The sequence below is a fragment of the Vidua chalybeata genome, chromosome 1 (genome assembly GCF_026979565.1).
Source record: "Vidua chalybeata isolate OUT-0048 chromosome 1, bVidCha1 merged haplotype, whole genome shotgun sequence".
Lineage (NCBI taxonomy): Eukaryota > Metazoa > Chordata > Aves > Passeriformes > Viduidae > Vidua > Vidua chalybeata.
The window spans coordinates 141,001,155-141,126,935 of NC_071530.1; the positions used below are offsets into that span (position 1 = coordinate 141,001,155).

At 44.0% G+C, this 125,781-nt stretch overlaps 1 protein-coding gene and 1 long non-coding RNA gene across 3 annotated transcripts; both read left to right on the forward strand.

The window, feature by feature from the left end:
- Positions 1-41,907: 41,907 nt before the first annotated feature.
- LOC128791139 (uncharacterized) lies at positions 41,908-42,667 on the forward strand. The gene is made up of 2 exons (XR_008431991.1): positions 41,908-42,257; positions 42,348-42,667. It is a non-coding gene; the product is annotated as an uncharacterized LOC128791139 (long non-coding RNA).
- Positions 42,668-47,384: 4,717 nt separating this feature from the next.
- Positions 47,385-121,524, forward strand: ZHX2 (zinc fingers and homeoboxes 2). 2 transcript variants are annotated; one of them, XM_053947071.1, is made up of 4 exons: positions 47,385-47,470; positions 79,001-79,058; positions 112,567-115,257; positions 120,255-121,524. In XM_053947071.1, the coding sequence occupies exon 3, from the start codon at positions 112,752-112,754 to the stop codon at positions 115,251-115,253; it is 2,502 nt and encodes an 833-aa protein (XP_053803046.1). In that variant the 5' UTR covers positions 47,385-47,470; positions 79,001-79,058; positions 112,567-112,751; the 3' UTR covers positions 115,254-115,257; positions 120,255-121,524. The 2 variants fall into 2 exon arrangements, with proteins under 2 accessions (XP_053803046.1, XP_053803036.1); XM_053947061.1 differs by lacking the exon at positions 47,385-47,470 and adding an exon at positions 78,511-78,559 and having other exon boundaries at positions 79,001-79,062.
- Positions 121,525-125,781: the final 4,257 nt, after the last annotated feature.

Below are 125,781 nucleotides of genomic sequence, written 5' to 3' on the forward strand. Positions count from 1 at the left end.
TTTTACCAGTGGCAGCCAAAAAACTCCTGGAGCTGATATAAAGGCATAAAAGCTCTGGCAGCAGAAGTTTAAGTTGTTCTTTCCTTTTCCCTTTCTCCAAAACTCCCATGGATTTTCCTCAGTAAATCAGAGTGAGGGTTTGCTGACTGCTCAGTACACATCCACAGTCATTCATGGTGTCTTGGTGTCTTTCATTAACTCTTTTGAGACAGAAATGCTCTCCAAATGTAGTATCCAACCACTGACTGGTTGATGATCCCTACTAGAAGTTCTTTTTTTTTTCCCCTTCTGGTTTGCATTTATTTAGCCTAATTAATATTCAGTCTGAGGAGTTCACTTTCCACTTACTCAGAAAAAAATGAAGCAGAAATCAGAGAAAAGAGGGCTTTTGTTACATACTCAATGATGGATCTTCCAATGTGCAAGTCCTGCTACCTCAGGTGAGAGATGGCTCATCTATCAGTAGTTAATAGAGGGGATAAAGTACCACCACTTCTGGGTCCATTGCAAGATGCTGCATGGATACAGACCACAAAACTTTTTTTTTTTTTTTTTTTTTTTAATATATAAGGATTCGCTGTCCAAGCATAGGCCTAGGAGAATCTGGCAATCTGACTTCTATTCCCAGCTCTGATGCACCATGGTGAGACTGAGCTGCTGTTCCTAAATTTTCCAGCAAATCAACTCACCTCATATTCACCTGCACATTTCATAAGCTAAAGTGCCTAGAAAAATTTGGCTAAATTTGGGCATCAGGTAACAATAGCCCTATCTAAACACTGCTCCGGATGTTTTAGCCCTTGCCTGATGCAGGGCCAGCACCACGGATGCTCTCTGGATCCATGGCACTGACCCAAACAGGCTTGCTGCCCTGACACTTTGGATAACACCAGAAAGTGGCCCCAGCACTCCCTTCTTCCCTCCTGCATCCCAATCCTGGATCAGGGAAGCAGAGTTTTCAGTTTTCTCAAGGAGCAGGAAGACCTGATCCCCAGGATCCCAGCCTCTGGCAAACAATCAGCCATTTCTGGCACCAGCAGCAGGGCCACATCCCTCCACTGCAGGAAGCTCAGCTTGGTGCTGCATAGGCCTGGATGCTGGGCAAGGGTCCAAATTTTCAGGGTGATATTTGAGTGCATTGAACACTTTCTGCCTCTGAAATCCCTTTATTTTCTCCCTCCACACTGTCCAAACTTTGCAGCTAATGAGGGGGGGACTCTACACATAATAGTCTTAGTCCCACACTATCTCAATTAATATTTTTCAACCTACACACTGCATAGACCAAGGACTCTGTGAAAGAAATAATATACAACAGGTTATCATATTTTTCTGCTAACTATCCCTATCCCAAGATGAATTAGTTCTCCTTTATTATTGGTCCTTTGTAAGCCAGCCCAGCGAACAATAGCTGTATTACTGTGAGTTTAAATAATTATGTATGTCTATCCTAATAAGAGAAAATATGATTTATATTTTGTAACAGATGATCTTGTGGACTTCAGGCCTGCCATGTCGCTGCAGTTGGCCATAATTCTCAAACTGACTAGTTTTATTATAAATCTAAATTACTAAAATCTCATTAAGTTCTGAGCTTTCTCTGTGCCACATGCATTTTACAGATCTTTTTTACTTGTTAGTCACTTTTCTATGGGCTAATCATAGAAAAGTGATCAAAGTACATGCTGTTATTCCAGGTAACAAAGCATTGCAATGCCAAACAAAACTCTATCAGTCCAAACATACTTCCTAGAAGAATGCCTCCTGCATCATCCAAAGGCTGGCAATATTAGCACTGACCTGGTACTGCCTACACATTTAAGAGGCTGGCTCTCTCAAAGAGGAGATTAGACTGTTCTTACTCTACTAAAATATGGGAAATGCCTCTGGCAATGTCTGAGTTGGAAGATTAGTACTTTTAAAATTATTTAATGACTATGGTTTAATCTGTGGAAATTTCTGGACAAATAGGCAGTGCATGAATAATGCTTAATTGATCTAAACACACAGACTTAAAACATTTGGGTTGAGCCAATTGCTTTTAGCTTCACCATTTCAGGGGAAAAGTAATAGATGTGTGGATATGAAAACTGGGATACTTTCAGAACTTTGGAGGTACTTATGAGCTGAGTAAAGTCCTGAACTATTGTTGTTGAATCTCATTTCTCTTTGGTACCTTGTAATTGAGTGATTGCAAAGGTTCACAGTAACCAACATATTCTAGCACAATACAAGACTATAAAACTGCTTTATTTTCCTGCCAATTATGTGGTGAGAAATATATGGCTGACATGTCTTGCCACATAGGGGGAAAAAATCATTTCCCAATTATCTTTGTATATTTTTGGCTAAGAAGTTTTCTCATGAGTCACAAATCATTTTCTCATGGCACCAGTAGCCTTATTACATATGCAACTAATTTCATTCTGTAATCTAAAGCAGCAACAAAATGAAAATATTTTATATCTCTCCTGGCATTCAGTTATGAGAAGCTGCAATGATTTTTCTTTGTCTATGAATAGCAGTAGGTAAAAGGGATCACAAATCCAGGAATACCACTGTGCTTTCAGTTGACAATAAGGAATATAATGGACAGCATATACAATGGGTCTGACCTCAGCACATCAGTCACCATTGACTATTTTCTGTCAGAGCTTCAAAACAATGCCAGCTCCAGTTCATTTTCAAAGAACTCTTCTTTTACTTATTTATCACATGGAATTAATATTGGCCTCACCCTATTCTCAGTAAGATCAAGAGAAAGTTCTAAATTGATTACAGCAAAGGAGAAATTAAAGATTCCTTTTTCATTTGCTGACCCTTGAAAAAGAGAAAATCCTAGCAACCACATTAAATGAAAGCCAACATAACTACTTGGCAATCAACAACATGATAAATATATTTCATTTTGATGAACATTAGAAAATCTAAATGGAATGATTCTTGCTTGCTTGCTTCCTTTGAGTTTGTCTATCTCCTCCAAGAAGTGATCTGGCTGTTCTCTGTGAGATATCATCCATTGTGAAAAGAATGAAGTTTATCATTGGATATACAGTTTTAGAAATAAAAAACTTGACAATGGAGCTTGTGTCACTAACTGGCTATTTTAATGTTGAAGTCTTTGTCATGAGAGTGCCTTGAGTTGCTGCTCTTTCCATGCTCTGATTGTTTTGAATCTTTCCTGCCATAAGGAGATGTCTGATGCAGGCTAATTTTTTCAAAAAGGACCAGCCAAACCCCTGGCCATGACAAAAGTACTTCATAGTGATAAACCAGTCACAGGTATGTTAAAGTTACTGTACTAAATCTTCAAAGATCTAGAGTTTTGATACAAAGGCAAACTACCCTAAAATCTTGGAAAACCTCTCGCTACAGCTTGCAAATGAAAAAGCAGCATGACTATTTCACCATGCAAATTGCTCCAAAGATTTAACTCATGACATGACCCTAAGTAGGAATAACTCTTCTCAAGCCTTCCAAGTCTTTAAACATCTCAATACACTCTTCTTTCAGCAGAAACCTTTGAATGGATCAGTGATAAATATTTTCAGCTCCACTTCTTAGATGCTACAGAAGACTAGAAATGTAGTGCCTCAGATATTATGTCCAGGATGGAAGATAGGCCCTAGGGAAGTGAGAGAGAGCCCTGCCTTGTCAAAATACACTACATTGCACAGAAGGCCACAACCTCAGCTTTTGCTCCTACACCCAGCGCCTCCATCAGCCTCCAACTACACTTCCATGTGTAAGAACTGACCCACAGGACACACCAAGCGAGTTCTTCATACTGTCTTTCTTGCATGTCTGTCAGCTGTTTTAGCAAGGATCTCTGACTGCTGATCAATTAATTAGGTGCAGACTCTTTCCACACTCCCCCTTGAGTTTCTGCTGACCCAGCAAGAGCAGAGATGCACATAGATGTACATGAACACATGTTCATCTATCTGACACCAAGGCTTCAGCATGGCCATGGCTCTTGAAAAGACCCTGATTGTAGCAATTTTTCTTCTTTTAAAATGGATATTTTTTAACCTTTCCATTTTGGAGACTGCAGGTCACAGCATCTAAAAAGACTCTGCAGACAGAGACAGTCACCAGCACCATCAATTCTTTCACTCTCTCCTGCCCAGGTCATCAAAGCCAGCAGCAGGGACCAGTGGGGACAGAAATGAGACAGTCCCACTGCAAGGGAAGTGTTTGGCTGTAAAATCAAGCAAGACCAGTCCTAGCACTCTAGCCAGAACTTTGTCAGTACCAACCTGTACCAATGCCAAGAGGCTCTGCAGATCTGGGGGGTTGTTAGGATTACGAGTCTCATCCCAAAACCACTAATGATTTGCTTGTTTTTGCTGGTGAAGAATCAGATTGTCTGTACATCTGTGACTGCTAAGTCCAAATTCTTCTGCAAATCAGCATACTTCCAGAAACAAAAAAAAAAGAAAAAAGAAAAAAGAAAAAAGAAAAAAGAAAAAAAGAAAAAAGAAAAAAAAAAAAAAAAAAAAAAAAAAAAAACTGAACAGAGACAGGAACCCTCCAAAGGAGAGTTCACTCTTGTTGCTTGAAAGTATTTTAGCTCTGCCAATTTTTTGCAGTCCTGGCTGCTAAAGATTCTCCAAACTTACCTGGCTTCCAGACACTGGTGAATTTCAAGCAAGAATATGCTGCAAATCAGGGGGTTTTCTTATCGAGCATCCACCCAAATCCACATCATAGCACTCACAGTCACTAATGGCTCTGTCCCAAGCAGTGACAGAGCTGAGGGCCTGTTTCATCTTAACCAACTCACACTGACTAGCTTTAACTACCTCTTATGGATTGACCTCACAGCTCTCCAAATGCACTTCTTCTGCCAAGTTTGTTCATTTCAATGTTTTTCTTTCAAGTGTCTCAAGAGCACAGTTCATACAACTCCATATAAATCTCAGAATTTACAGCATGTCTAAGTTATACACAAGATGGTCAGGAAATTATGTCTAATAGAAAACTGTCAGCAGCAGATTATGAGAGAAGTGTGTGGGACAGGTAATGATAAGGCAGAAGAGAAATACAAAGACCTGCAGGAAAACAAAAGAAGAAGCAGTCTGGGTACTGAGGCCTGGCATTTTTGCCAGCTTAATCACATAACTGGATATCACACTTTTACAGCACTTTTCTTTTGGCAAAAGCAATCTTACTGGCATCAAAATATATCTTTATTTGCTCCAGAAACTTTGAAAAACTGCACAAACCCTAAATCCCTGTTTTGTTGATTGAATCTGCCTGTAAATGCAGAGTGTACTAAATCAGCCACCCCAGCAGTCCTTCCCTGAGGCAGTGATGGGGTCTGAATGTCAGCAGGGAGAAGAGCAGGACCTGTGTGAAGGCACTGCCCAACGTCCTCCCCTCAGGATGCTCCAGCATTTTCAGTCTGGGTTTGTCTGAGGCTGAGGACATGGCAGCTGAGAAGGGGGGTGGTGGATCTGTGCCTGACCACAGGGTAGATGTGCCTGAGCCTCCCTCCCTCTCTCCCTTCACAGCCTCTGTGCCACTGCCCGGAGCACCCTCCTCTTCTTCAGCTGTAGTTCCCAGCTGAGATCATTTCTCTGACTCGCCAAGAAAGGAGGTTTGATTTCAATAACATGGCAGAGAGGAAGGACATTGCCCAGAGGATGTATTTCTAGCAATCTTTGACACCTTCCCCTTTTAACCTGGGTAAGACCGAGAACAAGAGTAAGTGGCTGTGCAGAGAAGCCTTTGCTGGAGGAGTGCAGGAGGAAACTTGCCAGTGACAGAAGAGTGAGAAAGGGACAGATCTGAGCCTGGCAATTCAGAAAAGCACGTCAAGAGGGACACAGCAAAACACCAGCACAAACAGCTGCTGCTTTAAAGTCCAGCTGCCTGCTCCCCTCCCATCCTGCTTACTCAGGTGGCCAGTCATTAAGCCTGCAGTGTTTTGTTCCTAGCCTCCTTCAGTGAAACTGTTTCCAAACATGATCATGTGCTAAGGGAAAACCCTGGGCAGTCCTGCAGGACCAGGACAAACGGTCACAGCTTTCTGCAGCCAAACTGGTTGTGCAGCCCAGGCAGTGATAAAACTTTGTTCCTCCGCTAAATACATGTGTCGTTAGAAGATGTTCAAGGCTGGGTTTTAGTAGAGCCAGTGGGTGCATAAAGTTAAACCACACTCATGTGCTTAGTTTTTTTTTTTTTTTTTTCCCCAAGTTAGGAAAAAAAGAAAAAAAAAAAAAAAAAGAGAGAAACTCAGCTTTTTAACATAGGTTTTGTCTTGTCCTTCCTTAGTATGTCGCTCTCCAGGAAGAAAATTTATTCAGTTGACTTGAACCTAATCAGCAGTGTTTTGAACTTAAAGCAGCTTTTGCTATTCAATCTCATTTGGGGGGAGGAAGAGTTAATCCTATGCTTTTTCCACTATGACACCAAAAACCATCAGATACTGTGTTTTTCCCTTCAGCTTTTTTTCCCCTTTTCCTTTTTTTCTAAAGGTCTGGGATAGAATATTCATATCCCCATCCTGTTTTTCTAATAGGTTGCAAACACTCAGTGAAGAGCAGTGATTTTTTTATTCCCATCCCCTCAGTCAGCTGAATCAGAAACTATGTTCTGCTGTCATCTGGCAGAAAGGAGCAGTGTCAGGGAGCCACAGCAGAGAAGTCATTGAGACCTGGAAAATGAAATACGCACTGCCCAGAAAAGGACACACTCTGAGTAATGGCCAAGGTTTTTCTTTGGCTTGCAGCTACTTTAGCTATTATTTTTGAGATATTCAAGCCTAAAAAAACAGTTCTGGAATGGGATCCCAGGTGTTAGATGGAATTCTCTGGGCATTTCCAGCTCGGACACAATGAATGGTTACTCAAGTCCTTAATAAAAATACTAGCAAGGAGAAAATACTGCTTTTCATTCAATGCTGGTATACTTTACCCCGAACACTTTTCTCTAGCTGATAAATTAGAGCTTTTATTTGCATTTGGGTCCCTCTAGTGGAAAAAGGAAGAAGCCCGAAGACGGCTGCAAAACCTGGACGGGACCTGCTGCGTTACAGAGCATCACGATCTGCACCAGCAGCGTTTCTGCACCTTTGCTTCACCATTTAACACAAGGTCACACCGAGGCTTCGTGCAGATTAAGCTGTTGTGGTGAGAGAAGCCAAATATCAGCCCTTCATGCTCTGGGGGGGGTGGGCATTTCTCCTGCCAGCCTCCAGGATATACCAGGATTTTTGTTCCACTTCTCCTGTAGCGTTCAGGTGTGCTGGGTTGGAGCAGCCCCGCACAGCTGTGCAGGCTGGGGGACAGCTGGCTTGGGAGCAGCTCTGCAGAAAAGGACACAGGAGCCTGGTGAACACCAAGTGAGTCAGCAGTGCACCCTTCCCAACTTCATTCAGAGCTGCTGCTGCTGAAGCCTGCAGGTTAAGGGAGACATCCTTCCCCTCTCTTCAGCACTGCTGTAGCCACAGCTAGAAAACAGGGGCCAGCTTTGGGCTTCCAAACACAATGCAGCCGTTGACAGACCAGATGAAATCCCACAGTGGGTCACCAAGATGGCTGGGGACTATGGCACACTGACCCTCCTCACAGGAGGAGAAACTGAGTGAGACAGACTTGTTCAGCCAGAAGCAGCAGCTCAGGGAAGATGTTACTGCTGTCCACAACTATCTAATGAACAGAAGGTGAAGTCCATCTCTCCACAGAGATGGACAGTGAAGAGACACAAAGCAACAAGAGACACAAGACTTGAGCCAGAACAAGGGAAATTCTAAAGAGACACAAGGGAAAAGTATTTCACTGTGAGCACAGTTCAGCAGTGGTGAAAGTATCCAGAGAGGGTAGGGAATCTCCAGCACTGGGGATATTCAAGACTTGGTTGGACAAGGCCCTGAGCAACATGCTCTGATTTCAAATTCAACTCTGCTTGGAAGAAGAGATTGGGCCAGGTGAAGTCTAGAGGTTTCTCCCAGTCCAAATTATTCTGGTTTGTATTTCTCACCCACTGAATAACTCATCGGAACCCTGGCTTTGGTGAAGGTGATTTTGAAAAGGAGAGGTGACTATAGGAGAAAATACCCAACACATGCGACTGTGGAACAGAAAGGGTATCTGAAAGACAAGTGTCAGTCTGCATTTGTCCTTCCTAGGTTCAGATACCTGCATTAGGAGTATGGTCATCCAGTCTCAACCCATTCTGATTCAACCTTCTATCTCTCCATCACTAAAGAAAGACGCTGAAGCACAGAAGAATTCAGTGACACATTTTCATCAGGAATTCAGCAGCTCTGGAGAACAATTCTTATGTGCTTCAAATCATAGCACACCACTCTTCAGATACATAGAATGGTCTGGGTAGGAAGAAACCTTAAAGATCATCTAATTTGTATTTTAAGCCAATTCTGCACACTGAAAACTTGTCATGTGGCTCTGATTCCTTCAGCTTCATGGTAAAGGTTGGAAGGCAGCATATGGACCTTACTGGTACCCACACGTTATTGGCTTCAAACATTGTTGTGAGCCTCAGTTAAAGAGAGAAGCACAATTACATGATGTCCATCCCTGATTTCCCAGCAGCTGTTTGCCCTTGTGGTAGTTCCCCACAGCTGGGTCCCAGCACACCTATTCCACAGTGGCTGTTTTCTTGCCTACCTCCTGCCCACAACCAACATACATCAGGTTCACAGTGGTCAGGACAACTTTGAATTCTCATCTGGGTATCTTCCTTGCCAGGACTTCCCCAGCCCAAGGTTTTGCTGTCTGGCAGAAACCAGTCCATCCCTCAACCTCTGCCACTGCCCATCTCTGTGGGATCTCCATGGTGGCACTGCTTTTTCCTGAGGTGGTGGGTAATCCAGAAAAGTTCAGCAGCCTCTGCTCCTTCAAGGGAATTACTTACCCATTCTTCTCTGTGTACAAGAGTCTGGCTAGGAGTGTCCCTGGCAGAAAACTCCTGGGCAAAGGAGACAACTGGCATGCTGGAGCTGTGCAATGAGTCCTTACGGCCCAGGGATGGTATCTGATATGACAAAGTATAAAGGATATTCACGTTTAACAGTGCCAAATTCTGCTAAAGGAACTCTCAGGGCAGGGTGCTGATGCTGTGCTAAGCACCTTGAACTGCTCTCATCTACCCCTTCATGACCAAAACACCACCTCCCAGCCAGCAAAAACCAAAATGCCACGCTGGGGAGCTGTAGAAATGCCTTTGTTTGGCTGGGACTTCAACCACATTAGCAGGAAACTCTTCCATGCAGAGCTATCTACTACAGTGATTTTTGGAAATAATTACCAACAATAAGGGTTTCAGGACTATCTTACACGAGGTTCTACAAGGGATGTCCACAAGGTTATAAACTATATATCCCTCATTACTCCAGGTCTGCTGTTAGTAAAAGCTGAAAGGCTGGGCTACATAACAATCTCAGAGGCTGGTAAAGCAGCAAATAATTAAATTAAGGAAAAAATTACCATTTCACCAATTTGGCTATAATTTCTGAGAACAAATTAGGCAAATCATGACCCTAAAATGACTTTACTGTGCTTTTGGGTGCCTGTTCCCAATGTTAGAAGTAGCCAAGTTTCAGGAAAACAATTTCATAAAAACTTTGACATGAATAAAGCAATATTTAACCCCCAAATTTAGACTGCAGTTGAATGAAATTTCCTTCCAAAAATCACAGTCCACAGAAACAGGAGAACTGATGAATTTCAGCCAAGGAGTTTTAAGTTTCAAGGAGTTTCAAGTAAGAAAAGCAGGCCCTAGGGTGGAAAACTGTTTGGCAATACAAGCATACAACTGCTACCAGCTCCACCTATAACATGTTCAAATTCGTGTGTACTGCAGAGTCCCTAGTAAAAAGTAGATTAGTTAGCCCAAGAGTTTCCACTATTATTTGCATTGATACTTACCATGAGAATGTTTCATCTGTGAATAAAAACATCAAGCCTAAGCCTTTCTGGCACTACATGTAACACTTGCATTTTCTCCCACATGTTAACATGGAGATCCACAGGCAATGTGCCAAGAAGACCGAAGAAGCTAAATTCACTGTACAAATAATTCAGGATCAAAACCACTGGTGGTAAATCTGGAAAGTCACCATCTGACCGACCATATGTGGTTACTATGGAAATCACTTTCTCCTTAACTTAATATACTCAGTAGTGGGAACCATTTCCTCACGATTCACACAAATCTCATGCATGTGCTCCACTGCTAAGCGCCAGTGAGAAGCTGTTTGTTGCAGTGATGTTATAATACCTTGACAGGACTACAGGACTGGAAACTGCCACAAACTGGGCCTGAGCTAATCAGAGTGAAGCTGAATATGTGCTGCAAAAGCAAATCAGAAACGGGACTGGCACCCAGTATTGCTATGTGGTCATGTCAAATGCCAGGAATATCGGTCCCAAGTCAATAATAAAACTGTAGCTCACAATGAATAGGCACAGTGAATAGGCACAGCTTGTTTCCAACACAGAGATGAGGTTCATGGCCACCTGTTCATAAAATTTGTTCTTGTTTGGATTAAAAAGGATGGGTTTGTCATATGAAGGATTAAGCACAGTGTAAAAATTCAAGAGCTCAGGACTTCTTACTTGCCCCTATTAGTTCTACATTGTCTGCAGAAGTAATTTCACTTGTCTATGCCTGAAAATTTGAAATACTTAATTTAGTCCCCTTGCATCCACCAAGGAGTTTTAACAGATGGGATATCCTGGTCATTACAGCATCAGTCAGGAAGAAAAGCAGTTCCCAGGCTCCAAAAGAGAGGCCTTACCAAGCCCAGATGTGGGGTGCACATTTCTAGTCCTTCCAGCAGCTGGCTGTAGAAATCTGCATTTTGCACATTGCAAAGGGCTAAGAGGATTCACCCTGATAGGAGCTGTGAATCTCCAGATGAGGTGGTGTTGAGGGGCTGTAACTTTCAAGAGCCACACAGCTCTTGAATGACAGCAGCTGTGATTCTTGTTATATTTTAATATAGTTTAATCATTATTATCTTTTAATAACTGCTGTTCATTATTATTTTATTTATTCAGATAGCTCAATTATAGCCAACATGGGGAGCAGTAGTGCCTTTTGCAGTTACTGGGAGGTTTCAGCACTTTTCAAGATCCTTCACGTCTAGATATTATGAAGTGTAACACACTTTTTCTATGATTCAAAATCTTTTCCTCCCAACAGCCAGCCAGTTGTGTGTTGATAGAGATTAAAAAGCTATAAAATGGGTCACTAGTTCTTTCCAGAGCCTGACCCAGCTCTGCAATACAGAGACCATCACCATCTAAGATTTACACCCCACTACCTGCAGTGCCAATGTGCACTTTTCAAATCCAGCCAAATGGAGGTGGATCACACCTGTTAAAACATTGTCAGCAACATGCATCAAGAAGTAACAAAAACCTCTTCACTGTGGATAACAGTGACAAAAAAGGGTTCTGATTTGGTTTCATCTTAGCATTTCCCTTTCCCAAAGTGCAACACTCAGCACACTGTAATTTGGACTCAGTGTGCAGGTTCCCTGCACCTATCCTCAAAACATTTGTTAAGTGATAGAAAGGACACTGATTGCCACCAAAATTTAATGGGTACGAGCCTGATTGTAAGAGGCAATGCAGAGCTCACACTGTCAAGCAGGAGAGCTGAAAACAGAGGACCCTGGAAAGGCACTTTGACCACAACCTCCACTCCTGGAGTAGGCTGGCTGCTCTGCATGCCCAGAACACACAGAAATCTGGCCCCAAAATGCTGGAAGTCTCCTAAGAGAAAATGTGGCCCTTGCACCTTCAAACATGGGACAGCTGTACTTGGGACGCTGCACCTCAGCAACTGTCTCAGTCTGGCCAGGTGTGTTAAATGGTTATTTTGCTTAATCAGTCATTACAAGGCTGTATAATTAATCAAGAGAAGAACAAACATCTGAAACAGAAGCTTCAACCTTTCAGCTGTATATGTGTGTTGAGGTATAATAGTCATAGAAGTAGAATTTTTATTCTTCCAGGGCAGCTAAGTCACAGGCACTGCCCCAAGGGTGTGGGGTGATCTCAACCTTGGACCTACCCCTCAGCTTGAGCAGAGATTTATCTTGCACTTGATAAGTGAGGTGCACCTCTCCAAGCTGAGACAGCCCTGCAAGCTGCTGAGACAGCCTCAGCCCCACAAGCTCTGCCTTCCTACTTCATATGGTGCTGGTGAGCCTGCATCTGGTCCTGCCTCACCCTCTGGATGCACTGGAATGCACGCAGGGAGAGCTACAGCCACGCTTCCAGGGCTCACAAGCTCCATCTCTTCCAGGGGCATGCACAGCTAAACTGCCCCCCAGACTGGTTCAAACCTGCAAACCCCATCCCCAGGCACACACAGCCCTGCTCTTTGCCTTAGTAAGATCCATCAGTCCACCATTCCCATGGGAATGGCACTGCACTCCCAGCAGACTGCTGGGCCATCTGTCTCAGCACTTTGGATGGCAGACATCTCCTTACCAGGCAGGCAGATAAACCTCTGGTAATTAAGGAAGCCCCAGCACCTTTCATTATCTTGCAATCACATACTATTAAGCTGAGTCTCCTTCCCTTGCTTAACTTTCATGTGAGAACTGCTTGGATGCTTAATTCTGAAAATGATGAATGATCTCTAAATGGGCAAAGAATGTCAATTTCCTCCCATACAATTAATATTGCCTGGCTTATAGGCAGACCAGACATACCCAAGAGCTCTGCACATAAAGGTCTCCTTTACTTCAGCCCACTGAAATTCAAAGCCATCTCAACAAGTCCAGAATGAAAAAGAAACAGCTGAGAGGTTTTGCACCACATTTTATGGTCTTTACAAAATCCAAGTCACATTTTGCAGTAAAGTAAAGGAATTTGTCTGATTAGAAATTAATTATGTTAGGCAAACTCTGAACTCACAGTTGCTCCTAGGTTGCCTGCATAACTATGTCCACCCACTTCTGTAGAGAATGCATAGGAATTTGCATTATTAGGAAATCCAAATATTTATACTGTCAAAAATAGTCCAGAGAAAGATTTTTTTGTTTGATTGTTTTACACAATAAGATCCAAGTTTCATTGACTGAAGCAAGAGAAATCTTTGGCTCTCAACCCAATTCACAGACAAAAGCATTCAGACCTACAGTTATCATAAGCCAAAGAGAAATAATTATTTGGCCTTTACGTGGTTTTGTTTGTTTGTTTGTTTGACTAAAACCAGGAATTTTTCTCCTCAGTTTTTATTTTGAAGATGAAGTGATTTCTTTTCAAGCAGTATTTCCAGAGGAATATTCCAACTGGCTTCAGCAACTCACATATTTGTCCAATAAAGAAAAGGAGAAATGCCACTGCAAGACACAAAAGCTCCAGAGTCAGACAATGATGACTGATCATGAGGAGTGCATTTTGCTTCACTTTTTCCAAAAATCTTTTCCTCAGTAAATAATTCTGAGTTGTTGTTCATCTACAGATCTCAAATACCATTTCTGAGAGAAGCTTTTACACTTAAAATAAAAATTCAGTCTTTTCACATGCTTTTCAGAAAAGGGTTGTACATACACTTCACATGCAAAATTATTTCTAGCCACCCACACTAGCTTCAGTAACCACATATTCCAATTTCCATAACCCATTTTCTTCCCCTCTCTTCTTGCTGAACTGTCAAATCATTCATTGCACTGTAATCTCATTTTCCATACAATTTCTTTTCAATAACCTAATTTATTTTCAGGTGCTACAAAATAAATAATCATTTTCAAAATTGATTACCAAAGCTAAAATCTGGGCTTGCTGCTGCTGACATTCTACTTGTAGTTCACATACACACACATGCACAAACATTAAGAAAATTAGGAGAAGTTTGACACTAAAATACAAAACCCATGGGATTTCAGAATTAAATACTGTTGAATTTTCATACTCCTAAGGTTATGCTCATATTTGCAGTAGAGATCCACTCTGTTTACAAAAAGAAGCAGTCAAGTTGCAGCTTCCATCCCACAATTTCAACCTACCCAAAGCACCAGATATGACAGAGTTCTGACCATGTTTATCCAGCTGACTTAAACCCCATTTTCCTGTCTCTCAGACTCATACTGGCTTCTGACAGGCAGTCTGAGGTACCTCTGCTTAAATCCCTGTAAGAAGTTATACAGAGAGAACATCATGTATCATATGCAACACCACAATAACAGACACAGCATACTCCACTAGAAATGGAATTATTCATTCTCTTACTTAAATTTTCCATCTCTGTTCTTCAATAAAAATTAAATTGCTATAGAATCTCTACTCTACTGCAGCCATGTAAGTTGGTTTAGGAAGTTACAAGATGGAACTGGAGAATAACAGTCCCAAAAAAATTTTGAAAAGGAGGATCCAGCCTTCATAGCAGCTGAAAACAGCTTTAAAGCCTCCTTTAAAACAGTGAACAGGTTTTTTTACAAAGTATCCCAGTCTGATATAACTCTGCTACTGTTTTCTTGCTTTGAATTCAGGATTAGGCTCTACAGGTGTATTTGGCAAGCACATTCCAGAAGGTCTGCCAGGATATTCAGCCCAAGTGTACACTTACAGTACTAGCTGGTTAATAAGATCTCATTAAAGAATTTTGGGGGCCAAAAAAAAATCAGGGTTTGTCATCATTTATGCATTTTCAAAAATCTGTTTATTCTGATAGCATTTGCCCTAGAAAGAAATTGAACACATTGTGAAGTTCATGTATTCTATTTAGTCCTTTTGGAATGGCAGTTTTTATTTTCTTTCTCCTGAAATGGACTTTTCAACAAAGTCCATTTACAAAAAAGTCAGTTACAAAAGTAACAAATACTTAAGTTCAGACCAAACACTTTTTCTCATTTATCTGCTTTCCTGGAATTTCACTTGGAAAGGGTAGTTTTTCCTTTCCAGTTCAGAAAGGAAAATCAGAGTTTCCTTGCAACAGAAGACCTAATCTCCACCCATACTACTTGCCATCAAATGTGCTTATAAATGCTGAGAAGGGATTTTCAAATTATAAAAACAAACTTTAAAAGCTCAGAAGTTCACTTGTGTTACGCAGAGGAAACAGAGTTGTGGTCACTGTGATGGGGCAGAGTCCTACAGAGGAGCACATGGATCCCAATGCCAGGTCTCTCCTGGTGCCTTGTCCCATTAGAAGACTCCAAGATTAACCAACATGTCAGAAAGTAACACCCAGCTTTCACAGAGTTAGGCACTAAAAGATTGATCACACCCAACACTGGTAGAAGAGGGTAGCAGCATTTGCAAATAGTGAGCTTTTATGTGATGAAACTTCAACCTGTCTCAGAAGGACACACTTCTGAAAGTCACTTTTACCATAATCCTGAAAGTATATTTACTAGTGATATCACTTCTAAAACTAAATAGGATAAAAGGTTGAATTTGTTGCACAAATAAGCCAACGAACTCACTGACACTGACGGCCTTTGGCTCACACAGTGCTAAAACCCTGCAGTCTCTATTCCCTAATAGTTGTCCTACTAAATGGCATAACTGGAATTTTTTTTCCATCCCCAAATAATTACAAAGAAGACGGAAATTCTCCACTGGGAGAAAATTAATGAGTGTGTAGTACACTGAGAGGGGTGTTACCACATCCAAAACAAATGAATCACGGAACAACACTTTGAAGAATGTCACATTTTATTACATGAGATTCCACATCATTCTGGAGGTTTTTTAGGACAACAAAAAGGTACCTGTGATGTCAGCAAACTTGTTGGGTATTTCCAATCTGGGCTTGGGCTGCCAAGTATTCCTGGAGTGGTGATTTAATTTTGGCTGTGTCACTACTTCTATGTCAGCTGTACTGCTGCGAATGCAGCTCTCATGTGTTCCCAGCTGGGCTGTTGCTGTCCTTCAAAATCATGTGGCATGTGTGACACTACAAATGGATAAGTCAGCAAGGTAACAGTTGCAATAATAAATTCTAACTGCATGTATGGGGAAGATCAATAATGCATTACTGCAGACAGCCAAGTCTGGGACTAACAAAACTGAACAGGAGCCTGAATAAAAGGAGCTTTTTGCAGACTTATGCTAACCAGGTGTGTAAATGTTTGCCTGCTCCTGACCCTGGAAGAGTGGCTCAGTGAAGAAAGGCCATTGGTGGGTTCTTTGCCTGGGAGAGTGGGGCTTCTATCCAGCTGGGGATCCTCCTAAATCAGAGGGAAGCTTATATCTACTCCAGCAATTAAAAATACAGACCAAAGAGAACCACTTGTGACTTGATGTGCATAGAAATACTGAAGTGTGCCAGCTTTTCACAGAAGCAGGGGCACAGTAATTCTCCCTTGGTAGTTCCAGGGAGATGAAGCAGTTTCTATTCCCATAAGGACTTGAGGGGTCTCTTCGGCAACCATTTCCTTGGCTTGGGACTGTTTCTCCTCCAGAGCTTTACAAGCACACTGTGACTGTCCCTTAGGCCTCCAACTGCCTTTTGAAAGAAAAATAAGGAACAAAAAGATAGTGTTCATTCTGAAAGAACAATATATATTGAGTCAAGCATAAAATTATAAATGGAGAAGTAGAACTAGCGCTGGAGAGAAAGCAGTTTGCCAACAAAAAAGCAATGTAGATGGATACACAGAAATCCCATGAAGGAGTCCCCTTTCATCTACTTAATAGCTCTTTCTCTGCAGGCACATGTGAAAACTTAACCACTGACCATGCAGTAAGCTGACACTCGTTTTTTAGCTCACACAAATCATCTGACATCCTTCAGCTCCCTTGGTGGGTGAAATGGAGCTGGGTTGTGAATCCCTCAGAGACAAGACCTCAAGACCCCGTCCCAGCAGCTCACATTGCAGCCTGTCATTGATAGAGGGATCTGGGCCAGCCTGTGCCATCCAGACTAGCACTAAGCCAGGACATGCTGTCCCATTGCCATGCCATGGTGCAGACACAACCTCCTGAGGTCCCCTGGGGACAGATCTTCACCTTCCCGAGATGTCAGAATCTGTCCCATCTGATGGCAGATTGCATGCTGCCATGCCCAGCTGAGCTGCTCTGCTTCCACATGCACAGCCCACAGGTAGTGCTGCACACAATTAAAATCTGCTTTACCTTCATTAATCTTTTCCAGCAGCAAACAAACTACCAAGCAGCAGAAAACTGCCATATCAAAGGTCTCTTCCAGTTTCTCTGGACACCACCACTCAAAAGGGTGTCCAGAAAGAAGAAACCAGAGGCAGCAGCCTCCAGCTCTCTCCTTTTCTGCAGTTCATGGGAACAGGAGGCAACACAAGACAGAAACCACCACATAATAAGTCAAGAGCAAGAAAATCAGTGATGCTATCCTGATGAGGAACAGGTGGAAGATCTCTCTAGGAACAAAAGCTTATTGCTATCACTGACTGCTGGATCCTCCCTCTGCAGTTGGTGATTTCTCTTATTAGACTGGGGGGACAGTGACTTTTTCTCTGGATAATTTCCCTATCCCATCATTTAAATAGATAAAATTAATGTACCTGGGGAGACCTCCAAAAGGTCTCTGGAACTACATGATGACAAATCCCCTTACTACTGCAGTCTGCTTTTGAACAAATCCTGGATGGTGGAACTTTCCTCTTGCTCATTGCAAGGGCTCATTGAAGCTCTTTCACAAGCATAAATCAGGACAACTCACTGATTTCAGTTCCTGAGGAGAATTGCCTAGATCACCATTTTTAATCTGTCTAAGATTTCAGGGCAAGAAAATTGTTTCAAATGAGTCAGAGCAAAATCCATCATCCCTTCAGCACTGTAAATATTTCTCTCTACTCTGTAATTAGGACTTTGGAAATTCAGCAATATCAATCAGAGTAAACTGAGTCCCAAGCAATAATGAAATAAAACAAAATATTCAGTTTTACATCCAGCACAAATTAGGAATTATGTCCAAAAAAATGAAGCAGAACCTCTAAAAAACCCTGAGAAACTTTTGCATTTTGTAGCATCAGCAAAGCAGAAATAACCATCTTTCCCACCACAGAAATTCACAAAGAGCTATAAACACCTACAATAAATCTAAGAATTGTGAACACTTCTTAAACTGAATGTGTTGAAGGGGTTTTGTTGCAAATTCCAAGATATTACCAGTATTATTATATTTTATTATACTACTTAAATAAGTTTTAGAATTTCTACACTGTTATAGGTCTATTAGGTATATTAACTTCCATAAGAGCTGTAATGCAGTAAAGAATTTACAAAAGGAAAAACTTAATAATTTTTTATATTGTTCCATATTTCAATAAAACAGCCAATATTGTTTATTTTAACCTTGGTATTATGTGTTAGATGAAAAGTCTGTGGAAAAAATTTCATTATTTTCTAGGAGTTGTAAGAAAAAAAGCTAAACTCTTCTATATGACAGGATAACTGAAATAATAGCCACTGCCAGCCCAATAATAGCACATGTCATCACCCAAAAGAGAAGCACATACAAAAGGCAAAAGAGTTTTACTCACTATTCTTCTGTAAACATGCATGTTTAAGCAACAAAAAGAGAGATCAAAGGAACCAGAAATGCAATGGATGCAACTTTAAAAAACATTACCAGCATGACAAGGTAAAAGAGAAAGCAGAAGTGCCAGGGAAAGGGTACACAGCTTGCAGAAAAAGTCAGTCTCTTGTCATCAAGACACAGAATCATAAAATGAATCAGAACAAATCATGGAATGGCTTGGAAGGGACCTTAAAGATCATCTAGTTGCAACCCCCGTGCCAGAAGCACACCAAGCTCAGACAGAATGGATTTTGCATATTACTTAGAAGTAGCTCTTTCTGAGAAGAGGATTACACTCCTTCCTCAGTTTCCCCTCTTCACAAGAGCCCATTGCCACTGCCCAGTACTTGTCTGGAGATCCCCATGTCCAGGAAGGTCCCCTGAATCCAGTGTGACCCCTGAGGCTGTAGAATCCTTAGGAAAAGCTCAGACCATGGGGTCAAAGTGTTTTCAGGCTCAGCATTAGATTCCTGACAGCTTCCAGGGTACTTAATATGAGAGAGCCCTGCTGAATTCAATTGTAGTGCTCACATTTGTACTCTTGCTTACAGCTCCTCTGGATGTTGCATGCTCATATCCTAATTTGACTAATCAAAACCAATATAATCAGTGTGGTATTATGATTACAGAAGTATAACATGGAGAAAGTGGTGTAAGAAAGGAGAACTGGAAAAGTATACTGAAGTATACAAACAACTACTGGAAAAAATGATGAAAATTGCATGTTACTGTAAATCTTCAGGTCTAATGGCAGTAAAATAAAAGAAAAATTAATGTTTAACTCAATTTTTATTCATTAAATAGCAAGACTGTGACAGGACTTAGAAACCAACTGTGTTGGCCTTCACTGGGTTATCGGTCTGGGGGCTCCAGCACCACCAAATACCTCAATTCAAAGAAATACCACAGCTCAAAAACTCTTGCAGACTGCAGAGAGTGACTTTCCCAGAGAGGCTTCACAAACCCAGGAGACTCAACACTGAAGTAGAAGCAATCCTGCATAAGAAGCCTCCCAGCTCTTTTTTCTCTGACCTATTTGTGAAATTCCCCAATGAAGGAAGCTCCCCAGGCAGACAGTTTCACTGTTCATACAGGGGTGTTTCATCCAAACCAACCGATGTTACTAGTGTCATAAAAGTTAACACGAAAAACTCATCAGGTGAAACTGTGTCAATATTCCAATTGCATTAGTTTTGTTTTCCACACCCTTTTATTTAAGAAGTCGTTGTTTATGACTTCTTACTACAATTGGTGTATTAATGCTGGTACCTGTTAATTTCGAGGGTTTGTCTGGAGAGAATGAATTTATCAATTTATCAGAATTAATTTATTAACTTTTTTTGTTACTTCTATGTCTGCAGTGTCTGTTTCATTGGAGTCTCTCCACTAAACCACACCTTACTTCCAGGGTTCCAGACCAGTGTTAGACCCCATGCAATCTGCTGTGGATCAAATGCAGATGATACTGGTCTTTTCTATCTGCTGTGTGCAATCCAAAGTGACAAACAGACTACAGGGCCACACACAAATCACATTTTTATATTAAGCTATATTGTGATATACGAAGGATCTCAGTGGGCTGGTCAAAAATTGTCTTGGGGCTGTTATCCTGGTCCAGAGCAGTGGTCCATTAGCTCACTGTGACATCCCACTTTTAAGGGGAGGGGAGCATGCAAGATTCATAGATGCTCGTGGTCAAAAGGAGCAACAAAACTCAGGATCCACATAAGCTTACAAAGTTCCATTAGTACATTACACACTTGGCATGGATATGTTAGTCTGTGATCTATCTAAGCACACAGCAGTAGGTTTTGGAAAACAGGGTAAGGTGAAAGGGAAGAGAGAGAGAGAGAAAGAAAGAAAGGGGGATTAAAAAGGGGAAGTGACAAAGAAAAGAAAGAGGGAAAAAAAGATCACCAATTGTGGCTCCAGCTCGATCCAGCTGGGGTGTCCAGGGTCCTGGGGCACACACATGGAGCAAGTGCTCTGGGCTTTCTGGGAGTACCCTTGTAGACACAGGTTTTCCCCACCCTGGAAATAAGTTTTTCACTTTCTATGCAAAATAGTTGTTTTTCCAGACCTTTCTAGAAATGGGTTGGCAGGCTTTGGGTGGTCTCAATCCCCCCTACAGTCCATGCCCTCTTCTCAGCCTCATTCCTGCACTTGTGCTGTACTGCCTTGTGCTTATCTCCAGGAGACAGACAAGGACTTTTGTCCCAGAAAAGTGCTGCCCTATCTCCAGCCACATCCTGTTCTTTCTCACAGTGTGGTATTACCTACATCCCCTGTTAGATAATACCAACAACCCTTGGTTGGGCCCAGAGCCATTCAGCTATCAGTGTTTGAGACATACACATTAGCTCCCTTATCTTCTAGGCTTCTACACTCACTGTCCTGGCGTTTTTAGCAGAGCAAGTCCCATGCACTTCAGAAGAAACCTTTTTTAAATATCACACAATAGTCAGACATGGATTGCATTAAGCTCTGTGCTAAATCTCAGTTTTAAACCTCATTTTAATGACTAGATTATCCCAAAAGAGTAAGATTTAGAAATAAACTGCTAAAATCTGAGAGAGAAAAAAATGTAAAAACAGCTTTAATGTAGAAACTAATTTAGTAGTGATGGATAAAAACAGTATTAGCAAGAGATAGGTAGGCTCCAGCTGTCATCTTTTCTGATCTCAGATCCAGATCCAAAAAAGCATTTGCATTACTAACTGCTCTGTGGATATGGAAGTGTCAGTGAAATCAGCAGGTTCTCAGTACCCAAGTGGAAGCCAGTTACCCCTTCTATAGCAGTTCATGGAAGCCTTATGTTCCACTTGGGCTTTTATGAATCCTGATTCAGAAGTTATTCATGTGGGTACCCAATTTTAAACTTCAGCTGTACTGACCCCACTGCAAGCTGGCAAAGTCCAGTTCTGTGTAAGAACTGGATCCCAGAATCAGAGGACAGCTGAGGTTGGAAGGGACCTCTGAGGATCATCTGTCCAACACTCCTGCTCAACCAAGGCTACAAATAGTCCCTCTGTATTCACTGAGAGCCCTTCCCTTAGTCATACATACCTTTCCATGCAAGAGCCTCCAGCAGATCCTAAGGGAGGATTTCTGTTCTTACTGTAAGATGTTTAATTTAGAACGGACAAATAGTCTCGACTGTAGGAGTTTTTCAGTGAGTCACCACCCAAGAATGACTGCAGGCATCTCTCCAGTGGAATGGATATGTCAGCACTGCTACATTGCACTGAGCTCTACTAGCAAACAGACACGTTCCGAAGCAAGACCAGTGTGAGGATGTCAATCATACCTGACCCTAAACAATAACCACTGGTGACAAAGATTGGAAATGAGAGGTACCTAACTTTTGGAGTGGAATTCACCTCCAGATTCATTGGCAGAAGTTAAGCTGTCCACATGTGCACTAGTACTGCACTCACCTAGCAGTCTGCTCCAGGACTTGATTTTGTTGAACAAATGTAACCGTGCCATGTTTGATGTGCTCCAGGGCACCCAGGAGATCTACACAGGGCTGGATGACATGACACTGCACCCATGAGATGTCCAGTTCCTCCAGGAGCAGTGTCAGAGGTCAAGCGTGATCTCCAAAGCTGATATCCCAGAGCACAGTGATGCAGGGCATGCTGATCCAGTCCCCTAACACAGGCACCTGGTGCCACCTGAGGTGCCCATCTCCAGCTGCAGTTCCAAAAGGCTGCAGGTTTCCTTTTGGTCCTACACCGTATCTGCCAGCCCCCTGCAGGTGTTGCCAAATGCAGCGCAGCATCTCAAATGGCACTTGGTGCACGTATGTGGACAAATGATATCCCTTTATGTCACTGCAGAGAAGATAACAGCTCACACTGGCTACTCTAGAACTACAGGTTCTTTGTGATGACAAGAACTGCATCGCAGACATGTCTGTTGCTATTTGTTGGGTAAAAGAAGGTCTGATGAGCTCAGATAGAGATATTACTGCAATGCACATCTTCACCTGATCAGATGAGAAACACTTCAAGGAGCACAGCTCCTCATATTGCAGGGGTTTCCTGGGAGATTTTGTTCTTACTCTATAAAACAAAAAATGGCTATTTTTGCATGGCTGGTTTAAACTTTAATATTCTTAATCATTAAAAAGTTGTGAATACCTTTCAATCTGCAGAATGTTTTCTTATCAGTAAAAATAGAGCAGCTCATTTCAGGAGTGAAAGTCTTCATTTTTTTTTACAAAATACAGCATAAGAATTTACTAAATTAAGCTAAAATCATGGGTGAAAGAGAACTGAAATTATTAGATCCCTTAAATGGCAGAAATAAATTAAGGGATGAACATAAATAGAATTATGGGCCTCCTCTTAGCATCTACCAATGAACATTCTATCCAATCAAAGTGAATAGAAGCTTGATAGGATCAAGCAAAAATGTTATGAGTGGGGGGGCTAATTATTGAATGGAAGGTTAGTGGTGGATCAGCTAATGACATCTCATTGCTAAGTCATTAAATGGGCATCTCAATGTTGAACTGAAATCTGTAAAGAAAAAATTTAAGACACTTCCTCAAATTCTATATTCCAGGAAGTGAATTCAACAAAAATACCTAATACCTATTGCAAAACCCACTTTTAATGTTTTTGCAAGTGGGAGGTGTTTTAAGAGGAAAAGTCTTTTGGTCATTAAGGGTATCACGAAAGCAATTCATACTATGCTTCTCTTACTTGCCTATGTAAATTTGGCAAGGGCCTTTATATACTGCAAATGTGTATTTTTATGTACTACTTACTACTAGGGGTCATGACATAATTACCAAAATTACCAACAAGAATGACAAGTTAACCATTGTTTAAATTTAATTAATAACATTAACATTAATGAGCAGAATAGCAACAAAATTAGAGAGAAGGATTCTTTTTAAACTTCTAAACCAGAAAGATTAAGACTTAGCATGGTAAAGAAAATTCTAGAAGGAGATGAGCTTGTTCACTTTGATCAAAAGGAGTCTAAGGGATGATCTAACAGAGGTCAGCAGCTACCTGACTGGGTAGTTCCAAGGGGGACAGGTATGGGAGGCTCAGGCTGGACTGTGTGGGCAGAGTGGAGAATATTGCCCAGAAAGTTTTTGCACTTGGATGTTTTCAATACTCACACAGGCAAAATCACAGCAGACCTGGACTAAAGTTGTCCTGCTTTGAGCAGGAGCTTGGGCTTTAGACTTCCAGAACTTCATGCCATCAAATTTGCTGGGATCCCCTGCTTCAGTGGCTGCACAGCCAGACCATTCTTCCATTCTGATCCTCTGTCCAGCTCTCAGGCTGACTGGGGCCCACGGGGATGGGAGCAGGGCTTGTAGGGTATCTGAAAGAAAAACCTCCATGGATAGATCCAGGTTTCCCTCATTACTGGAAAAGATGGTAGCAACTTTTTGCATCAACAGCCTCCCTAAACTAGCATACATAGAGGTAAAATTAATACCACTCCTCTTAAGGCATTTGTCTGAACAGTTGCAAGTAATATGAGCTTGTAATATTTGTGTTTGTGTTTCTCTGGAAGAAAAGGCAGGAGAATGACTGGAATTCAGAGGAAGAACTGCTCTGGCATTGGTGGGAATGCACCACATAGCTTCAGTCTTTTCACCAAATTGGCCTTTCTAGGAAAGAGTACCTAGTGGCAGCTTGAAATTATGTCTTTGAAAAGGAAAAGTAATTGCAAGTATGTGGCATGAGAACAATTAAACACTGTTCTTGCCCCATTCACACCTGCAAAGTGCTCAGTGAAATACACTTCACTCTTTCTCCTTCCTCACCTGAAATGTCTCCAGATGCACATTAAAGCACAACATTCTCATGTGCCTGCTGCAAGATGTGGAGCAGAGAGCAAAGACAGTTTCCAGGATTTAGAAAATCTTACATTTTGGTATTTGGCCCTTTTGAGTCAGTGCTCCCTTCATTGATGCTCACAAGTCATTAGGTAGGGAGACACACTGTATATGCAGAGTACCATTCAAAACTGTTCACAGTCTGCCCTGGTTATTTTGCAGATGCACAGATTTTAGCCTTCAGATGATGATAAAAATCATCTGATCTGACTTGCAGCATTGCAAAAAACCAGGAATCTCCTTGCCATTCTTGTAGCCTACTGGCTAATTCACAGTGGAGCTCTGAGGTAGTCCCTGCTTCTTTTGTAGTGTAGAAAGGGAGGGCATCAGCCATGCACAACTGCTGGAGAGTCGTAAGTGCTCTATTCTTAATCTCCCCCACATGTATGAGAAAGTAAATGAAAGCCAAGTAAAGAAAATGGGACACAGAGGACCATATTTTCATAGTGCAGCTCTTAAGCTGTCACCCATTACAAGCCCCGTGCTCGTTAGACCCATTTATGTCACATTTGCACTTGCAGATTGAAAGCCTCTGGTGCAATAACCATTCATTTTATACCAGCAGAGCCTTGACACCTGAGGCCAACATAGTCCTGCAAGGAGCAGAGACAGCTCTGTGAAAGCCGGGCTCGCTCTCACAAGAATTAAACCAGAGCCCTCCGTTTATCAGACAGGAACCCTTTGTTGTATATGAGATGTTTGTCCACTCATCAGGAAAATGATTCCTGAAGTTCTGGTGGGTCAGGGCTCTCTGTGCCAGTCAGCTTTTTCCCTCCTGCAGCTCTGGCACGTGCAGGCAGCTGCACTGGGGAGGTGGGGAAGAAGCAGGACCACCTCTCCTGCTGGCAAACCACAGCCCAAACATCAAACTCCAGCAGCTGCTTCACAAGCTGTTGAGCATGAATTACCATCGTTTGCAACACAGGGTACTGGAGTAAAATGGCTTCAGTTTCAGGAATCTTTAGTATATCTGGCTATAATTCATGGCAGTTCAGCTGCTGCTGCATGGATGGCTGAACCGTCTCTGCAAAAAGTGTTGGGAGTCTTTCCAACTGTTTGAAAATAAGCTGGACATCAGAAGAGTCAATATTGCCCTACTCCAAAAAGCCAAGATGGTACATCTCCCTGCACAAATTCAAATTTCAGACACAGAAGGTGACTGGGGGAAAAAAAAAATCAGATATTTATATTGGGGAAAAAAGGAAAATATGCAACAACCATGATCAGTTACCAGGTCTGTACATGTTCCAGATGGCAGAAGCCAAAGACTTATCTGCGTTAAAGGAAAATGCGCTTGGATTACAGATATTTTTAGTTGAAAACTTAGACTATGGAAAGAATAATCTTGGCCATATTTTGCCCATTAAGCTCAGTGAAGTGCTCTGGGATAAGGAAATGAGTGAGAGAATCCCTGGCCAGATTCTACCATGGCTCCTATTTACTGCAACCAACTTTGCAGCTAATTCTTGTGCACCTCTTGCTCCATCAGAGCATTTACTAAATAACTTTAAGTACATCCCACTCCCATTTAGGCATTAAATAAACACTCAGGTTATGCTGGCCCAGAGCCCATAGAGAGTAAGAATACTCATGGATGTAGCAGTAGTCGAAAGAACAACACCTAATTCTTTGCAGCAGGGCCTCTATCACAAAGGGCTCTTCTTCAGAGTGAGATGAGGTGCAGAGTTTGCTCAGATCTCACCATGCTCTCAGGCACAATGGTGGGATTCAGTTCACCCTATAGGAGATAGTTCCAACATAAGTGTTGACATCACCTCATCACCTCCAATTCCTTTTATAGGAAGTGGAGAGAAATAATGTGTTCTTGTTCTTCATCTGATCACTGTAGGATTTCTCCAGGGGATTCATCATGTACCTGTTGAGTAGCATTTATAAAAGGGCCCGCTCCACACAGATAAGTTATCTTTAGAGAATGAGTCCTTCCACCTATCTGCAAAAAGGCATGCACTGTCCATCCCCCCAGGTCCTTCAGAGGAGCTGAAACCCAGCCCAGTTGTGAGGGTCAAAGAGGAAACCTGGCCTGGCCCAGTAAAACTGGAGCTGCCACACCACTTTCTGGGGAGCAACCTAACTGAAAATCTCTGTCTCTCAAAAAAAAAGCCACTCTGAAACTCAAAAGAAGCCAGTGAATTCTGTTCCAAACAGGAGCTAATCCTGACCCTGAATGAGTGAAGCAACTGCTCCACAAGAGGGCCCCAGGCACTAGCAGAGCCTGGGAGACACCTCTGCCCCTGTACTGCCCACCCAATGCAAGCTGGGCAACTCCCTCCTGTTTCCTTTCCCCCGCCCCGGGCCCCGTGGCAGTCCCAGAAACTGTCTCCACTAGTCCCATCTGACAGAGCCTTATTAAATGATGTCACCATGTGGCACAGAGCTGCACTTTGAGGTCCACATCCTGAGGAAGTGCTCGGCTGGCTTTGAGTAACCAACTTCACTTTCAGGAGACAGAGAATGGACATCACAAGAGCACTGAGCACAGTTTTAATGATTAAATTAGTGAGTTACTCCCAAGGACTCCCACACCTAAAATCAACCCCTGAGAGAGGTCAGTGAACGCCCTACCAGCCCCATCCATTAGTGGAATGCAGTGCTGAATGCAAAGACAATGCTCTGAGAGAGGATGCAAAAAAACAGCCAGGAAATGAAGACTTTAACCATGGTCTTTCTACATCACAAGGATTGCTTCTGTGATTGCCAGGGCTCCAGGCTGGAGACAAGTGAGCCAGATGTGCATCTTCACAGCTTGGGTGGCAGTTTGACCAATGGAGACGCCCCAACAGGAATTGTTTGACAGCCCTAAACAGACATATCTTTAATGCTGGCAATGCCGTGGGTTTAGTCCATCCAACCTCTTGCTGAGTTCCTGCTTTCAGGTGAATTTATTCTATTTTAACTCTTGTGTTTTACCGTTCTGTATTGAAATTGTTTTTTTCTAAGATGATTTAACTTGCTTGCAGCTTCTGTTCCTGGAGTAAGTCTTGAATCTCCTCAGGTACAGTAACATGCCCATTACAAAAGTCAAAGTGCAAACAGCTAAGGCAGAGGGCACTATTCCTCTCTCCTCTTACAGCCAGAGACCCAAGGTCCAAAGAGACCAGTTAGCCAGTGTCACATGTGAAGTCTTTAACAGCAGGCATAACATATTCCCCCTGACCCGTATCCTCTAGTATCCTAACCAGAGCAAGTAGTGCCACCCACTTGGTTTCTGCTTGGCTTGCAAGGTTTTGTGCTTCCTGGGGGAAAGAATGGAATCTCCTGGTTGGAGCTGTGTTGCCTGCTTGGACTACATTGGAGACATTATGGTGTTTTAACCAGATGTGCCTATGCAGTGCCCACTAGAACCTGGTTTCTAGAGGGTTCGTACCTGGTTATAAGGTCCTTCATCAAGTCATGCACCCTCAGTGCAGATTACTTAACAGCTGCTGGGGTTAGATGTAATCTAGCTCAGAGGCTATGAAGATGTGAGAGAAGTTCATGAAGCTTGTGAAGGGAAACAGATACTGTGTTTTATTCAGGTCAGCACAGAATTCACTCCTCATCCAAAGCAGCTGCAAACAGAATTGGTGAAAGGCTTCTGGAGAACAAGTGCTCCAGTGACAACTTCCAGATATGTCCCCAGTGAGCAGGGAGGCCCATATCAAGCATCAGTGGCACATGCGAATAGCTGTAATGGGAGGAAAATGCTCAAGTTATGACATTTGGTTTCAATTCCTTCCTCAAACGCAGCTCCATATGTTGTTACATTTTTCCAGCCTCTGCAAAGTGATTTGTGTGGCACGTTGCCTAACACTGCACTGTGTGCCCGTACGAGGTCTCACAAGTGCACAGGGAGAGCTCTGCACTAAGGCAGGTCCCCCCTTACCAAGGGCCAGACCCACACCACTGCCTGTAGTGCTCCTGCCCTTCTTCAGCTAAACACTGGATATGAGTTCCTGCATCTCCCAGCCCGCAGTGCCTCAGGGAAAACTGTGTTTGAAGTTCCTGCTCTCCCATGGCTACAGTCCTGCTGTTGCATCCAGTTGAGAGAAGATGATGTAACTGGCAGCAAACTGTCCTCTTGGCCACAGGAGTCCTGCAAATAACCCTCTGGTGTTTCTGACACAGCACCATGCCTGATGCTCCCACATAGATCTCTCTGTCCAATATTTACACAGCAACATGTAAACAGCATCTTCTCTCTGCAAACGTAATTGGAAACCCTCAATTGATTTTGTGCCAAAAAGATATACCATAAAACTCAAAAGGGCTATTAATGAGAAGGATATTAGCAATAAAAACTCATATAAGTCTGCACATAAACATGAGTGAGCATTATGAGAGCAAGGAGACTGACATGTAAACCCTGCATGCTGCTTTCCTGAGGTGATTTTGCTAACATTTGGAGCTCTGGTGTAATAACCTTTCACATAAATATTGCAAGACTCCACTACGTAATTATTCCATCTTGAATGTCATCATCTGTATTTCTCCCAGAATACAAGTGGTTTGGATAATTGTAGGGAATGTTTCGGAGTCAGTTGCTCAGTACCAGGTCCAATTACTTTAACAGCAGCATGAGATGTTGGAGGGATGTCAGCTCCAGGGGAGGCAAGGAGATGGAACCACATCCTGGAAGGTGGAGAGAGTGTGGTACAAAGCTGACTGAATTCAGGCATAAGCCAAACAAAGTTAGTATAGATCTGCTTTCTGTGATGAGGTAACCAAGAGTTTGGAGAAGGAGAAGGAGAGGGCAGTGTTGTTGAACCCCTGAACTTCTGACACAGTCTCCCATTGTGTCTTCATCATCAGAGTGGTGGAATGTGGGTTGGATAAGAGAACAATAGGGTGGGTGGAAAATGGGCTGTGCCATCAGGCTGAGAGAGGTGTAAGCAGCACTGCAATGTCCAGCTGTCAGCCAGGAACTGGACACATCCCTCAGACCAGTGTTGGGATCAGTATTGCTTCTTGTCTCCCCATCAGGGTTGTCTGATGGGACTGAGGGCATTCTCTGCAAGGATGCAGTCACCAAACCAGCATAGCAATACACTGGAGGGCAGGCTGCTGTTCAGAAGGACATGGAGAGGCTGGAAATTGGGCTGAAATTTGGGATTTACAGGTTAGAGGCCTTTCCCCAATTTGCAAGTTTGCATGTGATCCCAAAGATCCTGCCCAAGTGTTTAAACACCTCCCATCCAAGGTTTTAACTGGTTTGTGTGCCAAAGCCCTTCCCTTCTAAGCACCGATAGGAAGGTGTCACTGATAGGAAGCCAGCCTTCATCTTGGGCACTGGGAATCCAAACAACCCTGAGGGTCTCAAGCTGAGATGTTTGGCCTGAGGCCCTTTGGTTTTAACTGAACCACAGGAGGCATGAGTGTTAAACCTGGGATAGCCCTCTCTGGGGAAGCTGAAAGGCTTTGGCCCTGATTGAATAGTGACAGAAAGAAAGGAGAGGGGAAAAAACACTGTGAAGAAGGAAATCAAGAGGCTGTTCTGCACCTACAAGAAACCAAGCCTGACTGGTTTTTTCTTCACCTTGGAAAGTCATTTTAGATACAGATTTGCAGGAAATGAGAGCTTCTAACCTACTTTTTCTAACAGCAGTATCTAACATCCAGGTATTCCTGACACTCGTATTTTGCCTCAACTGTAACACTCAGCCCTTTAATAATCACAAAATGGGGGTGTAGCTCCATAGGGGACTTTCAGACCAGAAGTTGTCCATACTTTTTGTATTTTCAAGGTGTGTTTCAGTAAGAGACAAAACACCATGTGCAAGCAGATGGAGGGCTTGGAGACATCCAGCTTCAGCAGGGAAGCCAAGGCTGCCCTGAAGACCCACGGATCGGTGCCTGCCTTGGAGATGTGCTTGGGCAGGCAAGAATAAACAGGGACCAGAGACTTCGTGCCTTCAAAGAGCACCTTATGCATGTCAGAAGAAAGAGCTGAGCCTTTCCCTACTCACAGCTAGGAACTACTAGAAGGAAAAGGCTTCACACAAGAACATGACTTGACACCTGAGCATTTCCTTCTGCCTGGGCAGATGTCTGCAAATCCCAGCTTTAGGCTCCCATTCCCACTGTGAATTCACGAGTGGGAGGTCTGAGTTCACAGGTCACCTAAACACAAGGCTCACAGGTATACAGTGATGCAGCATTTGAGTCATGGCATTGAAGCTTAAGATTTCTGTCTTGATGCATCCATCTGCAAAGCAAGGCTAAAGTATTCACACCCCACCATAAAGCTCCTGAGAGAACATGGGGCTTGAGTCCAGGGAAAGCTGCACACATCATCCCCACATTTGAGGCAGCAGGTCCTGCTAGGGGGAGTTTTAGGTGCTGAATCAAGATTAGGAGGAAGAAAAGCACAGTCTTCCCCTTTGTCCTCTCCATATCACACCATTCAGGTTTTTTTTTCAGTGATGAATTCTCAAAGAAACTACTTGTTTAAAGCAAGAAGCCGAGGAATTTAATTACAGTGATGCCATTCATAACATGACAGTTAAGCATCTGTTGAATTTGTTATAGTATAATCTTTATTCCAGACCAAAAAAAAAAAAAAAAAAGAAAAACACCTCTCTGGACTAATCTGGATGAAGAGCCCTGGCCTCAAGCCCCAGGAACAGCTAATTCCTTTCTCCAGTAACTCAGATTTGTCCTCTCTGCAACACACAGTTTGTATGACCATCCACAGCTTTGAAATTCTGTGGGGTAAGTCAAACACTGAGGAAGCACTCATTACATATCACTTGGTTTTCCTCACATCCGGTGATCTAGGCCATATCCTTGTGATGGCCTAATCCAAAGTTTCTCAAACTTTCTGTACTACTGGACATCCAAGTGGGCTTCACTCAACCACACCCACTGCTTGCACCACCATGGGCTTTCTCATCTCAGCTTTTCTCAGCCTTTCAAGGAGAAATGGCTAAAAGTGATGCAATCCTGCAGCTTAGCTGGATCCCTTACAGTGGTCAAACAGGGATCCAGGCACAGTTTAGGAACATTAAATGGGTGCCAAGACCAAATCCTACAGACAATCACAGCTCTCAAATGTCACTGCTTTTCCACCATGCTCTTCTGCCCTTGTTGAATACTTTCAGAAAGAAGTTCTGAGAGAATAATCATTGCAAGAGTCATCCAACATATTGCACTGTGACACTGCACTGTTAATGTTTTAATGAAGCATCAAAACCTGCTGAAATCAGCTGCTTCACTGTGCAGGTAAGATAAGTTGCAAAACAAGAGAGTTAGCAGAGACCTTGCCAGATACACAACATAGCCCTGCCCACCAGATAAGGAGCTCAGCCTTAGAAACTGCCTGACAGATGTTCAACCTCTCCCTCCTGACAGGTAGCACCCAGGGCAGGGTGGCACAGCAGTTCCAGAAGCAGCAGTGGCAGTCAGGATGGCACAGACTTCTCACACACCTGTCTGCAGTCCTCACTTCATAGACAAGGTTTTCATGTAGCAAGAGGTTATGAGTGACTTACCAAAACCAGTATGGGGTAGGGTTATTATTTCCAGAGTCCAGTTCTCTGAGATCCTGTCCCAACACTTTATCTTAAGTGTTAGACTGCAAATTAAGCAAAAAAGCCACTAACCTTCACCACATCCATCCCTACCCCCACCACTGTGATATACCTGTAAAAAGAGTATTGTCCTTTAATAAGCAGTTTTTCCTTGACCAACTAAAAATATCTATTTGTAAAATGCATCTTCATTTATTTGAAATATTTTTACATTCTTTTTTGAAGGGATGTGCTCAAGCTATAGTGTGATCTGGAAGTTTATAGAGATGCAAACAAAAAAAAAATCTGCTCCTCAAAATCTAGCAGCAAAAGACAGCTTGGGTTGGCCACTGTTTCCTGGGACTGTGCAAGGCTCACAGAGGCCAGATTTTCACTCTCAGCAGCAGAACAGCTTAGTGAACACAAACGCTGGGAAACATGGACTGAAAAGTCCAAGTCAAAGTTCAGTTATTTTGGAAATGTTAATGTGAAAAATAATACTTTATTATAGGAAAAATCCTCAGAGACCTCCTCACACACATTCATCACTCGGAGCAGCTACAAGGAGGTTATTCAAACTTTCCATCCTCACATTAATCGCAGCAGCACCTTGCAGTGAGTTCCTGCAAGAAGGAAAGCCAGACTGCAGTGGGCACTTTGCATGTATACAATAAAGGAGACAGTTTGTTCTCGTGGACTTTACAATAAAGTAGATAACAGAAATAAATAGATGAGCATTGAACGAGCAAGCAGCAGAAAGCATTGGGTGAAATTGTAACACTTTGAGTAAGCAGTGAATACATGGAAATTGCTTTCTAATTGACATTTTTATGAAACCAGCTATACTGCTTGCCTTCAAGTGGACAGAGCAATGTTGCAAAAATCTTCAGTACATTCAGCTCAAGCTTGACAGCTACCAATTAATCCATCCATTTACTGAACAGCTGAGGAAATAATAAATGGGCCAGAGCATCATGATCTTCAGTGTTATTGTGCTGATTAAAATGTCAGCAAATTACAGCTATGTCACCTGTAACAATCTTCTTGCCTACTATTTGAAGTTTTTTTGCTGTTTTTAGGTTCTAAGAGAATAATCTTCTAATGATATTAGAGTTCTAAGGAAAAGAATCTTCCTTCTTCCATAGGCACAAGAGGCTTTTCAGCTCACACATTAACAGCAAAACAAAGCCACTTTTTGGGGAACAGATACCTGCTTTTATGTAATTTTCTTTACTGTGACGAAGCTGAAGTTTGCACTTGACATCTGAGGCCAGTGAGAGTCCTCTAGTGGGTCTCACTGTACACAGCTTTATAAAGCAATGGTGTCTTCAGTCTTAGTCTTGAAAAATCAGTGTGTGCTGAGTCCTGGATTCACTTGGACACACTGATTTCTAGATCCACGTGCACTGGATCCATGCAAAGCCTTGCATGCAAGATCTCCAGCTCATGAAGAGCTTGTCCTTTTGGTGGGAGAACATATCATAAGAAAGAAGGTAGAAAAGATGAAGGAGAAATTTACATTCCTCTATTTTATTCTGTAGAACAACTGAAAACAAAGGAAGAGAAGATACTTGAAAGGACAAGGATCAGTTTCAGAAGGAAAGGCTATTTCTCAGAGAAAGAGTAGAAGTACTCAGAATGGCAGAAGGGAGTGGGAAGCAAACATGCAGCACAGAGGACCAGAGTACATCTCCTTGGCGAAATAACCATTTCACAGTAGGTCGGCAAGGTGGCCCAAAATGCACTGTAGATCATGTCCTGGGTGCTTCCCATGGGAACTGACAGCTCTAAGGGCTTTCCAAAAAACATAGTATAGGATTTGAATTTGCTTTTCCTGACTCAGAGCATGTGAGAATCTCTCATCATTTCATGCATGGGAAAGAGAGTGCAACTTTTTCAATGTTTTGGCAGAAAAACAGAAAACTAGGTTAAAATATATGAATTAAGATTTTATTAGAAAGCCTTCAGTACAAAAATTCCCAGAATTGTATCATTTTAGAGACGTTGGTCACAAAGAAAGGACATAGTTTTCTTTCTTTTTTTAAGCACATTAAAAATGAATAAAAATAAGCACACAGCCCTCTACCAGCTCCCAGCCTGCCCACCCTCTGGGGTTCAGCTGGAAAACTGTGCTTGGAAAACATCTACAAAAATGTTGGCAAATGTATATCAGCTTTTCCCCAAAAGACCTAACAGGCTTTCATTATCCAAACATATCAGATGGCTTGGAAAATACACATCTGTACTGAGCTGCCGAATGGGAAATGAGATCGAAATGTGAAACTAAGAATTTCCCATATTTTCTTCATAAATGACATTAAAACCAGAGGAGCAGGAGGTTTAGCTTCTCCATTCCTCCTCATTCCATCATCTCCTGAAGCCCCAGCAGAAGGAGGCTGTCAGTGAGAAGCTCCCTGTGTGCCCAAGGAGCACCTTTCCAGCTAAATACAGAGGAGAGAAATGAAGAGCTGCTATTTCAAGGGGCCTGCCCTGGTGATGGTCTCAGTACCAGCATTTTACTTGAACACATAAATCAATCCTTGCAACCCAGAGAAAAAAGAAAAATATGAACAAAGAATTTTCTGCTGGTGTTTCTTAAACCAGAGAAAATAGTTTCAATGTAATTTTAATATTTTTAATATAAGGCCTGTTTTCATCAATTAAGATTAATTTTTTAAATACAACATCAGTGCTTACTAGAAGGAATGTAAAGATTAAGCTCAGCACACAAGTTTGTGCTCATAGTTTTTCCCTATCTGGATGTTACAAAAAAAAGCTGCACACTTCCCTTTTTGCCCTGGCAGTGATTGCTGTAGTGATTATTTTCCTCCCTCTCTGTTGCTGATGCCAATTGAGCATGGAAAGACACACAAATGGAGAAAAGTCACAGGAGAAAACTGACAGGAGAAAAGGCTTTTGGACTGGAAGTTGCCTTACATCATTTAAAGTTGCTAGGATTAGCTCATTTGAACTCCTATGGAGTTAGGAGATGTGGTGTTTGGAGATAAATCCAGCTTTTCTTCAGTGATATAGTTCATCCACTATAATAAAGTTTCCACCAGGATGAATTTGAGTTTAGCTTTAGGCTTCCTAGTTCCTGTTGTTGTATGCCAGCAGAGTGCTGCTCTGTGCAAGCCTCTGTGTTTCCTGAGCACTCGAGAGGGCAGGTCAGCACTCCAGCTGAATCCTCCCAAAATGCTGGAAAGAGCATTTCTGGGATACAGAAAAAATTAGACACATTTTATTGCCTAGGGCAATAAAAAATAATATGAAGTGGGAGTTTTTCTGTGCAAACAACTGACTATTGAGATGGAAAAGCCTCAGTAAAGAAATATAAAACTTAAAACCAATTGGATCAATATAATTATTCAAATCTGAAAAAGTCAAGATAGTCCTGAGATAACTTTTCTGTATAGTTCCCTTCTGATGTGGAGCTGTGACAAAGCACTTGGAGTGAATCATCACCTTATTCCCAGAGCCAGATAACAGGACATACACAAGTATCTCTCTTCACCCAGCTATCAGCTGCCAAGCCAATAAATGCTTGATGCATACCTCATCCCTTCTCCTGGAATCTGGATCTTTCAGGGATTGGGCAGGCTTGCAGGCTATAGAAACAGCACAAATGTCCCACTTGTACCTCACCCCAGTGCTGGCAGGTGAGGGGGTGGCAAAGAGGAAACATCTTGTAGGTGTAAAACTTGTCTAATAAAACCCATGCAGACACATCTGATCTGTGTTGTAGAGACAGAGGACAGCATTTAATCAGGCTGGACTTGAACTTGTATCTGGGCTGAGCTACATAAGGCTCCCAAGCCTTACTCTTCCTGTCAGTGATCTAAAGATTAGCTGTGTCAGCCTATAGGCTGTTCTTTATATCAGAAATGAGGATTTCCTGTGACCTCTGTGTTGTCTTTATGTGACTTCTGAATGTGTATGTTCAGAGTTTAGCCAGTGAAGAGGGCTAATGTGTCATTGTAGCTGAGAAATAGCACCTGTCCCACTGGAGCCAATGAGATATTTGCCATTTTGCCTCACTGGGACCAGCATTTTTAGGCAAAGTGCTTAAGAAAGCAGGCAGTAAGTTGGAAGAGAAGGAAAAGTGTGGTCTGGACAGCCCAGGCTTTACCTGTCTACTGTGTTACAACAGTAGCTAAAACTGTTAAGCTCTTTGGGCTGGGCTGTCCTTTATCTTGTGAAACCCCAAGGTCTTCCCCTTTCTCCCAACACCTATGCAGATCCTTCAGTTTTCATATGGTGAAAGAAGTCCATGTTACACTTTGATGCTATGGTCACCAGATGTACCACATTTGCAGTGGTCCTCAGATGAAAATATCACTACAGATTCTGATAAGACTCAGGTTAGCTGTCACTGAAGTGGTGACACTCCACACCCATCCATCCCACTCCACACTCCACCCATGTGGGTTTCCAGCACCCAGCACACTCAGATCCACTTCCCCCAAATCCCCAGGGTGAAAACCTATTAGCAGTAAGCAAGTCAGAACCAGGCAGGAGTACTGCCCGGGGCCTTCTCAAACATCTCACACACATCCACATCCAGAAAACATTTCTTCTAACCATGGCACACAGCACTAGCTAAGCCAACAGGGAATTCCCTCCTGACCATCCTGTTTTCTTTCTTTCAGCATCTACTCTATCATCTTCTCCCATTAAGTTCTTTCCAGCAATTCAGAAAAAATACATTTTGGCACCAGCTTTGATGTTTTAATCATCCAAAGTTCAGATGAAATTCAGGAGCAGCTTCTCAGCCTCCAAGTTCCACTGCAGTGCTCCTGGGATTTTCCCTGTCCATATTGTGTCAGATGAAAGAAACCAAGAGTCACCAATGCCTGCATTTCTTATCAGTTGGTTCAGTTGTTTTTCCTGTAGGCTGAGCTTTTTGTCATGATTTGCCACCTCAAGGGCAGTCTTACACTCACATGGTCACACAGTTTTCCAGTGATGGTGAACCCACGCGTGGCCAGCTTGGTGCCCAGGCAGTGAAATCCTGTATCCATCCACACCCTGCTGAGCCAGCATTGCTGCATCCCAAAAAAGCCCCTCACCAAACTCAACTCTGATGTCAACTGAGGCCTGTGGGCCTTCTCATAAGACAAATATTTTCCCATGTAAGATCTGCTAGGACCACAGATGAAGGTGGACTGCATTAGGCATCTGTTTTCCATTGCAACCAAGCTGTTTTGAAATCACATTTTTGCAGAAACATTAGCATGTTACCATCAGTTTCAATGGGAATTTCTATGCCAGAGTAGCAGATGAGGCAGTCCACCACTCTGCCCCTCCCTTTTTTTTTTTTTTTAATTTTACAGTACACACAAATATTAACATATCATCCTGATAAAGCTTTGTTTACTGGCATGGTGCCAGCCCCTCTGCAGTGCCTCCTGCTTGGCAGCCTAATCTCCTGAAGTTTGAGGGATGCAGTCCAAATCTCTTAGCAACACTAAATCTCATTCAATTAACTTTGTTGGGGGACAAAATCATTTTGTTACCGCTGCTTGCCAGTCTGCCATATACAATGTGCCATCCAGCACTTAGGCCATGCAGCCTTTAGACACAGCAAGGAGGCACAGCACACTCCAGCACAGCAGCTCTGGCTACACTGGCCATCCTGAGCTGCAAAGCAACCCATTAGCCAAAAACTCAGAAAGGTCCACAGTGGCAACAGATCCAAGCCACAGCTTGGGTTTTAATGGCTTCTATTGATGCCACTTGTGGTCTGCTTCCAGCAGAGACTCCTACCCCAAGCATCCCTGCTCCCTCTTGGGAGTCACATGCCATCCCTGGCTTGAGAGATGCTGGGGAAGCAGCCACCAAAGAGATGTCCCAACCCAGCGTGGCCCTGCACTGGTGCCAGCAAGTGCCACACTCTAAGTGTGCGAATATACATCTCCTTCTGGCACTGCTCTGTGAATAACAGCCCAAGACATGGCCTCCAAGGGATGTTCTTTTATACCTGTAAAAAAGCAGGGAAATGTATGGGGATGTCTTGCAAGTTCGCAGAGAAGAAGAAAATGAAACTACTACTAATCCCAGCTAGAAGATGCTGGGTGCTGTATCCTCTGGGAGAATGGTGGGTTAACATCACAGGACTCTCCTGTGTGAATTTACATAGTATTTATGTTTAACTGCAACATGTGAATCTTTAATTACAAATCTAAGACATTAAAGGGAAATTAGCTTAGTTCAAATTCATTTTCTTTCCAGAATTAGTCAAAAACAACCAAAAAATAGTAATTTGATTCCACCACATAGCAGGTGGCATTATATCCTTCATTAAATCATACAGATATGACTAATATTAATCTTCATTTGTGCCACTATGTATCAAATTTGGTATCCATCACACCATCCTTAGCATACTAATTATTTTTAAATGTATTTCATTAATGTGTTAAGACATAAGTAAAAGCAGTGAATAGGACCTGGACAGGAATTAATCCCTCTCCCACCTCACCTCCAGACAATTAATCCCAGCATTTCTCTGAAGGGTCTGTACCAATATTAGAGCATTAAGGAAAACATATAGAAAATCCACATTTATTTTTCCTTCTATTACTGAATTCCAAAAACTCTTGCAAATAAATTCACTGTATTGGGACAAAGGGTTCCTTCATCTCTTTTAATATTGGAAAGTATCTTTCTGAAACCAGATGCTAATTTACAGTTCATAGGCAGCAAAATGAATATCCATGCCTTTATAAAGGTGTACACCTTTATCTCTTATTCTGTTAGTATGCCCCCCCTCCACCTTTTTCAAGCTTCCCCATAAAATGCCACCCATTTATTGAAAAGCTAAATTCTATCCTGTCTGCTCAGTCCTGGATAAAACACAGTTGTTGGCAGCATCGTGTTAAATTTAATTTGTGTCTTGTAATGTAAATGCACTCAGACTGAAGCAATAGGCACACTGTTTTTATAAATCAGGTTTTACATACAGTATCTTTTTTTTCCTTCAGACACTCTCAAAGTGCAGGAAAATCAGTATTTTACAGGGAGCACATGAGTTAACCATCTCTGTTGAAAAATGTCACCATAAATTTGTCACTGGTCCAGGGTGACATTTAGGGTGGCTACTGTGACAAAATATTGTTCACTGAGAAAGCTGCCTTTTTGGGATTTTCAAGATCAGAAAAAAAAACATTTCCCTTTAGTTGCAGTAAATACACATAGCCTAACCTGTAATTTACCATGTTATCCAGGAGCTAGCTTTGCAAAACCAGCTTTCCAAAACTTTGAGAAGCTTTTACTAGCATGGCTTTGCAGCAAAACAAAATCCTGGAGCTGACCCAGCATGCAGGGAAAATCTGTGCACTGAGGACTTAAGGGCAGGTGTCTTACTAAGAAAATGATACAAACTCTTGGCTGAGCTCCAGTAGGATAAAGACTCCAAATTGTTTCTGTAGCACAGTGATACTGCTTTTATATTTCTGAGAGTGGTATAGATGCACTTTTCTGTGAAAGCAAGAAAATTCCTACTGCCACTGTTGAGATCCAGGTCAATCTCATAAATATTTACCTCAACCTGCAGCAAGCCCAGCTAAGCCCTCCTCCTGGTGTCAGCAATGGGGTAAACAATGTGCAGCACAGCCAAGCCAGTGGGTTTAGACTCCAGGGATCTGGCTGTGCCATGAGTCCCTTGCATGGGGTTGCCAAAAGTCCCAGGAGCCCCAGTGTTGGCACTAATTTTTATGAATGCTTGGCCATAGCCAAAGCCGCTGGAGACCTTGTCTCCAGTTTTCTCAAGCTCTGGTTTCCCACCAATAAATTGGGAAAACCATAGGGGCTGATACTATCAGTGTGCTGGAAAGCTTACGAAATTAATATTATAAGAACCTTATGACTCTGGTATACACAGAGTTACAGAAGGATTGTTATTTTTGAGCCTGCACAGCCAAAGACCAGTAAACTGATAACATTCACCTTCAGAAAATAGATTTTTATCTTCTCACATTAAACCTGACTAGGGTAAAACTTGCTTCTGTCCTCCTGCTGTTGAAATATGTTGCCATAAGTGTTTAGTGTAACATCTGACCTGTTTCTCTTGAATCTTCCCAGATTACGGTCAAGTCATTTGCACTTCAATAGTTCAAGGGCTGTACCACAATTTCTGGGGCTGGAAAGTAGCTCAGCTGTAAAAACTTGCTGGAGGCTGTAAAATGGCATAAAGAGGCTAAACCAGGGAGTATTTTTAAAGACAGTTTTGGAGGGAGACAATTATTACACTTGAGTCCTTCCCCCTCTGTTCCCCTTTTGGTTGTGAGCCTAAAAATTATGGAGATCTTTGAGGCTGTCTTTCCAAAACGGCTTAAAGACAAAACTACAGCAACCATTTGCCAGCTCTCTGACTCAACAGGTAAAGCAGAGGCATCAGTGCAAAGTTAAATGGCCTGATCAATAATGCACTGGGGCTATATTGACTGCATATGTTCAGAAAGGGACAGGGGAGGAATAGATGTGTGAGGACTGTAAGCCTTATGTACCAGTTCTGCTATAAGGGACAGGGGAACTATAGCAACCAAGGGCTGTGTGCTCTTCCATCACCACACAGACCTTGGCACCACAGACCCACTGTGGTCCCCTGGCTAATACCATCATATAAATTGCCCACAAAGTCTTAACACTTGAAAGTCTAATACTGTGAAATACTTCTCTGCAGAGTGTGCCACTTGGAACTACTCCCTCCCCCCCTTCCCAAAACACCTCTCAGCTAATACATGTAATTTAGTAGCCATGTATTGTTTAAATCCTCATAAACAGCATGAAATAAAATAGAGAAACTAGGCTGCCTGTGAAGCATCCAGGTCTCCAGAGAGGTGGCAAATTGTATCACCAGTCCCTTTAGAATTTCCAAAGAACCCCATCAATTCTGTTTGCACCATCAGTCTAAAGATGCTGTATTCTGTATAATGGATGGATAAAGACAGATTCTGAAACACATTCTACAGTAGAGATAAATATACAAGCTGTCTCGGTGAATTAGTTACATGTGTAAATAGCTTCCTGAAGAGCAGGCTCAGTTTGACTCAAGCTCAGTTAAAATCTGATCCAAAATCAGCAGGAGTCACACAAGAAAAAAAAAAATTAAAATAATCCCCTACTTTGAACCAGGGGCTCTGAACCAGGTCTTTGGTTAATTGGAAATGGATAACATTGGATATGACACCTGCTGGGCAGTCTTTGGTCACTAATCCACTCCAGTTGTCCACAAAGCCTTGCAGCCTTGTCACCCTTCACGCCAGGCTCAGCAGGGAGGTGAGAGATGAATGCCTCAGAAAGTCAAACTACTCACTCCAGCCCTGTTATCTTCTGGATGGGGTCAGGGCAAAGCCACGGGTAGCACAGCTGAAGTACGCATTGCCACTGGCCACGCAGCACCTGCCTCCAAACAGGAAAAAGAGCTTGGTCTTCAGCACTATGGATAAACAGGGAGGGAAAAAATACAAAAAAGCCTTAAAAATTCAAAGAATTTCTACTGAAATAGTGCCATAAACTGTGGGAAAGACTTCTCAAAGAAAGTAACTTTCTCTATGGAAACAAATAGATGATTTCTCAAGTGGATGCCCCTGCCAAGCCCTAGCACTGAAGTCCTGTAAAAAGCTCCAGAAAGGGATTTAAGCTGGCTTTTAGGCCAGGACAAATCCCACCGGCTTGTAGCTGAGATACCACTTTTGTTAATACAGAAGTTGGTTTTTATTCCTTCTGCCAAAGCAACCTGGCCTGCCTGGTCCCGCAGTGAGGTCATAACTCAGGGCTGATCACATCACAGCACGTTGCCATGGCAATGCTTGAAGTGTCACAAAGGATGTGCGCTGTGATTTCACAGCAGATGGGCTGTGAGGGAGGAAGCCCTCATTTAAATTTTAAAAATTGCTTTAGTAATTAGCAAGAGCAATAGAAAAAAAATTAAAAAACATTGAAAAGAGAAGAAAAATCCCCAAACTGTCACTCTCAGCAAAGGTTATAGCATTCACGTGAGACCTACAGGTCATCCACAAGAAAGGCCAAGCTGCTGCTCCAAGTTCACTGAGCTTGTCAGGTCACTGGTAAGTCCAAAAAGTCTGGAGCCTGCTTGGCTACAGGAGGCCCAGGGCACCCAGGTGGGTGAGCAAAGCCCCCTGGTGCATCAGTGCATTTCAAAGCCAGCTGCCCTTCACAGGGACCTGATAGGAATGGCAGAGGGCAGGCAGAGGCTGCCAAAGGCTTTATCAGAACACCCAACACAAGTCAGTACAGTGGCCTGGCTTCAGAAGTTTTTAGCAAGGAGCTGGCTCAGTTATTTCTACAGTCCTTCTTAATGAAGCACAAATAGCACACAGATGTGCTTGCATCCTTTCAGGGACAAGGTGGAGTTTTACTCCTCAAAGGTAAGAGTGAAACACCTTGGCTCCCTAAGTTTCACAGCCCAGCAGCACTGACCCACAGCAGCCTACGCCGGCCTTGTCCTGCATCCTCAGCAACCGGCACAGAACGATAACCCATTCCCACCTCTTGCCCTGGCACCTGGGAACTGAGATCAACAGTGAACACTGGAGGCACAGCAGATGGTGTCAAGCTTTCCAGATAGCCATGGTGCAGCCCTGCTCTCTCCTCGGGTTTCTTCATCCCTGGCAGAGGTGACCTTGAGGAAGCAAAGCCTCGGGTCCCCATCCCCATGGCCACCACAGCTCACGGCAGAGACGCCGACGTCCCCCGGCTCGCCACAGAAGCTCTCTTCCACATGACAGCAGCTCAGCAACCTCAAGGCAAAATTAAATCTCTCTCCCTTCTGCCTGCAGCAGGCAAAGCACGTGGTGTTTCAGAGACCTTGGGCTGAGTCCTCATATTTAATGGGGAGAGCAGACTTCAATGCAGCTTGTTCCTTGTTCATTCAGTGACTAACTGTTGATCTCTCTAAGAATAAGCCAGATGGTTCCCGTGATAAGTGATCAGCTCTCCTGGAGTTTTTGAAACAGAAAAAGACAGATGCCTGTGTGCCTCTTGCCAGGACCCATCTTAAGCTCAGGCGATGAGTGCAAATGCTTAGGGAGGTTGTGTTCAGGGGATTCTCTCCATCCAGGCTTAGCAACTAATCTTCCCCATCAGCCCTTCTTCCAGGAGGGGAGGTATCTTGCCTTCCGACAGCTTTCCCCAGCTTAAGGGCACTACAAATCATAAGATCAGCCCTTATAATTGGATCAGACTTTGATATTGTTTTCCTTTTCTGTGCATTCATATTAACATCTCATTTTGCAGACAGCACATCTGATCGATGCTTACTACTTCAGCTTGTATTTGCACACGCCCCGGTGATTGAGATCACTGATAGGAGCGACAAAGCATTTTAGCAAAGAAGAAAGCTTGCTTTGGGAAGGTGTTTTGCTGAGGTGGAGAAAAAAAACCCACCAGGCTAAAGAGCTTTGTGTCTCAGCCATTGATGTGCACACCACCAGTCAAGCACCGCTTCCTGCCATCAATGCAGAGATCAAGGTCTCCACAAGAGAGGGAAAAAAGGTAGCAGTGTTTGTCTGCTGACTTCTTTTTCATTTGTTTTTACCTTAATTTCTCCTTCTGATTGTATAAGAAGCCTGATTCCACTACTGAGCTGGCATTAAAAACAGGGAGCCAGCAAATCGATATGCCCATGCAGGGTTAGAAGAATGGGGTGGAAGAGGAGATGGGAGTAAGGTGCAAAGTTAGCAACAGAAACTGAGTTTTGTTCTTCCCAAAACCAGCTCCAAGGCAGTAGCTTGGCCCACCAGCCAAGAGCTGGTTCACCTGCCCTGGGAGAACATTCCAAAGCTCACAACCTACCCGTTTGCTGCTAGATCTTCTAGGCAAAACTCCACTTGATCTCACAGAGTTAGGCCAGCATAAAAATGAGAAACATGTAGCCATGCACTCAACAGAAAACACTTCTTTTATTTGCATGCCTCTGTTGTGGCTCTTAGATGATGTACATTCCCCTTTAGGATATTTATGCAGTATCTTCAAAAGTTAGAGCTGCACCTCCAAGACAGGGAATTAGATCTGTAATGCTGACTCAGCCTGCAATTTCACAGGATTAAACAGTCAGAAAGAAACCATTAGACTGAAAAGGACTGAAATGTATGCGACACTACGTATGTCAGGCACTCATACCCACACTGTTAAGAAAACTACGTATCAGTACACAGTTCATTATGTCTGACCAAGGCATTATTTCACAGACAAGACTGCAACTACATCTGAGGGCTTTATGGAGCAGATGTCACTTTAAACCCAGAGACCATGCACAGAAGGAACAGAGAGGGCACTAGATTTGAAGCAAGCAAGTACTCTACCCTCACTTTCCTGGGAAATTGTGCATGCATGTTCACTGTGCTTTGTAATCAGTGTGGCTTTCATTGTGCTATTAATTAAAAAGAGAGGCCTTATGCAAAAGAAATTTTAAATTGCAAATTTCCTTTTGCATGTTCTGCAAAAGCAATTTCCATTTTGCTATGTTACCCCACGTCATGTTAATGTTAGGTTTTTATAAATGAATATTGAGACTTTGTAAGAGTATTCAAATTGCATTCATCACTGATACTTTTTTAATTGCATGACTTCCCAAGGAATCAAGGCTTTTGTAATTATAAACTCTAATCTTAAACACCGTTCTCCCATCCCTCAGTAAACCTTTGATCGTTTCACTTAACTTCAATTAAATTTGACAGAATCAGAGCTAACCGACCAACTACAAGTTTCGTAAAAGACAGCATCCAGACAGAGATGCCACACAGCCTGTTTGTCCCACTGCTCAAGATTCAGAGGAGGAATTTGATGACCAAGTCAAAAACGGTTCATAAAACCAATCTCTGTGCACTATATTTTGTGCCTCTGTGTAGGAAAATGACAAGTCAGACACAAGCAGGTATTCTTAGAGTTAGATGACACAGTGTGAGCAGCTTCTCTAGCAGGAAGATTGAACACACACGTGCTCAAATAGTTGTCCTTAGTTTATTCATATAGGATAGTAATAACAATTGCTCCAATTTCAAACCCACATCCTCTTCATCTTAAATACAGTGAATTGTGCCTCATTTTTAATGACCTTCCAGTACCTAATTTGTGTGGCACCATCCACGATTTTGGGGAAGGTGGCTAAGCCTCACTGCGGGCCTTACTTGGTGCAGGGATCTCTCTGGCCACAGGTTAGAACTGCCTTTGTTATAACCCGGGCTTAAGGTCTGAAATCCCACACCTGGCTCCCACTGACAGCCCTTTTTTGCACTTGAAAGGCAGCATTAGCTGCCAGATCACCTAATCAGTCAAAGAGCCTTCTGCATTTGGAAATGCAAAAAGAAAGCTAAACGGGCCTTAAAGTACGTGTCAATTAGGACAACAGCAAGAAGATGATTTTTTCACCTGTTTTTCCATTAATCTACCCTTTCAAGAACATTTTATACTCAAAAGTATAGTAGTCTTACTAAAACACTTCGGCTTATCTCTTTTTCTAGATCATAGAAAAGGAATTAAAGACAGTAAAAAAATGTGTATCCTGGAGGAAAATCTTTGCACCCTAAAATAACTTTTTTTTTTGCACCCAAGTATTAAAAAATCAGAAACTTTTCAGGGCTGGACAGCTACTGAAGAGTTAAACGCAATATATTCAGTAATATTTAAAAGAGAAAGAAAATTCCATTAAAAATATCAAAACCACCAACAGCTTTCAGAATGAACACCAGAGTTTGATGAGCATCGGCAAGCTTTAAGGGGCATCTTCCGTGTCCCTAACAAGTGCAGAGAGTATGCTCAAGTTTGTCCCTGCCTAACAGCCTCCATCTGGAAAGTGAAGTTAGCAGGAATCTCGGGGCTGGTGGCAGCAAGGAAAGAATCCATCCTCTTATCAAATACTTACAGAGAGAGACTATACTCAATCAGGCAGTCAAAAACACGCCTACTCAGATAAGGGTATCCCTGCAAAGAAATCTCTTGACACTGCTTTGACATATTTACGTTCTGCGATTATTCAGTTGCAGTAACTTAGAGCTCCTCGTCTGACACTCAAACACGAGCCATCCCCAGTCCCCAGCCCTACACGGGGAAGGGAAACAAAACGATGCCCAGCGAAGTTACTCAGCTGGGTTAAGGGCTGCAGCCTGGCCAACCTGCTGGTGACATGGGGCAGGGTGACAGCCGAAGCAAGCCGAGATTTAAAGCCTGTAGCATATAATTAAAAGATTAATCTAATGGAATCTAATCAAAGATACGACGTCTAGATAGCACATCCCTGAAGTTACAGTGAGATTATGCTACTCTTAAGTGTTATTAGCCAGGACTTGTTGGAAGATCTGCAATCTAGCAGCAAGATACAACCGGTAAATTATTTCTTTTAATGAATTAATTGAAGTAAACAGAAAATAGCCTGGGTCCTATCTGTCTACATCTCTTTGGAAGAAAGGCAAAGAGTTCAACGGCAGTTTTAAATTGGGGAAAAGATTCCTGCGTTGCAGCAGAGAAGCAGAGATTGCGGTAGCATCCCTTGGAAATACACACCACCTTCTTCAAAGCAACAAAAAAAAAAAAAAACCCACCGCCTGAAACCCACCCAAAAGACTGTGGCTTGGAAAACCTGTATCACAAGCCGAAGACGAAGTGCCTCCCACCTCCCCAGGTAATCTGCCCCGCTTCCGAGGGGCAGTCCACGGCAACGGCACAGCCACATCCAGACCCTCAGGATCCAGTCGCCGTGACCACAGCGGGGGTCAGCCCCCGCCGACTCTACAGCAGGGATGCGATGCAGAGATGCTGGTCCCGTCCCCACGTCCTAGAACGAGGGTCCAGCGGCTGCCATCCCCACACGGGGAGGTCCAGCCCACGGGATACTGGTCCGAGGGTCCTCACTCCCAGCCCCTCTACCAAGGGTCCATATCGCCCTCGGCGTCGCCACCGCTCGCACCGCCCGGGGCTGCGGCGGGGCGGGGGGTGCCCCGCTGCGACCCCCGGCTCCACCTGGACGATCGGGAGGCTCCGCGTGGTTCCGTCCGTGGAGCGGGAAGGGGAGCGCGGCGGGGACCAGCGATGCCACCGGCCGGGCCGGGCACGGGCCGGCGGTGTCACCACAGGGGCAGCGGAGCGCCCGGCGGAGCCCACGCTCGGGGCAGGGGGTGCGTGGAGGATTGGTGGTGCTGAGGCGCGGGAGGCGCGGCCGGGCCGGGCGGGCGGTGGGGGGGGCGCGGCCCCGTGCGCAACTTTCCGCCGCGCCGAGGGACCCCGGCGGCCGCGCCGGCGGTGGTATCGTATGCAAATACGCAGGCTGACGTCAGAGATCATGTGGGGTTTGGCGTAGATCCCCGCCGATCGAGGGCTCTTTTTTTTTTTTCTCCTTTTTTTTTCCTTTTTTTTTTTTCTCCCCCCCCTTTTTTTTTTTTTTTTTTTTTTTTTTTTTTTTTCCGCGGCGGGGCAGGGCCGGTGCGTGCGCGCGTGGCGGGGCGCGCGTGTTCCCCGCGGGCCGGCGCGGCGGGGGCGGGGGGCGCGGGGTCCCGCGGCCGCGGGCGGCGCACGGAGCGGAGCGGCGCGGAGCGGAGCCCCGGTGCCGCTCCGCCCGGGACAGTCGGTGCCGCCGCCCTGGGCGCAGGTAGGAAACTTCCCAGGCGGGGCCCCCTTCCCCGGTGCGAGGCGCTCCCCAGCCGCCCCCTCCCTGCGCACGGACGCTCGCCGGCGCTCCCGCCCCGACCGCTCGCACCCAACTTTTCCTCCTGCCAGAAACTGTCCGGTTCCCTGGACTTCGGCGGGGGCCGGGAGGTGGGGGGGAGGGCGGGGGAGACTGCCGGGGGTGGGAGCCGGGAGGATTGTTCGGGGTGGGCTCTTAATTATTTTAGCTACATTTTCATTTTTGGCCATGCAGCCTCTCTCCCCTCGCCCTTTTCCCGCTCCCCGCCGCCTCCCGATCGCAAGTTTGGGTGAAGGGGGAAAAGCAGGAGGGGGGGTGAAACATGTCTACGTTTGTCTATGTCGACATCAGCAACACAAAATATGGCGTCCGCTTTCGACAGGGCGTTACGTAGAGGCGAGCAGGGGATTTTGTCAGCGCGGTCCCTGACGAGGAGCCGCGGTCTCCCGGGCCGGGGGGGCAGAGCCGCCCCGGGGCGCGGGAGGGGCCCGGCGCCGCCGCCGCGCGTGGCTCCGCGCCCGCGGCCGCACTTGGCAGTGGTTTCTTCTGGTTTAATTTTTGATGTTTTTTCCTTCCTCCTGCCCTCCCTCCCCTCTTTGGCAGCCCCCCTCCCACTCGTGACGCCGTGGTCGTGGCGCGGGTCTCGCTGCCGGTAACTGCGGGGAGCGGCGAGGCGTAGCGGCGGCACTGAGCCGGGACCACGGCGGGGCAGAGCCGGGCGCCCCGCTCCATCCCTCCTCCACCCTCGGCGAAAGGCTTTGCCTTCCCGTGGCATTTTATTTTGTCCAAAATCAGGAGATGTGGGGAAATTCGGGCTTTGTCGCGTTGCATCCACTTTTTTTTTTTCCTTAAATGAAGGGTGACTTTCCCGTTTGTTTTAGCCTATTTCCAAAGACATCACAGAACCGTCTTCTTTTTTTTCCCCCCCTTCTCTCTCTCCCTCTGGGATGAAGGCGACAGGGAGGGATACTGATTCTTCCCCCCCCCCCCCCCGCCCCTTTGTTAGGAATATAACTTGGAAATTATACAGGGAAGTACCTGTGTCTGACTTTGGGGTATCCGTATACCCAGCTCTTTCCTGAGCACTTCAGTTAGTTCAGAGCCTGAGAATCCCTCCGGAGGGAGACGGCCGGGGAGGCGGAGCATGGCTCTGATTTCCTCCCCCTTGGCTGCCCAAGCACCTCTCCGATGGCGGCTCCCCATCCTTTCTTGGGGCAGGTGCTCCTTGGAAACCCTGTGAACTTGCGAGGGTCCTGCCGTGCAGGGGAACTCAGCAAAAGTTTTGGATTGGAAGGTAGAGAGCAAAAGGGGAGAAAACATCCCAAGAAGTAGGAATGGGAAGGAAGAGCAGGACTCCTGGCTGGGTGGGAAGAGGACCTGGTGATCAGGATTGCTGGGCATCAGCAGCTCCTGCCTGCCGGGTCCCGCAGCAGCAGCGCGGGGAGCAGCGGGCGAGAGTGGCAGAGTGTACATTGCCGTGAGAAGCTGCACGGCTGACAGCGCAGGGTCACAGCACAAGGCTGTCAATGAGGTGCCTTTTATTTTTAAACTACAGATCAAACTTTGTGCGCGGTTTTTCCCTCCTGGCCGGGGCTGGGTCGTGAAGGCACAGATGTAACTAGAGGACGTCTGATGTCTCTAGCAGAGACCTCATTCATGCAGCCTTACTGGGAAATGGCATGTGTATTAGGAGTGGTGTGTGCTGACGTGGTTTTATTAGACCAGTAGATGAGCAATAGTATTGTTTAAGAGGTATCTGTGACCAGAGTGCTTTGCCAGGATAATATATTTCTGTAGCGGTGAAGCCTTTCTAATGTAGATGTGGCTTCAGGATGTTGTATGAACTCAGCAGTTCTTTGAAACAGAAGTGCAGATTGATTTCTGGATTAGGGAGAACTAGGTACTGGCCAGCAGTTGGGAAGAATGTAAATGCTAAGAATTGGCTGGTCCTTATTTTACTTTGGCCCCATAAGCATGTTTATCCCCTCAAGCTTCTACAGAAAGCAGTGGCCGAGAGAGTTCTCCCATGTTTGTCCTCTCTTCTTGTATCTGTGATAAACTAAGTGCCAAAAAGCCTGGATAGGTGTTTATAGCTCAGTCATTAGCCCAAAGACCTTGTGATTACTCGCCTTTGTAAAATGACATTTTTCCTGTCTGTCCACCCCAGGAGTTCAGCTGTCAGAGTTTTGTCACACAGGACTCTTCCTGCAGTCAGTGTTTGAAAGTAGCACGCTCCTTCCAATCTCTTTCTCTCAAAATTCCACTTTTTTCCTTTTTTACTCTAGTTAAAATCAGCAATTTCTAGTCAATATCTGTAGAATGAATAGTCCGTTATATGAAACAGCCCAAGTTTGTAGTGTTTTTTCATGTGGGGAGGGGGAAGTTTTATTGTGTTTTTTATTAAAAGTCAAAAAAAGCCAACATTAAATACAGTAAAGTTACTGGCTTCTTTTTGCATTTTCAAACCAGTTTCAAACTGCTCCAGGCTGGAATGAGAGCACAGCAGGTTTTGCTGATCCTCGTAAAAGACAAAGATTTTAATGCCAGACGTGACATCACTGTATTTGCATGCGTGACATCTTCAGGTTTTATTTCTTTTTGTTTTGCCCTAACTTGGATGATCCTCAGAAATGCTATTTGGAGTGTCTTCTGGTTAGGATGTTTGGATCCATGTCTAAATTATTTTTTTTTGTGTCCACTTAAGGAGTCCACTGAAAATAACTAGAGTATTTTAATTAGAATTTGTTCAGAGACATGCAGTGTCACAGCTGAATTCCCTGAGATTTCAGCATGGCTGTCAGGTAAAGCTGCATTTACATTTCACATGAAGTGTAATTGTAGTTTGACTTTGTTTCAGTTGTAAGGGTAATTCAGCAAGTGTGTTCTTTCCCTAAAGGTTACTGCACATCTACATGATGCTATTTGTTCATACTAAGAGTAAGTACTAAACAAAAGTTGGCACTAAAATAATCTATAAAGGCTTTAACTTAAAGCCATTATGATTATTGCTGGTCTTCTGTCAGGGTGTGTTTACATGTGTCACATCAGCTAGAACTAATATTTGTGGTTAGTTTATTTTATCAATCCTGCAAAAATAGATCTGAAGTTTACAGGATGTAATGATACAGTTCAGTCCCAGGGTAACAATAAGTTGGGATTTTTTTCTGAAAAGCTGAAAGAGCTGCTGATTTCCAGAATGATTTAAATGCTTTTCACATGGCGTAATATTTGAGAGTTTGGTTTGTGAAGGTGCAGCAAAATGGAAATAAAATAAGTTGGGTGCTTGGAAGATGAAGGGAACAGTGTTCAATTCCAGCCTTGCTTTCCAGAGACAGTTCAGAAATCACCAAGCCAGCCCTCTCCCCAGAACCACCATGCCTTTGCAAGGCAGAGGGTTTTTTTGGTTGGTTCTTTTGGTTTTAAAAATTAGCACTTGGGGTTGTTGTAAAAATGTTGGGAGTTTGAAAATAAGACTGCATTTGGCAAGCTTTTTTCGGAACTGTGGGACCCCAAACCAGTTCCTACAGTGAAAATTGAATTTTCCATAAGCTGAGTTTATGTAGAATGACCAGTATTGTGAGTCTGCTGGTGAAACTGAGGGAGAGGTGTGAAATGATTTTGTGTATTTAGCACTGCAGAAGGCTCAGATGGCTTGGTTTTGTTAGTGAGCAGAGAGACAACGACACAGGCAAGGAGAGAAGGTTTAGGTGTTGGCAGCTAGGAGGGGACTTCAAAAAAGTCATCCAGGGAGATTCTGATAGCTGAAGTGGTGGATTATGGTGCAATATCTCCTTGAATTTTTGGATGAGGCTGCATGTGGCCTGCAGTGGGCAGTGCTCTGCGTGGGGCTGGTGGTGGGAAGTCTCATGAGTGTTTGGCAGAGGGAAGCATTTGCCCTCTGGAGGGGAGACAGGGGAGGAAGGGTTGGGAAGCAAATGGGGAAGAATGTGATCTGGAACACCTGCATGGTTAGAAATCTCACATCAGGAGTGCAGGGGGTGAGCTTGCAGTGAGTTTTGACCTTTTGTGAATTGGCTGGGGGCAAAGGCACATGCTGGGTGCTGAAAGCAGGGCAGGGGCAGGGGATTCAGCTTTGCTCTGAGAATAAGCCTTTCCAGCACCCTGTGCAGTTTGTATTTTCTCCACGCTGTTGTCCAGCAGGGACCTGATCTAGCAAACTGGAGCCTGCTCACCACTTGCTTGCCTCTCAAACTATTATAGGCTTATTGGGAGGAATTTGCAGATCTCCACAACTCCCACCCACACAGACTACAGGGTAAACGGTCCAGGCTCAGCCTTGGATGCAGTTTCTGTCTGCATGGTTCAAAAACTCTGAAGTCCTGTAGGCCTCTGCCTCGTGCTGCCTTTGTCTGGAATTGCCCAGCCTGAGGGTTGAAAGGGATCTTTAAATTGTTTCCTGATGTCCAATCTAAACCTACACTCTTTCAGTTTAAAACCATCGCTCCTTGGCCCATCGCTACAGGCTTTGGTAACAAGTGAGACTGTGTATGTTTAATATCTCATTAGGCAGGGTACCGCGTGCTTTGGTCTGGTCAGCATCCCACAAGCACATCAAGAACTTTCTCCTTGGGTGAATGTGCTGATGGTGGGTTTATCGTCCCAGCCCTGTCTCAGTATGTGACACTGGCAGTAATGTCCCTTTGCTGGTGTAACAGCCCGTTCACGCACGGCAAGCTTTGGTGGTACAGACCTGATGTGAGATGTGCCCATGCAGACATGCCTGCTGTCATGTGCTTGTTCAGCTCTGGGTGTGTGCTCTGGGAAACCCTTGTTACTGCTGGAGTGCAGCCCCTCCTGCAGGTGCAGGCAGTGGAGGCTCTGGATCGCAGGAATGGGCACATCCTGGCAAATGCAAATAGCTCTGTGCAAGTCACAGAGTTTCCTCAATGGTGGCTTTCAGTTCACTTGGTAAACTTCCACAGCCTGAAATTCGTCTTCTTTCCTGGAAAAATGTTGCAAGACGAAAAGCAAAGCTACTTGCCTTGTGTTACTCCACTTAGCAAACCCTTAGCTTTGGCTTTGCAGAGAAACAGCCCTCTACTTCTCTCCCTGTTTTATTAAGTGACATGTAGAGATATAAATCTTTAGTGTCAGCTTTTAATATGTAGCATTTTGATACTGTGATTTGCAGTGTGGTCCCAGTTGGCACTGGTGGAGGGGACGATTAATTTCATGTGAGCAGTGGTTTGGGTGGGATGGGAACATCTTGCACTGCTTTTCATTTATTTATTGAGCCTATTAGAGGCCTGAAATCTTGGATTTTCCTTCTCTTTTTTCCTCCCCATTCTTCCTGTCCTGACCTTATTTCCCCTCTTAAATACTAAATATTTTTTTAAACTTGCAACCTCAAATTACCTGTTTGTTTTGGCTTCTCTTTTGTAGTTGATTGTATGTTGTTCCCATAATTTTTAATAAGTGCTAAAACTGCATATTTCATTCACTGGAGCTTAAAATAAACAAAACCCCCTTCACCCGCAGACAAATGGAGAGAGATTTTCTTGCTTCTTTTGAGTCAGTGACCATAACTAAGGAAGCCTCAGATTCAGTATTACTTAGCCTCTTGTCCAGTTTGATGGAGGAAGTAGAGTGGAGGAAGAACTCCTGTGAGCAAAACTGTATAGTGAAGAATGTGGCTCCTTTCTTTTCAAGTAGAATCTTGTTATTTGTGGTTTGGTTGGTTGGTTTTTGTTTTTTTGGGTTTTTTTTTTTTTTTGAATACCACCCAAAAAAGCAGGTTCTGGGCTGCTGCTGAAGGCATTCTTAGAGGAATTTAATAAAATACCAGTATGTCTCAAGATCTCCGTGCCCCTTCTGTTGCCTTTCTTGTATGTGTTCCCTTTTCTCACTCTAAGTTTTGGACATATATTTTTTAAGTTTCTCAACCTAATTTCATGTTTATTAGCTTCAGTTACTTTATGTTGCACTTCACGTAGATAGCAGAAGTGGGAAAATACTTGTTCTTTCTCTTAAATCCTACTAGCAAGACAAAAGTCCAAGAGGATACCAGTTGGAAGCAGTTAAGTTTTGTAGAATTTCAGTGTGCCAGGATGGTGGCCTGGGAAGTGGTGCAGGGAGCTTTTTGCCTCCCCTCATGCCAGTGAAAGCCAGTACGAAGCAGACAGCGGCAGCATCTCCACACTTTGCTGCCGGGCTGGCAGAGCACTGCTGATTCACTTTCACACAAAATGAAGGAAAGTCTTGATGGTTCTGGCCTCAAGTGTTTCTGGGGATATTCCTTCCCCTCCCCTCTTCCTACCACCTACCTCAAAAGCAAATATGTCTTGTTGTGGGGTATTTTTTTTCAGCATCCTCTTGAGCACAAACCGTCAGGCACCACAGGGAATTTTTCCTTGTCTTTTGTCTCTCCAGAAACTGATTTATTTAAATGATATGCTGGGAGCACACTGCTGTTAAAGGCTTTGGTAGTTGTCTTCCGGGCTTTGGAAGCTTTCTTGAAAATTGTGGAAGATGGGGTTATCCCAAAGAATCCTCATTTCCCCTGAAGTTGTTTTTTTCTGCATTTTTCCAAAGAGATTCCCTTTCCTCATCTTCTGTGAAGAGTGTTAATTTCCATGTGATTGAAAGGCCAGGAAGTTGTTTGAGTGCTCAGCTCCCTCCCAGGGAAAGCACTTGGCTGCCTGGCTGGAAGTCCACATGACTGTCACTGCTCCCACCCATGGGACCCGTACACCAGTGCCCTCCTTTTGCTCAGCCAAAGGTAGTTACAGAGTCCTTTATCACTCATGTATTTACTGTCTGGCATCCCCATGTCATCTCTTGCAGCCTGTCACCATTATGATGCTGCTTTATTACCATCAAGTAATAAATACAGTACCAGGAGACCAGGAGTCACGACCTTGCAGTTGCAGATTTTTGGGATCTGTTTCTCGTGTCTTAGGGCCTCGCATCCTTTTTTGTTTTGTTTTGTTTTGTTTTGTTTTGTTTTGTTTTGTTTTGTTTTGTTTTGTTCTGTTTTGTTTTGTGAGACAGTAGCCCCTTTACCCAGGCTTTAACCTAAGGCACAGGTCCTCCCAACCTGTGCTCGGGTACAAGTATCTTGCCAGGAAGCTATCAGCTCCACTATGTGACCTTTTTGAGGGCTAGGTTTAGTTCTCTTTGAGAAACCAGCTGAAAAAGCTGGCTGATGATGCTGAAAAAGCTTCACGTGGGGTTTTCAAACCAGGGAAAGTGCCAGGGGTTGCTGCATGGAAGAGTTGGCAAATGCATCGTGCCCATGCCAGGCTGCTGAGGACAGTGGCTGGTGGCCACTGAGGACCTGCAGGATTTTGCCCGACTATGGCAGGTAGGAAGCTTCCAGGTGTAAATTATGATGAATAAATTCAGAGTATAAATGGTGATGAATAAATTCAGAGTAAAGTGCTGCCTAAAGAAGCCTCTACTTCTCTCTGCCTGTCCAGGATTCTTCAGCATAAGAGAGGAGTTGGCTCTACATGTGTTTTAAAACAATTGGAGTGACAAGAAAGAATGATGTGTTTGGAGTGAACTGTTTTCTTTACTACTTTTAAATTGGTGTCTCTTTAGAGCATCCTCACAATTTCACTATTGCTAAAATAGTTTTCACAGGATGCCCCTCCTCTGAGTATCTGTTGGCATCTTGTCTGTTTACCTTGGTGATGTCAGGGGAGTGAGGTGGTTTGAGAAATACTGCTCAAGGCAAACACAAGTTTCAAGAGCTGCACTTAATCAGATAAAGGGAAAAAAAAAATCTTAGCTCTCTGAAGGATTTTGCTTTCAACCCTAAATATACTTGAAGTGCCTTGGATTCTGTTTGTTTGTCCTCTTATCCTGGATCTTAGCCTTATCAACCTTATTTTTATGTGTTTACCCTCTGTGTGATGATCCAGGAGGGCATGCGAGCACTCAGTACATGTCCAAGTCAGGAGAGGAGTGTCACAGTATATTATTTATGCTGAAAAGAGCTTGTACATAGGAATGATCTTAGCTCCAGCCCCATCTCTTCTCCAGCAGCAAATCAGAGCACGGAGTTGGTGGACTTAAAATTAATCTCCTGAAATCTGAACTGCTTTTTCCTTGCTGTTCTTGCCTCTTGGTGAGCAGTGAATGGTCTTGTTCTCACCACAAAGTGCTCAAGGGTGAGTGCTTTCATCCTCAGGGTCTACTGCTCTAGGGTGCAAAGGGTGAGCAGGCACCAAACACCCTTTGCCAGCTGGCTCCAGTTCTGTGCTGAGCCCTCTACAAATCTCCCACAAAAATTCTGAGGGACTTAAATATAAGGTTCTTCTAAATTAAAAAATAATGTACACAAATCCCTGTCTGCACCCTGTGCTCAATTCAGGAGGAAGATCATTGTTGAGCACATGGTTTGCATTTTTAATTTCTTTGTGATACCCTCTTCCTTCACCTCTTCCCTTACCAGTCTTTTCCCACCCTGACATTTTTTGGAGGGCTCCATTCCCATCCCAACAAGGAGCTTGCTGTGGCAGGATACTCACAGGACAAGGAGAGTACCTTTCCATCTGTGGGCAAAGGGCTGTTGTGGTGTTTGATGGAGACAGGGATCTGCTTTGAAATGTGCTATTGAATGGGAAAAATGTGCAAGGCACTTTGCAAGCAGATTCTGGGTATTTAACACAAGCTGCATCCCAGAATTGGTGGTGATGTAAATGGTATGCAGTACTGTGTGGCAAAGGACTTGTGGCTGTTTGCAGGCTGCTTTACTTACAGATGGTAGCAGACAGCAAGAGGGATGGGAATTATCACCTGGGCTCTGCCATGCTTTTAGCTTTGAGATGAGTTGTGTGGAGTGGTGTGAGTTGTAGTTTGATGCATTTTGAATAGTGTATTTGCACAGGAAACCTGAATTCATACCTGAGTTTCCTCTCTGTATTGATTTCTGCAGCCACAGTAGGAATTTGATTGTATTTTTCAGTTATCTGCCTTGAACTCAAGGCATCCTTTCCTATTTGCCTCTCACTGGCACAAGCATAGAACCACTTTCACTGGTTCATGTTTTCATCTAACATGCTTTAGTTATTTTTTTTAATCTGCCTGTATTTTGCTCATCCCTGTGTAAGTAGGGGTTTTATTTGTTCCTTCTCTCTTGTCCTGATCCTTTTACTGAGTCTCAGGGTGGAGGCTGCTACTGTGTGTTGCAAGGTCACTGCTTGGCTTGTGTATCTAGGCCCTGCTGCAGCATCTCCCAGATGAGTTCCACACTGAGCTTCTGGCACAGGTTGGCTGAGACACCCTTCTCCTGCTCAAATTTGTGATTGCTGGTCTGCACAGCAGTGGAAGAGGCCTGTGATTTGCAACCCTTTAGTATTGGTCTTTGCAGCTGACATATACTCAATTTGGAATATTCTTCAGCTTCTGCTGTGGCCACTTTGCTTGTTTGGGGTTGCAGCTTGACAAATTTTTGGCTAGTGCATGAATGGCCCATGTCCCTTTGCTGTCTTGTAAAATCAGTAAAAAATAACTTCTCAAAGGACTGGAAACAGAAAATGTAACACATAGTTAGCATTAAGTTTTGCTGGAGGAGAAGGTAAAATGTCAACTTTTTTTTTTCCTTCTTTTTTAAATGAAACAGGCAGCTAATAGGAAGTTGATTAAGAAACATTTGAGGTTGGGTAGGTTTTTCTGGTCATTAAAGTTTTTTTTTTTTACTTGTCTGCTATTTTAAAATACTTGTTCTTAAATTATGCAAAATAGATGGTGTGAGTGAGGAACAGCCCAACACACATCTGAATTCGGTAGGGTTCTTCCTATGTGACGTGTCATCCTTAATATGATTTAAATTAGTTCAAGGTATTAAAGTCTTTAAATCAGTGTTTATGATCACTTTAAGACACTCCCCACTCAAAGCATGAGGGAGCATTACATGCTATAGATTTTAAAAAAATGCAGTATACATTCATTGCTAATTATGTACTTTATTATTAAGTCTGAGTAGTAATTATTTTCCAGAGAATGTTTGGCAAATGATAGTTTTTAGTAAAATTACAGAATAACGTCATTACTTGAAATTTAACTTAATAAATTTATTTTATGTCTTAGCACAGTAAGGATCTACTAAGGTCGCCTTTGATCTGCATTGAGAGCAGCAGGCAGTCATGTTTGAAGGTGAGAAAAGTCAAGGACCAGTTTTGTTAAAAAGTAGAGGATTATCCCAGGAGGTGCTGTAGGAAGCTCATTGCTTAGGTGAGAGTGGGGTGTTGATGGGGATATTTTTTGTCTCTTCAGTGAGAACCTGAAGGATAGATTAGGCAAATTGTAGTAAATTATTTAACAAAGGGTCCCGTGCTGCAGTTGCCTTTGACTCCTGCACTACTAAAACATCTCTGGTTTGGAGGGTGGAATTAAGACTGTAACTTTGAGATTAAGCTTTTCTTTTCCTTTTTCTCTTCCATTTGAATGCAAAGCTCTTGACTGCCAGTCCTGAACGGCTGGAACAGATGAACTTCTGCACTTCTGCACTCTGTGCTAAGGACACTTACATAAAAGGGAGATACTCAGATTGCATGGCAACCCAGCTCAGTTTGCTGTTGAAGAAGGTGGGTCTGGCTGTCCCTATCCATCTGGGGGTCTTCAGGGAGCCTCTCCGCTATCAATACTCGCTTTTTGTGCAGACCCCATTAGAAAACCACAGAAAAGGCTTAATCTGTGACAAGCCAGATGTGATGTGAGCTGAAATCCAGGAGACTGATTATTCCTGGGGCCAGCAGGACTGACACAAACCGCTTTTAGTGTGTTTGATTCGTGGTGTTGAATTCCTGCGTGCACTGGGTCACACTGGCCACTCTCCAGAGCACAAACGATGGAGGGTCTCTCCACAACTTCCCTGTTTTCATTAGACCACTAGGAAGTTACTGTGCGGGGATTGATAGACCCACATACACATGAATGTGGAGGAAGATGGAAACAAACCTCAGTAATCCTTTAAAAATCAGTGATACTGGCAGGGATAAAATGAAGGAAATTAGAGTTTGGCAGCGTCCAAACTTTTACCCAATTCTTCTTGCCATGCCCTTTTATTTTGAGAGGCAAAACAAAAGGGCTGCAGGACTGCAGTTGCACTCAGCAACCTGGCCAGTGGTGCCCTTCCTTGGTAAAGCTCCTGGCAAGCAGATTTACCAAAAAGTGACTTCTTGTCTGCAAGGTGCTTTCCTGTCTACAAAGATACAGCCAAGGTATGTCAGTTCAGGTACACAAAAGAGTAAGTACAGCAAAAATACCTTTTCACCAAAGTTCTTGCTGCATCTGAGGCTGAAATCAGAAGTTGTTCTTTAAAGATGGCTGCTGAGTTGTATTGGGAATTTGGCCTTCAAAGTGCAGCTTTGAACAAACAGTTGAGATTTTTAAAAGGCCTCAAACGCCTCTCTTTCTATTGGCATTTTTACATATGTGTGGCTATGGAGTGCCCGCACACACCTGCACATAGGCATTACTTGGTCCTACCTGATTGTTTAGAAATTAGTCTTGTATTTAAGACACATCACTGAAACCTTTGCAGTCCCTCAGATGTGCACAGAGCATCAGGACAGTTGGTTCAGACCACTTCCAGCAGCCTCCATCCCTGCTGGATGACAGCAGTGGGGCAGGGGGTTGTGTGTGGTTCTGCTGGAAGTCCTGTGATCAGCTGCTGGGTCTTGCTGTGATGGGAAGAATTTGATAGAAGGATCAAGCCATTCCTTCATGTTATCACATTGTAGTGAATGGGCAAATGCTACTGTTCTCCTCTTGCCTTTACCTCTGAGATCACCAGCAGCTGCTTCATTAAGTATTAATGGCCTGCTCATTAATGCTGTAAAAGGCTAGGACCAGTCTTGCAAATTTTCTGGACTCTTCCCCTGAAATATTTATGACTTTCCCGCTGTGCAAAAGGGCAAGTGCAACAGCAGAGAACATGACTCCAAATTTTGTTGAGCTTTATTAAAAAGCTTATGAATATGAAGAACCTGGCAGCTTCTTCCTGATTTTTGGCTTTCTGAGCTAGTGTTGCGCATCTGGCTCTAGGGGTCAAGTGGGCTGGTGGTTTGCTGAAGCATTGGTGGCAGTGTTGGGTACTTTATTGATGATCTCTGGTTCTTGTAGTGCTTTCCTTTGCAACCTCTTATACAACTACCAATTGATACCTCCAGCAGAGGTTTTATTACTCCTGTTTAAGTATTGGGGAAACTGAGGCACAAAAGTTGAACATTTTGCCTGGAGCCAAGCAATAGAAAGCCAGCAGAGGATGGAAACATTTTGCCCAAAACTGTAGTGATCCTTTTAATTGAAGTGTGATTAGTGTGAAAGAGGGGGACAGTCACTAAGCCTCATCTGAAGCCTTTGCTACAAGTCATTCCTGTCCCTTCCAAACAGCTCCTGCATGATGGCAGAGATGAGCAGTAAGTAGTGAATTCCCTGGGAAGGATCCAGTTGTTTTAGTTCTCTCTGGTACCAAGAAACAGCAGGGAAGCTATTTTACCCCTCTGTCCAGATTTTGGAGATAAAACTGTGTTCATCTCATAGTTTTAAGTCCACCAGCAATAAAGAGTCTGTCCACTGAATCCCAACTGCAGCTGAGCTGGTGGTGCACCAGACAGATTAAAATCTCTATTTCTTTCCCACAGACATCTGCAGAGCCAACACTGGTATAAATACATGTGGGAGGCATTTTTTGGTAAAGTAGGGAGATATGCTTTAAAGAGAACAGGTATGTCTCCAGGAATGAGGACCAGTTTGTACAATGTTTAACATCTTTCCCTTATGCAGCTGGCCTTCAGAGTAAAAAAGGTCCTCTGTGTCTGGAAGATACAGGGTGTGTCAGGAATGACCAGCCTTTAATACTCTTTGAGCTTCTAGGGTTGCAGGTGGTGCTAAAGTGGAGCCAAGCAGCAAAATAAATCCATATCAGAAGCATTCTCTGGTACAACTTTCCTGTTATTTCTTACAGAGTGTGAATATTTCATCCCACATTATATCAAATTGCTTGGTTTCTCTCCTGGAGACATTCCTTTCAATTTCTGGAGCAAAGTTAGGGCAGACCCAGGCTAGAAATTCAAAGCCCTTCAACTGAAACAACGTTTAAGTTAGTGTTTTTCACACTGCTCTAGCAAGGTGAACGTGGTGGACACAACTCAGTGGTCATGCTGTGCCCTGTATGATTTCGTTAGGCGCTGGTGGGACTCCCTTGTCACACTGATCTCCAGGAATATTCCAGCAGTGTACTGAATGCCATCTGCTTTTGCCCTCAAAAGTAACACAAGTGTCTTTGGGGAAGACTTCTGGGATTCTACTGCTACAAGAATAACATCCAGATCTAAAGCTTCTTTTGTGACTCTTTATTGAGGCAATTCCTCCAAAAGCTGGAAAATGGGTAGATGCAAGAATTGAGTCTCTGACTGTTGGCTGGTGCAGCTCTTCTGGAGACAGCTGCAGTGAAGGCTGCAGAGCAGATCATTGTTGGTTTTTAGTTACCAGTGGGTGTCATTACCTCTCCTTTTGTAGAGCTGCTCCCTTCCTCAACAAAGGTATGCCTCTCAGCATGGGTACAAAGCTCCACCTAAGTGTTGGGAGCCTTTTCCTCACATTTTCCTTGGTAGTTAGGAGGAGTCTGCCATCCAAAACAGACACGATTCCTCCAGCTCTGAGTTTGAGGCTGAATCACAGGTAAGAGATGTAAAATCTCTTTTCCTGAGGGGAGGGAGGATCAGTGTAATTGAAAATATTGGGGGCCATGTCTTACCAGTGCCAAAGACATCGATTATCAAGTATCAATTATGTGGGAAAACATAGTGATAATTAACACTTCAATTAACGTAGAAACTCACTGTATCCTTTGAAATAACTGGAAGAAAGAGGGGTTCTCAGTAGAAACAACTTTCAGTTCTTGGTATCATAACATGAACTAAAACAGTGGCTGGCAGCAGAGAAATTCCAGATGTATCTCCTGCCTGCTCCTCAGCTGTGAGCTATGTTTCCAAGAAGAAAGCATGTATTTGCAGTCTTGGGCAAATTCCTGATTTCAGCACTTTCGGACTGAGAACTGGACTGTGCTTTAGAAGATGCTACAAATCATAATTCTTTTTCTGGCAATGTAGTCATGTCAAGATAAAAAATGATTGTTCAGGCTTATGGTTTCTAAAGTCTAGCCTTTGAAGTGATATCTTGGCATCTAAGTGATTCATGGGGTAGTGGGAATTCATTGGGACTTGCTGGTCTCTAGCATTTTTAGCAGAAACCAGTTGTTGATTAGCTATATCTGTGTTTGCCTGTGTCCTCAGGGGTGATACACAGGGTTGGAAGTGTTACTTTTTAAGTTTTCATGTGTATTTAGATTGGGTACTCCAGCCAGTAGCCGCTTTGGGTTATAGTAAATTCTGACACAGGAAAATGTTATCCAGGCCTAAAATTAAGAGATGAAAGGGCAAAACCAGTTCATGGGCAGAAAGAGGGGAACAGGTCAGCCAGCCACGTAAAAGGGCTACTGGTTGAGTCTGTGATAAGGCTGTCCTGGGACAACTGCTAAACCCGGCCTTTTCAGAAGAGTTTAATCTCCTTTTAAATGTGTTAGTTCCACATTTTATCCAGTGATGCTGTTTATGCATTGTGCTTGCCTGGGCTTAAGGACTGCAAATTGGCCTTTTGGCTGCCCTGCTTGTATAGGTGGGTTCTTCTGCACTGACCTGATGTCATGGGGCCCAAAACAGCACTCATCTAGAGTTTGTGTATCAATGAAAACTGTCCTGTTGGGACGTTTATAAAACCATTTATTTCATGGCATCAGCATCTTACTTGAGAGCATCTGATGGTCCCCACCTCCAGTGCACTGAGCAGCTCTGTGTGGCAAGGCACAAAGGCTGAATTTTGCATTATGACACAGGCTGTACTGTATACTGGGAAGTTAGCTTGCATCCTGCCTTCTGCTGAAAATAGCTCGGGGTTAAGCTGTGCCTACACTACAGACTCCTGCCAGGAGCTGACTCCTGGCCAGGGCTGTCCTGGCTGAGCGCGGGGAGAAGCGCGATTCCTGAGTGAGGCGCGGCGTGCCTGTGCTGGGGCGGCCGCCCTTTCTGCAGCCCCTGCTGGGCTCCTGCGCAGCCGGGCTCTGCTGCGTCAGCCCTGCCCATTGTGCAGCCTTGGAGGTCACACAGGTGCTTCTCTGCTGCTGGAGTGCTTCTGGAAATCAGCTCCTATAAGTCTTAAAGGTGTGTTTTCAAATCCTCCTAAGTAAAACAGAAGTGAGAGATGCAATTTAATGTTCCATGTTCTCTCTTACTCTCCTTCTTTGCAGGGTGGTTCCAGTGTTCCTGCTGCGCTCCGGAGCAGGGCACGGTGGCTGTTATTATAGCTATGTGCCATCTAGTGCTGGATAATGTTGCGAGATCCAAAAATAAAAGGTGGAAAAACATGCAGACAGAGGAAACAGGGCACAGCTTTACCCCTTGGGCAGAGCAACTCCCTTCCCGCTTCCTAGCACCCTCTTTCAAGATCCCCTGAGTTTTGAAAGATGGATACTGTTGTATTTTTACTACCTACTGTGCCTTTGCACACCAACTTTTAATCCTTGGCTCCCTTCAAGATATTATGTTGTTAGATTGCTAGTACGGGTCCTTTGATGAAATACTGCTCTTCTCTTCCTCCCCAGCATTTTAGAGTTACACATTTCTTTGCTCAAGAAGAACAGGGTTGTTCAGGCCTTCAGGGTTATTCCAAGCCTCACTGGAGAAGCAGAAATGAGAATGGTTTATTGGTGCTTATTTGATCTCATATTTTTAAAATACAAGCGCCTTGTATCCTCTTGGGTATTTACCATACCAGTATGTGTGATACAGAAAATGTTTTGTTGCAAGAATTAAGTAAAGAAGTTCTGGAGAGTAAAATGGTTTACACACACTCAGGCAGGGAATTAAAATCTCTCCCACAGCCTGGCTGGGACCATACCCTCCTGCCCTCTCCTTTTCCTCTGGTGCACCCATGTCCCTGAGTTGCTGCCTGAGTGGCTCAGCTTCTCAGTACAGTATAGGACCACTGATTTCCAAATAAATCCCTAAGGATTTGCCAGCTGAGGTCACATCAGACCTGCAAGTCTCTTATTTATCTGTTTGCTTGTATGTTGCAAGTCACTTACTGCTTTTGGCAAAACTAGTGCAATCATTCAATCTGTTGAAATTGCCTGATTAAGTCATCAGATAAGAAAAAAGTCAACTGAGATGTGATTATCAACAAGAAATTGTCAAGATGGCAAACTTGGCCTCTTTTAGGAATTTGGACTCTGACTTGGAACCAATACATGGTAAAGCTGTGGTTTTGGCTTGGTTTTCTCCCAAAGTAAGTATGGGAGGTGTCTCATCCTTTGTAACAGTCTTGACCCCTCTCCCCTTCAGTGAAACTTGCCACTTTTTCTTCTGGAAAAGGGGACCCAGAAAATTATTTTGCTGGAGTAGGTACTCCTTTAAAGATGCAGATGTGCTATGGAGAAGCAGAGCTTGAAATGTTAGCTGCTCTCTAGGAAGTTTCACACACACACACACACGCACACACACACAAACACACACACACACACACATATATATATGCACCAGTTCTCTTAATAGCCATAGAAAGCAGGGATGTCCAATTACCAGGAGCATAAAGCTTTTAGTCTGTTCCAACAGATAACAGGAGGTGCAGCCTCAGTATCATTTCCTTAATTACATCAGCATTTCTTGTTCCCCACACACTCCCTGCAGCCACAAAATCACAGTTACTGTAGGAATTCACACTGGTGTCCCAATGTTCAAAACCAACACTTGCTATTTCTATATGTTTCTTGGAGTTTTTTTGGGTTTTTTGGAAGCAAGATGCTGAAGACAAATAAACATGTCTATAAGCAAAGCATTTGAATCCCTGTGCAGTCATTGTAACTGATATCAGGGCAAAGGAATGCAAACTGGCCAGTCTGTGGCTTCATGCCTTTAGCTCCTGTCCCTCTGTTTTGTTTTTCATTTTGAGCACAGGAAGGGGCCAGTATATGACCATATGCTTACAAAATGCTGGTTACACGTCTTCCAAACGCTGTTGTCATAGTAATGATATGACATATATATGTCACATTTTGTCACGCTCTGAATGTACCTGTGTAACTCCAAACTTTACTGTGTTTCCTTCTCCTTCATCACCAGTAATAACAATTGTTTCCAAGGAACTAACGTAATACATCTGTTCCAAATAAATTGGAAATGTGATTTCACTTCTGTCAGTGCCAGTGGGAATTTCATACCCTGGGAAATGTGCGAGGGTATTGTGGGCAAAATGTTAAGCATGTACTTAAACATAATTGATGTTGATCAAGTTAAGTCTGCTTTAAAACCTTAGGAGCTATCCTCTTTCTAAGCATTGTCTTACTGGGTGGTTCTGAATGAAGGAGAATTGCTCTTCCCTTGAAAGGCCCTAAAGATGGAATTGAACCTGGAGGGAAGAAATAGCATAAGTTGCTGCTGATACTGCTGTGAAGATTACCTTGGTCATACCTTTTCATTTTCTAAAGATAAGATTCTTTCAGTATGATCTAAAGATTCCTTCAATTTTCAAATGTTGGGAGTGGGTGTTTTTCTCTTGTGATTTGTTTTCCTTTATTTTTCTTGTCTTGTAATTGTCTTTGCAAGTTAAACAAGGTTTTGAAGTTAACACTACTTTGAGGCAGTGATATCTAGGCCAAAGAGGTTCACACCTCTTTGGTGTGAGTGATTCTTGTGATTTTTGTGGAGGGGAGGTCTTGTGATGAGAACGTGGAGGAGCACAGCCAAGGTCCAGATTTGATCTCTGTGGCTTTTCCCCTGCAAGCTTTTGGCAAATGAGAGATGAATGCAGGCTCCATATAACCATCTTTAAAATAGATATCCCTTGGGGAGAGTATGGATTAATTAACATTTCAGAGATGCTTTGAGTTTCTTTGGTAGGTGTTGCAGAAATGCAAAAAGGATTTTTTTTCTTGCTAGACACAGGCTGTCTAAAGGACAAATTATAAGGATGTTGGTTTACCTCCTCAGTGCTCTTTTTTCAAACTGAAGACTATTTAACTTCTTTCGTATGCATCAGTATGGTATTTTACTGCCAATTTAAGCCAAATAAAATATACATTGTCTGGACCAAGATTGGATTTCATACCTTCACATCATGAGAGCTCATGCTGATAATTTGCCAATAGCCTCAGGTCTTTGATAGTAATTTGTCAGATGCTATACTGAACCTGATTTGCATCTGTATTTACATAAATGCTTTAATTAAAATTATATGCATCAACATGAGATAGATGAAGAGCACTGCCTGTTACTTATTTACATTCCCTGACAATGAAACCCTGTCCTGGCTGCTTCTTGCTGATTATATGACTTGACAAGGCTCTTTGAGATGCGGACTAGAAACTTGACAGGTCTCTAGTTAAACTCTGCTGCAAACTGAGGAGCAACAGGAAGCTTTCAGGACAAAATCCTGCCTTTATTTTAGCAGCAGAGAAGATCTGAGCAATATGATTCAAAGGGCCAAATTCAGTCCATATCCAGTCCTGAAGTTCTAGCTTTAGGGTAGTTTTGTGCAGTCACAATTTTTATTTCCTTGCACACAATGTCTGTTTTGTCACACATCCAAAATGTGAAACTCCAACGAGGACAGTAGAAAATCTTTTTAAATACAGCCCCTATGAAGAATAAAATTTCTGAGCACTATTCATTGTCCAACAGAGCACTGCAGAGCTTCCTGAAGGGCAGAGTGCTCTTAGGGATTGTGGGGCACAGGTGGGGCCCTGGTTGTTTCAGTGGGACATCTGAGAACACATGGCTGAGTTTAGATGAAGGCAGTGAAGACTCTGGATGTGTTTTTTGCTTAGACCACACATTTCATCTGGAAAACACAGCCATATAAATAGAAATTAAATCCAAACTGTGCAGTTTGCCTTTGGACAGTGGAGAATGTTCCAGTTGAGGAAGCTGTGCTGCTTTACAGTTATTCAGAAGTTGTCATAATGTTGCAAAGGACAAATGGGAAAGTTATGACTGATTCCACAGACTGCTGTGAAGATCCATGAAGTACAGGCTAAAAAGAACTGTAACTACCCTGCCTGGATTTGGAGGGTTGCTGAGCTTTGTTTAAAGGTGTTTACTTAGTTTGCTTTATAGGATATCCTTTAGAGCCAATGTTTCCTTCACTGAGAGGTTGTGTATATGCAGAGGATTGGACTAAAATCCATTTTAATTGTAATTAATACATAATTAAAGGTCCTTTTCAACCCAAACTATTCTATGATTCTGTATAACTTTGAGCATTACTAGTCAGTTTCTCTGGTGACCTCTGACTATTTCTGAATCTCATTTGAGAGAGTCCATTTAGGTTCAGCATATTTGTACATTAACATTCATCCATTAGCCTGTTTGCCTGGTAGCTCTGTTCAAGGTGCTAAAGTGTCCCCTGTGGGACAGGTGGCCAAAAGCTGTTTATTGAAGTCCACGTGAAAGAGCAAAGGAACAAAAGCATCTGCATTTGTGGCAAAGTGTCCTAAATATTTAAATTAAGGGGTGTTAGTAAGCTGGCTGGATTGCACGCTGGAGGTTGTGAGGTGTCAGTGCAGGGTGATGGTGTCGAGGGAAGCTGGAGCCCACCCCCCTCACACAGGCACTACAGTGCCACAGCCCTGAGCCTGGCACAGAAATGGCAGCCAGCAGCGATGGCCAGGGTGACACCCTGCCAGGGTTCCATCCAGGGGGATACCTGCCAGGGCAGCATCTGCCACAGCTGGGGTCTGCACTTTGCACTGCTGGGATGTGGTGGGCTCAGTCGAGTAACGGGCGCGACAAAGCCAGATTTGCAACCTTGCCTTAATTTAAACTGACATAAGTCAGTCCAAACTATTAGTCTTGCTTTGCTTCATCCTTAATAGCAGGATGAAAACACCATATTAAATTCATTTTGTCATGAGGGTGCTCTGATGCTTGAGAGGCAGGTGGGGAAGGCAGTGGAAGGGAAGCAGCCCTCGTTCCCCTGTTGTTACAGAGGAGGGGAAGGTATTCGCTGGTTGCTCGGTCTGGCTTTTATCGGTCACCGAGTGGAGCGCAGGGCCCAGCAGCACTTGGCTCCTCTCTGCTAGTGAACCTTTTTCAGTGTGAGGCAAGCACATTAATGAGAGGGCCTGGGATGTGGCACACAGGGGAAAACCTTTCCCCCAGGGAAAGTGGCCTGTTGGGAAGGGATATTTGTTTTAAAGTCTGCTCTGCAGCTGTCTCCTCTGACATTTTGGAGATCCATTGGCCAGCCGTCCCAGCTCAGCCCCCCACTTTCCCCTCTGACATCTGTGCTGCATCTCCCAGCAAGGGATGAAGCAGGATGGTGGCTGGCTGTCAGGAGCCCCAGAAAAGTGTGGATTACGACCTCACTTTAACACTGAAGCAGCTGCTGGTTTGAATTTGGACTGACATCTAAGGTGTGGGTACCTCTGCTCATACCCACTTTGGTACCTCAGGCTTTCCCAAGGGGAGCTTTAGGTGTGTTGTGAGGTGGGAGAGCAAGGAAGAGGGTCCAGCAAGCAGTCCTGCATTTGGAGAAGGTTTCTTTCATAAATCCTGTCTGTTTGATTTTAAAAGTCTGCACTAATGCTGCAAGTCTGGTGAGTGCTGCAAGCCAGCCTTTAATCAGCCTGTGCGTATTTTAAGAATTGTGCCGACTGTTGCTGCCTCAGAGGTACCTGGAGATTTGGTCGAGAGAAGCCTGTCCTAGTTTCTCAGGGTAGCCAGCAAGGCGTGCTCATTTCCCAATTTAACGTGAGCCTCCTCAGTCTTATTTTTCAAAGCATTTTCTTTGAAGGATTGCAAAGCTCCAAGCAACCAGTTAATGCATGGGGGAAGAGAGAAGGCATAGTGTAACAGAGCAATAATTCCTGCAATTAGAAGTATATTAATAACTGCACTGGGCCATGGATGGAGTACAGCAGGGTGGGTTCTGGAAGCAGGGCCATCCTTGGGCAAAGGGACCTCCAGCCCTGCTGCAGAGAGGGCAGCTCACTTGTCTGCAGCTCTTTGGTTATAGATGTGCAATGCTGGAGGCAGCATCCAGCAGCCTCGTGCAGGACTGGCAAGGTTCCTAATGAGGGCAAGGCTTAATGGGGTAAAATCATGGCAAGAAAGTGTTGGGGTTTAATCATTTGTGTATCAGAAATCAGTTAGGCTGGGGGTTTTGTATGGGTCACACAGTGGGTGTGATGGAAATGATTACACATCTTTCCATCCGAGCTCTCCAGACTGGGAAAAGTGAGTATAAAAAAGTTGATGGATCTGTGCAGACAATCCTCTGGATCTTGAGCATGCCAGACAAGTGTCCCAGAGCCGGGGAGTAAATGCTTATCTTAGTCAGACCCCTCTTGAGTTCTGACTTGGAAGTTCCCATGTGCCCAGATCCCTGTGAAACAAGGTTTTGTCAAAGCAGACACCCAGCTTCCAGAAGAAGCACATTTGATAATCAGGCTCTTGGACAATGTGGTGGAGTTTCCAGCATCACACCAGCATGAAAATATGCAAATAGTATCTCAGAAGTAAAAGCATTCCATTCTGGAAAAGCACTTGAGAGACAGTTCATTAGCTCTTTATTTTCACCAACCTAATTGAAATTCCTCACTACTTTATTTATTATATTCTGCTGTCATCTGAAGTTGTAAGCAAATTTTCTGAGTTTTCCATACTAACTGTCACCTGTTGGTAGGAGTCCTCCGAGAAGGGTCCTTCCTCCATCTACCATATGTGTACAGATGAAGTTGATACAGATCTTCAGGATGTCTGCAATAAGTCATCTCCTCCTAATACAGGATGTCACCCGAGGCCAGTTCTTACTTATTATTTCTATTTCAGAGCACCTCAAGACACACATCGGTTGATGAAACAACATAAAGCAAAGCTGGAGGCCAAATAGTTCATAACCATGGAGGAAAACCTGGCAGAGGAGCAGAGAAAGGAAGGGAGGAATTAATGCTAAAACATGTGTCTGAGCGGTTTTGATGTGTTTGTTTCATGTTAGCTTTCTTAGATGTTGTCAGCTGTTGCTAAGTTTTGTACACCTAACAGCAAAGATGGTATTAATGGTGTTAATGAGAATAGACGCAGTATGGGAAGAGGGCATTTACTGAATTTAGAAGTTGATCCAGATGCCCTTTCACTGTTAGATGGATTTTATTATGAAAAAATCTACCTTTTTGATTTGGAGTCACCCAACAAAACCAGTCCTTGGCTGAGATGGATGTTTGACTTAAGTTGTGATGTTCTCTTTTTCTTCTTTTTAAACTAAAAAAACCCTTAACTTTAAAAAATTATACAGTATTTGCAGAATCAATAGAAAAGCTGACCCAGATAAAAGGGCGCAAAAATTGGTTTCATGCCCTAGAACTTTTCCTGCATGCTTTTTGATGCAATGTATCTGATCCTTCAAAAAGGAGGTAACATACCGTGATCTCAGTAGCTTTGAAGAATTGTTCTGGAGGAATAACAAGTAGTACTGGAGAAAAGGGTGTGCACTCGTCTGGTTTGCTCCCCCTTATTAAATATATCATAAGACAGAAGAAATTTAATGTCATGTTGCTGGTTATGTGGAAGGATAAGATACATTTAATATTAAATCTGATTTTGTCTGATTTTTAAAAGGTGAAAGTGCATTTTCCTGAACAGTGTTCACAGCAGGATGTGAATTGCACTTTATCTCCTTGGTACAAATCTGCTTCTGCTGGAGTAGTGAGTGGGAAAGTTGTATCCAAGTAGTATCAGGGTTCTCTGTCATGAATGGGGTAAAAGTATCTGGTGCTCCAGATGTATTCCAGTAGAATCATAGAATGGTTTGGGTTGGAAGGGACCTTAAAGATTGTCTCATTCCAACTCCCCTGCCATGGGCAGGGTCAGCTCCCACTAGACCAGGCTGCTCAGAGCTCTGTGCAGCCTGACCTTGAACACTTCCCAGGACAGGGCAAGCACAGCATCTCTGAGCAACCTGTGACAGTGTCTCACCACCCTCACAGTAAAGAATTTCTTCATAATATCTAACCTAAACCTAGTCTTCTTCAATTTGAACCCATTATTCCTTGTCATGGCACTGCATGCCCTTGCAAATATTCTTGACCCAACTTTCCTGTAAATTTTCTTCAGGTACTGGAAGGCTGCAATTAGGTCACCCTGAAGCCTTTTCTTCTCCAGGTTGAACAATCCCAATTCACTCATCCTTTCCTCGTAGATGAGGTGCTCTATCCTTCTAACCATCTTTGTGACATCCTCTGGACTCACTCCAACAGGTTGATGTCTTTCCAGTGTGGAGGGCCCTGGAGCTGGGCACAGCCCTGCAGGTGGGGTCTTACCACAGCAGAATAGAATGGCAGAATCACTCCCCTCAACCTGCTGCCCACGGGGCTTTAGATGCAACCCAGGCTGTTTGTATTTCTGGGCTGCAAACACACATGGCTGGAACATGCCCAGCCTCTCATCCAGCAGCACCTCCAGGTCTCAGCACTGCCGCTCTCGGTCTGTTCATCCCCAGCCTGGATTGGTACTGGGGTTCCCCTGACCCAGATGCATCATCTTGCACTTGGTCTTGTAAAACCTCACAAGATTTCCATGGGCCCACTTCTCAAACTAAGGCAGATCCAAACCTTAATTTTATTCCAATACGGCACAGATCTGGAGGAATCACACATTCAGTGAACCTCTGTTACTTTGGTTTCCAAAAACATCCCAGGCTGTTCTGGCCTGTGTACCCAGACACGTAACAAATTCGTCTTCAATACAGACATCAGTGCAGTGAAGGTGGTAAATTGATAGGATAAATTTGTGGGACAGCAAGACTGACAGGCTGTAGGAGACTTTCATTCCATCCCTTTGTATTCTTGGCCTTAAAAGTTAAAGTCTAGCTGGAGGGGAAGGATGGGCCCAAAGTTACTGATTCTTAACAGAATAAGCAGACACATTGCCTGGACTGTGTTGCCTATCCCCAGGACAGGGAGAAAAGGCCACAAAAGCAGCTGCAACCCTTCCCAGCCCTTGGGATCAGTCCCTTTTTTTAATGTGTCAGTGTATGCCGGCTTTCCCCTTGTGGCTCCCTTTACAGGAGCATGGGGATACTGAAGAGACAGGGCTGGGGCTGTGCAGCTGGGAGAAGTGCAGTGGGCAGGAATATGCCCTGGGAGATACTCCCATCAGACAGGAACTTCAGGAGTATGCAGTGAGGAGAGTAGCTGAAGCTCACGACCAAGCAGGAACATACAGCAACATATAAGGGACCCTGGGCAACCTTCCCTACAGTCTGGTTGTGGCTCTGTGATTACTTGTAGCTGACCCAGGTACCTCTCGCTGAACTTTCCAGGTATAGGGACATGGACACTCTTACTGAAAACAAGAGACTCAATAACACCTAACAGTGCTGGTCTTCATGAACAAATGAAGCACAAACACAATTATTTGAGAGGAGCAAAGTGATCTTTTGCTTTATGTTTATAACCTGTGCTCATTTCGTTTCTTGCACCACTTTTGCACCGATGGCTGCTGTGTTTGGCAGGAATTTGCAAATACATCGGTGCTTTACAGCCAAAAGTAGGAATGGTCTAAACAGCTGGAAAAGGGAAACCCCTTCCTCATGCATTTATTTTTATGGCAACAAAATGTAATCACTGTCTGGTCTTAATCAGTCTTGGGTTTTTTTCCTTTTTTTTTCTTTTCAGCTTGAGGGTTGAGGGAAACAAAAGAGGGAATGAATAAAGAGCAAGGGAAAAGAGTGATTGCTGCTGGGCTCTGTCATGTGGTGAGGAAATCAGGCTGAAACTGGAGAGACCAGGCCAGACCTAACAGTCATACTGGGAGGCCTTGAATTGTGTCACTCTGACAGTGGATCTGAACAGTGACAATAGCTGGTGATGTTTCTGGCTGCAGTCTAGCATTATCCATATGTGAAGTTGTGCTGGTGGGTTGCTGATCACAACATTTTCCCCACCTGCCTGCTCATACAGGCAGCCTCAAATGATGACCCCTGTCCTTCCTTAATTGGCACATCCATTTAGACCATGGGGACTGATGTGGGGTAGCATGTTTTTCTGTTGTCCTTGCTTCAGTTCTCTGGTTTTTTGTGTGTGTTTTCCCTACTCTTAACACTGCTGTTGTCATGAGCTTGGGTATTTGGTGAGTAGTGGAAGTAGGGTGTGTGATTTCTGGCTCTGTCCCCAGTGTACAACTTAGACCATGTATTTCCATCAAATGGAAATATCTCCATGTATGGCACCTGGATGGATCTGAACACAGGGACTGCAACACTACAGGCACGGGGAAGAGTGGCTGGAAGGTTGCCCAGAGGAGAAGGACCTGGGGGTACAGGTCGACAGTGGCTGAACATGAGCCAGTGTGTGCCCAGGTGGCCAAAAAGGCCAATGGCATCCTGGCCTGGACCAGAAAGTGCGGCCAGCAGGACCTGGGCAGGGATTGTTCCCCTGTACTCAGCACTGGTGAGGCCACACCTCGAATCTTGTGTCCAGTTCTGGGCCCCTCAATTTGTAGAAAGGCAGTGAGGTGCTGGAGATTGTCCAGAGAAGGGCAACAGAGCTGGGGAAGGGGCTGGAGCACAAGTCTGATGAGGAGCAGCTGAGGGAGCTGAGGGTGTTTAGCCCGGAGAGAAGGAGGCTCAGGGGAGACCTTGTCACTCTCTACAACTCCCTGAAAGGAGGCTGTAGCCAGCTGGGGGTTGGTCTCTTCTCCCAGGTAACAGTGACAGGATGAGAGGAAGTGGCCTCATTTGCACCAGGGGAGATTTAGATTGAATATTAGCAAACAGATTTTCACAGAAAGGGTGGTCAGAAAACAGCACTGAAACAGAAGTCACCATCCCTGGAGGTATTTAAAAGACATGTAGATGTGGTACTTAGGGAAGTGGTTTTGTGGTCAACTTGGCATAAAGGCTCCTTCCAACATAAATGATTCTGTGACTATATAAGGGGACACCCTATGGTGTTGAAAATTAACTAGCAGGTTAACAGTCCACAGCTTGGTTGTTTAAAAATAAAAAGTTATTGATGTTCATATGTTGGGCAGAAAAAGTGTCCAACAACAGTGCAGCAACCACTGTGTTGGAAAACAGTTCTCAGTTGTGGCCCTGGCCAAGGAGGGGTGCAACTACTATTTTCCAACACCTTCATTACTACAGGCATGTAGGTAACTAACCAGATGGCAACAGTCTGAAGTGCAAGGGTTAAGAGGAATAATGTGAAATAGTTTAACCTTACTAAAAGACAAATAAACGAATAATGAACTTTTTGTTAGCCAGAACCCTACAGGACATTACTTTCTCTCTCTGGCTGAATTTTCTTATGCAATCAAACATTTTTCTCCCTGCTCTAAACCCCTTGTTGCCAATTTAAAATAGTATGAGACTGAGATTTCTCACCCTTCAAGAAAACACTTTGATTTGTTGAAGGAAGTCAGGAACAGTTAAGGAGATGGGAAAGAAACTAATATACCTTTCTCTGTGCTGACATCTGCAACTGGGGGATGTGTTGAAAAGTAAATATAATCCACTTTGAGCAGTGCTTTCCCATTCTCTTTCATTCTGGTTCAGTGCTCTGGTTCCCCATGAACTAGACGTAGCTTTGGAAAGTGAGGTGCAGAAAGGCGGTAGGACCTCAGTGAGGAAGTGAGTGGTCACCTCCCCATGTTGGGGCTGTGGGGTTAATGTTGTTTGTTTGCAAATTTTTGAAGAGAGCACTGAGATGAGAAGTGGCAGGATCACTGTCTGTCTGTCTGTCTGTTCAGTGCCAAGGAAGCCAGGCCAGGACCCTCACCAGCCCCTGTCTCACCTTGTAGCCAAAGGCCAACTGCAGCTGCTGCCAGCAGCCACACCACTTCTTACCAGCTTCAAGTAAAACTATGGATGGGCACAACCCGGCCCTGAGCAGCCTGTGCCCCAGGAATTGGAGCAGTCCCCTGGGGGTGGCAGTCAGGCCATGGTGGCCTCTGTGGCTGCCCAGGCTCAGCCATCTGCTTCCCTGGAGCATCCTGCTTCTCCCTAGAGGAACGTGAGATCAGTTTCAACCTGGCAGAGAACATGTTTTCTGAAATCTTCTAAATCTCTAAGACAGGAGGAATAGTTTCTGGGACAGCGCTGCACAGTGAAAATGTGCCTAAAATGATGACATTTTTCCCTTTTTTTTTTTTTAAAGACAGCTAATTTGGTTTTTGATCTTATTTACTCTTTATTTTGCTGTTATTTTCTCTTTGCTTATTTTTGTGCTTTGTAATATTTTCAAAAGCAGCTGGTAATATCAAGACGACATTGCAAAGAGGGGTTTAGTCTATTTCTGTAGTTTACAGAAATTTTCCTGGAGGAAGCTAAGACTGGAGAGCTGCAGCTTGGTGCAGCCTTGGATTGACTGTCCGGGACAGCTTCTGCTCACAGATCCCTGAAAATTGTGCAGCATGGATAAGGACTTTGTGCGAGTGGTCATCACACCAGTGAGGGGGAGAAGATGACTCTTGGGAGGGGCCTCCTACTCTGTGTTTTCCTGGTCAGCACCAGTGGTTTTCCAGGGGAGCTCAGGGGCTGCCAGCAGGAGCTGGTGTGGGGTGAAAATACCACTCTTCTTCTTAAGCTTTGTTCAAAAGGCTGGAGAAGGACAGCTGAGTGCCAAGTGGGACAGGAATTATACCTCTGGGGCTGGAGTGCTGTGGGAGATACCCCGTGGTCTGTCCAAGCATCACTGTCTGCACAGTGTGTGTGCACTTGTTCAGAGACCTCAGAGCACTTTGGGGTTTTTTTGTGGCTTTTTCACTGCATATTTAGGATTTGATGTAGACTCTCAGTTGTGTTTTGTCTGTTGTAGGGATGGGGGCAGGGATGGGTTAATTTTAATAGCTTTAGGAAAAGGTGTTGAAGGCAAGGAGGCTCATGAGTGTGTTAGTCCATGGTGCTGCTCTCTGCCAGGTTTGGTGAATGCTTGACAAGGACTGGACCAGCAGCCAGGAGCTGTTGGGGCTCCTGGGATCTGTTGGGATAACTGTCATTTTCAGTGTGTGGAGAGAAATGACTTTCAAGAACATTTGTATCTGCTAATCATGCTGTAATAACAGTCTGCAATCGAGAGGCTGCAAACCCCCCATTTCCAGCACAGTTGTGCATATTTAACTCGATAGAAGGCATTGCTAGTCTGCTGTTAGAAGCAATTCAGATTGCTAAGGTGGTAATTTTGATCATGGTGTTTTTTTGGGAAATATAGGTGTAAGCTACACTGAAAAGTTCATAAATGCTTAGTATGATACAAACACCAGGGAGTGAGGAGCAGGGACGTGGTGGGTGGCTGCCAGTGCCCCACCCTGCATCCTGGGCTTGCTGTATTCCTGCCTCACTGAGCCAGCAGCAGAGGAAAGCAACATCCTGGGCACGTTAGCTTAATGAGGGAGGTTTTTCCTGACCTATTACCTGTACCACCAGTTTGGGGCACTGGGGCAGTCAGGCCGTTTGATGGATCAGCAGTGCTGTGGGGGGAACACCAGAGCTGGTGGAGCTGTGGAGAGTTGGCACGACCTGCTCCATGGGGATGCTTTTGGCTGACCCCAGGATTTAAACCACCAAACTGGCATCTTCAGGAAGAGAAGTCAAGAGGAGTGTGGGGTTTATTTTCCTTCATCTCAAGCACATCTTGGGAAAGCAAGTGCTTTCAGGGCTTCCAATTCAGTTTCTCTCTGTAAAATACGCTTTTGCAAAATTGATAATTTCTGTAGGTTGAGAGAGTCTCAAAGGAACTTTTCTGTCAAGCATCTAAAAAGTACCATTATTTCTCTTCCCTGTCGTAACAGCAGCTCAAGATTTACCTTTTAGCTCTCTGAAGATATCTCGACAATCTCTCTTTTTTGTAAAAAACTCCATGGTGAATAAAGCAAAAGAATCCCATTTTCAGGTGCTTTGTGCTGTAGTGTTTGGGTTGCAGAAACCATGTGGAGTGCTGGTGTTTATAAAGTATGTAAAAGCCCTTTTGTTTATTTTGTTTTGTTTTGCCATGAGATGTTTTTTTTTTGAAAGAATCTAGAATGATGAAGCAGCTGGTGGCTGAGTCTCCTGCTCAGTGTGCAGAGAATGAAGATTGGCTGGGATAGCTGGAGTTACTCACTGCATACTGGGGGCCATGTAAACACACAAACAGGCAATTCCTGTCATCCAGGAGGTGTGTGGTAACTCAGAAAGCACCATTACCTGTTCTGTACATGCACTCACCATGACACCACACGGGAGCCAGCAGATACAGATCTCCCCAGCTCTTGTCCATTACTCTGTGGGTGTTGATGTGGCACAGCTCATGTGGGTGAAATGGTGATGGCTGTATGAATGCCTCCTGTGCAGAGGGGAGGTCTGGTCTGAATTTGCCTGATCCCAGCATTGTGATGCATTCCAGGAAAGTGGTGTTTTCATGGCAAGGAAAGCTGCTTCTGCCTTGTGCTGCCTTGGAGTAAGCATGTCCCCATGGGAGGCTGCTCAAGAGCTGCCTACAGCAGGGATGCTCAAGACAAGCAGACTCATACAAGAGTTTTCAGTAGTAATTACCTACCTGTTGAAAAAAGTTGGTGTTTCTATATGAAACATGCTTGTGACTCCTTCATTTCACTGTTTCCTAACTCCAAGCGTTCAAAAGCAGTAGCAGATCTCCCAGAAGTGTGAAATAATTTGAAAGATCTGAAATATGTATGTGTGTGTATATATATACACACATACATTACCAACTTGTTTCTGAGCTGTTATATTAAACCCAAATCATGTTCTCCTAGCCATGAGGGGCAGAAACTTTTTGCATACTTTCTGAAGAGGATTGTGCAGAATGATTACAACAGCAAGGGACTGGATGTAATAACCCTGAAGATTTCTTTCTGCTTTATGTTTCCGAAAGTGGAGAAGATCCTTGCAGAAGCTTCACCAGCTGGGTCTTTAGGAGAAGTACCAAAAATTGTGAGGGTCAATATGCAGTCCCAACAAGCAACAGCACCATACACATACATATTTATTTTACTTAACATTCTAAGCAGGGGTTTGAGATTGGGGAAGGACAGGGCTGTGTTGGACTGTAGGTGATTTCCTTGTGCTTTAGTAGTGTTTTATTCATAGCTTTGGATTTAGTTCTGTTGTAAGCTGTTGGCAAGCTGTAGGGTCACTTTTGTGTGTTGGACACAGCACTGAAAAAGCAGGATTTCAGATAGCAGTTTTAGTAAAATATAACTGGAGTAAACCAAATAAATACAGAAACAGCTTCATCCTAAGCCTAACATGTGAGAATGGAGAATTTAACCCAAAAGAGGGAGGAAGAGCAGCAGAAGGTGGCCTGCTGGGTCCCAAAGATATAAATAGCACAAAATCTGCAGCTATCCCATGTGTCTTATTTCTCTTTTACAATTCAGTGAAACTAGCATGTTTTTTGCCTTACTCTTAGATGGAGCAAAGCGGGAAGCAGATTCCCTTTTATCTGTGAATAAACATGCAGCTTTTTCTAGCCTAAGCTCTTAAAATATGGTTATGGTTGTGTAATAGCTTCTGGCTTCCCAGCTCCTCCAGTAGCCAGTGTGCTCTTCCAGGAAATCAAGTCATACCTTCCTTTGACAAGATCCAAAAAAATATTAACCTAACCTGCTGGGAAGCAGCAAAAGACTCCAAGTGATTTCTTTTGGGTTTATCAGCCGACCTTCCTGGGGGCCAGATAACAGGAGTTTGGAGTTTCAAACCCAAATACTTCAGCTTAAGCTGAAAGTGCAGGTTGTGCTGACAGTCCTACTGAAGCAATCAATAAGCTTCTGCCTCTTTTCTTGGGGGGCTTTTGAGGTGGTGTTCTGTTTCTATTTCTTTCACTCAGAGCAGTCCCTTGGCTGTTTATTATCTCTTTAGCCATTCTTGTAGACCTGCAGGCACTGTGTTTTTTAGGTGTGTATACAGCCACTGCCAAAGGGGAATATTTTTCTGTTCTGTTCTTGCAGCTGCTGAAGCTAAACCTTCTTCTCCTGTTTTTTTAGGGAAAAAAAAAAAATGAGGAAAGCCTACTTTAGCTTTGGGAGACAGCAGGTGAGTCCCCTTAAGGAAGAGAATGACAGTTTTGATGGCATTTTGTAGAAGTTCCCACTAGCCAAAGAGTTTGTTCTGGAACAGGGCAGCTGCAGCAGATGTTTTGTGGGTATTTCCAGTGCAAACCACAGTGGTGGTATCTCAGGATATCAGTGTGAGTGCTCTCCACTGTCTGCTTGGCCTAAGAAATGTGGATTTTTTTTTTTTTCTCCTGAGAGGCTCCCAACATTCATTATGTTACTGTAAAAGGGCTGGAGGACCAAATTTTTCAAATTTCTTGTCAGTGATGGTCAGTGGAAAAGAGAATTGCTGGAATTCCTGCTGACATTCCTGGTGCTGGTGAAAAAACTAAATTACCAGTCGTAAAAGAGAAGGGATGGCTGCTATTTTCTTCTCTTTTATTTTTCTCCCTGACTTATATGGTTTTTTCCACTTTTGTAGGTATCAGAAGTACTGTTCACCTTCAGAGAGATTCCCAGGATGTAAGAAATCAAGTGCTGTGAGTGAGTAGCTTTTTTTTTTCCATTTTCCTTTACATGAGAAATCCAAGCTTGCCCAAACAGAAGGAGAATCTTCTATTTTTTTTTTTTTTCTTTTAAAGACATTTCAATAAATGTTTACAGCAAGCAAATACAGTCTTTTGGAACCAGCTGAGTGCCTTTGGCACCTCTTTGCAGCCCACAAAATAAAGTCAACATTGTATTACCACATAGGCTGAATAATTATCTCACTACAGATATAAACCACATGAATGCATTTAACTGGGAATATGGTTAGCAGAATGGACCATTAGCACCATCTGAAGCTTGTTTGTTGTTTCCAAGCTTTACCAGCTATGGAAAGACAGAATCTTGCTGAAGAGTTGAGGCATTCCTTGGGAAGTGAGCTTGCATCTTTTGCAAGGGAAAAAGAGCCAATCACAGATTGGCTGTGATGTTGTTTTTGTGTGCATGGTCAACACCACAGCCTTGTCATCACAATAGGAAACTATCCAATATTTGGGTCTTCCCTGATGTGATAAAATAGCTTTGAAGGATGTTTTCTATCACAGGAGACACTTGTACACTTGCTTCAAAGCACCTTAGCCAGCAGCTTCTATATATATTAAAAAAAAAAAACAAAACAAAACAAAACTGAAAATGTATATTTGAAGAGAGCTGCCCTAGGACCTTTCCCTATGCATTGCTGAAGGGTGTGGGCTGGGATTTCCCAGCAGCTGTGGCTGGTCTGCAGCTCTCCAGGTGGGCCAGCCAGTGCTGTTCTAAAGGAACCTCAGGAAATCCTGGTTGGAGCCTTTGGCTGTGTGCCTGGCACAGTGAGGGCTCCTGAGGCAGCTTCTCTACTCTGAGGCTGGATACCAGGGCTAAAATTTGGATGCTGTTGTTCTGGGCTTTCTTGCTTTCTGTAAGTAAATCCTATTAGCAGAGGGGTAGAACAATTGCTCAGATTTTCTGAGCATTTTATAATCAGGTCAACTCCTGTCCTGTTTTTACCCTGTTCTGTGGTGATGGCAGTCTGTGGTTAGTTGGACATCGGCAGAGTTTTGTTTCTATTTTCATTTCAGTGGCTTAAGCCTGTTTTCTGTTACAACAACAAAAATCTATTTGGCCTAGAGCAGAATAAAACCCCAGACTGAACTCAGTGTGAAAAAGAAAGGACTAGTTTTGTTAAAGGAGAAAAACTGAGTCCATCCATGTTTGGTAAAGGTGTGGTAAAAATTCCCTTATCTATACCTATCAAGCATTCAGAAACTGGTAAGCAAAAAAAATGAATCCTTCCTACAGCCTTTTGTGAAGGATGCCGGCAATGAGTGCATTTACTGGAGAAAAAAGGGATGTGAAATTATGACAGTGTTTTGTCTTGATCTCCCTCAGTAAGGTCCACGGTTCATATTCTTCCTTTGAATCACAAAGGTTTTCTTCTAACTCCTTGGTGTTTCGACTGCCACACAAGACCTGCTAATTGAGCTCTGGGGCTTATTTTTTATGAGTCACTTACAAAGCATTGCACAGGGTGGGCTCTGGCCTCTGTTTTTTTACAGCTGTGTTGGCTTCACAGTGATGAATAGATACCAATTTAAGTGAAGAAAATTCAGCAGAAGTGTGCCTTGTATATATTGTGTCTCTCAAAGTATATCCACATCCTAGAAAAGCCCTTTGCTCATCTCAGAACCAAAACTTGATTGTTCTTCTGTTAGATAGGCAGTGTTGAAATCTGGGAAGCATTTTCTCAGGACCTAATGAATCTACATCCTCATGCACCCCTGTGGTGCTTGGTTCCACAAAGGGGTTGAACATGGGGAGCTGCTCCTGCTCTTCAGAGAAGGACTTGCTGGTCCCAGGTAGATGTTGTCTGTGTTATTAAATCAAAGTAAAACAGCAGTGGTGATACAGGCATGTAATCCAAAGGTTCCTCTGAGATATTATAGCTGTGTTTAGAGGATGAGAGATAAAGCCAAGAGTGGCCTCCTTGGAAGCTCCCCAAGCAACTGGTGTATGGTCTCGGATGTCTCTGTAATTACTGCAGCAAGATACAGTCCCAGCTCAGCAATGAAAGGAGACTGGAAGTTCCCATTTACCTGCCTTCTCACACTCTGCCTGCATGACAGGAACTGGGGAGTATGAGATGGCTGCAGTGGGACAGTGCTGACTGAGGAACTTACCTTCTGCTCAGAAGCTCAGGAAAACCCAGAGCTGGAAGAATTTGGCTCCTCTAGGTCTGCTCTCTCTGTCCTCCTGCAGTATTGCCCTGCAAAATGTTTCAGTTGTTCTATGAGAGAACTGATGGAGAGAATGAAAAAGAGGCTTTCTTGCATTTCCCTTTCTCCGTTTGACCCCCAGCAGCTGGAGGTGAATCTTGCCAGTGGCTGCTCCCAGAGGTGCCTGTCCCCTGTGAGGTGTGGCAGTGTGGGGGTTAACAGGGGCTTGGGATGGCTCTGACTGACATCTTCACAGAGGGGCCTTGACCAAGAGCTGTGTTACGAGCTGTTAGGAAGGGTGTTGGTTTGGGAAGCTCCTGCCGCTTCGAGTGGGCCTGGGGACATTTATGAGCAAGCTGTGAGTGGTGGTTGCTTCACCTATTAGGCTTTAATTCACCATCCCATTGTAAGGCAGCATCTCTGTCCTGCTGTTTAAAAGCAATACCCACTTTATTACGGGCAGAATTCACCTGATGGAGTTTTGTTCTCTGCAAGGCAGAGCCATCTCTTAGTGGGGAACCAAGCCCTGGGAGGATGCAAGGGAGGGGTTCCTTCAGGTTGTAGGTGCTTGGGGAGAAGCATCCTCAGCTGGTGGGTGCTTGTGTGGCTGCTCTCCCACCCCAGGATGCTCTGTGTCAGGACAGGTTGGTGAGGTGGCTGCAGATCACCAGGGCAGGCTGCAGCGTTGGACTACAAAGGCACAGCAGGTCTGGGGAGCAGGAAGGACAGAGAAACTGTTCTTTGGGCAATAGTAGCTTGGAAAAATTAACTCACTTATGTCAAGGCTTCTGGATGTATAACTTCAAAAAATGCATACTTGTTGCAGTAAACTGTTCTCTTATCAGATGAGATTTAGATGGATTTGGGGTTATTTTTGTTTCTTGGAGCTTGAGCAGTGAATTTGCAAGCATTTTTTGCAGAGAAAATTACAACAGTGTGTTAGGGATGCCAGAACTACATACAGAAATGGCCTTGCCAAATGCAGCAGTGGTGCTACCTCCTTGCTCTTACATGGGGCAAGAGATGGGGCTCTAGCTGTGGCAGCTCTGAAATTGTCACTCGTGCTTGTCACCAGCAAAGCCACCTCTCCAAACAGTGCACTCCTCACAAAATCAACATTCATTCTCCCAGTGCTCGATCAGGTGACTGTCTGGAAATTCTGGACAGACTGTTTTATTTTTAAAAAGGGGGAAAATACTGTTACAACTGAAGGATAAAGATGTGGTGGAGAAGTTGGTTGGAGAGCAGGGGAGTCAGGGGAGGTGAGGCTCAGCCAAAAGCCTCCATTAGAGTTCCAAGATGAGAAGGGGTGAGAGGATTTAATTCATGTAACTGGAAATCTGCAGTTCATATCACAGCCTAGGGCAGGTTTTCCCAAGAGTTGAGTGCTGCCTGGGCTTTGGTAAGGATGGGATTGCTTCTCCCTGGCTCTCCAGCAGCCCCAGTGTGGTGGTCCTTTGGGATCTTGCTCCATTCTTCTTATTTTTGATACTGTCTCTTCTTCCTTTTCTTTTCCATTAAGTATGATGTCACAAATGACATCAGTCCAATAACTGCTTGTGGTTGTCATAGCCACAGTCTGTGACACCCAAACAAAGCAGCAGGAAACCAAAGCTGTAATATTCAGATGCTGTAATATTCATCACATTCCTTTCAGTTAATAACTGCGTGGTTAGGTATTTACTTTCCATTGGAAAAAAAGGAGGAAGGGGCTTAAAAGCAAAAAATTGAGTCACTGAGGAGGAGGAAGGTGGTTTCTAACTCCATCTGACCAATGTAGCTGCACTTCTCTGTCCCAGTACTCTTCCCCTGAGGTTATATTGCTCTGGCCTCAACTGCTCAACTCCCTTCTGCAATTGTTCCCAGCACTTCAGACCATATGGTGATGCTCCTCATGGACAAGGCAATGGGAGACATTCCACTGCCTCTAACACAAGCTGTGTCCTGGGGCAAAGCCTCCCAAAGGCTGGCAGCGAGGGCCAGCAGCAGCCACGTGTCAGGCAGCTTTATCTGCTGGATGGCTGAGGCTGCCGTGGATTGTCTGCATGGATAGAGTATAGAAGGGTGTTTTCATCTTTTGGGGGCATTAGATGTGATGGAGGAGTGGTTGTTTGCCGTTCTTTTGTTTTGTTTCTTGAATCTGTGAAATAAGCTTTTCTGGTTGAGCAGCAGAGCTTGTTTGTCCCTGCAAGATTTAATCACTCCTTCAGTTTTGTACAGTTGGCCTAATAGTAGTAGGAAGGTGCTTGCTGCAAAAAATAATTCTGATAATGTAAAAAAAAAAAAAAAATCAGAAATAGATGTGGTATGAGCAGTGCATTTGCAAGACAAGCACTGGAGGTAGGTGGCTGGGGCTTGCTGGGAAGGAGCCACCTCAGCCCCTCACTGCTGCAGGCATGTGGGGAGCCACCGTCCATGTGACCCTCGCCAGAACTTCCCCTTGCCCAGTGCCACCTTGCTTTGTGCCCCCACAGGGACGTACTGACCCTGGGGACTCCAGCATGGCTTCCCCAAAATGTTTGGGCATGTGACTCCTGGGCTGAGCCCAGGTAACTCCCCAGGCCTGCCGGTGCTGGGAGCAGGCAGCAAACACAGAGAGCAGAGTCTGGCTCTGGATTCAGGCATTCGGTGCCGTGGCTCCTGCTGGTGCTTGCAGGGAGGTGCTCATTATATAATAGCTGGTGGTTGATTAATATGCTGTGAGTCAGAAGCGCCAGGGTATTTTAGCTTTTTCTAGTTGCTATGGAAACGTTATTTTAACAAATAGCTTTTTAATATTTAATTAAAACAGCTTTTGGCAAGCTGGAGTAAGACCTATTACAATTACTACTACAAAAGGTTAGCAGTGAAATGTATTCCAAAGCCATGGGTTTTTTTTGGTTGAACCTGTGTCATGTGTCCCCCACTCTGATCTGTCAGCTTCAAAAAATTAAAAAAAAAAAAAACAGTAAAAAATCACTAATTTATTGGTTGTGAGAGATGTATTCTTGTTCCTAAGACACAAAGCAAATGTAATGCAAATCTGCAGTTACTCTTCACAATTGAAGGTTGTCACTTCCTTCAATGTACAGTGCCAAGGCAGCCCTGTAAGGACGAAGCAGTGTGATAGCATTTATTAATCACTGCTGTATCACTGGTGTTCCTTCTTCTACCTCTGCCTCCTGAATGAGATCATTCCTGTTTTGTTTGCTTCGTGTTCCCTCTGTGTCAGGTTGGATGCTTTTCCTTGCCAGCTTGTGGAGGAGGCTGGTGCTGTGTCCGGATCAGGCTCTGGACAGATTCCTAGTCTTTTTTTAGGTGAGCTCCTCTGCTCCCTGATACCAAATGATTCTGCAGCAGAGACAAATGAACAGAGAACTCAGTCTCCAGAGAAAAATAAATATTTAACAGCTCTTTGTAAATAACCTTTATATTTATAGAACAGTTGCAGGTTCTATCATACTTGGGGATGGTTTTTATGCAAGAATTCTGCCTTGAGGGACTCAGTGGATGCTTAATGTCATCTGTGATATAATAATGAAATAAATGTGTCGCTCTCATGGGATTCCCTTCCAGCCCCTATTTCCTGTGATTAACTTCAGTATTGCACACTTTGTCTCTATTCACATCACATTCCTTAATATTGTACTGAAACCTTATTTGGAAGGTAACACCTTTATTTCCTGAGGGGAGGAGAAGGGTGTTGAGGGTTTTGACTTATGCAGATGGGTCTGAGGCTATATGTACCTCCATCATGTGTCAGTGTGGTGGCTGGCCCAGACCTGGGCATTCATGACCTCAGCCTCTCACTCTCAGAGAGTGTGGGATGGTGCTGTTATCCTGTTTTATATATGAGTGAAAGTAAACCTGGACAGATGGATTAGGATGTGTTTCACCCCAGCTGCCTGTAAGTTAAGCAGTTGTTCTATAGTAGCTGTCAAACCACTTCCAGCATCAGTTGAAAGACTGCACCATTTCCAGAGATGTTTCACCCTGCTTTAGGACAGATGTTTGAGGCAGGTCACAGGCATAGCCCTCAGAATTGTCTATATCCCCGTTTAACTCTGAGCCATAAACTAGATGGGGAAAAAGTAGACAAGAGGAATGCCACCCTGACCAAAGATGACCTATACAATTTCTGTAGGTGGTCCATAACAATGTTTCAGGCTGCAGGATGTCCTTGCTTGTCATGCAGTATCAGGTGGCCCTTCCAAAGCAGCACAGCTAATCTCTGCTACACATTGCTCACAGCTGGGCATCTGGGATTTAACAGCTCAGAAGGATATGCAAAGCTAGTCCCCAGGCATGTAAACTAAGGTGCTAAAGATTTGTCTAAACTGTTCCAGCAAGCCAGGAAGAGAATTAAGGCTTTCCTTCCTGTTTACACTAAAGGTGTGTTGTCATGACCAAAATTAGAGTGATAATATTATTGCTGCAGTAATACAGCAAGTCGTTTGGGTGTGTTAGGCAGTTCTTTAAAAAATCCTTCTCAGTTGCATCCCATACTTCTTGCTAAGTTTTTTGATGACTTTTTAAATCCCTCTGCTAGTTGATGGCAACCTCATCAAATCCAAAAGTGATCCCAGGATATGGCAGGAGCTGTGATGGAAGCAGGGTCTCTGGGTGGGTAGTGACAGCCAGAGAGCAGCACATGCTTGCAGCCACCTGTTTCAGCTGCTGCTTCCTGAGAAGGAATCCTTTTTTTTTTCTACCACCAAGGACCTGATACACTGCAAAAAACAAATTTTCATGTTTTCATAGCAAATGTGGGTCTCCATTGGGCTTGCAAGGCAGCAGCCAGGACAAGCTTTGCAGCAGGATGGTGGGAGGTCCTGCCATGCTGCAGGGGCAGCATGGGGTGGGGACAGGCAGTGGCTGTTGTGGGGGAAGCTGACAAGCAGATGGATGAAGCTGGCATTACCAGCGGAGTGGAGGAGGTGAGTCCTGCTATGTTAGCAGATGTGATCAGGCTCAGAAGGACAAGGGAGGCTGAGAGCTTTGAACCAAATGCCCTGACCAAAGGGAACTTGTGGAACTGTTCCCTGGGAGGAGGTGGGAAGGGTTTGGTTGATGGTGACTGGCAAGGGTAGAGGTCTGAGCAGTGATGCTTTTGAATATCAAAAGGCAGTGGGTTAAGTAGCTGAAATAGGAATTGTTGCAAGAAGGTACAGAAATAACATTTCTACCTGAAATTTTCATCATATAGTCCAATTTTGCAAAGGATACAGAGACAAGTGCTGCCAAATAGCCATCCTGCTTGGCTACATGCTAAGAGAAATGCCCCCAGGTTATGGGTGGCTGATAGCAAAAATACTGACAGGGCAGCAGATGGGGGAGCCAGGAAGGTCAGGCCAGCTCTGCTGTCCCTGTCCCCAAGCAGAGGCAGTGCAGAGGTGAGCAGTGGGCTGTTGAGGGGGGATGGCTGTGCCAGGAGTCTGTGTGGAGCAGGCCTGGTGCTGAGTGATTTGGGGGAGTCCTTGATGGATAATGCTCCTGAGTGTTGTGATGGGTGGCGTGTCTGGAAGGCTGTTCCTAAGGAGGGAAATCGGGATTATCAGGAGGAAGAAAAGGAGAAGATGGGAGCCTGTATTTCTGTTTGGGTAGATGTGCACAGGAGTTGTATTGGAAAAGCTGGACTGTGATTTATGAGGGGAAACAAATGCTCTGCAGTGAATACAGACTGCTGTGAGAGAGTTTACCTGTCAGGTCCTCAGCTCAGCATCAACTACTCAGCCTCCCTGTATGGGTGCAATGTGTTATACAGATTTTCAATTTACAGTAATTTGGGACTTGCATGTAGTCTGGAGAGGTGTGACATGCACTCAGGCAGGTCTGACTTTCCCACCCCTGAGGATAAGGGTGGATCGATCCAAGGTGGCAGAAAGTCCTGTGTGGGAGCAAAGGCACATATTGCCCAAGTGAGTGCTCAGAGACACTGCAGTAACAAGGACTCCCTCAAAATGAAGCCCAAGGCTTGTGGGGTTTTGTTTTGGTTTCTTTTTTTGTGATTTAGGATCCATGTACACATCTTGCATTGCAAGTCTGTGATCTGTCACAAATCTCCATGTAACCAAGGATGGGATCTTCTCCCCTTATTTAAACCCTCATCCCCTCCACTTAAAGCTAAACCAGGCTTTGCTAGCTTTCCTCTTCACCGGTCCCAGTGGATTTAAAAGGTGCACTGCTGCTTCCATGCCTGCCTGATAAGCAAGAACATTGAAGGATAGAATAGAGTTCAGTGAATTGGGAGAGAGATTGGAAGTGACAAAAATTGCCATGAACTTTCCTGGAGCTTTTCATCTCCACCTGTTCCAGACCTTTCCTTTTTTTTTTTTGGCTACCATCAGTAGTTTTGGGTAGTGTTGTTTCCTCAGAGGCTGCTCGCTTGTGGAGATGTCTGTTGGCAATCAGGAGCCCAAGGTCTTGATAGCAGGAGCCCTTGGACCTGTGAGTCTGCTTGTGTATGGGAGAATGTGCTCCTGTCTCCTAACACAGCAAATGCAGCAGGGGTATCGCATCACCAACAGTGTCACACCAAACAACTGTGATCTTTGTATGGGTAATTTGTGCTTCGTCCCAATTTCCCTGTAAGTGGCATTAGGGTAGAGCATCCCATAGGCACTGAGCACAGTGGTGGTCTCTGAGTTGACTCAGTTTTCGTTGTCAACATTAGTTATGACTCAGGTATAAACAATCTGGCACGTTTCCTGTCTGCAGTTCTCCAAGTACACTCTTCCTTGCGTGCCTCAAACCAGACTATCGCTGTGTTTGCCACGCTCTGAAAGCCAGCCAGGCTTGCAACACATGAATCAAACCCCGCTGTGCTTGGGGCAGCTGCGTTGCAGATGCTGCTGTGAGTCTGTGTAGGGAAGGGCAAGGGGGGTGCAATGCTCAAGAACAGCACCTACTGCAGGAGGAGACTGTAGTAGGACAGGGAATGGACTTGCATTTATTGTCTTTGTTATTAATATTGGATTAAAATGTGCTTTATTTTACTTACATTATACGTGTAATTTTACCTAGTGGTATATATTAGCTATTTTGTTCTATGTGAATGCAAAAAGGAACTGGGTTGGGTTTTTTTTAGCTCTTCCATAAAGCATTGAGTGGATTCCCAATTTCATGTGACCTTGCTGTCCTGTTCAGGAAATTTTGCTGTGTGACCATCCAGGATTTGCTTTGGCAGTTGCAGCCACAGCACCTGAGCCAGGACCGAAGCCCTTTCACCACAGGTGGTTCCAGTGGGCTGAGGGGTGCCCTGCTTGCCTCCCTACACTCAGACAGTCAGACCAGGCTTCCTTACAAGCTCAACCCAGGCTTTCCCGTAGCAGAGTCTCAGATGTCTAGATTCTTAAAATAATCATGGTGCAATAACAGAATAACAGCTTGAACTCGTGCCTCCAGAGGTGGGACATCAAACAACGGAATCCTTGGGCTTTCACATCCCCACAATCTATGTGCATGAAAGTCTGGGCTTTTCCTGCTGAGTTTTTGGTACCTGCACACGGGTCCTCTGTGCCCTTTGTTGTGCAAAGGGCCACTGCCAGCTCTTGCCTCGGGCTCCCTCCACCCGGAGCTCCACTGAATGTATTCCTCAACATCTCCAATGGTTTTACTTTCAGTAAGAGAGCCCACTGAGTGGCTATGGACAGGCCATCCCTCTGATATTGGAGGAGTGCAGAGAAGAAGAAGCAGCTTTCCTCTTTGATCTTGCTACTGCTGGAGTCAGTAGCAAAATTTCAGAGGACTTCAGTGAGCCAGGATCAACCCTCTAAAAATACTCCAAGGCACTGGGGGAAAGCACTTGTGAGTAGGTGAGAAGCAGCCCTTATGTGCCTATGGGGTGGAAGGGACCACACCCTTATTAATAAGTGTTGCTTCTTTATGAATATGTTTCTTTTGGTGCATGCTATCAAAAGGAAAGAAATCTCTTCAGTGGTAGTATGACATGTAGGGCTGTCTGTGGCAGCAGTAAGTTTTGATCTGTTACTGTAGAAATTCTGCCCCTTTTTTGTTAAGAGAAGATCCAAAAGCACCTTCTTTTGCTGTCTGTGAAAATCTGAAGGCCGTGTTTTGTGCATGTCATGAGGATCTCTGAGCATCTCTTTCCAGCTGAGTCTGGATGAGTGACTGTGTCATTTGGACAAACTCCTGATGCATACATTAGCCTTGTGCTAGCCCTGACTGCCAGAGGTGGCAGTGAAATCAGAGGTACACCCTGTGTGTTAAAAGCAGTGTAAAGCTTCCAGAGCCTGCCATAACTTTCATCACATTTGGGGATTCCTAAGAGTGGTTTTGAGCATAGGAAGGAGACAGGGTAGGCTGGGGGTCAGGTTTGCATCCCCTGGCATGTGATATGATATGCCACCCTGGTGGTAGCATTGGCAAGCACGAGGGGATGGTGGTGCTCATCTCCTTTCTCAGCAGAGAACAGCTTCAGCGTGTCCTTTAAGCCTGAAGCTAACCAGGGGAAAAAAAAAAAAAAAAAAACAAAAACCCAGCCCTGTGCTCAGCCCCTGAGATGGCCCCAGCAGCGCTCTGCAGTTGTGATATATCTGGTACACACGAAGCTGTGCACTCAGGGACAGGATAAATGGAGAGAAGGGAGATGGTGACCTCCAAAAAGCTGCAGTGGTGGCAGAGGGGAAGGAAGCAGTGATTTAGCTCCTCTTGGTAGAGGGGTAAGTGACTCCAGAGAGCATTTAAATAGCAAAACAAGTAGAAGCTATTTTGGGGGTTTCATAAGCTAGATGCAAAAGTAATAAACATGAAAAATCTCATTTATAAGGGTTGAGAGTTTCAAGGCTGCATCTCTCAGCAGCATCCCAGAGTTAGGAGAACCATGTGATCATTCCAGTATCTTAGTGTGCTTCAGGCTTATGGAGGCTTGGTTTCATACCTGTCTAGCACTTCTCTCTTCTTGTGTTTCCCTGCTCTCCTTGCTCAAAAGTGCTGGGTCTGTGAGAGGAGGCTTATTGTGCCACTGCCAGTGACTAGAGCTTCCCATTTAGCAAATATGAAATTAAAAAAAAAAAGAAAAACATGCAACAAAGCAACTGGTAGGTATAGCTGGTGAATTACCCCTGCAAATCACAGTCCCTGCTTCTGACACCTGGCTTCTGCAACAGATCACTTGCCTGCCAGCAAACACTAGCTATGCCCATCAGGTGTCTGAGGCTAGTCATGGATAGATACCTGTTGACTGTGGCTTCTCCTCAGTGTGTGTACTGTGCTCTGGCATGTGTCAGGGGAATGGAGCACTGGGCTCAGGTGTTGTGTGCTCTTCCTTGGCTGCTGAAACATACCAGTAAATTTAGTGGTGGTAACGTCATCATAATGAGCATCAACAGCACAACTCTGCAATTTTCCAGAAGTCGTTCCTTACAGGACCCCTTCTCAACACCCTGAGCACTGAGGTCTCGTTACACAAACTGGCTGCTGACTGAATGTCTCCTTTAACACGTGCTCTTTTGTATTGTTTTCAAATGCTAGGAATTTTGCAAGAAATGAAATTTCAAATGCATCATCTCTTGCCCCATGCAGTGCAGGTTTGTGGCCTCAGCTGGTCCTGGGGTAGTGTCTGCTCAGGTGAAGGCTCCTGGGCTGTTTATAGAGTGTGCTCACACTTGGTGTCATCTCCACTACTGTGGAGCACCAGGACTCTTTCCAGGAGAAACCACCCTCTTCTGTGCAACCCCCCTGGTTGCTGTTGGTTTGCTCTCCAGAGGGCTCTAGCAGGATTAAGCTTGGCAGCACTCTGTGCCTCTGCTCTTCCTCAAACACTCAGCCTTGAGAGCTCTGAAAGGCAGGACAGCCCTGGGTCACCTCACAGGAAACTGAGATATTCAAAGAGTTCATGCAATTAGCTGCACTTTCCTTCTTAGATACTCCCAAATCTGTTTGAGCCAAGGAGCCAGCTGTCCTGTTTGCTGGCCAGGACATTTTTTTGTTGGTTTGTTGTTGTGTTTTTCTTTAACTTGATCAAAAAGGTGGCTAACAGCATGGCTAGATCCATGCTGTCAGTCTGTGTATCCTTCCTGAGTGGATTACTGAGGGTGCCTGGTGTTCCTCTGCTGCTCCTTATCCCCTTCTCCAAGACCTCCTCATCAGAGGCTGGTGCCACATTGCTCTGTGCACCTTCAGCACAGCAGCAATCGACCCAAAGTGAGCCGTGTTACATTGGAGGTCCAGGAGGGTGGTCCTCCCTTTGCAAGGTTGGTGACATTCTGGTGGATACCACTTGCTCTTTGCCCTCTGCAGAGTACAAGCACGCTCAGCTCATTGCCTGAAGGGTTTGAGCAAAATCTATCTGGCTGCATGAGTTGAAATTTGTTCAGTTTATCCCTAAAACAAATTTACCTGCATTGTCAGAGACAGTAATGCTTGGTGTTGCTTGTTGCTCCTGAGCCACCAATTGTAGAACATGTAGCTTGTTGGTCAAAATTGCTATTTTTACCATAGTGTTAGCATGTTTTACCATAATGTTAGAGTTTTGAAGTATATTGACTGGTGAAGACAGCAATATTAAACACCCTTTTTATTTTACCTTCAAAACAATTTACATCTAGTACTCCTCCTGACACTCATATTAGCAGGGACATAGTGTGTAAAATTCTTTGGGACAAGGAGTAGGGTTTGTTTGGATTTGTAGCAGTGACATTGTGATTGGAGAAAAACTCTTGATCTGGGTAAACCTTCTTGCCATAGAAATCCTGCCTAGGAATCATACAGAGAAATGACTTCGCATGAATAACTCAAAAATGCTGGAGAAGGTATTAGAATTGAGATGATTTAGTGCAGTTAAACTGTATCTTGTTTTTCTCTAATTTATGTAAAGCAGTTTTATCTGTCTTGGGGTGTGTGTGTTCTTTTCTTTTTTAAAGTTCCAGAGATCTACATGGGAGATCTTAAAACTGGATGAATATTGTGTAAAGGCATTTCTGAGTAAGCTGTAACCTGAAGCATAAGAAAAAGGTTTTCTTAAATTGCTGTAGTAAATTATATTTTAGTAAATTATATTTGAACCAGTGTTGAATGTCATTAAATGTATGGTGAATCCCATCTGACAGATGTGCCAAAAAGGAGTCTGAGATATTGTGACCAAAATGTCATGCAGTAACGATATTCACATAAGAGAGTAATTTCCTGGAATATAATCCTTGGGGATTGTAAAATTAAATTTGAAAATATATCCCTATTTCTGTCTTGCCCCTTGTAAAGTCAAAACACTGGAAATTGTTAACTCCTTGGTGGTGCTTACAGCAGCAGAAGATTAAGCTTCTCGTTGGGTCTCTTTTTCCTACCCCAGCTTCACATGCCGAGGAGCAGGTGAATCCCTGCACCATCCATGGTAACACACACTTGTACTGCACGTGATGGAGGTTCCCCTTAGACACATGGATGTTTTCAGTTTTGTTCTTCAGGTCTGCCAGATGTTTTTCAAGTCTTCAGGTTTCCTGAAACAGTGACCATTTTGGGTAATACCACTGCTGCCTATCAATGGGCAGAAAGAGAGTCTGGGTTTGTTCTGGGTTTGTTTAGGATATGTGCGACTAGAAGGCATTGCATGTAGCTAAGTGTGTAAGGAACTGGTGCTGGCACTAATGGTGATGTTCTCCAGGGATCTTTTACACCTTTAGAGAATGTATGATCTAATCATGGCAACCTATCCTAAAACTGTGGTAATTAAACTCAAGAGATTACTAAGGTTATAGGGTATGGTTCTCTGAGTTAACTTCCAAACCTATCTGTCTCTAATCTGCGTTTTAAACATTGAGTTCAGCTTCTAACTAATCTTCTTGGACGTCCACCGTGTTAGTCAAGCAGCTAACTGGGAACTCTTGCAGGCTCCAGTTTGTTTGCACAGTCCTTATTGAATTAGATTGGAAAAGCACTGTGGAATTTGAAAGAAAAGCAGAATGTGGAATCGTGATCTTTCCTTTTTATGGAGACTTTTTGAAGGAGGAAGACTGCAATGTCTTAGTTTATGTGAATCATCAAATGACTTACAAAGATATAGGAAAAAAAGTGGTTTATCATTGCTGCCTTGACCAGGATTCTGAATTGAGATGGGCAGACCTGGAGGTTGGGCTAAAAACTGGGCAGGAGTGAGGATCATTGCAGTTCCTGTGCATTTGGCATGGGAGAAGAAAGCCTGGAGTCCCTGACCAGGGCTCTGCTGGTAAAGGGGAGCTGCTCCTGCCTGGTGGGATTCAAGGGCAGCAAGGCTGCTCTTTTGGCTATTTGAGCTAAACTCAGAAGGACTTTGCGAGGCTGAGGGCAAAGTTTTTTCTTCTTCATTCTCCTCTTCCCTTCCTCTCCAAGTCCTTACAGCCCTTTGTTGCTGATGATTTCTTTCTTCTCCCTTCCAAGCAATCCCAAAATCAGTAGAAGTGCAACCCAACATCTGCTGTTTTCATCACCTGCTTACAAATTGCCCTTTCCCTCAGGAAAACCCATCAAAATACCCATGTGCATGCATACACACAGAACAAACTTACAGTCCCACCAGGATAAATATTGTATTAAAATCACACATGTAACATCATCAGAGCTCTGGTTTAAGCAGCGCAGATGGAAAATGCCCTGCTGACCTAATGCCCATTAAAAAAAATATCTGTACCTAGTGTCAATGGGCTGCTTTCTTCTTTCCCTTTTTTTCCTTTTCTTATCATTACTGTGCTTTCTCTTCAGAAGAAGTTCAGTGCTGCATTAAAGGGATTACAGGTTCTTTTCATCTTACCTCTTTTTTCCCCCCATTTTTACTTCTTCCCAGCAAGCCTCAGGGGTTTTTTTGGTTTGGGTTTTTTTTTTTCTTTTTTTTTTCCTTTTAAAGCAATTGATTTATAGCTCTTCTACGTGCTGGGAAAGATTGACCTGCTACTGAGCATCTTCAGACAGCCCTTCTTATGAGTCACTTGGGACTGAAAGCAAGCAGAGGGACAGGTTGAAAGGTGTTTCTTTCCTGATGCTATTTACACTCTAAGGAAACAGCAATGGCATGTGCTGGTTTTATATAGCTGGATACACATTGTGTGTATGTGTACCTGCATCTTGAAATGGGGCTGTCCAAGGAAAAAAGACTTTTTTTTTCCCCTCCACCAACACCTGCTTGATTTCTCCAAATCTGAATTAAATCTGAGTGCACTTTTTTCTTCACTCTTTCTCTCATACTGTGCTTTTTATGAATTTTTGCTGTGCAGTTTTGTTTTCACAAGTTTCAGGCTATGCTTTGTTTCCTATGAAGCATGAGGTGTGGATTCCATCCAGAAACATTTCAGTGGGTCATGTAATTTGTGGTTCTCATCCTTTGCTGCCCTGGTCTCTGTGTGCATGTCTGTGGCAGGGGACATGAGGAGGGCAGCAGTGCTCGGCCACCACGCAAGAATGAATGAGGAAGGATGGCTTTCACCTCACTTCTGTTCAGTGCAAACTTGATGGACCATGGAGGGTCTTTTATTGTTCAGCATCTAAAGCCTGAAAAGATATTTCAGGGCAGTCTGGACAGGGTTGCCTTTTTTTTTTTTTCCCTCCAGTTCCTGCCATCTTGATACCAACACTAAATTGTTTCGCCTTCAAAGAAACAAACCTGACGTGCCAGGATGGTTGTTCTTCATCCTTTCTAAAGGATGAATCAGCCAGCACTGAATTTCCTCAGACACCTCTTCTGCTTTCATGTGTCGGTCTCAAATCACTGACCTCAGCAGCTGGGCTGATTTATTCCACAAAAGGAGGAAAATCTGTCTATTCTTGTTTGAATTCAGTTTTAAAATAATAAGATCTAGAATTAAAAGCAATTTTTGAGAAAAAACAGTTCCATGGACATTGCCCTTGAAGTCTTTTAGTTAGTGTCACTTTTCATCATTAGGGAGCAGCCAGAGATGCCACGTTTGAACCTTGGTGAGTGACAAAAGAGACCAATAAAGATTTACACACTGGCCCTGCTCTGAAGATGAATCAAATGTGGGGTTGACCCATCCTGTCTCATTTCTCCTGCCCCTTCTTGTCTGGGGGTGGTTTGGATGGAATTAACTAATGTGAAGTGCCAGTATTTGGAGAGGAGGGGTTTGAGAGCCGATTTCAGCAGCCGGATCCAATTTCTCAGCAGTGTTGTGTACAACTGGGCTGTGTTTCATCATATTCACTTTATTAAAATAAGTGTTACAAGAGGACTGCTCAGTGACAGAGTGAGGATTTTCCATTGCAGCCTCTGCAGTCTTTTCCTGCTTCCTGGCTCTCTTTCCTCCTCTTGCAGTACCACACATGGGATAACTTTGCTTTAGAAATTATCTTTTTTTTCAAAAAGGCAGCAGAAGCCCATGGCCTGCATGAGCAGGATGGGATTTTAAGGATTTCTTGTTTGTTCCCTTTCTCTGATTTTTACCCTTCAATTTACTGCTGTGAGTCCACAGGACATACCAGGGAAACAAAATTAATTGGGTCACATACAGCCCAACTCCCCTCCCAGCCCAAAGCAGCCCTGCTCTGCAGGGACTGCCTCTCTGGAGCATTTCTAGAGCATACACAAGCCAGGAGCTGTGTGAACAGTTTGTCTGGTTTCTTCTGCCTAAGCTTCCTTCACTCTGTGAACGTTTTGGTGAGGGTAGAGAAGACAAAAGGTGTTGGAGCAGAAGAAGATCACTTCCACAAGGCAAAGAAATCATGAAGTGAAGAGGAACTTTGGGGAGAAAAGACAAAAGTAATTCAGTAATTAATCTTTTTTCTTGGGCTCCTCTTTCAGGTGAGAAGCATGCAGTAAGTCTTGACCTAGTTCCCCGAATATCACAAAAGTCTTGAGGTAGGAGTTGCTTCAGGAAATGTTAATGGGGAAGTGTTTCCCTGCCAGAAGGCAGCTGATCTGCTGGAAATTGAGCTCTCCACCTAAGTGTCTATTTTGTCAATGCTTTTGTTGGGAAAGAGGTCTGAAACCCAGGCTAGATATGAAAGGTCATGGCTGATGAATGCTACTCTGAGATCTGGTTTCAAGTCTGCCATTTCCAGCCTTACTGATGGCACTATTGTTTGTCCCCTTCCTTGCGTCTTATTTGGATTTTGGGGTCAGGTCACTTCAAATAATAGCATCAGCTCTTGCTGTGGAACATGGTTTTTCCTAAACTTCAGAAACTGCTGGGTAATTAAATCTTCACATAAAGCTTCAGGAGAAATAACCCAGCACCACTCCAGTCTGAGTTGTCACAGTGCTAAGGCATCCTTGCAGGTGATGAGACAGGGAGGGAGTGCTTCTGAGATGAGGTGGAGGGGATGAAATCCTGAGGAGCTTGTGGGTCAGTTTTGGATTACCTATAGTTACACAAGAGGTTTGGCTACATGGCTAACTTGAGGACCAGCCAAAGACAAGATCTTAGCTCCCACGTGTGTGGGGATGCTGCATTGCTGAAGTGTTCATCAAGGAGCACGGGCAGGGGCTGCGTTTAGAAGGAAAATGTGTAGTTGCAGAAACAAGCTTGGGAGCCTCGCTGTTTTCCAGTTGGTCCTAGCAGAACATCAGGGAGCTCGTGGGTGCCCTGCCTGCCCTCCACACTGGCCAGGCCTGCAGCAGTGGCAGGTCTGTCTGTCCTCCAGAAGGAGATGCTCTCAGTGAGCATCCTGCTGTTGCATGTGGAGACCATCTGAGAGCATGGCCTAGTTGCCTTAATTCCACTCCCTTCTGTGTGGAGAATGATTTGGGGGCTACAAAGGTAACATTTCGTGCTGTTTAGGAAACAAAACAGATTGATTGGGCTTTGCAAAGCAAGAAAACCAACGAAGCTGCAAATGACCGAGCAGCTGGTTACAGCTGGTTAAGCCACGTTTCAGCAGTGAGGCTGTGGAAGTGCTGCCTTTCCCCAGTGTGTTTGGTTCCCAGGGGTGACAGGATTGCCAGGATGGCAGCAACAGCCGGGGCTTTGCAGCAGCTCCTTCCCTGCCCTCCTCTTCTGTGCAGCAGAGGCTGTGAGAAAAGCAGGCTTGGTGCTGGTGGGTTGCCATGGAAAGAGCTGCCACGTCGCACAGAGTTCGTGCTGGAGTGTTTGGTGGTTGTTTCTTTTCAAGAGAAGAATGTTCACAAACGTTATAAAACCAGGTGATCATCTAAATTAATGCAAGCTGGTCACAGAATCAGTGTCTTTTGAAATTATATCATTAAGGGGGGGAGGGGGGTTGTCTGTTTTTGTTCCTTCCCTTGGAAGGAGCACACCTGTGTTTTGGCCAATAAATACTGAATATTAGTGTCACACTGGATTTTGATGACTGGATGGTTGGAGCCTGTTTTGCAGCTCTGAGGAGAGAGCAGGAAGGAGGAGGGTTTGCTAGAGATGGTTGGGGTGAGCATAAGCCCTGGGCACGCTGCTGCAGGCCTGGTCCTGGCATCCCAGAAACAGGAGGAGAAGAAACCGAGTTTAAAAAAATTCTTAAAAAAATTAAACAAATATCCTTCAGTGAAAAACTGTTTTATGGAGCAGTTCTCCTCCTTTTCTGCATTTCTCAAGTATTGCTCAAGCATCATTGTTACAGTTTCTTCATCTGGAGGAGCTATGAAGTAGCCCTCGGGGAAATCCAAGCACCAGGGAGACAGAGAGGCTGATGCCTGCGCCCGGCCCTGAGCCAGAGCTGGGAATAGTGAGTGTGCTGAGATTAAAACGTGTGGGAGGAGATGGGAGGAGGCAACTGCCAAGTACTTTGTCACACTTCGGTGTTCTGAGGGCAAACCCTTCCACGGGTTAGAAATAAATGAATGGGAGATTTAGCCAGTTCTTCTCTTGTTATTTTCCTTGGCATTTTATTCCTCAATATAGTAATAATTTCTCCATGTGTTCCTTTTGTGGCTTGGGATTATAAGGAGTGTTTTGTGCCAAAGCATCTAGGCTATGGATGGTCCAGATCAAACTCAGTTATGAAAGTAGGAACTGGTTTGATCAATATCTCTTGATGCTTAAAATGAGAATTAGAAGAAATAAAACATGTCCTTCTTTATATCATGTACTGTGGAAGAAGTCTCCAAAGGCATTGATTGTGCTAATCTCATTGTATTTACAACTGTGTCAATTCCTACTATTTTTTAATACGTATCAGGCCTTACTTCCAAAGATCCTTTTCACCCTCTTTCACTGCATATTTCCAGAAGAAATATGGTTCTTTAGAATTGAGATATTAAATAGTTTGTGAATTATTCAGTAATCATTTCCTCTTTGTATTTCTGGAGTGAAATGAAAATGCAGAGACATTTGCATCCTGCTAAATCCCACTTTCTTCTAGCAGCATAGTGGTGGGGTGTGCTTATCCTCTGTCCCTACCTCCCATGTTGGCATCCTTTCCCAGAGTTCCAAGGTGCTGGCAGCTCCTGTCCTGGCCTAGGGACCCTCATTTCAAGGGCCAGTTGAGGGAAAGGTGGGACAGGCTGGATTCAGAGCTGCTGCATTGGAAAAAAAAGTTATATATACATGCACACACAGGCTGGCAGATCAAACTCAAACAGAGAAATGTTACACAAAGGAATCACATGTTATTAGATGAGATCAGATCAGTCTGCCAAGTTTTTGGCCTCTTGAAGACAAGAATATACCTGGAAATTGGGGAACCTTATATTCAGATGGTCTTGTTGTATCTAGGTGGAAAAAGTTATGTAGAGAGACTGAGGGCAGAGCTCTGGCTCAGACTCATCCCTGCAGCAAGTCTGGGTAGAATTCACCAGAATTAAAGGCTCCCAAAAGCAGCTACTGCTCCCCTGGCCTGCAGCACTTGATAGGGGCAGAAGGATCTCATGGTGGGGAGGGGGACAGTGTTTGGGTTTGTGGGTTGCAGTCACTGGGGGAGTGTTTCCAACCCAGCTCTGTGTGACAAGGGGGAAAGATTGCATTGTGTGCTCAACTTCTGGCACGGACAAAGGTCCTTTGTGGCCGTGCCAAATTCTCCCGGCAGCAAAACTGTTACTGTGCACAGAGGGCAGTGGCTCTGCCCTGTGACAAATTGCAGCAGCCACGGGTGCTGCAGGGAGGAAGAGGAAGCTCATTTGATCCCGTGATCTCCGGGGCAAAAACGGTGTTTTGTGCCTGCCTGATAGGTGCCCATAGGGACACTTAAACTGTTCATACCCACCCGAAACCTCAGCATCCTGGCAAGACAGGCCTTTTCCCCTTAAGTAAGCACAGTTTTGAAAGGCTTTCTAACTCTGGGGGTTTTGTTTGGCTTTTGGGGGAGTTTAATTAAAAATTATGTTTATAATCAGTGATTTTCCTAAGGAAAATAAATATTTGATTGGGAGTTTGTTGGACGACTGAAGAAATTAGAATAGTGTCACTTGGTGAATAACTCCAAACAGCTTTTAATTTCACATTTCATAGGGTATAGACATCTGGAACATCAGTGATGCTTCAGCTGGTTTCTGATGGTAGACAGGAGTTGGTGTCTTGGTCTTGTATTAGATGCCTCAAATGCCCAGTAAGCTGAGGAAAGTGTTATGTTCTCTGCAGTGAAGGGAAAGCATGCAAGTGTTCCAAAAGGATCTTGCTGGACTTGTTATTTATTGTCTCTCAGCCTCTTCTGTGGAACATGTGGTAGGTTCTTTTGTATGTGTATGAGGACTGGGTGCGTAATAAGAGAAGGAGAAATAATGAAATACACTTTGAAAACAAAGTGCTGAAATAAAACTTGAAGGTAATAAGGGGGAAATTATGTGTTGGGGTGATCTGAGTGGGAATTGCAAGAGATGAAGTACAGCAGATGGAGTAAAACAACTTCAACAAGCACAGGCACGGCATGTGATTCAAAGGACAGAAAGCAGTGTAACTAAGCATCTTTTAGATGGTCGTTTTTTCAGCATTTCACCTCGGATCTGACTGAGGAACTGACCAAGGAATAATGTCATTCATGCGAGGAGTGCTCAGCTTGTATCACCAACAAACAGAAAAAAAACATATGCTCTTGACTGAAAATGGTGTGGATCAACTCATCCAGGGCCTCCAGAAAGAGAGTGTATTGATGGTGCCCACAGACTTTGTGTGATATAGAACTGTCACGAGAAGATCTCCATCACGTGGGAACCCTCCCTAAAATACTTGTTTTTTCCAGAATTTTGGGAAAAACTGTAAAGGGGAAGAATTCTTGAACTTCAGGATTCAAGCAGAGGAAGAGCAGGAGGAGTTGGTGTGGTTTGCTAATGATATGCTTTGCAGCAGCTGCAGAGGAAGGTAGCTTTTATTCTGTGTAAGGACAGGGGGAGGTTTAGCAACCTTGGTAGAGAAACTTCTCTCTTGTATATGTGCACCTGGCCCAATGAGTGATTTCTGAGAGAAGGCAGAAGAGTTCAGACCTTTTATCTTTAGACTTTTGCTTCCTCCCATAAGCCTCCTGGTGAAAGTTGTGGTGGTTTTGTGACTTTGGTGCTTTTTTGCTGGGACCTAATCTAGGACTATCAGCTGCTTTCGCAGGGGATGTTAAATATTTTCCACTTGTGAGCTGGGAGGGTAACCTGAATTTACTGGACATTGGAGCAGTAACCAAAAAACTCGATGCAGTTTCCAGCCCTGCTGAAGACCTTGGGTAAGGCATGCTTTTTGCCCTCTGATACCCAGTTTTGGTGGCAGCAAGCTGTAAATTGACTTGGCCATTTAGCAAAGCCTCTGCCGTGTTCTTTTCATGCCTTAATTGCCCATTTGAGCAATGGGAATAATAGCAATGCCTTCACTCACAAGCCTGCTGTGAGGATAGGTATCGTAACAGCTGTAAAGCCTCCAAATATTGCACCACTGGGATCCTCTGATCACCATGGGTCATTAACTATCTAAGGCAGACTCCTACATGAGGGGAAAGGACCTAAAAAAGATACTTGTTTCACATGGCGGGTAGAAGTCATGTCACTGCTTTTAGAGAAAAAAAGCCTCTAAATGTGGAACTTATGTTTTTCACCAGGCCACTTTTAAAACAGCATTTTCTTTAAGCAAGCAGAGCACAACAAAAGGTAATGTAAAATGCAACAATATGAGAGTGAGTTAAAATTATTTACAGCAAGATATTTGCAGTGCCCCTCAGTTGAACCAAATCTGCTCCTCACCAGGAAGCTGAGGAGAACAGACTGATGCAAAGCACTGCCTATGGAGTTCTCCCGAGCATCTCACTCCTCTTAACCAGCAGCAGCCAACTTTCTCATGTGCTGCTTTTTGTCTCTGTCTTAGCTAGGAGATTGGGGTCTGGCTATAGTCATGACAAAATTGAGTCAGATTTGAGAAAGGAAATGTCTTCCTAGCAATATCAGGGTTCATCTGTATCACAGGAGTCTCCTAATAGAGGAGGTCACTGAACTGTGTGAGCTAGGCCAGCAGCTGAGTCTTCTTGTGCTTAAAACTGGAGCTGCCCTGAAGTGCCTTGGACATCAGATTTGTTTGGTATCCCCTGGCTGAGTTTGGAGGTCACTGGGTGTTCAGGTCCTGTGAAAAGTCGTGTGGCAGTTTCCAGGAGTGGACTTGTTTTGAACGAGATGTGTCTAAACTCCTGCTTACGGAAGTGTTGAGGTGAAACATTTCTGTTTCACTGCTGTGCAAATATTCAGTGTGGTGGGCTTCAAGACACATCTTTGTACCCCAGACCCAGCTTTAGGGCTTCTTCCTTCAGTAGCATCTGGTACTGTAGCTCAAGAGTTTCCATTCAGGAAATGAGTATTTTTGGTTGTTACAGTTTATAAGCCAGACTTGTTTTAAAAGGCAAAATTACTGTGTACTGAAGCTTTTCCCAGTAGTGCACAGGTTCAGACAGTGTAAGCAGTGTCAGTAAAGACAACTTGAAGTGATAGCTGTTGAATTCACCAATGTGTAGGTGAGTGGGTAGGGAAATGGGACAGGAGAAGACAGCAGTGCTTGTGGGCCACAGGTAAAACCATCCTGTGGCAGGAGGCATGATGCTGCTCTGCTTGTAGTGTGCTATCCTCCAATCTGTACGTCTCGCTGGGGAATGGGAAGATCCACAGAGAAGCCGTTGGGGAGGGAGGGAAGCGGTGCAGTGATTCATCAGCTGTACAAATCACAAACCATCTGCCTTTTTCTAATGCATCGTGAATGAGTCAAACGGGGAGCTGTGCCGCTATAGACACACAGGTTACTAATGTTTTCTGTTAATTATTGAGCTCCTTCCTCTTCCTGGGAATTCCATAAACTCTTTCAGTGCTGCAGTTGTGATGGATGAGGCTGATGGAAAGGCTGCTTCCCATATTAGACAAATAGAGTTGGCCCAAACCTCCCATAGGTGTGTGTACTGCTTGTCTCGTTGAGACATGACATGCTGGTAACAGAAGTTTCTTCTCTTTTCTTTTACCCTCAAATCTAAACACTTCTTGGCAGTGGTCACCAAAACAGTCTTGTGGCCTTAGCCTTCTCTCCTTCCCCTTCACCAGGTCCACTGGGTGCTTTTTCCCATTTTCTGCTGGGGTGTGTGCCATGTACATGTCAGAGCAAAGGTATGTGGGGCTCTAGGGGCTACTTCTTGAGAAGTGAGAGCTCTTGGGTTTTTTTTTTGTTGTTGGGTTTTTTTTGTTTTTTTTGTTTTGTCTTGTTTTGTTTTTTTTGGGGTTTTTTTTGGTTTTTTTAGAAATTTAGAGCTCATTTCTACCTTGCAGCCTTGCAAGAGGGACACCTAGAATGTGCATGTGATTTTTATTTTGTTTTTCCCATTGCAATTCATTTGCAAAAGTGTTTGAGTGCCTAGATAATTTTATTTTGGAAGAAGTTGACACTCAACTGACTAAAGGCAGGGTGCTGTGGTTCCCAGAGCAGAAGAATTTGAGAAGGGAGCCAAGTAGTGTAAGAAGTACTAAAGCAGGAAAACTTCTGCACTGTTGCTTAAGTTTTTTAAGCAAAGTAAAAAAATTGAATGTCTTGATTCTGTCACAGCTCGTGTTCTTTCTGCTTTGGAAGGATTTAACTTAGTGTGTCTCTATAGTAACAATAAATCTGAAGAGAAAAAATATGTGATAATATATAAAATATATGGTTACATTGGAAATGTGTACAGCTGTTCCCTGTCTAGGTGGCAGTGCTATGGAGTGACACATGACATGAAGGAGAAAGTGGACCTAAACCAGATGTTGCTGTTAAGATATTCAATCTAAACAAATAAGAAATTATTACTAAAAACTGTTGTAAGCAAAGAATACTTATTTTAACATACCCACCCTCTCCTAGAAAAAATATTGCTCCTTAAAGTGTATTTGAAAAGCATAATTAAGCTGAACATTCTAACAGGATAAACTATTTTTTTTCTGCATAAAATAAAAGACAAATACATCCAGGGTTTAACCCACTTAGCTGAACAGATAACTTTTACTTTGTGTCTGTGAGTCTCTTGTCCTCCTACCACATGATGCTGGATGAAAACTCAATATAAAAAATTATTTCTATCCAGTGACTTTAATTTAGTCCAATGATGAGAACTCAATGAGTAGCACAGACAAGTAATTAAACTTATTAGAATTAATGTTTTTATAGCTTTTCTATTTCTCTTGTAAGAAGTCTGTTGGTCTTTATTTCTCTCTTCTGAACATGCAAGTACCCACCCTAGGAGTAAACACCAAACACACCACTGATTAAAGGAGATAATTTTGACAGGGTACATGACTACTATTTTGGAGCTTGCTGCCCCTGGAAGCCACCAGTGGAGGATGTTGGACAGAGGAGCAGCCCCTCTGTGGGTGTTGAGAACATTTGCTGGTGTATCTGACTGTATCTTGCATGGGTTGTTTGTGCATCATCTTGCTAGGAAGAGCTCAGTTTGTATTCCTCCTTCCCAAAGGAGAGAGCAAGGCCTCAGCAGGGCATCCACCATCACCTTCTGGGTTTTGAGTGCACAGTCAGGTGCCACTGGGATTTGGGGTCCTTTTGTGTCCCTGAGCATCTGCGACTCCAGAGCAGGACACCAGCCAAGTCAGGTGTCCAGCAGGACATGGATGCACGTGCCTCTGGCAGAAGCACACACTGCAGAGAAAAAAAGCTTTTCCCAGACTGCACCAGCGTCACAAACCAGTGGGAGCTGCAGCAATCACAGTTACCCACATGTCCCACTTTGTGTGCAAGCTGTGGGCTGGCAGCCCTTTTTCTGAAGGAGAAAGCAGTGTCTGGGAAGCAAGGAAACGTGGATTTTGTCCCCACCTTGGCAGTGTTCTTCTCCCTCCTGCTCTGGAGTGTGCCCTCCTGGAGAAGAACCATCTCCTGCCTTCATCGAGATTAAGGCCACTGTCTTAGGTGGAATAAGTGACTGTTGCTACAATATAAGTATTTTTTCAGGGCATGAACCAGTTTGTAAAGTGCAGTTTCTACTAAATTTTTTTCAGAAAAAAATATTAGATTTTCTTTTCAGAAAGCAAAAAAGCTAGTCAGGCCTAATCTATTTTTTAGCAACTGAATTAAGCCTGCATTTAAAAAAAGGCAAAAAAGTACAAGCCAGTGATTGCAGATTGGTACTTATAATAGAAAATTCACGGCATGCAATATCCAACTTCCCCTTTTCTGAGAAGGGGTTGGCCTTTTGCGTTCATACCACCATTTTCCCCACATCTTGAATGAGAACATTTTAGTTCAAAAGAACAGCCTGTTAGCAGTGTACTCTGAAATAAGCCTATTGCATGGTGCTGCCACACAACCTGTTCTGGTGAAGCCTACAAAGGGTTTGGTTTTTTTTCCCCAAAATACCTGTGTTTTTCAGAGTAAGTTTTTCTATCTCTATGGAGTGGTCACATCGCAGCTGAGCTGTTAATGTTGAGGCAGCTTTCATGTGATTAATTTCATCATGCAGTTCTCCAGGATTTTCTACAGCTGTTGGTACCTTTTAAAAATCCTTTCATTCTACCCTCAGCCCACCAAAACTTCTGATTCTTGTTTTATCTCTGTGTTTTTACAGAGTCTCTCAGTGACTGTGCTGTAGGGGATGCAAGGCAGAGATGGGATGTGCACTGGGTTTGCTCCTGCCCCCATTCACGTGTTGACATCCAGTTTCACAGGACGTGTTGCTGGGGAAATCAGGAGTCCCAGAGGCAGTTTGGTTTGCTGATCATTTTTGAAAGGTGTGAGTCTCTGATCCTTAAAAGAAAGAAAAATTATCAATTGCTGCTTTCCTGTAGAAAAATATTCATGGTCACAGCATCCTGTTACAGACATCTATGTGGGAATTTTTTTATAATTAGAAATGTCTATAGCAACATATGCAAACTTTCAATTTTATTTTTTCATATCTGCAAAAATTATTGTTATAACAATCTGTATACCTCCCCTTTAATTGGGATTTATTCAGCTTACAAAAAAACTGTAGAGATGTTGGAGCTCTATGCTGGTCTGACTTAAATGCTGTTTTAAAAGCTCGCCCAAGTTCACAAAACTTGCCTTTCTTTCTGTGTGGTTTTGTTTTTGGGTTGTTTTGTTGTTGTTTTTTTTTTTTTTTTTTTTTTTTGTTAATCATTGCAGTCCCAATCTATCATGCAGGAATTATTTGCCCTGGTTTGCTTCCACTTAGTCTTCTGTATGTAATTAAGCAATGTTCTTAAGTGTTTTATCACAGAGGAGAGCAACAACGTGTTTTTTGCTGTGCTTGCTGATGTGCTTTTTGATATCACTGTAGCAGCTGCATGCTAAAAGCAGTTGGAAGGAAGGGAGAACATCACCCTAGGCATGTTTCTTTCTTTGCACCGTGAAATGTGTGTCTCCCCTCTCATCCTTGTATTTGTAGGAGAAAAACGTTACCAGAACTTTAATGAATGCGAGTTCAAGTGTCTCTGATGGTGGAGCTGGATGACAGCTCTGCCCTGTGCTGCTTCTGTTTGCATTGCTGCAGCCTTCGTGGACAAAGAGTAGATGGTCAAGGGGGGCTTATGATGCTGTCAAGTAATATGAGTTAGTTTCTGCTCTGCTCTGAACTTGAGCATGGCTTCTGGGCAGCCACACAGGTTGGAGTCGAGTGTTAAAATCCGAGATGCACAGAGGGACGCAGCATTTGCATCCTGGGGAAGTCAGGCACCCACCAGCTTGGGAGGTTGTGAGAGGAGATGGCTGAAGATATCCAGGAATGAACATCACTCTGTGGTTGGTCACATGTCCTGGAAGGGGTAGCAAATTCTTCAGCTCAGGAAAAAGGATGCAGGTGGTGTCTCTGCCTTAAAAGCAACCTGCAAGGTTTGCAAGGTGGTGATCAGCAGGTGGATGCTGGCTAGTGTCCAAGGGCAGAGCATGGCATCTGTGTTGCGGTTTGCTGAGATCCACTTACTGTGAAATAAAGTGGGATGGTATTAAAAAAAAAAAAAACCCAGGGGCTGAACAATTCATGCCCAACAAGTCCTTGCTGGTGAGCTCTGTGCTGTGTACCTCCTCTGTTACTTCTGCTGTGTCCTCAAGCTGGGGAAGGGGCGTGGGAAAGCTGTAAGGAGGAGTTTATACCTTTGTGATATTAAATGTCATGTTCAGACAAAGGGGGTGTGGGTGTTAAATTACAAGGGCGTAATTTGCTGTTGCTTGTCCTGTGTAGCAGAGAGGACGCTGTTTGTGGAGACTGAGCTCCTAAGCAGTAAAGCACTAAAATGTTTCCACCCTCTTCAAACATCAGCCAGCCCTTGCAAATGAACACTGCTATATATTTGTGTGCTTTTTTGCAGTTATCCTCATGCTGGTGGTGTTCCCACTGTTCATTTTCAAATGAGGCCAGGTGCTGGGAATTCTCTGCCAGCACAGGGTAGAGCAAACAATGCAGCAAGATGAAAAAATAAAGAAAGATTTTATTGGCGAATTACACAAGTGTCCCTAAAGTGTTTTGTTTTTTTCTGTTTGTTTGTTTTTAAAAGTGAGGTTTATCTGTGAAAAGTAAAGATCCATTTGCACTGCCTGGGAGGTTCAACCTCTTTCAGCCTCTGTTTACTTTACTCCAGCCCTTGGCTCAAAGCAAGGTGCAGCACAAAGCAGTCATATTTCTGATGCACTTTTTCCTTTCTGCTAAAATTAAACTTTTCCATGCTTTTGAATTAGACATACCTTCAAATTTGGTTGTCTTTAGACCGCCTTTCCCAGACTCAGTCATGTTTTGTGGTATGAGGGAAAACAAGCAGCATCTTGCCCTATCTCTCCCCTGCCCTACCACTTCCCCAGCCACAGCTCACAGGGTTTTGAATGATGCTTTGTGCAACTGAGCTGTGTCCAGGTGCCATGGAAAATTCCTACTCTGCCACCACCTTGGAGGAGCCTGTGGGAACAGCAGTATAGAAAAGGAGTTCAGTTTCTACCCAAATATTTGCCTATTGTTGTGGTGGAAGTAGGGTGTAAAGTTTAGCTATGCGCACAAGGTAAAGATGGGAGAGAGTGAAAAGATTTCAATATTCAGCAAGAGAAACCTTTTGGATTTGTTTTTATCATCCCTTAGCTTGCACTGTACAGTTACCTTATGCTGATGGAAGGTGGCATTGCTGCACAGGCAAGCGTTTTCCAGTGCTAGCCAGGCCTAAAAACACAGTTTATTTTTCCTGTGTGATTCTCTGCAGTTTCCCCAGTCTGGGGCCAGGATAGGAAATCTGGCATTTCCTCAGTCATGCACAGAGTTGCCATTAAGATCCTGCTTCATTCTCTTGTCAGATGCTCTGTAGCCATTTTAAAAGGGGTTCAGTTGATCAGAGGACTGTGGCTGGATTATTTCATTATTTAAACAAATTTCAGAAATTAAATGCAGACAGGTTAGGGCCTCACTCATAAGTGCTGTGACACACTTGTGGGGAGATAAGTTTAAAAGGCATTGTTCTAACTCATGTGCTCCTGTCCTGGATGGCTTTGCTGAAGCAAAGCAAATTGAAAGTTTTTGTTCCTGCACACAGGTTCTCTATGGTTTGGTTTAAACCTCATTCACAATGACAGATTCTCCTTGGAGCCAAGCACTTTTGTTTTTCACCTGGTTGCCTTTTGGTGCTTTGTGCATTTGTTCATTTAAAAAGAAAATTCAAAAAATAGGATGATTTTTCTTTTCTTTCAACCCCCTGCAGTATGGGGAGACAAGCAAGACATGTAGCAGGTGAGCTGGAGGGATGAGGACTGTCTTCCCTCCCCATGCCCAGTGAGTACCCAGTGAGCTCACAAGGCAGCTGCTGACTGCACCCCTGCACCTCACTCCTGTGGGCACTCCACAGTAGCAGCAGCCCAAAAAAAGAGATTATTTGTCCACAGTCCTGTCCATAACAAAATAAAAGGATAACAGGGCCAGCTTTAGGGATAGAGGTTGACCTGACCATGGTGCAGCCCTGCATTGAATATCAGATGTGGGTTTTGCCTCTTGAAGGAATGCATGCCCTGTGGACAGGGCTCAGGTGGTAAAGTGCAGCTCAGGTTGCTATCAGGATGTGCCAGTTGCTAAGCCATTGCATTGGAGGAGCTGAAGTGGCATCATTTATCAGTTTTGTCAGGAGCAACACCGCATATTTAAAGCTCTCTGCTGGGGTTTTGATTTTCTGGCAAGTGGCTCATGTTTGAAAGCTGTGAGATGCTCTTGATGCTTTCTCTAATGTTCTGGGATGAGCTGTGGCAGTCCCTGCAAATGTACATGATGCACCTCCCAATGATGTGTTTTGGCGGGGGGTCCAATCCTCTTTTGGAGCTTTCTACTGCTTTATCCCAAATGACATCCTTATTGGGATAAATGTGTCATTTATCCCAAATGACATCCTTCCTGAGGTCCTGCAGGAGCTCCTGCTTGGAGATCCCAATAAACTCTCCTTGCTCAGGTAAGTGTTGAGTTTCTCCTCCCCATCATTCAGGGTGTGCGTCGAAGGGACAAAGACAGTCTGCAGCTAGTTATGAATGCCCAAGACTACACATCATAGACTAAAAGTAATTAGTTTCTTTTATTGACCTCTAAAAAGAAGCATTTGACTTGCGCTTGATTTCTGTGGTGCATCATGATTCTCATGTGGCAGAAAAAAACTACTCAAAGTGTAGGGTTAGAAAGGCAGCAATTAGACATGCAGAAAACCACTCTGTGGAAAGGAAGAAGGAAGAGAAGAAACAATCTGTACAATTTTCTAAAAAAACTGTAGCAGACAGAATTTTTCATCTTTCTATACACTTAGATATGTTTTGAAGGACCTTGGCCCTTCCTCTGTGTCAGAGCATCCTTGTTTGAGGCCAGTCCTCCTGTCCTCTTATGAGGACAAGAGTTGGGAGCTTGGTGCAGCAGAGAGCTGGCTAAGCTTCCAGAGACTGGGGAATTCAAAACATTTAGTCTGACTTTTAAGAAACCTTTGATTGAATCAAAGCTGTAACCTAGGTGTTTCTCTTTCTCCTCTCTTTCTCTTCCATCGCATTCCTTTATGTTCCTAGCTTTTTCTTCCTGTGGAGGTGGGGGGAAGTTCAGTGAAATATAAATAAGCCTTGCTCTGTCTTTGATGTCCTTTGAATTTTCTTCCTTTTGCTGATGTTGCCACATGAATTTTGCACGAGGTCATACATTAAAAGAGGAGCAGACCATTAGGTGCAGCTGTGGCCTGGGAGGGAGAGCAAGACTCAGAGGAGCATCCCAGGAGCCATGGCTCCATTTTCCTTATCCTGGCCCAGGACAGTGCCTTGCGTCTCCCTTCCCTCATCTAAGAAAGTCAGTATCACAAATATTGTGGAATCTACAGGGAAGAGGGAGATGACCTGATCACCTTCACCCTGTTCACAGCACCAGCTGGGCTTACAGAGCTCATTCTGCCCCTGTCTCTTGTCTTTTGGCCTGTTTCAGCCAAATTTGGTATAAGGGAAGAAGTTTCAAAGCAAATTAATTTTCTGCAGGCACAGTTGTCTGATCAGGAAGATGGACATTGGGAAAGTTGTGTGTTTGTCTCTAGCTTCAGATCCCACCTGCAGTGGGACACAGCAAGTCATAGATCACAGCAAAATGTCTGTGGAAGGACAATTGTGAGGTGAAGTAGAAGGGGAATTTTGAAGGAATATGTGGAAATAATAGAGAACGTTCAGTGTGATCCAGTTTAACAGTAAATAGGCACAAATGTACAGAAAACCAGGCATCATTCCTTTCACTGTTCTTCTGTTTGTTTATCATTAAAAGGCAAAAGGAAAACAAACAGAAAAGGAAATGTTGGCTCAGAGGCAAATGCATTGGGGAGTGGTGGTGACTGTGTTGGTGTTCCTAGGTTAAGGGGAAATAGCACTGGGTCATCCTGGCCAAGGCAGAGCCATTAGCCTGTGGGCAGCCCCATCCCTGTTTCACAGAGCTCAGCAAATATGCTCTATTTCCCAGGGAAGCACCTGGAGCTTAAATGTCCCCATGGAAAGTCAGTCAGATGCTCTGATGCTTCTCCAAGTGTGCAGGAGCGTGCCTTGGCTGTGTCAGGGCTGGGAGGTGCAGGGGTGGCAGTGGCTGTGAGCACAAAGCACTGTGCAGTTATCAGAGGCATCTGCACCATAGTAAATATGCATGGGATCTTCTCCATGGTGTGTTTGGTGTTTCACGCCTGAGTTTCACAAGAGCCTTGTCTGTGGAGGTGCAGCATGGCGAATTCGCACACGGAGTTTCGTGTATGGGGAATTGCTTCATGCTGGGTTTTGAGTGCGTAGAGCTGGGAGCTGCCATCCCTGCTCCTATCCCCAGCTGGAGCTGCTTCCTCTGGCCGTGTATCGTTTGAGTTTCCATATGTGCAGGAATGGAATGATCTGTGACAGGCAGAGCAGCAGCACTGTGCTCTGGAGACCTGCAGAGTATTCCTCAGCTGCAAACACAACTGAGAAGCTGGTGCCTGCTGTCACAGATTCTCTCATGCCAAGGCTCAAGTGAGAGGAGCAGATACAGGAACAGTACTCAGGTGGTCATAAAGTGTCTGCTGATGTTGGATGTGTCCAGATGTGACTGCAGTGGTGTTTTATTTTGTTAGATCTTCGTGTCTTCAGTTATGGATTCAGCTTATCATTTACAATCTTCACAATAAGCAAATGTTCATTTGGTTAGACATGAGATCATGGTTTGGATTGGAAATGATCTTTAAAAATCACCCAGTCTGTCCCCCTTGCAAGGGGTAGGGGTATCTTTGACCTCTAGTTCAAATTCTCCATTTAGAACACTTCTGCAGAATTCAGTGCAGGCCTGATCCACTCTGCAAATCTCCACTTCCCATCCTCCACCAGTTTGTACACACCAGCGTGTCTCCCACTCAATTCCAAACACTTCTTGATTGTTAAATCTGAGTTTTCCATCAAGACTGTAGAAGTATTATGAAACCAGAGACCATCTGACCAGGAAGACTAACAAATTTGAATCAGTGATAAATTTTAAAAAGCATCTTGTCAAATCTTTTTTTATCCTTTTTTTTTTATTAATTAAGCTCTTCTGAGACTTAAATTGTTCTTTTTCCCTCCATCCAGTCCTGATGAGTGTGTATAGATCCTAAAAAAGCTGGTGTAATTTTTCTTTGTGCTTGTACTGACTGATGTCTGCCTCCTATCCTTCAGAAAATACATTTTACAGAATTCTTGCATTTGAGAACTTTCGAAAGTGCTTCAGCATTAAAAATAAAGCTTTAAAATGTTTTGGTTTGGCTTTTTTTAATTCTGCAGGGAGTGCCATGCACAAGTTGGGACATTATCAGTGGGGTCACAGAAAGGGACCCTGTTTAAAAGATATCTGAGGGCTTCTGTGGCATTTGGTAGCTTTTTCTGTCAATGTTGAGTGAAAAGTGGTGTTTTAAGGAAACATCTCTTCTGGAAAAGACTTGATAGGCCTCCACAAATCTGCTGTAGTTTTCTTGCTGCAGTTTCTTCGAGCCCACCTTTTCTCAAAACACAGACCTTTGGAAGAGTAGATTTACATTAACTCTTCTTTCTGCAATTACTTTTACAACCAAGGCAGATCCTATAGCTTTATTTAGAAATCACCCGTCATTAGTAACCAGAGTAATTTAGTAGTCATATTTACAAGGTAAGTGACAGTGGGAAGTAATTAAGTTTAATATAAATCACACTCAATTTCAAATCTGCAGGCTTCAAAATAGTAATTAATAGAATTGCAGCTTCTATAAAAAGATGCAGTATTTATAGCAGTATCTTCTTCTTTTCCTGACTAAACACATTGAGTCTAGTGGAAATTAATCTTCCCTGTCTGTTCATCTTATTTGTTCCAGTCATTTTCTTCCTGTGGTGCACTTCATTGCAAATTACCCATTGCTTTTATTCCTTTTCGGGAGATTTTTGACTCTTAAAATGATGATGAGGAGGAGGAAGAGTTCAGCGATATCCAAAATACACACATGCTTTGCAAATGCACACACCTTGAGCTGTGGCTTTCTGCTAAATCCGTGTTTTATTGATCAGTGCTTAACAACATGTGCTTTGTTTCACAGGTGTCATGCAGCTGACAGGTCTACTGGCGAAGCCGAGGGTCACAGCCAGGGCAGAAATTCTTTAAACAAAACACAGTCAAATAATCAGGGAAGATTGGAGCTGTTTGCAAGATCTACTGAGTTGGTTGCTCACCCTGTCAAAAGAAGCCACCATCTGGGACAGCAACACACTGCCAGCAGCTGCCATGGCCAGCAAAAGAAAGTCCACAACTCCCTGTATGGTGCGAACTTCTGAAGTCATGGAGCAGGAAGGTGCCGAGGGCGTAGAGACTCCTAAAGACAAGGGGACTGGTGCATCGCAGCAGGACTCCAAAAAAAATTTGCCTTCAGAAAACTCAGTCAAAGACTGTGAAGTGGTGGAGGCGAAGCCCACGGGTGAAAATCAGTCTAAGAAACCCCAGGGTGGTTATGAGTGTAAGTACTGCCCTTACTCGACACAAAACTTAAATGAATTTACAGAGCACGTTGACACTCAGCATCCAAATGTCATTCTCAACCCCCTGTATGTCTGTGCTGAATGCAACTTCACAACCAAAAAATACGATTCTTTATCTGACCACAACACAAAATATCACCCAGGAGAGACTAACTTTAAACTGAAATTAATTAAACGCAATAATCAGACTGTTCTAGAGCAGTCTATTGAGGCCACCACTAACGATGTCACTGTCACAAGCAGTGGGCTAGAAAATGCAGAGTGTGACGATCCACTTCATGGGGGGATCAGTGCAAATAAAGCGCCGGTGATGAAACTGGGAAAGCCTAAAGGGGAAAACAAGAAGGGATCTAAAAAGCCAGAAGAGGGAGTGATGGAAAACCACGTGGATGGCGCTCTCCCCCGCATCATAACTGAAGCCACTGAAGCTATTGCCTGTATAAACGGAGACCTTCTCCATGATGTGTTAGCCCATGTTATGCCCTCTGTACAGCTGCCACCAAATATTAACCTTGTCCCCAAGGTCCCGGTCCCTCTGAACAGTACCAAATACAACTCTGCACTGGACACTAACGCAACCATGATCAACTCCTTTAATAAGTTTCCCTACCCAACACAAGCAGAGTTGTCATGGTTGACAGCAGCATCAAAACATCCCGAAGAACAAATCCGAATCTGGTTTGCTACGCAACGTTTGAAGCATGGCATAAGTTGGTCTCCTGAAGAAGTGGAGGAAGCAAGGAAGAAGATGTTCAATGGTACTATCCAGGCAGTTCCCCAGACTATCACCGTCCTGCCAGCTCCTTTGGCAACTGCAAAAATGCCACAGCCCATCATCCAGACAGCTTTGCCTTGTCAGATACTGGGTCAGACTGGCCTGGTTTTGACTCCTGTGTCAAATGGTTCAACTGTTTCCTGTTCACCAATTACACTTGCTGTTGCCCCAAACCAGGGGCAAAAGAGGACAATACAGACCTTATCAAGTGCCCCAGAGGCCAAGCGTCCTCACATAGTTCAGGTGCCTGAGATTCCTGCCAAGGTGACTGCTGTTCCAGTGACCCCGGCCAGTGAGCGGAAAAAGACCAAGGAGCAGATAGCAGAGCTGAAGGCCAGTTTCATGACAAGCCAGTTTCCTGATGATTCAGAAGTCTATCGGCTTATAGAGGCTACAGGTCTTTCCAGGAGTGAGATCAAAAAGTGGTTCAGTGACCACAGGTACAGAAGTCAGAGGGGCATTGTGCAAATTCCTGGTGATGCTTTAGGGAAAGATCAAATAGCACCTTCAGCTGGTCGACATGGCCAGTCATTTCACCCATACACAGATTTTGCTCCCCAGAGATTCAAAGAGAAAACTCAAGAGCAGCTTAGGGCCCTTGAGGAGAGTTTCTTAAAATGCTCTTTTCCTACCCAGGGAGAATTGGACAGGCTTCGAGTGGAGACTAAGCTGAGTAGGAGGGAGATAGATTCATGGTTCTCTGAGCGGAGAAAGATAAGGGACAGCATGGAGCAAGCTGTCTTGGACTCAATGGGATCATACAGAAAAATTAAGGATCAAGGAACTCCCAATGGTGCAATAAGCCAGGCAGAACTTCTGAGTAGCTCTCAGCTCCCTGGTGCTTTATCTGGGTCCTCCACCACATTGAAGAAAACACAAGAGCAAATTCATCTATTGAAAAGCACATTTGCAAGGACCCAGTGGCCATCACCCCAGGAGTATGACCAGTTGGCATCTCAGACTGGGCTCACGAGAACTGAAATAGTTCGCTGGTTCAAGGAGAACCGGTCTTCACTAAGAACAGGGTCACTTAAATGGATTGACCAGTACCAGCAGCAGTATGCTGGTGATGGTCATAACAAGCAAAGCCAGAAAAAGAGCTCAAAACACATTGATAGTCCAAAGAATGGTAATGAAGTGTCTCGGCAGCATTACCAGGAGCATAAAAAACTGAATGAAGAGAATGGGGGGAAACCAGTGGTGAGGGCAAAAAGAGACTGCGAACCACTGAAGGACTCTTTGTTGGGGAATCAAGCAGAGGGTACGGACAGGCTGGAGTGCAGCAACAGCCACGATGGCCACGGCAGTGAGGAGAACGAGGAGCCAGCAGAGGTCAACTGGGTGGAGGTGACGGTGGGCGAGGATGACGCTGCCTCGGACTGTACAGACAGCTGGAGCCAAACGGCCCCCGAGGGCCACACAGAGCTGGCAGACTTGGACTCTGAAAGTATATCTGGAGACAATTCCCACGTATAGACAGGTAATGCTGAGGGTGCCCTGTTTCTCTGAGCCTGCCTTTGGCAGGATGTGCTTCCAGCATTCTGTAGCCCTGCTTCAGTGTAAATCCCTGGAGCCCATCCCTGCCGGATGCTTTGTGCCTGCTGGATGCCTGAACAAAAGGGAGACCCATTCTGCTTGTAAATTAAAGCCAACTGCATGATAGAGGAGGGGTTAGTGCTGTTTGCCTTGTTTTTTGTCTCCTTGTGGGCCAAGTCCTGGATAAGGGAAGTTTTCATAATTTTTTTTTTTTTTTTTTTTGCAATAAGTGATTAAACCTTAAAACTTTCTGACTTTAAACAACCTATATGTTTAACAACTTTACATAAAACATGCTAGCCGAGCCACGTGAAGAAATAGTAAGTAACACTAGTTGCTAATATCCCCCTTGCTGAGAGATCACTGAATAGAGGCTCTGCCTGTTTTTGCATCTCAGGTCCTTCCTTTGCAGCATCCTGCTATGTTGAAAACAAAAGGTCACTGGGGGAAGGGTCTAGGACACAGATGCCTCTTTATGCAAAAGTGAGCAAAAAAAAAAAAAAAAGTGGGACTGAAGTGGCTCATGCAAATGTGTTTTCTTCCTCTTGCAAGTGAGAACTCTCTTCAGTCTCGCTTTGTTCTGCTTGCTCTCACTAGAGGCTTAGGAAATGCCCCAGACTAAGCTGTGTGGGTGTTTAGCAGCTCTTCTTCACAGGATCTTGAATTTAAAAGCAAGCTGCAGGGCCTGGCTTTAAGGGGGGGAGGGGTTAATATCTTTCCCAATGTGAAAGGACTTGTTATTTGGAGAGCTGAAACCTGTTTCTGATCACAATTGCACAGGTGTAAATCTGGAATAAGCACTGTCAGTAATATTTGCATGTTGAATTGCGTTCACTGGAACCTGTAACATTTTGTGCTCAGTATAACTGAATCTGTCTCTCCCAAACCAGTTTCCTTAAACCACAACTTTAGAGCTTATCCTACAGAAAGTTCAGCATCCTGCATTAAAAACCGTAGTGAGAGAACACCTGCTTGAGAAAATTGGTAATTTTCTGCCATCTAATAAGTAAAATATACTTTAGCATTTCTTTAAAAAAGAAAAGTTTTTAAAATAAATAAATAAATAAGCCAGAACTGATAGAAGTGCCTCCACACAAGACTTCTGCTATTATAGCTACCAGTGCTTGGATTGAACTACCTGTTGTAGAGGTGCAGTTTTCAGCAGCAAGCCCTGCCACCTAGCACGCCACTTTCTCCATGTGCAGTACTTGTCCCAAAGTGTCCTGGACATTCTGAATTGAAAAAACACCAACCCTGAAGTGGTATTATTTTTAACGGTGAATTCTGTTAGCTAATCTTGAGAAATCTCATGACAGCATCTTTATAACAAAATATCTTAAAGATTCAGACTGCATTGCAAGGCACTGTCCTGCATTATCCTTGAAAAAGTTGGTCATTAGGGATGTGAGGAACAGGGATTACCTGTGTGTCAAAGGCAGGGATTAAAGGAAGAAGGATGTGGGAACATCAGCCAGAGGCACACTGGGGTGCCACTGTTGTGCAGCCACATAAGAAGGGAGAGCCAGGATCTGATCTGCCTTTTAAAGTCAAATGTGTGACAAAGAAATGCATTGTGGGATTATTTTTCTCTGGGTTGTTACTCCAGAACATTTCCCCCTTCCAGTTACAAATATTGATTCTGAGGAGAGGGAGCAGATCAGGGGCTCAGAGGGGCAATGGAGAAGGCAGGAGCAGGGGGAGTTGCCTGAAACCCCTGTTTCTTACAAACCTCTTGTACTATGAAATCAAGACCTGCAGCAGCTCCCTTCCAGCAGCCTAGGTTTGGTGCCTGCGTTTCTGTGCTTGTGAGCAGTGTCAGGTATGTTGGAGTGAACCTCCTGCCTCTGTGCCCTGGTACAGATGTTGACCATAAAGCTTCAGGGTTCTGGAGCTGCTCAAGTGTTACCAGAAAGGAATTTTTGTAAGAACTTTAATCTCAGTTAAACTGTTGCTGAGTGATGAGGAGCTTTCTGGTGGTTGTGTGAAAAATGCACCTGCTGAGAAGAGGTGCGCTGGAGCAGGACTTCTGCTGCAGAGATCATGCAGTAATGGTCAGAGGGCCCTTTTGTCCTCTGCTCCTTACCAGTTTCTCAGTGTGCTGGTCTGGGGACTTAAAAAAGTCTTTTTCATTTTCCTATATTCTGCCTGTAAGTGTTGCATTGAGAAATGCAAGTGCCTCCTCTGTGGTGCGCACATGGAGGCATTGCCACAGTTGTTGTGACACAAAATTTGGAATCTTTATACCCCTCACTGATGGGACTCAGGGAATAATCTCAGCTACTTTTTCTAAGCTTTCATTGGGCAGCCAATCTTAGACATTTTCAGCTAAAATTTTGATGTTAAATTAACAAGGTGTTATCCCAAGTGACATCCAGGGTATGACTCAAAAGCAGAGACTTTTGTATGACCTGAGAAAGAACTTGTTTCTGTCAGTTGTCATAAAAGCTTGATTTTTCCTAACATGCTCCTCAGGTACCACATGTAAGAGGTGGACTGAAGAGCTGACAAGGGATTCCTCTTGTCTCTCACACAGCCACACTTACTGTGTGAGTCTCTCACTGCTGAACCATACATCAGGCAGAAGCATGCTCCTTTCTTATTCATTTCAGCAACAGTGGTGTTGCTGTTTTGCCAGCTTGATCTACATAGTCTAAAATGAATGTTTTTTGATGACTGACCTCCCTACCCTTCTTGACTGAATTTGTGTGTCGTTTTTGTAAAAACGTAGTTCTTCCAGACCATCCCAGTCACTCTCTTCTCCAGTATGTAGCTTTAGAAGATTTTGGAACTATTAGAGAGCATTTGTGTTATAGCCTACACAGACCTTAAAAAACCTTAAAAAAACTGAGTTTTTCCAAAACTGATCCATGTTTGGCAGATCTGCTGCTGCTGCAGCTAAAGGGCATTTCACAAGGGACTGGGCCTCTGTGAGAGCACGATTCATGCCAGGCTCTGCAATGCCATCCCAGGAGTAAGAAGAGGCTAAGTCTGTATCTGAAGCTTTTGGCAAAATTGGATTTATTCCATGGAGCAGGTCAGCTTTCTTGAGCCCAACTGCTCTGTCAAGAGAGTGCTGTAGCTCCCTTTCCATCAGTAGAGAGGTTCCTGCCTTCCTGCAGCACAGGTCAGAATTAGGTCCCTTGTCCTCCTTTGCACAAACTCGACAAACAGAAACTGGTTCTGAATTAAATACAGCAAACTTCAGCTCAGACAGGAGAGCAGGACCAGAGTGTTTGGCAGCTTCTGCTGGCTTTCTGTAGTGTTGTCTCCCTGTGGGGTTTTCCCAAGATCAGAGCTTTTGTTTTTTCTCAGAATGATTTGGTTTTTTCCCCAATCACCACCTTTTCACAGTAGAATATCTTTTTTTGGAGTTATTTCACGACCTCCTTTTTTAAGCATGAACCCTGCACGATGTAGGCACCAAAGCTTGTGGCTCATGGTGGGAGCGAGGTAGCTGAACACCCTGGATCTTGATGGCTATGACCACTGCTCTGTGGAGATTTGCCAAAGTCAAAGCATGTGTGAAGGTTGCACAGTAGGAAAAAAAAAAGCCTGAAGGCAGTCATCCATTGCATCTGCTGAATGCATGATACTGAGCATCAGAGGTAGTCTGGGTTCTCTTGGCATCTCCAGCCCCTTCTGCACTGCTGCAGGAACTGAGATGACTTGCTTGCCAGTGACCCAGTGCATTCCTCAGTGTCCAAAACCACCAAAAGTGAACATCACTGGGGTTTCTCACTTTCTGCCCGAGTTCTCAGTTCTCTTGAGGTTTAATGTTTCATTTAGAAGGCTCACAGTAGTGTTTGCTGCTGGCACTGGACTCCAAGTTAGCATCCTGAAGTAACTCAGCATGGGATTGACTGGTGGTTTTTGCAGTATTCAGGTCACCCTAAAACTATTGAGGGCATGAGACTGAAGTAGGGAGGACATGCTTTTTCCCCTGAAATGAGTGAGGTGCATTAGAGACCCAAGCTCTAATATAATGAAGGAGTTCAGAGGGAGAAGCAAAACCCAGTGCAGCAATTAAAATTTTCCAGTGAGTCAGGATGAGCAGGGGCTTGTGTGGGAAGGTCTCAAGGGTGGGGGGAGGACTTTTCCCCTTGATGTTGGTGCAAGCCTATGGCCTTTCCCCAGGCTTGACTGCATTGCAGATGCCAGATAGAGCCCACTGCTTTTGTGGGAAATAACAGACCAGACAACAACATCCCTAAGAGGTGTGAAATAACGAGTTAGCTCAGGTTTCAGTGAGCACTGCGGCAGGGTGGGTGAAGAGGATGTTTGCACTTCTTGCACGTTCACACCTCAGTGTGGAAAACCTGAGCATAATCCCTGTCATAGAGCTCTTGCTTTTTGCTGGGAGCTGGGGATATGTGTGAGTTGGTGGCTATTTGAAGGTTGGGTTTTGAAGGGTCATCTTTTAATCTTTGGTCCAATTGTGCAGCCTTTATGTAGGTGCAGGAGTGATAGCAGAACCAGGAAGCTGCTCTGCAGAGCACAGGCACATCCAACTTTTTCCATTGCCTTTTAGTTTGTATAATTTTCTAAAATCATGTAAAACAGGAAGTATTACCAGGGGATTTACTGGGGGAGAAAGACCTGAAGTCTTCTTGATTTTAGCGCTGTCTGTCCTGTGGTTGCAAAGTAGTTGCCCCAAACACGTGCACGCATCATTTTGAGTCAGTGTGAGAATGTGCCTGAGCCAAGGCTGGACCATATATCCCTGCTAGAAGTCTATAGGGGGTTATTAGCTGGGTGTTACATGCAGCAAAAATGCAACACCCTACCACATGAGGCTGTGATAAGGATAGGCCCCAGGGTACAGTTAACACAAAATAGAGTTACCATATGTGCAAGGACATAAACCAGGTCTCATCATAGTTAACAGCTCAAATAGTTCATAGTGCCTTAAAAAATAATATGCTGCTGTTGTTATTTTTGCAGGGGTACTCATCGGCTGCACTGTCCTAATGTTGAAGGGGAAATGCTGTCTGAAAATAGAAGAAAACTCTATTTTGCTGCCTGGGTGAGAGAGTGTGTTGTGACTCCAGGTCTCAAACCACACTTGTGGAGGCACAGTGAGAAGAAATACTCTCGTGGAGCATCACCATGGAATTGTTGATAGTGCCAAAGTCCTACTACTGCATTACAAAAGAGAAGAAAGAAAGAGGAAAGGGTCCTTGTATATAGTTTTCTCTTAGTTTCTTTCCCACCCACTTTCCTGCCCAGCCTCTTCCTCTACTGGAACAGATTTGTAAAACATAAAATTTTGTTAATTTTTTTAATAGGTGCAAGTTATTCTTGCATATAATGCAATTGAGAAATTTTGGGGTTGGTTGGGGGGAGGGAAGTGTCTTTTGTGGAGGAGGGAGATTTTTGGTTTTTTCCTGAAGTGTTTGAAGAAAGAGTTGCAATCTTTTGGAGTTGTCTTGGTGCAGATCAACACCTGAGCCCAGATCCCCACTCCAGTTTACATTTCAGACCAGTTAAACATGTTCTGGAGCAGTGGGGTTTGTTTTTTTGGTTTTTTTCTCTTGTTGTTTTGACTTTTTTGTTTTGTTCTATGGCCACCTGCTACTGATTGAAATACTTAAATCTCTGCTTTTCCATGCTCCTACAAGGCAAGTCTTCTCTAGCTCCTGTACTTCACTTTTCACCAGCCAGCCCCAGCTGTGGGTCTCTGAAGATTTGGCTAGAATGCCTTCTTTTGATTATTGGTTTGGTTTGGGCGTTTTTTTAGCACTTTTTGTTTAAACATGCAGTATAACTCTCAGAGGGGTTGGAATGAGGAAATGAAGATGCTTCATAATCCAAACTTATTTGTGTTTCTCTGGCTGGTACAGTGATGGACACCATAACCAGCAGTCTGCCCTCCAGCTTTAGACATTGTAGCGCACAACAGAAGTTTCTTATTAACCTTTGCCACTAAATTTTTAGATCACTCCTGGGTTCCTGAGTGCACTTTTTTCAAATACTGCTAATTTGGATTTGTGTGGGGATGGCTGTCTGTCTGAGAGGAGGGAGCAGAGGAGAGCAGGAGCCTGGGTGCAAGAGCTGTCCAGTGCGTTCCTCTGACAAGCTGGGGTTGGAAAGCTTGCCCACCTTTCAGTATGCTGCACAAACAGGATGCTAGGGAGTTTGAATAAATCCAACTTTTCTAACTTGTTGCTCATTTGTTGTAACTCAATAAAACAAAGGCTAAAAATTTTGGTAACTTTTTTCTCAACTCTTTTTGTTTTACTCTAAAATAATTAAATAAAACCCAAAAAAACCAAACCCCACCCAACCTCAGCCCAAACTTTGTGCACAGGAGCTTGATGTCTTTAGAGCTGCAGTGAGGGTTTTACTGGTTTTGCAGAATTTGGCTTGGCAAATACTAACTGTATTAAAGTGAACTCCATGAATACTAATGTTTATTCCCCCATGTCAGTGAGCTGTTTCCTGCAGGAAGGATGCAGATAGTGCCTGGGAATGAGCCTTTGGGGAACACCTTTTATTTTGATTGCAGATTCACAAACTGAATGAATGAATGAAACCACCCCTGTGATTTACCCATATGTAGTTGTTTTTATTAATCATGAGCACAACATATAACTGCAGAGGGAGGTTTGCAGTGGGTGGTAACAAGTGAATTCCCTTGCAGTAAAGTTGTCTGGTTCACTGCTGAAGAGGAGTGACTGGATGGGGCAGCACTTTGTTTGCTGCATTTGTGTGACACAAGTCAACAGCAAAAGGTGGGTAAGGGACATCAGCTGCTCCCTGGGCAAAGGCTGCCAGACAGGGAGCATGCACATGTCCCATCACACACAGCTCAGGTGTTCATCTGCAGGGTGGAGATGGATGCCTGTGCAGTCATGGATGCACAGATCAGGTGACCAAAAAGAAAATGCATCTGAAGATGCTTGTTCAGAACTCCAAAGCTGTAACTGAAACTAATTGCCACTTTTGTTTCCATTGCTTGTATGAAAGGTAATATTTTAATTGTCCTTATGAAGGTCTTAACAGCCACTTGATGGCTTAGGATTCCAGTTTGCATCTCTCCTGTCTGACATGTGTTGTACATCTGTGTGTTTGGAGCACTGACCTACTTAACTAGCAGTGCTCCCAGGGAGCTTAGGAAGAACAAGACCCACCTGGGTTTTTCTGTATTTGTACATCCCAGATACAGTGGATTAGGGCACAGGACTGGGGCTATTTGAGATCTCTGCAATTCAAATAAAACAGTAGCAGTGGCCCCGCAGTCTGTCATCACACAGATAATACATCTGAAGCTGTCCTCCAGCAAACAGGCTGGCCAGAGGCTGGCACAGCGTGGGCAGCCTGGCAGCACTGCGGGGGTTTGTGCAGGCAGGTCGCGGTGTGGTACCAAACCTTCAGACCCAGGAAAGCCGAGCCCAGGACCCCTTTTGAGCTTAAAGCAACCCAGGTGCCCACAGAGGCTGCTTCAGTGGCTGTTGGAGCTGGGCACTGGAAGCAGGCTTTGTTTTTAATGAGCACAGCCACAGTGACTGCGTTTCTAGGAGAGAGCCAGCGGCGAGGGACAATCGGGACATTGTTTGTGCATGGCAGCCATTAGGGACAGGGCCTTGGGGTTCCGTCCCCACGATGAAAACGCGGCTGACGCCGACTTTCCTCCCACAGCCCTGCACCCCCAGAGCTGCTGCTGGCACCACGGCCAGCAGGGCCTGTCCTGGCAGAGTCCTCTAGCAAGGAGATGGCTCGGGACAGCCTTTCCTGGGCAGGGTCCCCCAGCACCAGCAGTCCCTGGTGCTCAGGTGTTGATTGATGCCTTCCACAATGTATTTTAACCTAAGTGTTGAAGTTTCTAATCAGAAGAAATCTAGTTAAACACAAAGTAAAAATGAATCAGATTTTTAAACTTGTACAACATGAAAATGTGGCTTGTAGAAAAATTCATCTCTGGGAAGTCAGTGACAATTTGAATTAGATGGCCTCTACTTTTTAAATTTTGTCTGATTTTTTGCTGACAAGGATTTTCATTATTCTTCTGCTCGGTCCATAAGATGCTGGGCAGCTCTATACTGGTGTTAGAGATCTGGGGGCTCCAAGCACATAGTAACACACAATTTAGACATGTCAGAAGCCTTATTAAATGTGAATAGTGAGAGACCACTCAGACAACAGAGAAGGGCATCACAGAATGGTTTGGATCACAAGGAACATTTAAAGATCTTCTCATTCATCACCACTGCACTGGGCAGGGACATCTTTCAATAGATAGGTGTCTCAAAGCCCCATTTAACCAAGCCTTGGGAACTTCTGGGGCAACAAGTTAAGCAATTATAAATTCCCTGCAGTCTAAATTACTCAGTTCACTTTTCTCAAATACTATTTTGAAAAAAAAAAAAAAGCTCTTCACTTTTCAATCACAATTGTGCAGTAGTACCATTTTTTACCTCATATCTCCAATTCTGACCTTTGGGAATTTCATTTAATGTGTCATTCTGAAATTCAGCCAATGAGTGGGGCAAGAAGGCTGCACATGGAGGGTTGAAACTCAGCAGTTGCAGGGATCACTTTAGGAAGAAGGAATGTCCCAGCACTATGTGGACCAGTACAAACTGGAAGGAAAGTGCTAGGTTATACAAGAAATCTGAGTGATTATGAGCATAATGATAATTATGTGATGATAACTTAATCTAGAGAAATACACATGCAGGTAAAAGGGCAACCAAGATAAGGAATATTTATGCATATTTGCCATCAGCAGAAATTTAACCACTTAAACATTCTTCATCTTCTTGTAGCCCTCAGATAGGTAGCAAAAAGATGCATCCTGAAATCTTACCAGTTTACAGAAGGAGGAAAAGAATAAATTTCAGAAGCACATCAGACAACATTGTAGGAAGTCATTTTGGCATCTTGTTAGCAAGGAAATAGCACACCAGCGATGGAAAGGAACTTTTTTACTATCTGCTGGGTAAAAAGAGAAACCTGAGCGGGAAATCTGTACGCATTTGGTCAGAGACTAACAGAAAGCAGCTATGAATGGGGCCTGTGGCTCTTGAGCATAACTCAAAAAATATTCATAATACAGCAGGAAAAGTGAATGTATTCAGTAAAAGCAAGAGAATGTGAGATACACAGTGAAGGAATGGAAAAGCAGCATAAAAAGCACCAGGCAGGGTTTCTGGGGTGTTATGCAGTTGAATTATATCCCAATCAGATTATTGCAAGCTCTGGCTAGGACAGAGGTAAGAGCTGAGTGACCGGGTAATTGTCAGAGCAAATCACACAGCACGCCTTGAGCACAGCAAGCAAAAGCAGGGGGGGCTGTGGTTTTCTTATTTCCCTCAAACTGATGCACCAAAATGGTCGTTACATTAAAATTCTCATAATTTACATGTACCTAACACATCCATCAAGCTGGCTCAGGCTCAGTAAATGGGACATCTTTGTAGTTTCTGCAGTACACAAATTCACCCTTACCTTCCTCTTTTTTTTTTAAATCTTTCTTAAAAGTCTGGATCATCCCAGTGCAATATATTGTGTAAAATTTAGTGTGCAGCAATTTTAATCTAAAAAATAATTAGTTTTGCAAACATCTATAAGACAGCTAAAGGAATAAAAGCATTAGCCAAAGTTTATGGACACAGAAACTGAGATGTATGTAGGCTTTCATAAGACTGCTGAATAAATGTTAAAAGCTAAGAGCTGAGTTGAGCTTGGCCTAGTCTTGACTTCCCAACAAGGAAGCTTCATTTTATATTGGTATCGAATCATTGCTCTTTCACTGGCATTTCTAAGCCTTTCGCTCTACAAGGGGCAAAGGCACAAGGGCAGAAATGAGCAGCCTGGGACTGGGGATTCTCAGAGACCCTCATCCCACACAATCTTGCCAGGACATGTCTTCTCCAGCCCAGGTCTCCAGGTAAAGCTTTCACCTTCCTGCCGTAATTCCTTCCACCTTTAAGTCTTTTCCTGAACATCCTCCATCCATCTTCCTTTCCCAGAGACCTGTTTTGGGTGGTGTTGTGGTTTAACCCCAGCTAGCACCTCTGCCCTACACAGCTGCTCACTTGACTCCCCCTCAGCTGGATGGGGAGGAGAATTGGGAGGGTAAAAGTGGGAAAAGTTGTGGGTTGAGATAAAGACAGTTTAATAGGTAAAGCCAGGTACAGAAGCAATGCAAACAAGGAATTCATTAACATCCCATGGGCAGGCAGGTGTTCAGCCATCTCCAGGAGAACAGGGCCCCACCACGTGTAACAGTGACTTGGGAAAACAAACACCATCACTCCAAACATCCCACTCCTCCTTCCTTCTTCCCAACTTTTATTGCTGAGGATGATCAATGGTTTGGGATATTACAGAATCACAGAGTAGTTTGAGTTGGAAGGGATTTTGCCATATTCAAGTCAATAAAGCACAAATCCAAGACATACCCCCGAACCAGCTACTGTAAAGAAAATTAACAGCCAAAATTAGCAGAGGGGACCCCAGGGGGAGA

Excerpts from the sequence above, each read along its gene's own strand:
- ZHX2 (XM_053947071.1), top strand. The coding sequence starts at position 112,752 with ATGGCCAGCAAAAGAAAGTCCACAACTCCCTGTATGGTGCGAACTTCT.